This window comes from Melanerpes formicivorus, unplaced genomic scaffold (assembly GCF_026170545.1).
Source record: "Melanerpes formicivorus ecotype bairdi unplaced genomic scaffold, bMelFor1.0.p_v2 SCAF_1, whole genome shotgun sequence".
NCBI classification, from domain to species: Eukaryota; Metazoa; Chordata; class Aves; order Piciformes; family Picidae; genus Melanerpes; species Melanerpes formicivorus.
The window spans coordinates 33,589,785-33,733,963 of NW_027142353.1; the positions used below are offsets into that span (position 1 = coordinate 33,589,785).

The window sequence follows — 144,179 nt, forward strand, 5'->3', positions numbered from 1 at the left end:
AGCACCTCCAGATCCTTTTTGTAATAGGGGCTCCAGAACTGGACACACTACTCCAGGTGGGAACTCACAAGAGTAGAGTAGATGGGGAGAATCACCAGCTTTCTTGTAGCCCCCTTCAGATACTCAAGGCCACAGTAAGGTCTCCTGGGAGTCTTCTCTTCTCCAGACTGAACAACCCCAACTCCCTTAGTCTTTCTCCATAGGAGAGGTGCTCCAGCCCTCTGCTCATTCTCTGCTCATCTGGACACATTCCAGCACCTCCAGATGGTTAATTCTGTATTCTGTGTTCTGTGTTCTGTATCCTTCCAATAATAAGGGATCCAGAACTGGAGGCAGTACTCCAGGTGTGGTCTCACCAGAGTGGAGTAGAGGGGGAGAATCACCTCCCTTGACCTGCTGGCTATGCTTCTCTTGATGCAGCCCAGGCTCTGCTTGGCTTTCTGGGCTGCAAGTGCACACTGGTGGCTTACACTGAGCTTCTCCTCCACCAGCACCCCCAGGTCCTTTTCTTCAGGGCTGCTCTTCAATCAGTCCCTGACCAGCTGGTGCTTGGGATTGCCCCAACCCAGATGCAAGACCTTGCATTTGGTCTTCTTGAACCTCATGAGATTATCATGGGCTCACCTCTCCAGCCTGTCAAGGTCCCTCTGGATGGCCTCCCTTCCCTCCAGCGTGTCTGCTGCACCACACAGCTTGGTGTCATCAGCAAACTTGCTGAGGGTGCACTCAATGCCACTGTCCATGGCACCCACAAAGATGTTGAACAAGACAGGTCCCAGGACTGATCCCTGAGGTGTGGTAATGGTTGTGACAGGCAGTGTGAGCAATCTGACAGTGTAGGCCTAGAGCCTGACATGGTGGTAGGCCGTGCCCAGCATGAGTGCGGAAGTGGCTAGCAGTGTAGCAGAACAGTGCTGTGCCTGCACTGTGTAACCAAAGCAGGGCCCTGGTAGCTATAAACACAGAGAGTTATCTGGGAATAACAGGACACACACGTATATCAACAATCCCGCATGTTAACCAATAATCCACAGTAGTACAGTGTGTGGTCACTCGTGAGGGGCCAATGAAGCCATGCCAGCAATGCCCCCCGAGCTTATATAAGTTGTAAAGTTTTTCTTAATACGCACTTCTTCTGCGCACTTCTTACTAGCCTGTCAGCTCTACTGTCTGCTTTGCACTATGCTTGCTTTATAACGGAACAATGATGGAGCAATAAAGGAACAATACTAGATCACATTGATCAGCCGTATTGATTCCCACCTCCGTCATCCCCAGACTGAGGGACTCTGCTCGTCACTGGCCTCCACTGGGACATGGACCCATTGACAGCCACCCTTTGGGTGGGGCTGTCAAGCCAGTTCCTTATCCACTGAATGGTCCTTCCATGGAACCCATGCAACACCAGCTTGGAGACCAGGATGTCATGAAGCCCTGGTTTATGTCCTGAGCATGCCTCTGCTATTCTGACACAGTACATCACGAGCAACCCCTATATAGATTCAGGTGGAACATACTTCTGGAGGAGAAGAAAGGTACCTGCACCATCTAAGAACCTCTTTAGACTAAACAATGAAGCTGTGGGAAGACTTAGGAGGATCACAGAATGCATCAGATTGGAAGGGACACACAAAGATCACCCTGTCCAACACTCCTGCAGTGAGCAGGTACACATCCAGCTAGATCAAGTTGCTCAGGGGCCCATCAAGATAAACCTTGAATGTCTCCAGGGATGGGGCCTCCATCACATCTCTGGGAAACCTGTTCCAGTATTTCATAGAATCATAGAATGATCTGGGTTGGAAGGGCCCTCTGAAGGTCATCTGGTCCAACATGCTCAACTAGATGAGGATGCCCCTGTCCAGCCTCAACTTGAATATCTCCAGGGATGGGGCCCCAACCACCTCCCTGGGCAATATGTTCCAGTGTTTCACCACCCTCATAGTAAAGAACATGTTCCTAACATCCAATCACCACTCTCATTGTAAAGAACTTCAAAAGTCCAACCTAAATGTTCCTTGCTCCACTTTCAAGCCATTTCCCATATGTCTCTGAGCCTTCCTAAATAGTCCTTCCCCAGACTTCCTGTAGGTCCAATCCAGATATTAAAATGCAGCCTTCAGGTCTGCCTGGAGCCTTCTTTTCCCCAGTCTAAACAGCCCCAACTTTCTCAGCCTGTCTTTGCAGGAGAACTGCTCCAGTCCTCTGATCATTTTTGTGACCCTGCTCTGGACCTGCTCCAACAGGTACATGTCCTTCTTGTGTTGGGGGTCCCCAGCGCTGAACAGATCACTCCAGGTAAGGTTTCATATTAGAATATCAGAGTTATTTCAGTGGAGAAAGACAGCAGACGTAGTGCAAGAACCTGAAGGGAAAAAAAGTCCTTTTTAATTCTTCTCATCAGTCCCTTTGATTTTGTCCAAACACTGAAAATTTAATGTGATGGTGAACATCTGCCTCTAGATTTCACATGTCAGATGCTCTCAGCAAAAAGATCTTTGAACCCATTGCACAGAAATTCCATCCCTGGAAATGTTGAAGGTTGAATGGGCCTCTGAGCAGCCTGATCTAGTTGAAGGTGTCTGTGGTCACTGCAAGGGCATTGGACTGGATAAACTTTAAAGGCCATTTCCAACTCAAAACATTCCAGGATTCTATGAGGTTTAGTGAATTGGAATAGTGAAATATAGAGAACATGGAAGCAGAGATAACTATGTTCAAACATTTGTCTCCAGTTACATACAGAATACGAAATTAATCAAATTGGAAAAGACCTTTGAGATCATCAAGTCCAACCTATCACCCAACACCATCTCATCAACTAAACCATGGCACCAAGTGCCTCATCCAGGCTCTTTTTAAACACTTCCAGTGATGGTGACTCCACCACCTCCCTGGCAGTTCTGGGCCCCTCAGTTTAAGAAAGATGCCGAGTTGCTGGAATGTGTCCAGAGAAGGGCAACAAAGCTGGGGAGGGGTCTGGAGCACAGCCCTGTGAGGAGAGGCTGAGGGAGCTGGGGTTGTTTAGCCTGGAGAAGAGGAGGCTCAGGGGTGACCTCATTGCTCTCTACAACTACCTGAAGGGAGGTTGTAGCCAGGTGGGGGTTGGTCTCTTCTCCCAGGCAACCAGCACCAGAACAAGAGGACACAGTCTCAAGCTGTGCCAGGGGAAGTTTAGGCAGGATGTGAGGAAGAAATTTCCCCAGAAAGAGAGACTGGCCATTGGGATGTGCTGCCCAGGGAGGTGGTGGAGTGACCATCACTGGAAGTGTTTAAAAAGAGCCTGGATGAGGCACTTAGTGCCACGGTTTAGTTGATGAGATGGTGTTGGGTGATAGGATGGACTTGATGATCATGAAAGTCTTTTCCAACCTGGTTAATTCTGTGATTCTGTGATTTATCATCAGGCCCCCATCAAGGACAGGTGGAAGCTACAGCAGCAGCATTGAGGAGCTGACTGAACTCTTGGTTTCCTTTTTCTTATACAAATCTCTAACCCCAGAATGATGTCATAGGTGAAGAAGCTGTGATATCTCTGATCAAACGTAGACATCTGCATGGCTGACATCTATCAAACCACTGATCTTGATATCCTTCACAGCTCATGGAGGGAAATGGAAACCCTCTCCTCCCCACAGCAGATGAGTCACTCAGAAGGAGCTCCTACATTCTCCTGTGAACTCAAGGGAGTGGTGAGTGACTAACACAGACACAGATTCAAAACTAAAGGAAATGAATCCCCCTCACAGGAAGGAAATAGAGATCAGGAGTTTTTGCTGGTTGTGGGTATACCTCCTGCTGGTGTAAACCCCCAGCTTTCCTACCCAGGTTGGGCATATCAATCACTTAAAATACGTTCCAGGTTTCCTTGGAAGAAGCCACTTAGAGATGATATTTCTGGATGTGTGACAAACATTGCAAGTGAAGCTGGTGAGGGACTTGCTAGGGTGTTGGGGAGTGATAGGACTAAGGGGAATGGAAAAAAAATAGAAATGGGGAGATTCAGATTGGATGAAGAAATTCTTCCCCATGAGGGTGGTGAGATGCTGGAACAGGTTGCCCAGGTAGGTGGTGGAAGCTTCATCCCTAGAGGGTTTTAAAGCCAGGCTGGATGTGACTCTGAGGAACCTGACCTAGTGTGAGTCCAAGCTATCACCCAACACCATCTCATCAACTAAACCATGGCACTAAGTACCTCATCCAGTCCCTTCTTAAATGCTTCCAGTGATGGTGACTCCACCACCTTCCTGGGCAGCACATTCCTCTCTGTCCTCAAGCACATAATGACCTATCTTATCTAAAAGGTGTGTCTCTGCCATATGATAAGCATCTCCTAGTGGACAACAAGTTCCACATGAGCCAATGGGATCTTGGGGTGCATCAAAATAAGTGTGGCCAGCAGGGCTAGGGAATTTCTTCTACCTCTCTATTCTGTCCTAGTGAGACCACAGCTGCAACCCTGTGTCCAGTTTTGGGGTCCCCAGTTCAAGAGAGACAGAGACCTGCTGGAGAGAGTCCAAGGGAGAGCCATGAGGATGCTTAGGGGACTTGAGCATCTGCCCTGTGAAGAGAGACAGAGCCCTGGGGCTGTTTAGTGTGGAGAAGACTGAGAGAGGATCTGATCAATGGGTGTCAAGGGTATGGGGCCAAGCTCTTTTTGGTGGTGCACAGCAATAGGACAAGGAGCAAGAGGTTCAAGCTTGAACATATAAGATTTCATCTCAACATGAGGAAAAACTTCTTCACAATGAGGGTGCCAGAGCCCTAGAGCAGGCTGCCCAGAGAGGTTGTGGAGTCTCCTTCTCTGGAGGCTTTCCAAACCCATTTGGATGCATTCCTGTGCAGACTACCCTGGGTGATCCTGCTTTGGCAGGGGGGTTGGACTTGATGATCTGTTCCAACCAGGTCCCTTCCAACCAGGTTGGAGGAGCAAGCTTCCTAGTATTTACTTTCTGGTGTCTTGACCCCTGTAGTTTCATCCTTTCCATAGCATGATTGAAAAGAGAAGAGGTTTTCTTTGCTCAGTGTACTTTTCCAGAAGCTCCATAATCCTGCTGGTACACCTCACATCTTAATGGACAAATAAGCTGTTCCTAAGATTCAGGACTGTGAGAGCAGCCACATCACTTATTGATTCATGTCAAGATTGCTGTATTTAGATCTCAGTTGTTTCCAGTTGTCAGGTAAGACAGTCTTGAGAAATGTTTAACGTACCCCAGAAGAACCCAGTCCTTTTACTGTACAATCTCAAATGTCATAAGGCTCAAGATTCAGGGCAAAAAAGGCTTTGGAGATCATAGAATCAAAGAATGGTTTAGGTTGGAAGGGACCTCAGAGATCATCTAGTTCCAACAAACCCACCATGGATAGGGACACCTTCCACTAGCCCAGGCTGCTCAAGGCCTTTTCCAACCTAGTCTTAAACAATTCCAGGAGGAGGCATCCACAACTTCCCTGGGCAATCTGCTCCAGTGTCTCACCACCCTCACTGTAAAGAATTTCTTCCTAATCTCCAGTCTAAATCTCTCCTCTTCCAGCTTCAACCCATTGCCCCTTGTCATATCACTACAAGCCCTGTTAAAAGTCCCTTGCCAACTTTCTTGTAGCTCCCTTCAGGTACTGGAAAGCTGTTCTAAGGTCTCCCCACAGCCTTCTCTGCTCCAGGCTGTAAAGCCCCAACTCTCTCAGCCTGTCCCTATACAGGAGGTTCTACAGCCTTTGACCACCTTCATGGTCTCCTTTGGACCTGCTCAAACATTTTTGTGTCCTTCTTGTGCTGGGGGCACCAGAACTGGACACAGTATTCACCAGAGCAGAGAGACAGAGTCACCTCCTTTGTGCTGCTGGTCATACTTCTTTTGATGCTGCCCAGGATATGGCTGATGGAAGCAAACATTGGTGATACCTTTCTGGCCAGTGACTAAGTCACTCACTGACCTGGACCAGCTGGAGAGGTGAAGCCCAGGTGAACCTCATGAAGTTCAACAAGAGCAAGTGCAGTGTTCTACACCTGGGCCAAAACAATCCTCATTATCAATACAGGCTGGGGGAGAAGGTGACAGAAAGCAGCCTTGGGGAAAAGGATTTGGGAGTGATGATAGATGAGAAGCTGGACGTGAGCAGACAGTGTGAGCTTGCAGCACAGAAGGCCAAAGGCAGCCTGGGCTGCATCCAAAGCAGTATTGGCAGCAGAGCCAGAGAGGTGATTCTGCCACTTTGCTCTATTGAGACCTCACCTGGAGTACTTCCTCCAGCTCTGGAGCCCTCAGTATAGGAAGGACATCCACCTGATGGAGCAGGTCCAGAGGAGGGCCAAGAAAATCATCAGGGGGTTGGAGCAGCTCTACTATGGGGACAGGCTGAGGGAGCTAGGGGTGTTCAGCCTGGAGAAGAGGAGGCTCTGGGGAGACTATTAGCAACCTTCCAGTACCTGAAGGGAGATACAAGAAGGATGGAGAGAGACTATTTACAAAGGCCTGCAAGTGACAGGATGAGGGACAATGGCTTCAAACTGGAGAAGAGCAGATTTAGATTGGATATCTGGAGGAAGTTCTTTACCATGAGGGCAGTGGAACACTGGAACTGCTTGCCTGGGGAGGTTGTTCTCGCCCAATCCCTGGAGATATTCAAGGTGAGGCTTGACAAGGGCCTGGGCAACCTGTTCTAGTTGAGGATGTCCCTGCTGAGTGCAGAGCGGTCAGACTGGATGACCTTTGTAGGTCCCTTCCAGCCTGGACCATTCCATGATTCTGCGATTCCATGTGCAGGGAACAGAGAGGACATCTTGATTTACGTATTCTCTGCCTGCCCTCTTGTGGTGAGTGGCTGCTGATTAATTGTATGGACAGATTTATACCACAGATATGTATTTATCTAATCAATATATTCATAGATACATAGATATGTATGCATCTATGGATGTTCATTGGCATACAGGGCAGAAAATGCTTTCACAGAATTGTAGAAACATAGAATTGTTTTGGCTGCAACAGTTGCACCTTAAGCCTGCACATTATAGATGTGAGCAGTAGCAAATAATTGTCATTATCTGGCCTTTTAAATGCTGAAGATTTTTCCCACTTTCACCACGATTTTGCTAAGAATGTTCTTTGTCTAAAATAATTCAGCATGAAAATAATAAGAGTGGAGTTAAATGTTTGTTCCAGCTTGCAGAGACCAGTGATCTCCTCACATGTCCCTTCCCTCTCTATAAATAAACTCTGCTGAAACTGGGTGAGCTGCACAAAACCAAGCAAAAAAAAATGTGGGCTTTGGTCTTTTTTTTCCAGAACCAGTTCTTACAGGAAACACAGGACAGCAGAAAAATAACTGCTGCAGCATGGATGTGCTTTTCCTTACCCAGTGCCAGCCTGGGTTAGCAGGAGGGCATGAAGAGAACTGTGGTCCTGGGCTGAAAGCTTGGAGGATCTGCCACTTGGTGAGGTTTATTTTCGATGTTTATCAGTGTCTCAAGGGTGGGGGTCAAGAGAATGGGTCCAGACTCTTTTCAGTGGTGCCTAGCAGCAGGAAAAAGTGCAATGGGCACAAAGTGGAGCACAGGAGGTTCCAACTGAAGATGACAAAAAAAATTCTTTCCTCTGAGGGTGCCAGAGCACTGGACCAGGCTGCCCAGAGATACTGTAGAGTCTCCATTAAACAGATTCAAAAGCTGTCTGGATGTGATCATGTGCAACCTGCTGTAGGTGACTCCGCTTTAGCAGAGTGCTTGGACTAGATGACCCCCAGAGGGGCCTCCCAGCCCTCACTATTCTGTGATTCTCTGATTCTGTTCAGTAAGGATTCAACATTATATTTCCACCCACTTCCCCTTGTATCTGTAAAAAGCTGTGGGATTTGCCTTGCAGCCCTCCACATCTAGAAACACATCCAGCACCTGGACGTGAGGTAGTGAGGATAAATGTGTTTGACATTGTGGCTCTCAGGGCACACAAATATAGGAGGTATGGCTTAAACACTCTATTTCCAGCCTTTTCTCTTTGGATGATCTGTTATGGTTGGAAGGGCAGAAAAATATCTTCTCAGGCTGTACTGATGTTGGTGAGGTTTGTCTGTGTCTAGAGGGAGGTGAATCTGAGAAGTTTCTCACAGAATGTTAGGGTTGGAACAGACCTCAAGGATCATGTAGTTCCAACCCCCCTGCCATGGGCAGGGACACCTCACACTTAATCAGCTTGCTCAGAGCCACATCCAGCCTGGCCTTAAAAATCTCCAGGGATGAGGCTTCTACCACCTCCCTGGGCAACCTGTTCAGTGTCTCACCACCCTCAACTCCAGATGAGAAATGACTCAGCATTTCCAAGTGCACCTACAGCCTTTGCCCTTTGGCAAAACGGTCTTCAGCTCTTGAGATCTGCAAGTCCTTCTACAGATTAACATCCTGATTTCATATTTGCCTTGGATTGTGTTTTGAAGCCACACACTGGGATGAGCACACCATGTCCCTGGCCTCATGGAACCCTAAGTTGCTGTAAGACCAAAAAGAAGATGGTGCATTAGGTTGACAAGTGCTTTCTCAGGAGCATCATGCACAGCATGTTCAGCTCAACCTATGAAAGGTGCTACAAGGACAACGGATTGGTTACCCAAAATTACTTCATCCAGCTCTGCTCTTGCGCAAGTAGATCTCTGAGCATCACATCTTTCTGAAAGAGTCACATTGGGTCATCTACACCTCCCAAAGGGTCACATGAGGTCATCTAAACCTCCCACTTAACTCATTCATGATTTTGTCTTCAAATGGGAGTTAAGTGGCAGTCCTGATTGTCACTTGTCTCTGTCTAGGAGGGCTGCTAAAGGGCCTGGAGAATAAATCTTATGAAGAGCAACTGAAAGAGCTGAGGATGGTTAGTTAGGAAAAAAGGAAGCTGAGAGGAAACCTCATTGCTGTCTACAGCTACCTGAAAGGATGTTATGGAGAGGCTGCTGCTGGTCTCTTCTCACAGGTCATTAGTGATAGAACAAGAGGAAATGGCCTCAAGATGTGATTGAATAGGTTTAGGCTGGAATAATTTTTTCCCAGCAAGAGTGGTCAGGCACTGGAATGTGCTGGGCAGGGAGGTGGTTGAGTCCCAAAACCTGGATGTGTTTCGAGGTGGTTTGGATGTGGTGCTTGTGGTTATGGTTTAGGGGTGAACCTTGTATAGTAGTTATCAGTTAGACTTGGTGATCCTGAGGGTCCTTTCCAACCTCAATGTTTCTGTGACTCTATAGAGCAGGTCACTTATACAGTCTTTCTGGTTTCCTCAGCTATGGAGAGCAACATGAAGGTGATGTCCATACTATCGAAACTCATCAACTATAGCACATTGCCCAGTGACTGTGGAGGTCAATGTCTGCTTTTCTGTCTCATGGCAGCTCTATTTGAACCTGTTCCTGGGTGCTAGATTCAGCTGTTAAATTGATACCACTGGTGGTCCCTAGGCCAACAACCACCACCCCAAATCGTGGAGCATTTCTGTGGGCAAGGATGGCCCCATCATGCAATTTTGTGTTTGTGAGGGGAAGGCAATTTATTACCTGGCTGCAGTGCCAGGGAAGGGTGTCAGACACATCTCATTTAATTTTGCAGGTATCCCCACTGCTTTCTGAGGAACATCCATTTGTGCTTTTCCTTTTCTAAGTATGTGGAATGATCCTGCAAGCTTGGTTGCTCTTAACACTTAGGGCCTTCTGGTTTTCCATATATGGGGAATTATTTGCTGAAGACCTTATAGGATATGAAATGGGATTCCCTGTCTGTGGTGATTCTTCACTCAGTTTCTTTCTATCTGTCCATCTTCTGGTGGCTGTGCACATGTAACAGCACTGCCTGAATGTACAGCCAAGGCAGGTTAAATGAAGAACTTTTTATCTTCTAACCTCACCTGATCAGCAGGTTAGTCCCTCAGGATAGAAGGCTCTGGGGATAACATTGAGAGGCCTTCCAGTACCTGAAGAAAGCTTACAAGAAAGCTATTATTTATAAGAGTTTGTGGTGATGGGACAAGGGACAGTGACTTTGAACTAGAGCAAAGTAGATTTAGATTAGACATTAGGAAGAAGTTCTTTAATATGAGAGTGGTGAAACACTGGAATGGGTTGCTCAAAGAAGCTGTGGCTGCCTCAACCCTGTAAATGTTTAAGAACAGGCTGGATAAGGTTTTGAGCAACCTGATCTAGTGGGAGGTGTCCTTGTCCATGGCAGGGGGGCTGGAACTAGATGACCTTTAAGATCCTTCCAACTCAAGCCATTCTGTGATTCTCACTACACACACTAGTGCTGGAGGTTCTCTACCTTTCGCAATGCTCAGCAACCAGGACAAATCTACAGCAGCAGGGACAGAGAGGAGTTTTCAGGCTGATCCTTCTCCTTCACAGTGTAAGAAAATGTGTTCACTCTGTCATCCTGCAGACTGGGCGTGAGGCTTGGACCCCCATGATTATCAGGTCATCATGGAATTATACAAGTGTTTGGGTTGGAAGGGACCTTAAAGATCATCTAGTTTCAACCCCTCTACCATGAGCAGGGGCACCTTCCACTAGACCAGGTTGCTCAAGGTGCTGTCAAACTTGATCTTGGACATTTCAAGGACAGGGCACTCACAACTTCCCTGGGCAACCTGTTCCAGTGTCTCACTACCCTCACTAAAGAATTTCTTCTTGATATCCAGTCTAAATCTACCCCTTTCCAGCTTAAAACCTTTCTCCTTCATCCTATCACTACAACCTCTTGCAAAAGCTCCTATTTCCCTCCTGTCCTGACTGTGTTGCACTCCTGACAGCTGCAGTCAACCAGAGCAACCTCAAGGACACCTCTGGACAAATAAGCTTTAGCACCTTATCTGGATCACAGCTTGGGTTTATTCCCTCCGGTGCTGTCTGGACGTTTGGGTAGCTGGAGTTACAGATTTGGCTGTGCAGACCATCACATCCTCAGGGAGCCCACACAAGTAGGTTAAACAAAAGCTTTCATTCCACACAGTGTTTCTGGGACAGGGTGCCAAGATTTCACAGACAGCTCAGAACAAGGATTGGCAAGGAATGCTCTGCTCCTGCAATGCTTTCTTATTGCAAACAGCCCTGAGACACAAAATGCATATTCAGAGGCAAGGCTGAGCTTCCTTTAAAAGCAAAACTGTTCAGATGAACAATTTCAGGTTTATTCTTTAAAGCAATAAAGGCACCAGAGCAAAGCTCACATCCAGAGCTTGTGGGCAGCTGAGAGACCCAGGGTTGTTTACTCTGGAGAAAAGGAAGCTGAGTGGGGACGTTCTTATTCTCTACAACCATGTCAAAGGTGGTCCAAGTGAGGTGCAGATCAGTCTCTTCTCCCTGGAGATAGGATGAGAAGAAACAACCTCAAGTTGCACTAGGGAAGGTTTAGATTGGATATTGGGAAATTTTTCTTTCCTGAAAGAGTGGTCAGATATTGGAACAGGCTGCCCAGGGAGGTGGTAGAGTCACCATCCTTGGAGGTGCTCAAAAGGTGTAGATGTGGTACTTAAGGACATGGTTTAGTGGGCATGGTTGCATTGGGTTGACAGTTAGGCTTGATAATCATAGAGATCTTTTCCAACCTCAATGATTGTATGATTCAAAGCAACTTCTACAGCACCAGACTCAATCTGTATCCTGTCATAGGCAAACATGAGGATCTTACCCCTGGCAGAATGAAGCCCTCTGGTAGAAGAAGAAGGAATGGCCGCAAGCTGCCACTGGATAGGTTTAGACTGGACAGTAGGAAATGCTTTTGCAGGGCAAGAGTGGTCAGGCACTGGAATGTGCTGGGCAGGGAGGTGGTGGAGTCACTGAGCCTCAATGTGTTTCAAGGTGGTTTGGATGTGGTGCTTGGGGCTATGGTTTAGGGGTGACCTTTGCAGAGTAGGGTTCTGGGTTGGTCTCGGTGATCCTGAGGGTCTTTTCCAACCTGAATATTTCTGTGATTCTGTGATCCTGTGTATTACAGCAGAAAAAAAAGTATTCAGTAAGCTGTGGTTATTAAAGTGCTTAATTGCAGTATTTCTGCCATCAGATATTATTCTATGCTACACAATGTTCAGACTCCTGGTGAGCAAAGATCTCAAGACTGCAGCTTCAGCCAAGCAGAGTCTCCTTGCTGCTTTCTCTTTCTGCCCACAATCTTCTGAGGAGCACAGAGAAAGGTCAGTTGGTTTCCTGCAGGATTTCAATAATTTGAAACTGTTTCAGTTCCAGCTTTTGAACAACAAAATAATAAATATTAAGGAAATTGGATATGGAGGTTGGATCTGAATCCTCTGTCCCCAGGGCTGCTTTGTTCTCCTGGTAACAAGTGATAGCACGAGAGGAAATGTCCTCAAGTTGCACGAGGGGAAGTTTAGGTTGGGTATTAGAAGAAACTTCTTCACTGAAAGAGTTCTGAAACACTGGAACAGGCACCCCAGGGAGGTGGTTGAATCATCATCCTTGGAGGTGCCTAAAAGATGAAGAGAACACAGAATCACAGAAACATTCAGGTTGAAAAAGACCCTCAGGATCACCAAGACCAACACAGAACCCTACTCTACAAGGGTGTCCTGGTTTGAGGTCAGGAGATCCTCTCTTGCCCCTGAGAGGGGCAAAAGAATGAGACTCACAAAATTGGATTGCAAAAGTTTAAACGGAAAAGCAATTAGTGTTTTACAGAAACTACAAGCACAGTGACAAAGATACCCCAAAGCATACAGAGTCCCTTCCAGCACACCCAAAACCCTCCCAACACTTCCCTTCTCCCCACCTGAGGGTATATTCAAGACCCCCCCCAGGGCTCTTTCTTCCTCTCATTGCTAGGCTGGTCTCAGCTGGCCTGGTCTGAGACCTCCCCTCCCCCTTCTCCTCCTGGCATTAGGTCTAGCCAGGCCTGAGAGGCCTTGAGATACTCTCCCAGCATTACCTGATAGAGAGCATCTCCCAGGGGAGCAGAGAGGGAAGAGAGAGGAAGAGAAAGGCTTTGCAGATGGATTTGTAGGGCACAGGACATTAGGGGTGTGCAACACACAGCTTCCTGTGGCCACCTCCTGGGCTGGACCCTGGGGACACCAGAGCTGTAGCTTGCGTGGCAGCAGCAGGAGGCACCCAGCCTGAGCTGCCACAAAGGTTCACCCCTACAACATAGCCCCAAGCACCACATCCGAACCATCTTTAAACACATCCAGGGCTGTGGACTCAACCACCTCCCTGCCCAGCACATTCCAGTGCCTGACCACTTTTGCTGTGAAAAATTTGTTCCTACTATCCAGTCTAAACCTACCCAGTGGCAGCTTGAGACAATTCCCTCTTGTTGTATCACCAATTACCTGTGAGAAGAGATTGGCAGCAGCCTCTCCACAACATCCTTTCAGGTAGTTGTAGGCTTCCTGATGTGGTGCTGAGGGACATGGCTGGTATCAGACTTGGTTAGAGTTAGAGCATGGTTGTACTGGAAGATCTTAAAGATCTTTTCCAAACAAAACTGTTGTATGACTCTATGCAGCAAGGGGCTAGAATCCCTGGCTGCAATAGCCCAGCAGACAGGCATCTTGAGGTGCCTGGCAAACAAACCAGTACAAACCCAGACCATTTTCCATTTGCAAACTGTAGAACATTTGCAACTTGGCAAATTCTGACAACAATGGCATTAAAAAAAAAAAAAAAAAAAAAAAAAAAAAAAAAAAGAGAAGAAGAAGATTTCAGTGTTAATAAATACCTTCTGTTCAAGCCCAACTGGAATTTCATGCATCATATTGTGGTTTTCATTTGGACATCAGGTCTATGTAGATACAACATATTTCAGCATTGCTCCTTGGCCCCACATCCACTTCCCCTGAGCTCTTCTGCATATGTTCATGAAAAAATGTTTCAGCCAGCTGACTTGGTGAAAATGAATCTATTTATTCTCTGAGTCTGTTGTACAGTTTTTGTAACCCTGCCTGCAGCCTGTACTGTCTGTTTTGGCTCCTCGACAGGCCCAAGTTGAGAAGAGATAGTGGCCAAAAGGAGATTTAATTCCTTTGAATAAAATGGGTTTGCTGTGTCAGTGAGTAGTCTCTGTACTGTAGTAGTCAACACTGCTGTAGTCAACAAAGGAGGGGATTCTGCCCCTCTGCTCCACTCTGCTAAGACCCCACCTGCAGTGCTGGGTCCAGTCCTGGGGGTCCTCAGCCTAAGGACTTCTTGGAGAGCCAGAGGAGGCCACAACAATGATGGGAGGGCTAGAACCCCTCTGCTGTGAGGACAGGCTGGGGTTGTTCAACCTGAAGAAGGCTCCAGAGAGATGTTATAGTGACCTTTCAGTGCTCAAACAAGTTGATAAGAAAGCTGGGGAAAGGCTTTCTAGCAGGGCCTCTGGTGACAGAACAAGGGGTGATAAGTTTTAGACTAAAAGAGGGAGATTCAGACTAGAGAGAAGGAAGCGGTTTTTTTTATGCTGAGGGCAGTGAAACACTGGCCCTGGTTGGAGAGCAGTGGTAGATGCCTTGTCCCTGGAAACATTCCAGGTCAGGTTGGAGAGGACTCTGAGCAACCTTCTGTGGTTAAAGATGTCCCTGATGACTGCAGGGAGTTAGACAAGATGACCTTTAAAAATCCCCTTCAACCCAAACCATTCCATCATTCTGTCTCAAACTCGACAAGTTTGACAAAGAAACAAATCCACTGCTGGTAGCAGGAGGGAAGGTTATAGGGAAGCAAAGGCTCCTGCTTCAGTGACCATGGAGATATCCCTGACCTCACCAATGAAGGACATATCTATAATGCCAAGGGAAGTAACCTGGGCTTCAGTGAAGGCAGATGTGCTGAGATTTTTGCATGAGGATGTCAGGACAGAGACAACATAGTTCCATGAGTTCATAGAGGGGTACTGCTGGGGAAGACCTATGCTCAGCTCTCATTTGGCCTTCAGCCAGCTGTGACCCCAAGCCCCAGAACAGCATAGAACCACAGAATATTAGGGGCTGGAAGGGACCTCCAGAGATTATCAGGTCCAACTCCCCTGCCAAAACATCTTGATGTATCAAAGCATCTTAATGCTTTGATCCCATGAAGAGGGACCGTAACAGGCTGGACAAATGAGCAGAGTCCAACATGATGGCATTTAACAAGTCCAAGTGCCAGGTTCTGCACTTTGGTCACAACAGCACCATGCAGTACTACAGGCTGGGGACAGAGGAGAGAGGCCAGGCAAAGAGGGAGCTGAGGGTACTGGTTGACAGCAGCTGAACATGAACCAGCAATGTGCCCAAGTGTCCAAGAAGGCCAATGGCATCCTGGACTGCATCAGGAGTAGTGTGGCCAGCAGGAGCAGGGAAGTCATTCTGCCCTGTATTCAGCACAGGTTAGGCCACAGCTTGTGTCCTGTGTCCAGTTCTGGGCCACTCAATTCAAGAAAGATGTTGAGTTGCTGGAACATGTCTAGAGAAGGGCAACAAAGCTGGGGAGGGGTCTGGAGCACAGCCCTGTGAGGAGAGGCTGAGGGAGCTGGGGTTGCTTAGCCTGGAGAAGAGGAGGCTCAGGGGAGACCTTATTGCTTTCTACAACTACCTGAAGGGAGGTTGTAGCCTGGTGGGGGTTGGTCTCTTCTTCCAGGCGGTTGTGACAGAACAAGAGGACACAGTCTCAAGCTGTGTAAGGGGAGGTTTAGGCTCGAGGTGAGGGGAAAGTTCTTCCCAGAAAGAGAAACTGGCCATTGGAATGTGCTGCCCAGGGAGGTGGTGAAGTCACCGTCCCTGGAGGTGTTCAAAAAAGGATTGGATGTGGCACTGGGAGCCATGGTTTAGTTGTCAGGAGGTGTTGGGTAATAAGTTGGACCATAGAATCTAGAGCAGGTGGCACAGGAATACATCCAGATGGGGCTTGAAAATCTCCAGAGAAGGAGATTTCACAAGCCCTCTGTGGAGCCTGCTCCAGTGCTCTGTAAAGAAGCAGTGAAGAAGTTCCTCCTCATGTTGAGGTGGAACCTCCTGTGCTGTAGTTTATATCCATTGCCCCTTGTCCTATCCCAGGGTGCAACTGAGCAGAGCCTGTCCTCTCCCTCTTGACCCCCAGCCCTCAGATATTTATAGACATTTATTAGGTCCCCTCTCAGTCTTCTCCAGCCTAAACACTCCCAGGTCTCTCAGCCTCTCCTCATAGGGCACGTGCTCCAGTCCCTTAATCATCCTACAAAACACAAACAAGAACAAGACTTTCAGGTGGAGGGGTAGGACTGCAAGGATTCTTTATTGCATTTGGTTTTAATTAACTGTTCAAAATCATGTATGAAATATGAACTATATTCAGACAGTATATATGGTGCATAAACACATCTTCTATAGCTCTCAGCTTGTTTACATGATTACATTAAAATTCATCCTACAACATTAGTGCTAAAACCTCCAGCAATCAACATGGTCAGGTCTTCCTGATAGTGGTTCCGAGAGAATGGACTTCACTACCTCAGAAGTTCCAAAGTGGCCACAATGACCTGGGAAGTCTGCTGTGAAGCTACAAAACTTACTTCGGGACCTCGGCTGACTGAACCATTGGGCAGAGTCCAACGGGATGTCATTCAACAAGTCCAAGTGCCAGGTGCTGCACTTTGGCCACAACAACCCCATGCAGAGCTACAGGCTGGGGTCAGAGTGGCTGGAGAGCTGCCAAACAGAGAGGGACCTGGGGGTACTGATCAACAGCCGCCTAAACATGAGCCAGCAGTGTGCCCAGGTGGCCAAGAAGGCCAATGGCATCCTGGCCTGCATTAGGAATAATGTGGCCAGCAGGAGCAGGAAGTCATTGTGCCCCTGTACTCTGCACTGGTTAGGCCACACCTTGAGTCCTGTGTCCAGTTCTGGGCCCCTCAGTTTAAGAAGGACATTGAGACACTTGAACGTGTCCAGAGAAGGGCAGTGAGGCTGGGGAGAGGCCTTGAGCACAGCTCTGTGAGGAGAGGCTGAGGGAGCTGGGATTGTTTAGCCTGGAGAAGAGGAGGAGGCTCAGGCGTGACCTCATTGCTCTCTACAACTACCTGAAGGGGGGTTGTAGCCAGGAAGGGGTTGGTCTTTTCTCTTTAGCAACCAGCACTAGAACAAGAGGACATAGTCTCAAGCTGCACCAGGGGAGGTTTAGGCTTGAGGTGAAGAGAAAGTTCTTCACTGAGAGAGTCGTTCACCATTGGAATGTGCTGCCCAGGGAGGTGGTGGAGTCACCATCCCTGGAGGTGTTCAAGAGGGGATTGGATGTGGCACTTGGTACCATGGCCTAGTCATGGGGTCTGTGGTGACAGGTTGGACTCGATGATCCTCAAGGTCTCTTCCAACCTTGGTGATTCTGTGATACTGTGATACTTAAAGATTCACAGCTTCCAGCCCCCATTATCCACTCTGCAACATTCAAACACTAGTTTAAGGAGAAAAATAACAAGAGAAGAGAATAAAAACCCAACAACAGAAGAGCCCGATCACAGTGCTTAGACACTGGCTGCTTACAACCCCCTAAGATGCACCATGTCAAGCTGATAGATTACTCCCAAGATTAAGGATCCAGCCCATTTTCTCAAAAGAGTAAAACTCAGAAGAGAACTTCACAGAATCACAGAATGTTAGAGCTTGGAAGGGACCTCCAGAGATCATTGATTCCAACCCCACTGCCAAAGCAGAATCTCTTAGGGTAGTTCACACAGGAATGCAGCCAGGTGAGTTTTGAAAGTCTCCAGAGAAGGAGTTAATATGGGAAGAAGTCTCATGAGTAAACCTAAACCTGTCTACACAGAACAGTGAGAGGAAAATATAAATATATTTGATGGCTTTCTACCAGTAGAGGTTATCACACTCAGGGATTAGTCCTTGACCTTTTCTTGTGGAAATTAAATGGACAAAAAATCACCACTGGCTTCAAAGAGAAATATGAATTATCCAGGGATTACTAAAGTCTTCACCAATTAGGACTTTGCTTCTCTGCTACCCTTTCCCACAGATTGACAAATTAATTTTATTATTATTATTATTATTATTATTATTATTATTATTATTATTATTATTATTAAAATACAGTCAAAGAATGTTGTTTATTTTAGAAGATTCCAGGCTGAAGAAGGAATCCCAAAATTCTGTGCAAAAGGGCGGGTTGAAATCCTCTTGTTTAAATTGTCACAGCTGGGAAATTCAAGTTTGGGCTACTCAATTGCTTTCTTTAAAAATAGAAAATTAATTGGGGGTGCTGGTCGATAGTAGGCTGAACATGAGCCTGCAGTGTGCCCAGGCAGCCAAGAGGGCCAATGGCATCCTGGCCTGTATCAGGAACAGTGTGGCCAGCAGGAGCAGGGAGGTCATTCTGCCCCTGTACACTGCACTGGTTAGGCCACACTTTGAGTCTTGTGTCCAGTTCTGGGGGCCTCAGTTTGGGAAGGATGTTGACTTGCTGGAGCGTGTCCAGAGAAGGGCAACAAAGTTGGTGAGGGGTTTGGAACACAAGCCCTATGAGGAGAGACTGAGGGAGCTGGGTTTGCTTAGCCTGGAGAAGAGGAGACTCAGGGGAGAATTGAAGGGAGGTTATAGCCAGGTGGGGATTGGTCTCTTCTCCCAGGCAACCTGTGACAGTACAAGAGGACACAGTCTCAAGTTGCACCAGGGGAGGTTTAGGCTGGAGGTTAGGAAGAAATTCTACACAGAGAGAGTGATTGCCCATTGGAATGGGCTGCCCAGGGAGGTGGTGGAGTCACCATCACTGGAGGTGTTCAGGAGGAGACTTGATAGGGTGCTTGGTGCCATGGTTTAGTTGATTAGGTGGTGTTGGATGATGGGTTGGACACGATGATCTTGAAGGTCTCTTCCAACCTGGTCTATTCTATTCTATTCTATTCTATTCTACTCTACTCTACTCTACTCTACTCTACTCTACTCTACTCTACTCCACTCCACTCCACTCCACTCCACTCCACTCTACTCTACTCTACTCTACTCCTTGGCCTAACAAAAACATATGCTCAAAAGATTATTTCTGAGTTGGTTACCCACAAATTGAAATGTCTAATGGGTCAAGAAGGAAGGGAGAGCCTCCACTCACTTGTGTCCTGTACAAGGACAAGGGGCAATGGATGTAAACTACAGCACAGGAGGTTCCACCTCAACATGAGGAGGAGCTTCTTCACTGTGAGGGTCACAGAGCATTGGAACAGGCTCCCCAGAGAGGTTGTGGAGTCTTCTTCTCTGGAGAGTTTCAAGACCCATTTGGATGCATTCCTGTGTGACCTGTGCTAGATTCCATGGTCCTAGTCTGACAGGGGGTTGGACTTGATGATCTCCAAAGGTCCCTTCCAACCCCTAACATCCTGTGATCCTCTCATCAGTGGGTGGAAGCTGAGGCATAGGAAGTTCCATGGAAACAGGAGGAAATTTTTTTCCACTGTGAGGGTGACAGAACACTGGAACAGGATGCCCATGGGGGGTTGTGGAGTCACCCTCTCTGGAGGTATTCAAGACCTACTTGGATGTGTTCCTGTGCGATCTGGTCTAGGTGATCCTGCTCTGGCAAGGGGGTTGGACTCAATGATCTCCAGAGGTCCCTTCCAACTCCTAACATTCGGTGATTCTGGGATTAACATTACTTATCTAAAGGTACTGCAGGATGTCCTTCCCCACATCTCAATTTCCCAATATCTTGGCATTCTGCTTTTATCCTGCTTTGGGCTGCAAAGCTTAAAGTGTTTTATGTATGCTCTGTATGTGTGCATGTGCAAAACAAAATGTTCTTCCAGTTTGGATCTGGAACTGTGAAGATGCCATATTTTGACATTTTGAGCAGAGTCACATTTTGGCATTTGGAAACAAATATTGATTCATACCAAACTGTTCCATTTCAAAACTGCCATTTCAGTTGGGGAAAAAAAGAAAGAAAACCTAGCATTCAAATGGCACTTGCTGCTGAAATGTCATTTCTAAAAGAAAATGTTTCAGCTTAGGTTGACACAGAAGGGACAAAACATTTTGATTTAAAGTTTCTTGTTGATTTTCATGAAAGCAGAGTTTCCTACAACAACAAATCTACTTAATGCAAGACAGTTAAACCATTCTAGCACTACTGTTCCCATCCAGGTCCAAGTGCAGCCCTACATATTTGAATTGCCATGCAGACCTAGCTAAAATACTCTTGGAGCTGATTGTTGTGACAGAAGCTGATGAAGAGCTGGCACTACTAGCAATCATCCTTGTCCTCCTCAGTGGACCCCTGCCATAAATGCACCCATACAGCTCTAAGCTGAAGCCCAGTTTCACAGGACAATGATGGTCAGGATTCAGCTGCCTGCTCAGGTTCACCCTCTGCAAGAGCTAAGTGACTCCATCTATTACACTGCTTTTGGCTGGAAGGGAATTAAAAGGAGGGTTTTAACTCCTCTAGTGAGTTGGCTTCAAGGTGTCTATCTTGATCTTACTACTATTTTGCTGTTCCCTTCAGATTTCATCCTCTTCCACACTTATTTCAGCCTCCTTCATGCTCCCCAGCTCTTTAAAGGTTGCTTTTGTCAGTGTCCTCTTCGTGGTCCTCAGGACAGATTTGAGTTTCCTGGTCAGTACATCTGGCCAGATGTGGCTGTAAAACAGAGAAGAGAGAAGGAGTTACCAACCCTTGAACCTTTTGATTTTCATCATTTTATGTCAGACAAAGCAGAAATATTAGATGTTCTCAAAGCCAGCAAGAAGCATCAGGCAAGGGAGGATGTTGGCAGAGAACTGCAGGGATGTGGTGGTCTTAAAACACCACACAGCTGCTGGAGCTGTTCAGAATCAGATTGAGAATCAACCAGGTTGGAAGAGACCTCCAGGATCATCAAGTCCAACCTATCACCCAACACCATCTAGTCAACTAAACCATGGCATCAAGTGCCTTATCCAGTTCCTTCTTAAACCCCTCCAGGGATGGTGACTCCACCACCTCCCTGGGCAGCCCATTCCAATGGCCAATCTCACTTTCTGTGAAGAATTTCTTCCTAACCTCCAGCCTAAACTTCCCCTTACACAACTTGAAGCTGTGTCACCTTGTTCTGCACTGGTTGCCTGGGAGAAGAGACCAACCCCAACCTGGCTACAACCTCCCTTCAGATAGTTGGAGAGAGCAATAAGGTCACCCCTGAGCCTCCTCTTCTCCAGGCTAAACAATCCCAGCTCCCTCAGCCTCTCCTCACAGGGCTGTGCTCCAAACCCCTCCCCAGCTTTTTTACCCTTCTCTGGACATGTTCCAGCAACTCAACATCTTCCCTAAACTGGAGGCCCAGAACTGGACACAGTACTCAAGATGTGGCCTAACCAGTGATGAGTACAGGGGCACAACAACTTCCCTGCTCCTGCTGGCCACACTATTCCTGATGCAGTCCAGGATGCCATTGGCCTTCTTGGCCACCTGGGCACACTGCTGGCTTGTATTCAACTGCAGTCAACCAGTACCTCAAGGTCCCCCTCTGCCTGGCTGCTCTCTAACCACTCTGTCCCCAGTCTGTAGCACTGCATGGGGTTTCTGTGGCCAATATGTAGAACCTGGCACTTAGATGTGTTAATTCTCATACCCTTGGACTCTGCCCTTTTGTCCAGCCTGTTAAGGTCCCTCTGCAAAGCCCTCCTATCCTCCAATAGATCGACACCTGTTCCCAGCTTGGTGTCATCTGTTGCACGGGTCAATAGGACACACAGAGTAGACATCCAAGGATACCCACTTTTCAAATGAAAATTGCATTTACACAAAAACAACCAAAGGGCTTCAGCTGCTTCTGAAAAACATCCCTAGCTGTGCATCACAAGCCTGGCTGGTAACAAAAAGATTCCATGTTAATCAGTTGGTTTGAAGTCATTCACTGCTATCCATGTGAAATGTGAAAGTCTGGCTGCTCTGATAACCTGATCATCTCACCAAGCCCTAAACAGGATGGACAGAGAAGCAGAAAGCCCTGACACCCATCTCAGATCCACGTGTGGGTTTGCTGCCTTAGCCTGGTGCTTTTCCTGATGGAATGAGCTCTGCTGAGTACCAGGATTTAAGAGCTGGGCTAGCTAAGAGACTACAACTAGATCCAGGCTAGTAAGTGAGTGGAGCTGGAGAATCATTTGCTGTGATGCTCCAAACATCCATGATGCCCAGGTTCTACCATCTGTTAGTGGGCACAGAATTTTTTAGAACATAATGAGGGTTTCAGAGGCAAAACAAACATCAAGGCCTTGTCAAAGGCCAGAAACTGAGTGAATGGCAGAGGTTTAGGTAGACCTTAACTCTACAGCTGTCACATCCTACATCAAGCATCATATGAAATCAAATTCATTGTGGAGAATAGAAGACTATTTCATTCCAGCTGCTGCCAAATGAAAAGAACCAAATGTTAACCCATCCCAACAGCTCCACTGTGAGTATACAGGCAGCACAAAGAAATAGCTGAGAAATTGTGTACATGCACACACACATATGGCTTTAAATTGCAGACACCATTGCTATGTGCAATGAAGCAGCAATTACTTCAGAACAGAACTGACTCCCTGAAGCAGGGATCCTGGATCCTGTTGCACCAGGACAAGGAGTGATAGTTTAATATTAAAAGAGGGAAGATTCAGATCAGATGTCAGTAAGATATTTACATTCAGGGTGGTGAAACACTGGCAACAGAGAGGTGGTAGATGCCCCATCCCTGGAAACACTCCAGGTCAGGCTTGTGGTAGTTTTAGGCTATGCCTTTAAAATTTTTCACAGCTCTTGAAGAGGAAGTAGTAAAATGTAAGTAAATCACTATTGGGTGTAAAAAGGAAAATAAAGATAATTCCAAGCAACCCAATTGGAAGAGATAAGGGACTAAAACTAGTGGTACCAAAACAATCTTTCTTCTCTTCTCACTTGTTCGCTCTGGGAGAGATACTCACTTGCTTCTGCTTGACCTTGGCTGCATTGTTTTGGTTAAGTCTAATATCTCTCTGCTCCTTTCTCTTGTCCCTTTTGTCCAGGGGTATAAGGGGGAGGTGAGGAGGGAGAAGCTAGTAGCTTCCCCTGGTCAAAGACCAGGGGGGTTCTTGTGCTGTTTGTCAATTGCAAATACCTGTAAATATTGTAAGTACTGTATATTCTGTACACATTCATTGCATTCCACTGTAGATTGTAGTTCTGCTTGTAAATACAGCTTTCATTTGCTTGCAGCTGGTCTGGTCTGGCAAATTTAATGCTGGGGCGAGGGAAATTTCAACCCACCACAAGGTTGGATGACGGTCTGAGCAACCTGATCTACTTGAAGATGTCCCTACTCACTGCTGAGGAGCTGGAATAGATGACCTTGAAAGGTCACTTCCAACCCAAATCACTTCATGCTTCTGTGATTCTATCACACAAGTATAAGATACAAGGTCTTGAAAGAAGGGGATCAAATATTATTAAATCCAAAGACTATTCACACTAATGACCAGTTATTAATACAGAATTGTTAAGCAGCCTAATGAAACTACTCTTAATGCCAGGCCAGGATGATCTCCCTTTAAAGTATCTATGGACGAGAAGCTGGGCATGAGCAGACAATGTGAGCTTGCAGCCCAGAAGGCCAATGGCAGCCTGGACTACATAAAAGATGTGTGGCCAGCAGATCCAGAGAGGCGATTCTGCCGCTGCTCTGCTCTGCTCTGCTCTGGTGAGACCTCACCTGGAGTACTGCATCCAGGTCTGGAGCCTTCAATATAGGAAGGACCTGGACTATATGGAGCAGGTCCAGAGGAGGACCACAAGAATGTTCAGGGGTTTGAAGCACCTCTGCTATGGGGATAGGTTGAGGGACTTCAGCCTGCAGAAGAGGAGGCTCTGGGGAGCAGCCTTCCAGTACCTGAAGGGGGCCTGCAAGAAAGCTGGAGACTGCAAAGGCCTGCAGTGATAGGACAAGAGGCAATGGCTTCAAACTAGAGAAGAGCAGGTTTAGACTGGATGTTAGGAACAGGTTCTTTACTATGAGGATAGCGGAACACTGGAACAGGTTGCATGGACAGGTGGTTGGGGCCCCATCCCTGGAGGTACTCAAAGTACAGGGCTCTGTGCCACATGATCTAGTGGAGGATGCCCCTGCTGACTGCAGAGCGGGTTGGACTAGATGACCTTTGGAGGTTCCTTCCAACCTGGACCATTCTATGATTCTATGATTAGATATCTATAAAGTGGATAAAAATACTTCATATTTTTAAGACTATAGCAAAGTCAATTAACAGGGTTGACCTCCTCAGATACTCTGTAGTTTATCACTACATATCTAATGTTTTTTTGTTACTCAAGGAATTCTATTTGATTATCTTATCAAATATTCTGCAGGTGGTGTTTAATGGTCTGCTTCCTTGTGCCTGAAACAGACCATTAATTAATCTGGATGCAACAAGAGAAGAGCCAGGACCTTCAAACTCAGCACACATCATCTTTCTTTCACTCATAGAATTGCCTGGTTACAAAAGACCTTAAAATCACTCAGATCATTCAGTCCAGCCATAACTTAATATTCCCCTATACACAACTGCTAGACCATGTCCCAAAGCACCCCATCCAAATGTCTTTTAAACACCTCCAGGGATGGTGACTCCACCACTTCCCTGGTTGGCCTATTCCTATGTCCAATGTCCCTGTTAATGAAGAAATGTTTCCTAATATCCAATCTAAAGCTCCCATGGTGCAACTTGAGGCCATTTCCTCTCATTCTATCACTTGTCACCTGGGAGAAGAGGCTGACTGCCACCTTGCTACAACTTTCTTTCAGGTAGTTGTAGAGACGAGGTCTCCCCTCAGCCTCCTTTTCTCCAGGCTAAGCAATCCCAGTTCCCTCAGACTCCAAAAGACCTTGTGTTCATTGGCTTGCACTCAGTGAAAGTGCAGCCAAGGTCAGCCAAAGATGAAAATCAGGAAAGGAATCTAAAGGTAAAATGCTGAATCTTAAGAAACCACTCAAATGTATCCACCTACAGAAATGTAGGATTTAGCAGAGGATTCACCTTGAAAATTCAGTCCTTGAACTTTAACAGAAAGAGCTGCTGCCTTTGGACATCACAGTATCACCAAGGTTGGAAGAGACCTCAAAGATCATTGAGTCCAACCTGTCACCACAGACCTCATGACTGGACCATGGCACCAAGTGCCACGTCCAATCCCCTCTTGAGCACCTCCAGGGATGGTGACTCCACCACCTCCCTGGGCAGCACATTCCAATGGCGAACGACTCTCTCAGTGAAGAACTTTCTCCTCACCTCCAGCCTAAACTTCCCCTGGTGCAGCTTGAGACTGTGTCCTCTTGTCCTGGTGATGGTTGCCTGGGAGAAGAGACCAACCCCTTCCTGGCTACAACCCCCCTTCAGGTAGTTGTAGAGAGCAATGAGGTCACCCCTGAGCCTCCTCTTCTCCAGGCTAAACAATCCCAGCTCCCTCAGCCTCTCCTCATAGGAGGGACCACTTGTCACTGAGTTCATGGCATAAAGTTTTGAAAGTAAAAAAAAAACAAAATTGAGAGAAAATTATTTTAGAAATGGACTCTCAGTAATTTTAGGTGGTCCCAAACTGACCCATCATCCATGCAGGACATGCTGCCTGTATGCTGAAAGTCAGCAAAAAACAACAGAGGTGACACTAAGGTTTATACACCATAGATCTCTCCATAAATAGAGCTGCTACCAATCACACTTGGGGTGAAATCTCTGCCCCTTGAACTCACAGAATCACAAAATTTCAGGGGCTGGAAGGGACCTTGAGAGATCATCCAGACCAAATCTCTTGCTAGAGCAGGATCACCTACAGCAGATCACACAGGAGCACATCCAGGCGAGGTTTGAATATCTCCAGTGAGTGAGACTCCACAACCCCCCGGGCAGCCTGTTCCGGTCTTCTGTCACCCTCACACTGGAAACATTTTTCCTCATATTTACATGAAACTTTCTACACCTCAACTCCCACCCACTGCCCCTTGTCCTGTCATTGGCCATCACCAAGCAGAGCCTGGCTCCATCCTCTTGGCACTCACCTTTTACATATTTATACACATTGATGAGGTCACCTCTCAGCCTCCTCTTCTCTAAGCTAAAGAGCCCTCAGCTCCCTCAGCCTCTCCTTGTATGGGAGATGTTCCACTCCCCTAATCATCCTCAGGGCTCTCCACTGGACTCTTTCAAGCAGCTCACTGACTTTCTTGAACTGAGGGTCCCAGAACTGGACACAATATTCCAGATGTGACCTCACCAGGGCAGAGTAGAGGGGGAGGAGAACCTCTCTCGACCTACTGGTCACACCCCTTCTAATCCACCCCAGAATGGCATTGGCCTTCTTGGCCACAAGAGCACATTGCTGGCTCATGGTCAACCTTCCATCCACCAGGACCCCCAAGTGGGGGTGGGAATCAGCTATCTGTGGATACTGCCCAGCAGTATTTGAGATTCTGTGGCTTATCCTATGTGGTCTTCAGCTGCTGTTTCACCTGGCAGCGTTGCAGTGGGTTAGTTGGTACGTGTAAGCTCACAGATACTAGTATAGGACAAAGTGTAAGGACTACCACTGCTATAGATAAGAGGTTTATCTTCAGGCAACTGGAGGTGCACTGTTGTGTTCCTTACACTTTGCTGCATGCTTCTATTGAGATCCCACCAAAATCATCACTTCTCTTCAAAAACAGATTCCCACCAAGGACAATAGAGCCCACTTTCAGCCTTTCATGGTCACAGGCTTTGCTTCCTGAGCATGAGGAGCAGAGTCTCAACCTTCCTCTATACTCCAGGAGAGATAAATACTGCAAAATACAGAAATAGTCCAAGATAGGGATCTCTACCTTATCAGAGTAAGGAGACTGTTAGCAGTTTATATACAGTCTAATGGGACTGTAAATTGGGTGAATGGACTACAGGTCACTACATCTCAGATCCTTGTAGAGCAGTCCTTTATTGCCTTCAAGGATTAGTAATTCTATATTCCCTTTCATCATAAATGTCTTAAGATAGATTAGCTGGAAACTCCACTAAACCACCAAACAGGCACGTGGGAATAAGTGGTTGCTGAAGACATAATTGCCTCTGTTGAAAGCTTCATGCACACAAGAAGAATTGAACTAAGAGTGTTGAAAAGCTCCAGGTATAAATGCCTTATTGATTTTTCTGCTGTGTCCCATGATTGGAGCCAAGTGGGCTAATGAGGACCTTCTGTTCCCTATAATTTGCTGGTAATCAGCCTTGCTTCAGTGCTGAAGTCTCTGACTGTGGGTGACGTAAGTAGAAAATGCAGTTGCTAACCCAAGTGAGCAACCCCTTTTGTCTCTGGCTTTGGAGAGGAGTAGCTTGTGCTCATAGGTGTAGATCAGCAGGGTGGTCTTCTGTGCCTTGGAGCACAGTGATTATTCACACATGGTAATGCTTATGCAGGGGCCTCTGCACAGCATGTCCCATATTTACAGCTTTGGTTTAAAAGAGGAATTTTTCCTAGAACAGGGAGAGCCTCAGAAAAAAAATGTTAAAATCTCTCAGGGAGATTAAACAGCAGAGTAAGCCCCACCTTGAACCCTCAAAAGTTGGAGATGGGAAAGAAGAACCCAGCCAGAGGTTGCCAGGCTGCTCAGAGAGGTTGTGGACTTTCCACCTCTGGAGACTTTCAAAGCCGACTTGGATGTGTTCCTGTGTGACCTGCCCTCAGTGATTCTGCTTTGGCAGTGGGATTGGACTCAATGATCTCTGGAGATCCCTTCCAACCCCTAACATTCTGTGATTCTATGAAGTTCTCTTCTGAGTTTTACTCTTCTGAGAAAAAGGGAAAATCCTTAATCTCACGAGTAATCTATGAGCTTGATGTGTTGTATTTTAGGGGGTTGTAAGCAGCCAGTGTCTAAGCACTGGGGGCTTTCAGCCACCTCTGTCTTTTTGTGTGGATTCAGATTGGATGTTAGGAAGATGTTCTTCAGCATGAGGGTGGTGAGACACTGGCACAGGTTGCCCAGGGAGGTGGTGGAAGCCTCATCCCTGGAGGTTTTTAAGGCCTGGCTGGATGTGGCTCTAAGCAATGTGATCTAGTGTGAGGTGTTCCTACCCATGGCAGGGGGGTTGGAACTGGATGATCCTCGAGATCCCTTCCAACCCTAACAACTGATTCTATGATTCTATGATTCTGAGAAAGTGGAAATAAAGTAAAATTCAGTTTAGAGGCACCAAGCAGAAATATTAATGCTAATTTCAGAGCTACCATTCAAAAACACCCCAACTATACAGTATTTCCATGGAACATCAAACCCTCTATGTGCCTGTGCGGGTGTCCAGGGTTATATGCCAGCTTTGCTCTGGTAGCACCTCTTTGAGCAGGCATGTCAGGTCATGTAGATATACTCCATGTAACTTCTGAATTCCAACCAAATAGTCCTGTTCTCCAGGAAAGCCGGTGAAGGACTTTTTAGGGTGTTAGGTAGTGATAGGACTAGGGGGAATGGATCCAACCTAGAGGAGGGGAGATTTAAATCAGACATGATGAAGAAGTTCTTCACCATGAGGATGGTGAGAGACCAGAACAGGTTGTCCAAAGAGGTGGTAGAAGCCTCATCCTTAGATGTTTTTAAGGCCAGGCTGGATGTAGCTCTGGGCAAGCTGATGTAGGGTGAGGTGTCCTTGCCCATGGCAGGGGTGGTTGGAACTAGATGATCCTTGAGGTCCCTTCCAACCCTGACAGTTCTGTGATTATGTGAAATCCATGTTTCTTTCTTGTACCAGTGGGTACCACAGTGAAGGATAATATAGCTGAGCACTGCTGCTGCAAAAAAGCTGGGACATCTGGGGTTGGTCAAGCCTGGAGAAGAGAAGGCTCCAGGCAGATGTAACTTTCTAGTACATAAGGGGCCTATAAGAGAGATGGAGATGGACTTTTTAGCAGGGCCTTTTGTGAGAGGACAAGGAGTGGTAGTTTTAAACTGAAAGAATAGAGATTATGACTAGATGTGGAAAATATTTTACGCTGGGGATGGTGAGACACTGGCCGAGGTTGCCCAGAAAGGTGGTAGATGCCCTATCCCTGGACACACTCCAGGTCAGGTTGGACGGGACTCTGAGCAACCTGCTCTACTTGAAGATGTCCCTGCCAAATGCAGAAGTCTTGGATAAGATTATCTTGAATGGTCTCTCTTAACCCAAACCACTCTATGATTCTATGAGATACAGAATTACACTTAGGCAGGAGTTATGCATTACAGGAAAGCAACCACAGGCAGTTTGGATTCTTGGTTGCATGGTTTAGTTGATTAGGTGGTGTTGGGTGATGGTTTGTACACGACGATCTTGAAGGTCTCTTCCAACCTGGTCTATTCTATTCTATTCTATTCTATTCTATTCTATTCTATTCTATTCTATTCTATTCTATTCTATTCTATTCTATTCTATTCTATTCTATTCTTCCAGTGTTTACCACGGACTGGGCTCTTCCTGTAATAGTGTCCATCAACATCTAGTAGATTGATAACACACTACAGGTAAGCACACTAATGCTGTAAGTCTGTCAGAAACCAGAATCATAGGATGGTCTGTGTTGGAAGAGACTTCCAAAAGTCATCCAGGGTAACCCTCTCTGCAGTCAGCAGGGGCATCCTCAACTAGATCAGGTTTCCCAGAGCTCTGTTGAGTTTCACCTTGAATATCTCCAAGGATGGGGCCTCAACCACTTCCCTGGGCAACCTCTTCCAGTGTTCCACCACCTCCGTGTTGCAGAGCTTGTTCCTAACATCCAATCTAAATCTGCTCTTCTCTAGTTTTAAGCTATTGCCTCTCATCCTGTCACTGCAGGCCTTTGCAAACAGTCTCTCCATCCCTCTTGTAGGCCTCCTTCAGGTGCTGCAAGGTTGCTGTTAGGTCTCCCCATAGCCTTCTCTTCTCCAGGCTGATCACCCCCAGGTCCCTCAGCCTGTTTTTGTAGCAGAGGTGTTCCAACCCCTCTGATTATTTTTGTGGCCCTCCTTTGGACTCACTCTATTCAGGTCATGAATTTGCTGGGATGTCACCCAACAAGGCTACTACTGTCTTTGGACAGCTCTGCTTTTGATTGAGGTGAATAATAATGCATATTTTTGACCAAAGGAAACCCAAAACCAAACCCAAACCCAAACCAACCCAAACCAAAAGACAACAACAAAAATAAGGAAAAAAAAACTCCAACAACAAAAAGTCAAACCAAACCAAAGCAACAACAAAATACAACCAAAACACCACCACCAACAAAACCAACACAAAAAACAACCAAGAGCCCCCCCCAAAAACCCTAAAGAAGACATGACACTAAGACCAACATAGTGCAGACAACACATAAGCAGCCACTAAGTAGCAGAGCTAGGTTGGAAGTGTCCTACAGCTACTACCTGCGATCTAGGCCTTTTTGCCAAGGAGTTTTGCAGCTTTCCTCCTTTTGAACTCTGCAATTTCTTCCTCAGGTAACCCATGAGCTCTACACCTGCAGTGAACATGTAGGCCATTAGAGAAAGAAACAGTTCAGTTTCATCTGCAATAAAGAACAGACCATAATGGAGACCGAGGAAAAGCTAAATGTCTTCTGTCACAAAAAAAGGAAAAGAAATATTTGGCCTGGTTCTGATTTTCATAGAATCACAGATTTCGGTGAGAAAGGACTTTAAAGGTCATCTAGTTCCAATGGTATCCTCAGTTGCATTTAGAAGAGTGCAACCAGCAAGTTGAGGGAGGTTCTCCTGCCCTTCTACTGTGCCCTGGTGAGACCACACCTGGAGTATTATGTCCAGTTCTGGGGTCTCTGGTTTAAGAGAGACAAGAAACTACTCCAGAGAATTCAACAGAGGGCTACGAGGATGTATAAGGGAATAGAACATCTCCTAAAAGGAAAGGCTGAGAGACCTCTCACTGTGTAGCCTGGGGAAAAGAAGGCTAAGAGGAGATCTGATCACTGTTTACAAATACCTTAAGGTTAGGTATCAAGAAGTCTCTTTTCACTAGTGCCCAGTGACAGGACAAGAAGCAATGGATACAAACTGGAATCCAGGAAGTTCCTCCTCAACAAAAGAAATAATTCTTTACTGTGAGGGTGATGGAGCCCTGAAACAGGTTGCCCAGAGAGGCTGTGCAGTCTCCTTCTCTGGAGGCTTTCAAAACCTGTCTGAACATATTCCTGTGTGGCCTGGCCTACATGATCCTGCTTGGGCAGTGAGGTTGGACTCAATGATCTCTAGAGGTCTCTTCCAACCCCTAACATTCTGTGATTCTGTGATTCCCACCTCCCTGCCATGAGCAAAGACACCTTCCACTAGAACAGGTTGTTCAAAGCCTCATCCAATCTTTCCCAGAGCACTTCCAGGGAGGGGGCATCCACAACTTTTTTTTGGGCAAATTTGTTTATTCCTGGGCAAATTTATTTATTTCTTTCTTCTATTTCTTCAGCTCCACTTCTTGCAAAGTGTGAGGTTAGCTAATTTAATTGTAAGTGTCCCAAAGTTAAGTGCCTGCTCTGAGACAGCTACTTTATAATCTCTATAGCCAGGCACTTCCAGAGGTCTCTTGACACACGTTAGACACTTCTCCCACCACGAGATGAATGACTTTGTGGATTGAAGACCACCATCCATGCATCTATCATGGCTGTAGCCAGCATCTATTAGACAAAATGAGTTCTGGGAGAATTATTTCATTACTCCTCTGACCCTCCCTCTCGTTGATCAAAGGGAAGAGCAGAACTAAATTGCTGTGAAGATCTTTGGTGAATCCAGCTCCTGCCTCGGTGCCTTTTGGTCTTCCAGGGGTGCTGCTATCACAAACTCACAGGTCTCAAAGCTATGGGCACATTTCCAGATGGAAATCCTATTTAGCTGACCCTAGAGACAGCCGCTTTTCCCTGAAAGCCTAGCATAAATGTAACTGCTTTTCCCAAGAGAGACTGGAGTCAAGTTTCAGCCCTTTTGCCAACTCCATCCAACAAACAGAAACATTTAAGCAAGCTGTCCTTCCATGCCTTACCTAAATCCTTAGCTCTGAGAACACCTTTCCTTTTTATATAAACATGAATTCCTGTTTATAAAGCCTCCCCTGAATGTTGTTGCCTCTAAGGATGGGTCTCAAGGACAAGGAAGCCAGGAGGATACAATCCTGATAAGCGGAATGAGGAATGGCTTCTTCTGGCAATCTACAGCTTGGGTGGGATTTGTTTCCCTGAAATCTAACTATCTGCAACAGAGATGTCTCCCTGTGACCCAAATATTTTGGTCTCTCTTCTGAGTTGGTGGAGGGAAGAAGGTACTGGTGAACCTCAGTGGAAGTTTTACCTGAAGTAGATGTCCTCTGTGGAGATGAGCTGCACCTAGAAGAGTCTATTTCTCTCCATTGACTCTAAAAGATGTACAAGATGACCAGATCAGAGGGAGGTGTCTGTGTTAGAGGTAAATAATTTCTCATAAGGTCAATTCCTACCAGCTGGAGGGGCTTTCATCTCCAGTCCATTATGCAAGCAGTAGCAGAATGCAGCTGCACATGGGTAAATGTGAGGGGATTGTTCCTTGAGTCCACCCATCAGGACTTCATCCATGGAGGAATGGAGGAAGTTCCTGCCTGTTGCTGCACAATAATGCACCAATCTGTGACCCACACAAAATGCAGACCAGAGAAGAGTATTTGAGGCTCAAGCACAGTACCAAATTGCCCAAGCATCACCTCCAAGACAAACATCAAATAATCCTTTGATAATGACTTGCTCTTCACCCATGCCGCAATAACCTGAGGAAAGATCCAGGGCAAGCAGCAGAAGCACATCTCCTGAACTCATAGAATCATAGAATGATAGGGTTTGGAAAGGACCTCCAGAGATCATTGAGTCCAACCCTTCTTGCCAAAGCAGGACCACCCAGGGCAGGTCACACAGGAACACATCCAGATGGGTCTTGAAAGTCTCCAGAGAAGGAGATTCCACACCCCACAACGCCTCTGGGCAGCCTGTTCCAGTGCTCTGTCACCCTCACAGTAAAGAATTTTTTCCTCAGGTTGAAGAGGAACTTCCTGTGATCGAGCTTATATCCATTGTCCCTCATCCTATCTGGGTATCACTGAAAAGAGACTGCCCCCTTCCTGACAGCCACCCTTCAGATATTTACAGGCTTCAATAAGATCCACTCTCAGCCTTCTATTCTCCAGACTGAACAGCCCCAGGTTTATCAGTATTTCCTCCTAAGAGAGATGCTTCTGTCCCTTAATCATCTTTGCAGTATTCTGTTGAACTCCCTGTCAGTTCCCTGTCCCAACTCTGACCTGTTGGAGTGGAACCCTTCTACTGAGAACAGGCTGAGAGCATTGGGGTTGTTCAGCCTGGAGAAAAGAAGGCTCTGGGGACAGGCTCTGTGGCCTTTCAGTACTGAAAGGCAGCCTATAAGGAAGATGGGGACAATCATTTTAGCAGAGATGTGATAGGACAAGGGGTATCTGTATGACACAGCTGAAATTGCTGGGTCTGTGCAGGACCATCTAGGCACACCTCAGTCATAGTTAAAAGCCAGAATGTGATCCACAAACCCACTCAGGTCTTGGGCAGAGTTTCAGAGTTACCTTTCCCTAAATCCATAGAAATATCCATGGGAGAAAGTTTGATGGATTGAATCATAGAATCATTGAATTGTTTTGGTTGGAAAAGACCTCTAGGTTCGTCAAGTCCAACAGTCAACCAGACACTACAATGGCCATTAAACCATGTTCCAAAGTGCCATGGCTACATGCTTTATGAACTTCTCTGGGGATGGAGACTCCACCATTTGCCTGGGTAGCCTGTTCCAACTCCTGACCACTCTTCCAGTAAATGAATTGTTCTTAATATCCAACTTAAACCTCCCCTAGTGCAACCTGAGGCTATTTCCTCTTGTTCTACCTCTTGATACTTGGGAGAAGAGACCAACACCTATGTCACTACAACCTCCTCTCAGGGAGCTGTAAAGAGCAATGCTTTTTTTGTGGACACACTCCAGCACCTCAATGCCTTTATTGTAGTGAAGGGCCCAAAACTGAACCCAGTATTTCAGGCACAGTCTTAACAGCACCCAGTACAGGGAGACAATCAATTACTAATCCTGCTGGTCTCACTATTCCTGATCCAGGCCAGGATGCTGGTGGCCTTTTTAGCCACCTGGGTACACTGCTGGCTCATCTTCAGCAACCTGTCAACCAGCACCCCCAGGTCCTTTTCTGCTGGGCAGCTTTCCAGCCACACTGTCTCAAGCCTGGAGCATTACACAGGGGTGTTGTGATCCAAGTGCACCTTCCAGCCAAACAATGGCACCACTTGACTTTGCTTCATTTCTGAGTGCTGCATTTAGAGTTTCTTGCTATCAGCAGCAATTCTCTAATCTAATAGTCCAGCCAATTTCCCCAGAAACCTCACCTCACTTAAAAGGACCTTCTTTAAATATATCACCTGAAGCAACCACATTTGAAGCCAGACAGCCTTGCTCAAAGGAAGATGAGTCACTGGCTTTCATTCCCCTTCTCCTCCTAATCAGATTTCAGATTAAAAGAAAAAAAGAAATGTATTTTTTCTTACCTGCATTATGCCATAGCCATGACCAGAATAACCTTTTTTTTCCCCTTCATTTTGCTGTGGGTGCTAGGGTCTCTGAATCAATTTGTAAAGAGAGCATTGATTGTGAAACAAAAGGCATCTGTCCTGACACTGAGTGAGCAAGCATGAGCCATGAGGATGCTTTCATTTCCCCAAAATAACCTTTGCTACATGTGCTATGAAGTTTATTTAGGAAATGTTGTGATGCTGTTGTATAATTGCAGTGAAGTGAGGACAGCAAGTTTTTCACTGCTCTTTGCTTCACCAGCAATTTTAGCTCTGATTGAAAAAAATCCATTGGGTGAAAAAACTATAAATAAGAGGCTGGATGGAAATCCTTTCTCTTATCTCCCCAGAGAGACACATCTGTAGTTACAGCAACACTCTACTGATTCATCTGACTCTCTACTGATCATCTTCCATCTTGCTAGAGTGCTTCAACATAGATAAAGCAAGGTGAACTTTATACTGGGTAGAAGAATCATAGAACGGTTTGGGTTGGAAGTAACCTCCAAAGGTCATCCAGTCCAACCCCCCTGTAGTTGTCAGGGACATCCTCCACTAGATCAGGTTGCTCAGAGCTTTGTCGAGCCTCACCCTGAATACCTCCAGGGATGGGATCTCAACCACCTCCCTGGACGATTTGTTCCAGTGTTCCACCACCCTGATGGTAAAGAACTTGTTCCTAACCTCCAATCTAAATCTAATCTTCTTTAATTTCAAACCATTCCCCCTCCTCCTGTCACTGCAGGCCTTTGTAAACAGTCTATCTCCATCCTTCTTGTAGTCCCCCTTCAGGTATGGAAGGTGACTATTAGGTGTCCCTGGAGCCTTTTCTTCTCCAGTCTGAATAACCCCAGCTCCCTCACCCTGTCCTCATAGGGCAGGTGTTCCAGCCCCCTGATCATTTTTGTGGCTTTCTTCTGGACCTCTCCACAAGGTCTATGCCTTTCCTGTAAAGAACCCATGTCGTTCTGTTCAGTTGTGTATGGTAGGGGTTGGAAGGGACCTCTGGAGATCATCTAGTCCAACTTCCCTGCTTAAACAGGATCATGTCCATGTTGGTTTCAAAGGTCACTAGAGAAGGAAACTCCACAATCTCTCTGGGCAGCCTGTTCTAGTGCTCTGTCACTCTCACAGGAAAGAAGTTCTTCCTTATGCTGAGACTGAACTTCATGTGTTCTAGTTTGAGCTTGTTGTCCCTTGTACTATCACTGGGCCTCACTGAAGGGAATCTGGGCTCATCCTCTTGACATCCAACTTTAAGATATTGATCACCATTGATGATATCCCCTCAGTCTTCTCCAGGCTAAGCAGCCCCAGGTCTCTCAGGCTTTCCTCCTCACATAGATGCTTCAGTTCCCTCAACATCATCATGGCCTCCAGTAATTCCTTGTCTGTGTTGAACTGGGGAGCTAGAACTGGACACAATACTCCATATGCAGTAGGGTAGAGCAGAGAGGGAGAGGAACCTTCCTCAACCTAATGGCCACATTCTTCTTGATACACCCCAGGAAGCCATTGGACTTTTTGGCTCAAGGACACATTGCTGGTCATGGGCAAATTTGGGCCACCAGGATGCCCAGGTCCTTCTCTGCAGAGCTGCTTTCCAACAGGTCATTCTCTAACCTCTGATGGTTCAGGGGCTTATTCCCAGATAAAGCTGAGATTTGACCAGACCCAGAAAGAAGTGGATAATCCTTCAAAAGGGAAAATTCTCTGGGACAAGAGCACTCTTTGCAATCTGGACTTTAAACTGCACTTTCCCTTCCCTGTGTCCTGGGACTGCTACTGCCCTTCTACCCTAACACGCAAGAGCATGTTGAATGCTTGCTTGCTTGTTTTCAAGTAAGCTTTCTTACATCTGAAAACAGATTTACAGACCCTGAGCAGCTTCACACAAAGTTAATTTTAAGAAGAGCCTTTCAGTTAATCTGATTTTATACATGGCTGGAAGACAGCAGTGGTGGTGAGCAAGAAAGGGTGGTATTAGGTCTTTTAATTGAATTACCTTTCTTCTTAATTAAAAAGCTTTCTATCCTGTGTGAACCATGTCATCCCCAGTACCTGGGCTTTAAGGGTGAAGTACATTTAGCTGAACACCTTAGACAGCTGTAGATGTATGAAAGCCTCCTGCAAACCATGAGAATGCTCCAACTCATGCCTCCAGTAAGTCTGTAGTTGGGATTAAACAGAGGGGGTGATGAATATCCATTAAATTCCAATTATGTAGGGTACAACAATTATTCCTTTGTTACTCATTTGGTGGTGGCTACAAATTTATTGCTGGACAATCAGATATATCTATCTCAATTGTGTTCTTGCTATTTCAGCAGCTCCAGAAGGAGTTGTTGTCACAGTAGTTTATTGGACCATTAGTATTACCTCCACCACATAATGAAATGATTATTAAGTTTGGCTTCTAACCTGTATCTAAACTCACCTTTGTAAGGTCAAGGACCATTCTCCAGGGTGCCAAGGCTACTGCAAGCACAGTAGGCTGAAAGCTTGATTTATCCCTAGACATCTATGAACAGCTCTATGAGCCTACTTGATCAGAGGTCTTCTCATGATTGTATACCAGAGGTGGAAAATTGCTTTCACTTATCAAGAAATCATTCTGCCAAGGACTGGGCTTACAGCTCTGATTGGTTTTACATCATAGGAATTAATAGGAAGTTAGGGTTGGTTTCTTTATCTTCTCTCTTTTCCACAGTGAAGAGAGGCCTGAAATGCTTCAGTACTCAAGAACCATGACTTGTCATGGCAGCAAAGAACATGGAAGCTGAAACTTGCTTCATTGAAGCAAATCCTCTTTCCTTGTTGTTTAGTAGTTGATGAATGTGATTCCCTGTGGTGGTCTAAGTCAACAGCTCAGGTAATAAGCCAAACTATGGGCTGAAAGTCTCCACCACCACATCTCTTGGAAGAGATCAATCTCTAGCTTTGGTAAGCCATGAGGAACTGAGTGATGAATATGTTGTATGAAGTGGTGAGAGGAACTGAGTGAGGAATATGTGGTATGAAGTGGTGAGGGATGTGTCCTTTGCTGTTGATGATCTTAAAGACCTTGCCATTGAGGATTTAAAGGACTTTTTGAATCTAAAGGATTCAATAATTCTACAATTCATTGAATAGGAGGGGAAAACCTGCTGCTGCCCAGTGATCTCACCAGATAGGAGGGACTGGGCCATGCAAGACCTCATGGAAAGGGAAGACCTCAATAAGAGATGAGCTGCTTCAGAACAGAGTGAAAAGATAGCAGAAGTGGAATTTGTTCAGCACCTCCTTCTTGGCACAAAAGCCTACAGATGAGAAAATTCCTACAGAACTGTATCAAAGCACTGTCTTGGCCAACATATAGACAAAACAGAGAAACAACTTTCATCCTCTCATAAACCTACATCAAATAGAACCATCAATATAAGGCTGGAAGCAGAAGACCGCATTTCTCTCTGCAGTGCTGCTGGTGGGTTCTTCTGAGGTTACACATGGATGGTGATCTTGGGTACATGGAGAAGTTTTTGTGCCTCCTCTTACTGTCCCCCTGGCCCTGATGCATTTTCTGAAACTTGCAATCCATGTTTAAAAACAGCTCAGACCTGCATCTCAGGCCTGCATTTTCTGACTTGGGGATACATGACCAGAGGACAGGGTCTTTGAGGATTATGGAAAGAACATCAATAGCCAAGAGGCCTAACACATGACATTTAGGTGGTAAAATCAGGATGAGAAGAACTTACTCTCATGGCAGAAGTTTTGGTATTTCTATGGTCTCATGGTAAGCCAACCCACCTTGCTTATCCAAGAAAGCTACCCCATGGTTTATGTTCATAGAGTCATAAAGTTGTCTGGTTGGAAGAGACCTTTAAGATCATCAAGTCCAACTCTCAAGCCAGCACTGCCAGGTCACCACTGAACCATGGTCCTCAGCACCACAGCTACACAGCTTTGAAACCCCTCCAAGGATGGGGACTCCACCACTGCCCTGGGCAGCCTGGACCAGGCCTTAGCAGCTCTCTCAGTGAAGTAATTGTTCCTCATGTTTAACCTAAACCTCACCTGGTGCAACATGATGCCATTTACTCTTATTGCTTGGGAGAAGAGACCAACCCCCATTTGGCTTGAACCTCCTTTCAGGGAGTTGTAGAAAGCCAGAAGGTGTCCCCTTGCCTCCTTTTCTCCAGACTAAACACCCCAAGTTCCCTCAGCTACTCTTCACCAGCCCTGTTCTCCAGGCCTTTCACCACCTATGTTTCTCTTCCCTGGAAACACTTCAGCCCCTCAATGTACTTCTTGGAGTGAGGAGCCCAAAACTGAACCCAGTACTCAAGCCGTGGCCTCACCAGTGCCCAAATCCAGGGGGACAATCCCTGCCGTGGTCCTGCTGGCCACACTATTGTTGATCCAAGCCAGGATGCTGGTGGCCTCCTTGGCCACCTGGGCCCATCCTGACTATACTTCAACTGTCTGTCCACCAACACCTCCAAGAAAGGTCTCCACTGAACCCCTACCACAAGCAGCATGAGCAAGCCTGAAGCTGTACTTTGCTCTAATACCTGCCTTAGGCCACTCTCCTTCAGGCATAAAGTCTCTCAGAGCAGTGTGTAAGATGTGAAGGTTGAGTCATTCAGAGCAATAAGGTTGAGGTACACGACTTTGCTCTTGAAGAAACAAACACAACAGCAGCACAGTGAGAACCTTTCCCCATGAATAAGACATCATTGGTATCCACACACATTACTCAGCTGCTCAGTCCCATCAAGTATTACCAATAAAGTTCCTCCAAGCCTACAAAATATTCTCTCTTAAAATTATCTTCTCTCTTTCACCCTGACAGACATCCAAAAACCTGAAAAGCTATGACCCAAAATACTGCTAATTCCATTTTATTCCAAGTAAAGCTCTGGGAGGGCTCTGAGCACATGGACTGTCTGGTATATAGCTACTCAAGTGGTTAACCACTATCTGTGAAGGGAGATAAAAGCTGTCTGAGAGGAATTGAGGCAAAATTTAGAACAAGATTGCTCAGAAGAAGTCAGGATCAAAATAAAACCAGACCTTGTTTGTTGATAGACCTCTATCTATGAGCTAGTCACTCTAGGACCTCTTTACAGTCACCAAAACAAGGTTGACTAGCTTTAGCGTAGGTGTCTACCCTCTTCTTGTCAAACAAATCCCATTCCTGCTTTTTATGTCCTGACCACAACATCCTTTCAACAGCTCAAGAGGGAATTTGCAAAGCCAAACATCACTGTGCTCTGTCTTTGCTCATCATCATCTACATGGAGGCAACCTGTGAGTCTTTCATTACCTAATGGTGCCATGTTTTCACAACACAGTCTCCTTACTGTCCTGTTTGAACAAAGAAATATTTACATGGTGAATGAGGCAACTGTTTTCTGCACTTTGATGGGAGGAGAGAAAAATCCATGTACAGGTGACACCGGAGTTGTGAGAGTGTCCCTACTGTGTGTCCCATAAGTACACCAAATAGGAAGGAGACTCAGGAAGGAACTTTCTGGTGCTCCATCTCCAAAGAACTCTAGAGGAGGTACAGCAAGTTTCCCTCACATTTCTTGGGAACTCTGATCAGTTTGTGGAGCTGAAGAAATTTCCTCACTTCTGAGTCCCAGTAATATGCCTGACAATGTAAGTCACCTAAGGAAAATGAAGTGGACTTTGCAAAGAGATACCCTAGAAAGACAGCTCTTCATCCTCTGAACTCCAAGAACCTTTTAATGCCTATATTGAACAGCAGTGAAGTCATACTTACCCTGGCTTCATTTCAGGAGGTTTAGGTAAGGGCTTCAGAAAGCCTTTTTTCCCAGCTAGCCAATATGTGTCTTCTATTCCTTTACCCTAAAAAGAAAATCAAAAGCCCCAGATAAAGAGCAGCCTCCTGACCACCCTCTGCTCAATACATAACTTCCTTGCTGGTTTTCTGAGGGCTTCATATGTATCCAGAAAGAGAGTCTGGCTGGAAACCTTGGGCTGTCCTTCACAATGGCTCAGGGATGATTTGAGTCTCACAATCCTAAACAAAGAGGCCTTATTCAAATTGTCATTTACAGATGACCCTCACTGATCTGGGTCAGTGAAACTACACAGCTCCACAGGAGTGAGAAACTAGAGGATCCCTAATCATCTTCTGGGGCATCACTAATATAATTAATTGAAACAATTTTGCAACTGTTGCTGGGCTGAGTATCAGAACAATAATTCCTCTCCCACCACTAATGATTTAGCTTTGCAGGTGAGATGTATCTGATGAAATACAGGCATCATCTGTACCAGAGACAATCGCCCTTTGCTGGAGAAATGAAGGCAAACAGATGCTTCTAGGGCAACATTCATCTACTGATGAAATGGATGCTGAATAAAGTCAGGTTAATATGTTCCTAAAGGGTCAATTAATCTTCACTAACTATATAAAAGTTTCTTTCTGATGATTAAAGCTGGGAAAATTACTTCAGATCTCCACTTGCAGACATATCACAGAATCACAGAGTCACAGAACATTAGGGACTGGAAGGCACCTTGAAAGATCATCCAGTCCAACCCTCCTGCCAAAGCAGGATCACCCAAAACAGATCACACAGGAACTCATCCAGGTGGGTCTTGAATATCTCCAGAAAAGGAGACTCCACAGCCCCCCTGGGCAGCCAGAGTTCTGTCACCCTCACAGTGAAATAACTCTTCCTCCTGTTTCCATTGAACTTCCTATGCCTCAATTTCCACCCATTGCCCCTTGTCCTGGCATTGGGCATCACTGAGCAGAGCCTGTCTCCATCCTCTTGGCACTCACACTGCACATACATATAAACATGAATGAGGTCACCTCTCAGGCTCCTCCTCTCCAAGCTAAAGAGCCTCAGCTCCCTCAGTCTTTCCTCATAAGGAAAATGTTCTACTCCCTTCATCATCTTTGTGGCTCTGAGAAGAACTCTTTCAAGCAGTTCCCTGAGGTCCTTCTTGAACCAAGGGGCTCAGAACTGGACACAATATTCCAGATGTGGCCTCAGCAGGGCAGTCTAGAGGGGATGGAGAACCTCTCTCGACCAACTAACCACAGCCCTTCTAATCCACCCCAGGATGCCATTGGCCTTCTTGGCCACAAGAGCACATTTCTGGCTTATGGTCATCCTTCCACCCACTAGGACCCCCAGGTCTTTTTCCCCTTCCACAATTACCTCATGTACTGAAAGTACTGGTGGGGGCACTTTGGGAAGGATCCATCAGAAGAGTGGTGGATGAAGGCCAAAGGACATTAATTTGAAAATTCCTTAAACAAGACCCTTGCCCTGTGGAGCATTTCACACAGCCCTGGCCTTCTTACCTTCAGTTCTGTTTTTCCCCTAGGTATGATTTCATAGCCTTCATTCAGACTCTGAAGGGTATCCACTGTGCTTTGGCTGACATGAATCCTGTAAGCTGGGAAAGGAAAACAAAACAGCTGGGTCACTGAACTGCACACATGCTGGGAAGTCCCCACTGTTTTATACTATCAAGGAAAAATGCTCCAAAGCATGGCAGGTGTGTGGCTGATAGTAGCTGTGTGGTGCTCCTCTATAGGTAGGATTATGTAGGGTTGTACTTACATTTGGGTTGTTCTTACAACCCTTGCAGGTAGGATTGTAAGAAGCACAGGTTGAGAGGAATGATAAAATCACTTGGTTGGAAAAGGCCTTAAGATCATCAAGTCAACCACAACCTAACATCTCCGTGCACACAACTGTTAGACCATGTTCCTAAGCACCTCTTCTAAATATCTTTAATACACCTCCAGGGATGGTGACACCACCACCTCCCTGGGCAGCTTGTTCCTGGGCTTGACAACCCTTTGGGGGAAGGTTTTCTTAATATCCAGTCTCAACCTCCCCTGGTTGAACTTGAGGCTGTTTCCTCTCATCCTATCACTTGTTTCCTGGAAGAAGGGTCCAGAACCCACCTTGCTACAACCTCCTTTCAGGAGATCTGAGGACATCCTGGGGAAGGATGCCAAGCAAACTAAGTATGGAAATGCAGTTTTTCATGTGGATTCTAAGGGCTTTTTTTCAGCAATGTTGTCAGCTGCAATTAAAAGTGGTTGGGTTTGTCTATTGCCACAGAATAACTAGGGAGTAAGAAGGAAAATTAAAATAACCAGCTGTGCTCTTCCAGACACCTAATGTAATTTGAAAGTTGGGATGAAGAGCAGAAAGATGGAGTTTGCAAGGGAACACAAAGAAAATGTGGCTGTGCATCTAGATCCATCTGGGTTTTTCAGTAGCTGATTCCATCCAGATGTGTCATAAACAGTCTAGAAGTGGAAAGGGTAAAGGTGGAGATTAGCCTCTTCTCCCAAGGAACAAGTGATAGGATGAGAGGAAACAGCCTCAAGTTGCACCAGGGGAGGTTTAGGTTGGGCATTAGGAAATATTTCTTCCCCCAAGCGGGTGTCCAACCCTGGAACAGGCTGCCCAAGGATGTGGTGGAGTCAGCATCCTGGAAGTATTTTAAAGACATGCAGATATCACAGAACCACAGAAACATTCAGGTTGGAAAAGACCCTCAGGATCACCAAGTCCAACCCCAAACCCTACTCCACAAGATTCACCCCTAAACCATATTCCCAAACATCGCATCCAAACCACCATTAAACACTTCCAGGGTTGGTGACTCAACAACCTCCCTGCCCAGCCTAAACCTACCCAATTGTAGCTTGAGGCCATTCCCTCTTGTTCTATTACTAATTACCTGTGAGAAGAGACCAGCAGTAGCCTCTCTACATTGTCCTTTCATGTAGTTTCAGACAGCAATGAGGTCTCCCCTCAGCCTCCTCTTTTCCAAACTAACCATCCCCAGCTCCTTCAGCCACTCCTTATAAGATTTATTCTCCAGGCCCATCCCCAGCTTCTTTGCCCTCCTCTGCACTCACTCCAGCACCTCCACATCTCTCCTGTATTGAGAGGCCCAAAACGGGACACAATAATATGATGCTGAGGGATGTGGTTTGGGGATGACCAGGGAATGTTAGGTTCATGGCTGGAATCAGTGAACTTCAAGGTCTTATCCTATCTAAATGATTTTATTATTTTATCTTTGTTGAATTCCCAACTCCCCATGTTTATTTTACAACCATTGTTAGAACTCATTGAGATTTGTTGCTCTGCTGGAGTGACACAGCTAGGGAATGTCCTTATGATGATAGGCTGCAAGAGTTGGGGTTGTTCAGCAAGGAAAATAGAAGAGTCTGGGGAGACCTTCTTGTGGCCTGAAGGGAACCTTCAAGAAAGTTGTGGAGGGACTTTTGACAAGGGCCTGTAGCAATAGGATAAGAGGGAACAGATTGAAGCTGAAAGAGGGAAGACTTAGATTGAAGATTAGGAAGAAATTCTTTAGAGTGAGGCAGGTGAGCCACTGGACAGGTTGCCCAGGAAGGCTGTAGATGTCCCCTCCCTGGAGGTGTTCAAGGCCAGGTTGGACAGGGACTTGAGCAACCTGATCTAGTGGAACTTGTTCCTTGCCCATGGTTAGGGTTTTGAAGCTAGATGATCTTTCAAGTCCCTTCCAGCCCAAACCATTCTATGACTCTGTGAATGTTTCTATACCATTTCCCCCCGAAAATAGCTTTCTTTGTTGTTATTTCTGTTGAGCTTTTATTCCAAAAGTGTCAAAAACATTCCCTTTCCCCTTGAAGGATGGGACATGAGCCAATTAATTTTTACTAGCAGGATAATCAGAACAAAGAACATCAGTTCATATATGTAGAGGAAGACCACAGAGCTTTGAGCTACACCTCCTGAGACACTAACCTACCACTAAACCTTCCCGTTGCTGTGTATTTATCTCCACCTCTACTGATATCTAATGATCCTCTGGTATCTGCAGCGCTCCTGCTGTCTCCTTTCTCCATGGGGCTTTCCTTCCAAGGGTCTAAACTTGGAAATCCTTCAAATATCTGTCTTGCCATTAGTAAGCTGCTATCAAAGCATTTCCTGCTCTCCACTGCTTTCCAAATGTAATCCTTGTCTCTTAAAATAAGCCAGCCATAATCATAAGAAAGGCAATTTTCCTTAATTAATGATTAGCCTAATTGCTAGTCTTCATGAGCGTAATCAAAATCAGTGGAGCTACAAATGTGAGGGTGACATGAAAGAGTGAATAAGTTCTGATGTGGCATCATAAATACTGCAACACATTTCTGGCAAGCCCACAAGTGTTTCATGTTAGGTACCATAGGCTTTGTGTAGCTTGCAGACCAGCCAGCACAGGCAACTTCTTAGAGCTGTTGAAAATACATCCAAAGGGAGCACAGAGATCAAAGAACAAAGCATATCAGATCTTACCTTTGGACATCAGCTTGTACTGACCTCCTGAGCATCAAAAGAAAATTCCACATACATCCAGAGCTTTGATGCTGCCGTCCCCCACTGTGCCATCTGCAGTTCAACCCCTACTGTTTTCATATCCCTGTCTTAGCCAGGGACAGCACCAAACGTACACACAGGACTGAAAAGCAGGTAAATGGTTCTCCACCAGCTCTTTTTGCATACCTCAAATTCTCCAGTCACAGGGCAGTAAGAATCATCTGAGGGATGGCACTGCCTTATCTGGTGCAGCTATTGGCTCTGCACATGTGCACTCTAGTTTTATGACTGGAATTATGGAATCATAGGATGGATTGAGTTGGAAGGGACCTTAAAGATCACCTATTCCCACCACCTTGCCATGGTCAGGGACATCTTCTGCTAGATCAGGTTGCTCAAAGTCCCATCACCCCATGACCTGAACACATCCAAATATGGAGCATCCACAATTTCTCTGGGCAATATGTTCCAATCTTTCACCATCTTCATACTGAAAGAGTTTTTTTCCCTACATCTAATCTAAACCTCCCCTCTTTCAGTTTAAATGCCCTTTTCCTATCATTACACCTCCTGAACAAAAAAATCCCTCCTCATCTTTCATGTAGCCCCCTTTATGTACTGGAAGGCCATTAAAAGGTCTCCTTTATTTAGAATAAACCAAACCAGGTTGGAAGAGACCTTCAAGATCATTGTGTGCAACCCATCCACCAATCCAACCCTCCTAAACACCTAACCCATGGCACCAAGCACCTCATCAAGTCTCCTCCTGAACACCTCCAATGACAGCAACTCCACCACCTCCTTGGGCAACCCATTCCAATGGGCAATCGCTCTCTCTGTGTAGAACTTCTTCCTAACATCCAACCTGAACCTCCCCTGGCGCAGCCTGAGACTGTGTCCTCTTGTTCTGGTACTGGCTGCCTGGGAGAAGAGACCATCATCTGCCTGTCTACAACCTCCCTTCAGGTAGTTGTAGAGAGTGATAAGGTCACCCCTGAGTCTCCTCTTCTCCAGGCTGAGTAATCCCAGCTCCCTCAGCCTTTCCTCATAGGGCTTGTGTTCCAAACCCCTCACCAACTTCATTGCCCTTCTCTGACTCGTTCCAGCAAGTCAACATCCTTCCTAAACTGAGAGGCCCAGATCTCTTCTCCAGGATCAACAACCACAAAGCCTGAGGAAAACAAAGGCAAGATCTTAAGGGAAAGACAACACAAACATCAACCCAGCAATAAAGACATCACGAAAACCTGAAGAGGGATAGAATTTTAAGGATTTTGTTAGGACCTGCCTTATGGAGTTGTTCTTGCTGTTAAATAAAGCCATTACAAAACATGGCCTTCATGTTGCACAACATCACTGTATGTGGTCTGTTTTTATCTCTCTCCAGCTTGATGGAAACAATGCCCACATAGAATCATAGAATTGTTAGGGCTGGAAGGGACCTCAAGGATCAGCTAGTTCCAACCCCTCTACCATGGGCAGGGACACCTCACACTAGATCAGGTTGCTCAGAGCCACATCCAGCCTGGCCTTAAAAACCTCCGGGGATGAGGCTTCTATGCCCTCCCTGGGCAACCTGTGCCAGTGTTTCACCACCCTCATGGGGAAGAACTTCTTCCTAACATCCAATCTAAATCTACCCATTTCTAGTTTTGTTCCATTCCCCCTAGTCCTATCACTACCTGACACCCTAAAAAGTCCCTCCCCAGCTTTCTTGTAGCCCTCTTCAGATACTGGAAAGCCACAATAAGGTCTTCTCAGAGCCTTCTCCTGTCCAGACTGAACAGCCCCAACTCTCTCAGCCTGTCCTCATAGGAGAGGTTCTTGATGGTCCCCTCCAGACCAAACCACTCCATGATTCTGTGGTTTTATTTTACTGCGCAAGAACAGCTTTGAATTAAAGGTTCTCAGCACTACCGGAAAGCACAATCCACCCCATGTAGGAGAAATCTAGGGAAAGATTCATGGTAATTTTTGTTGATGGGATCCAAATTAGACATCTGTAGATGGCAGATATGGTCCTAAAACCTGCAATGACAAAGCTGATGACCTCCCCTTCACAGCCTTGGAGGTGTTTAAGAAAAGACTGGATGGGGCACTTAGTGCTGTGGTTTAGTTGATTAGTTAGGGTTGGGTTATTGGTTGGACTTGATGATCTTGGAGGTCTCTTCCAACCTGGTTGATTCAGTGATTCAAGCTGTATGTCATTTGTGCTGCCGCTTTCTTCAGACTGGGTTCAGTTGCAGTTTGTGACTAAAGATGTGCATTGCTCCCTCTCTCTTGAGAAGTTTGTTCAAGCTCCCACCCCAAATACTTACGCAGGCCTGTGGACTCCATCCGTGATGCCGTGTTCACCGTGTCTCCAAAGAGGCAGTACCTTGGCATGGTAAGCCCCACCACACCTGCCACACAAGGCCCTGCAAGACATGTCATCTGCAGAATCCACATGGGAGTGCACAAATCAAGGAGCTCACCAACAAGCAAATCTCATCCTCTCCTCTGATATTCAAGCCCCACTTAGAGACAGAGAAGAATGCTTTTTAAAGATCTCATTGATCTTGGTGCTTGCTACAAGTCATTAACAAATCATAGAATCGTAGAATTGTTAGGGCTGGAAAAGACATCAAGGATCAGCTAGTTCCAACCCTCCTGCCAGGGGCAGGGACCACTCACACTACAGCAGGTTGCTCAGACCCACATCCAGCATGGCTTTAAAAACCTCCAGGGATGAGGATTCTACCACCTCCCTGGGCAACCTGTTCCAGTGTCTCACCACCCTCATGGGGAAGAACTTCTTCTTAACATCCAATCTGAATCTACCCACTTCTAGTTTTGCTCCATTCCCCCCAGTCCTATCATTACCTGACGTCCTAAAAAGCCCCTCCCCAGCTTTCTTGTAGGCCCCCTTCAGATACTGGAAGGCCACAATTAGGTCTTCTTGGAGCCTTCTCTTCTCCAGACTGACCAGCCCCAACTCTCTCAGCCTGTCTCAATAGGAGAGATGCTGCAGCTCATCCTCTCCTCTGATATTCAAAACTCACTTAGAGACAGAGAATAGAGCCTTTTAAAGATCCCATTGGTCTTGATACTTGCTGCAAACATTGCTCTGGATTGCACACTGTTGTTTGGTGACTGGGAAAGGTCTTACATGGTAGGACTCAGCTCACCATCATCTGGGAGAAATTAATTCAGAATTTATGGAAGCTCAAGGACTATCTCAATCTCATTTTTAAAAGATCTCCTTTTCCATCTGAGAAAAGTTCAGATCCTGAGATATGACCTGTTCCCCAGTAAAACAGACTTGAAAATCAGCTGTGGAAGTCCAGAGATGCTGGCAGCATTCTGGACCACCCTGTGTCCCCTCCTTGGAAAGGAAGACATCGTTAGCCTGCCTGTCTAGCCAAAAACTGTTTGTTTTTCCTCTTTCTCATTCTTTAGGCAAGATCCACTCCCTTCCAAAGTAGCTTCCAAAGAGTCAGCGCCAAGTTCTCAGGGAGAAGTACATGTGTAGGATTCACACAAACATGCACACACTGAGAGCTAAAATATGCGACAGCCAAACAGCACAGACAACTGTCAGCTGGGACGTTTGGCTTAGCTCATGTTTGCACTGTGCTCTGAAGGATGAGATGCTAAATTTCATCACCCACAGCTGAAAATACCAGGTTTGTGAAATTAACACACCAGAAAAAGAGAAAGGGAAAGGGAAAAGGAAAGGGAAAGGCAAAGAAAAAGAAAAAGAAAAAAGAAAAAGAAACAGAAAAAGAAAAAGAAAAAGAAAAAGAAAAAGAAAAAGAAAAAGAAAAAGAAAAAGAAAAAGAAAAAGAAAAAGAAAAAGAAAAAGAAAAAGGAAAAGGAAAAGAAAAAGGAAAAGAAAAAGGAAAAGGAAAAGAAAAAGGAAAAGGAAAGGAAAAGGAAAAGGAAAAGGAAAAGGAAAAGGAAAAGGAAAAGGAAAAGGAAAAGGAAAAGGAAAAGGAAAAGGAAAAGGAAAAGGAAAAGGAAAAGGAAAAGGAAAAAAGGAAAAATAAAAAAAAAGGGAAAATAGAAGAAAATAAAAGAAAAAAGAAAATATAAAGGAAAATTTAAAATAAAGAAAAAGAAGAAAAACAAAAGTAGAAAGAACATTAAAAAAGAGAAAGAAAAAAAGGACAATAAATTAAAGACAGAGTGCTCTGAGCAGTGCAAGCGGAAGTGGGACTTCCTGCAAACAAAAGATCTTCTCTGTCTTTTCCTTTGGAAGCATTTCTGTCATATTTCTTTTCAGGCTCTGCTTGGCTTTTCAATGTCATGATCCTTCAGGGCTAAGATTTAGCAAAACTGATGTCTAGGAAAGCTTTTCGTGTGCAAAGGTTGCAAGAGATGTGAATGCAGTACGTTACAGAGTGGTAAGGGTTGGAAGGGACCTCTGGGGATCCTTGAGTTCAAACACCCTGTTAAAGTAGGGTCACTTAGCACAGGTGGCAGAGGATTATATTCAGGTAGCTTGCAAATCTCTCCAGAGAAGACTTCACCACATGTCCGGGCAGACCCTTCCAGTGCTCCATCATCCACAAAGGAAAGAAGCTTTTCTTTATGTTTAGGTGGAATTTCTTTTGTTGTGCTCATTGCTTCTTGTCCTGTCACTGGGCACCACTGAAAAAAGCCTGGCCACATCCTCTTGAGCCCTGCCCTTTAGCTATTGATCAGCATTGAGAAGATCCAACCTCAGTCTGCTTTCCTGAGGCTAGGCAGACTCAAGTTTTTCAACCTCTCCTCATCAGAGAGATGCTCCATCTCCCCCATCACCTCTGTAGTTTGTCTCAGAGCCTCTATGGAATTGGGGAGCCCAGAACTGGACCTAGAACTGCAGATATGACCTTAGAGCAGAGCTGGGGGCAGAACCCCCCTCCACACTCTTCTTCATGCACCCCAAGAGACACAAAGGCACATCACTGGCTCATAGTGAACTTGTCCACCAGCTCTCCCATATCCTTCTCTGTGTAGCTGCTTTCCAGCAGGTCAGCCCTTAACCTGTACTAGTGCAGGGTGGTTTTCCAACCCAGGTGTAGGACTCTACACTTGCCCCTGTTGAACTTCATGAGGTTCTGCTCCACCCAACTCTCCAATCTGTCCAGGTTGTACATCAGCAGTTAAGTTTTTCACAAGAGAAAAATTCCTAGGTGAAAATGTTGTTTAAAATAATCAAATCAAATAATAATATCAACAACAACAGCAATCACCACCACCACCTAATTTAGATGTGGCTATTTACTTGCTTTAGGACAATGGAATTTTACTAAGATTTTTTACATTCCTAGTTAGAACAAGTGATAGAATAGAATAGAATAGAATAGAATAGAATAGAATAGACCAGACCAGACCAGACCAGACCAGACCAGACCAGGTTGGAAGAGACCCTCAAGATCATTGTGTCCAACCTATCATCCAACACCACCCAACCAACTAAACCATGGCACCAAGCACCCTAGAAAGTCTCCTCCTGAACACCTCCAGTGATGGTGACTCCACCACCTGCCTGGGCAGCCCATTCCAATGGGCAATCACTCTCTCACTCTCTCTGTGTAGAACTTCCTCCTAACCTCCAGCCTAAACCTCCCCTGGCACAGCCTGAGACTGTGTCCTCTTGTTCTGGTGCTGGTTGCCTGGGAGAAGAGATCAACCTCTGCCTGTCCACAACCTCCCTTCAGGTAGTTGTAGAGAGCAATAAGGTCACCCCTGAGTCTCCTCTTCTCCAGGCTAAGCACCCCCAGCTCCCTCAGCCTCTCCTCACAGGGCTGTGTTCCAAACCCCTCACCAACTTTGTTGCACTTCTCTGGACACACTCCAGCAAGTCAACATCCTTCCTAAACTGAGGGGCCCAGAACTGGACACAGTACTCAAGGTGTGGCCTAACCAGTGCAGTGTACAGGGGCACAATGACCTCCCTGCTCCTGCTGGCCACACTGTTCCTGACGCAGGCCAGGATGCCATTAGCACTCCTGGCTGCCTGGGCACACTGCTGGCTCATGTTCAGCCCACCATCGACCAGCACCCCTAGGTCCCTCTCTGCCTGGCCGCTCTCCAGCCACTCTGACCCCAGCCTGTAGCACTGTGTGGGGTTGTTGTGGCCAATGTGCATAACCCGGCACTTGGATGTGTTCAATCTCATGCCCTTGGACTCTGCCCATCTGTCCAGCCTGTTGAGGTCCCTCTGCAAAGCCTCTCAACCCTCCAGCAGATCAGCTCCTGCCCCCAGCTTGGTGTCGTCCGCTTTACCTAGTTCTCAGATACATCCTAAAGACAATGAAACTCCTTAGCTTGTACCTGTGGGGAACTTTGCAAGAACCCTTCTTGCTCTGACCTCTGAAGAATCAAAGTAGGAGGATTTCCATCTAATTTGCAGAGGATGCAAAGTGGAGGTGAGAGAGATTTTAACTCCTGGCTGATGAAAGATAGTCATCTTTAATCTTATTTAAAGATTAAGGGAAAAAAAAATAACAAAAAAGGAGGGGGGAAAATGTTTTATACCAAAACTGTTGCAAGGACTCAAAGACCTCTGGGTCACACACAACATGAAGGGACTGCTGGAGATCAGGAGATCAGGAGAGCCTCATTTAATGTTGGGGTGGGTTTTTTACTGGCAGTATGTTGTGCAGCTTTGGGTAATACACTGCTCCTCAGAATGTCTTCTAACTTAATTCCCATCCTTATCAGTAATCATTAATTTGGTTCAAGCTCCTCAGGAAAGGAGATGTATATACCAGAGGAAGTTATTTTGGGGTTTAGTTTATGGGTGCTTTAATAGAACAACTGTAAAGGCGCTGTTCACAGAATCACAGAAACATTCAGGTTGGAAAAGACTCTTAGGATCACCAAGTCCAACCCAGATCCCTACTCTACAAGGGTCACCCCTAAACCATAGCTCCAAGCACCACATCCAAACCACCTTGAAACACACCCAGATTTGCTTACTGACCCACCTCCCTGCCCAGCACATTCCAGTGCCTGACCACTCTTGCTGGGAAATGTTTTTTCCCAATATCCAGTCTAAACCTACCCAGTCATAGCTTGAGGCCATGCCTTCTTGTTCTATCACTAATTACCTGTGAGAAGAGACCAGCAGCAGCCTCTCCACAACCTCCTTTCAGGTAGTTGTAGACAGCAATGAGGTCTCTCCTCAGCCTCCTTGTCTCCAAACTAACCATCCCCAACTCCTTAGTTGCTCTTCATCAGATTTATTCTCCAAGCCCTTCACAGCTTCCTTCCTTGCCCTCCTCTGCACTGGCTCCAGCACCTCCACATCTCTCCTGTATTGAGGTGACCAAAGCTAGACACAATACTCGAGGTACTCATCAGAGCTGAGTACCAGGGTACAATCATCTCCCTGCTCCTGCTGGACACAGCATTGCTGATCCCATCCAGGATGCCATTGGCTTTCTTGGCCACCTGGGCACTGATTGCTCATATTGGGCTGCTTGTTAATTATCATTCCCAGGTTCCTTTCTGCCAGCTGATTTCCAGACACACTGCCCCAAGCCTGTAGTGTTGCTTGGGGTTGTTGTGACCCAAGTGTAGGACCTGGCATATGGCCTTGTCAAAGCTCATCCTGTTAATGCTGGCCATGGATCCAATCTATCCAAGTCCCTCTGTACAGCCTCCCTACCCTGGTGCAGATCAACACTCCCACCCAACTTGGTGTAATCTGCAAACTTACTGCTGACACACGCTGTGTCTTCAGCAGGGTCATCAATAAAGATATTAAACAGTGCCCTGAGGAGCACCACTTATGACCGGCCACCAGCTGTATTTAATTCCATTGACCACCTCTCCTTGGGCCTGTTTGCCCAACCAGTGTTTTATCCAGCAGAGTGTGTGCTCATCCAAGCCACCAGCAGCCCGTTTGTCCACAAGAATCCTGTGGGGAACAGTGTCAAAGGCTTTTTGAAAGTTTAGGTAAACAATGTCAACAATATCCACAGCCTATCCACAGTGCCACTGTTAGTACTCCTGGGTCAAGAACATTACCTCTGTCTACCTGGTCCTTAATGTGTGCTCACAAATGTGACACATACATGCTAAAAGGGATGTGTTGGAGACTTTTAAATTCATGTTTCAAGAGGAACTTTCCCTGAGAAAATACAGCATCACTTCTCTTCATCTTGTGATGATGACATGACAGTGCCACTCAAACCTCAGTAAGGATCAAAGCTCCTTCTGTAATAAGTGTTGCAAAGACACACACAAAAAGTGATTCTGGTCAAAAAATGAGGAGGGGTTGAGTCTTTTTTAAGAAGCACAAATAGAGGAAGATGAACACCTGCTGTAGTTGGTGGAATCTAAGTCACCACAGTCAACTGACCTGTTAAAGCCTTTCCACTCCTGCCCCTGAGCATCTATCCAGAGTCCACTTCTATGTTCACCAGATCCCCACTGACCACAAACTGAGAGCAGACCACAGAATCACACAGAATCGCAGAATGTCAGAGGCTGGATGGGACCTTGAAAGATCATCCAATCCAATCCCCCTGCCAGAGCAGGATCACCTAGAGCAGATCACACAGGAACTCATCCAGGTCAGTCTTGAATATCTCAAGAGAAGGAGACTCCACAACTCCCCTGGGCAGCCTGTTCCAGTGTTCTGTCACCCTCACAGTGAAATAATTCTTCCTTTTGTTTCCATGGAACTTCCTATGGCTCAACTTCCGCCATTGCCTCTTGTGCTGGCATTGGGCATCACCCAGCAGAGTTGGGCTCCTTCCTTTTGGCACTCACCCTTCACATACTTATAAACATTAATGAGGTTTCTCTGCTTCCTCTTCAGGCTCCTCTGCTCCAAACTAAAGAGCCCTCAGCTCCCTCCGTCTCTCCTCATAAGGAAGATTCCCTTCATCATCTTTGTGGCTTTGTGCTGGACTCTTTCAAGCAGTTCCTTGAGGTTCTTCTTGAACTGAGGGGCCCAGAAATGGACACAATATTCCAGATGTGGCCTCAGCAGGGCAGTCTAGAGGGGAAGGAGAACCTCTCTTGACCTACTAACCATAGCTCTTCTAATCCACCCCAGGATGCCATTGGCCTTCTTGGCCACATGAGCACATTGCTGGCTCATGGTCAACCTTCAATCCACCAGGACCCCCCAGTACTTTTACCTGCTCTCCAGCAGGTCAGTCCCCAACCTGTACTGGTACATGGGGTTGCTGTCACCCAACACTCCTGGAAACATTTCCATATTGATGCCTAAATTTAGGTTTCCTACTCAGTCAGTGCAAACTTCCAACAATTTCTGCAAAGCTCAGAACCTAAGATAAGTAAGATTTTTAGGGTGAACTGCTGTCTTTCTAGAGTAGAATCACAGAATCATAGAATGGTCTGCGTTGGAAGGGAACTCCAAAGGTCATCCAGTCCAACCCCTTTTGCAGTAAGCAGAGGCATCCTCAGCTAGATCAGGCTGCTCAGAGTACTGCTTTTACTCCTGTTCTCCTGATGCAGTTGAAGATGTCCCTGCTGACTGCAGCAGTTCAGACAAGATGACCTTTAAAGATCCTTTCCAAGCCAACCCATTCTATGATTTCTCTTGCCAAAAGTTCTGAGTTCAACCAACTCTACAGTGTAAGCATTCCCAAAGGCTGTCTCCATGTTGAAGGCATCCAGAAGTTAATTTGCTTGCTGCCTTCTCTGCCTGTGTGTGTTCCCATGTGTCTAGACAGCTTTAACATGGAGCTAACAAAAACTCCCAGCAATAAATCTCCCACAGTAACAAGTTTCAGAGGGAAGCATATGAGAACACCATGGCCTCGTTGTTTAATTACATAGGCTCATTGGTTTGTTTTGAAATGGCTTTCTGCCATGGCTTGCAGGGTCACTTAATGAGCTGTGCTGCTCAGGACTCTGCAACGAACATCAGTGGTGCCACAGAGGTTAACAAGCTTGATTGAGGTGCAAGGCTCCCTGCAAGAGAGCCTGACCAACACACAGATCTTCTTCAGCCTCCATGGAAAAGGTTATCTTCACACCACCACTCCTGACTGTCCAGCTCCAGCCCAGACATGGTCAGTGTAGAATCAGCTGAATCAGCTGAATTTTCTGGATGTGCAGTCAAGAGGAGGAGAGCCAAGATTCCAGAGTGCATTTTAAGCAGGGGAGGAACTGCAGACCAAACACTGGTCTTCCTGTCCTCTTTGCCTTACCCAGATCACAGGCATGGGCCAGCAGAAGTTCCCAGAGGTTCAGTTCTGCATTGGGGTTGAAAGGATGTAGGCAGCAAATGTTCAAATGATGTTTACTGCTTTTTCAGAGAAGGGATCATGAGTTCTTCTTGTCACCAGTTTCCAGAGAGCAGCTGACCTGAAAAACTGGTGGTCACACCCATCCTTCATCCTCTCCAAGACAGTGAAAATGCCAGCCAGGGTCTCTTTTCCTCCAGGCTCTTCTCAATGCTTTCATAAAGCTGGTGATTCCCGCTTCATGCTGCTCTCCTCAGGAGAAACAGGGTCGAGGGTTAATCAAACTCTGCTGTCAGCTCGGTGGCTCAGCGAGCTGCTTTGCTTTTCTGGCTACTCTCATGACAGTATGACATTGCCAGATCTGTGCAAAACAAGGTCTGGCTTCTGCTGCTTTAGAAAAAAGACACCAATTCCTCCCTCTGTTCCTCTCACACCCTACCCAACAGCTCATAGCAACACTACTTTCCAGATACTCAGAGTTCATAAAAGCAAGAGCAAAATTAACATCCCTTTCCCCCCGCTACACATCACCTAGGGATAGATTTTTGGCTGAGTGCATGGAAGATGCATTGCAGAACTACTATCAACAGTCACCAGCAGTGGTTGCATGCCTAATTCTCCTCTTCCCATGCTGCTGGTTATCCAGAGACTCCTGTCCTGGGGAACAGAGGCTGAGGCTGCAATGTCATCTGATTTCTGACATAGTATAAAATCCCACAGTGCTCCTACATTCATTCCTTAACACTTCAGACTTCTGAGAAGGGTCACCTAAATCCCCTGAACTGCAAAGAAAACCGTAGGGAGATGAGTTTTCAGACACAGCCAGTTGAACATGAACTCACAGTGTGCCCAGGTGACCAAGAAGATCACCAGCATCCTGATCTGGATCAGCAATAGTGTGGCAGCAGGAGTAGGGAGTAACTGTCATCCTGTACTCAGCACTGATGGGGCCATACCTTTGGTAGAGGGTTCAATTTTGGGTCCCTCACAACAAGAAGGACACTGAGATGCTGGAGCATGTCCAGAGAAGGGCAACAGAGCTGGTGAAGGTTCTGGAATACAGGTCTCATGAGAAGCAGCTGAGAGAAATGGTAGTGTTTAGTCTGGAGAAAAGGAGGCTCAGGGGAGACCTTCTACAACTCCCTGAAGGGAGATTGGAGCCAGCAGGGTGGAGCTAGAGGAAATGGGCTGAAGTTGCACCGGGAGAGGTTTAGATTGGATGTTAGAAGGAAATTCTTCACTGAAAGGGTTCTCAATCATTGGAATAGGCTCCCTACAGAGATGGTTGAATCCCTGCTGGTGTTCAAAAGATGCAGAGATGTGGTGATGAGGGACATGGTTTAGCACCAAACTTGGTAGAGTTAGATCATGGTTGGACTCAACGATCTTAAAGGTCATTTCCAACCAAAATGATTCTATGATTCTACAACCCCCAAAGAAGAACTTCTATGGTCTAGGAGAGATGAAATATTGATTTTAGGTCTGCTCAAGTCAGAGCTCTGTTCTTGCCATATTCTGGATGACATTTTTCTTTTTCTCTGCTCTTGTTTCCTGATGTGTACAATAAGGAGGAGGACACTGACTTCTGTAAAACATTGATGTGCCAAAAGTGTGGGCATTGTCAGGCGGGCAGGAGGATGAAACTCCCCTGTACTAGTGGGACAGACTCATGGGCAATTTTATTCACTGGCTCCCCACAATGGGCAGTACCTGGTACTTTAGAGGAAGAGGCAACAAGTCTGGGGATGAATAAACATCTAAAGCTGTTTAAAAGACATTTGGATGAGGAGCTTAGGCATAGGGAGATCTCGGAATCATACAATGTTTGAGTTGGAAGGGACTTTAAAGATCATCTAGTTCTAGCCCCCCTGCCATCGGGTTGCTCAAGGCCTTGTCCAGCTTGACCTTGAACACCTCTAGGGAGGAAGCAGTCGCAAACTGCCTGGGCAACTCATTCTAGTGTCTCACCACCATTACCATTCCTGCACACTAATAAGACAAGGAACAACAGGTTCAAACTTGAACTTAGAAGGTTTTACCTCAACACAAGAAGAAACGTCTTTACAGTGAGGGTGACAGAGCCCTGGAGCAGGCTGCCCAGAGAGGTTGTGGAGTCTCCTCCTCTGAAGACTTTAAAAATTCAACCTGGATGGATTCCTGTGTGAATTACCCTGGGTGACCCTGCTTTGGCAGGGCGGTTGGAAGTCCCTTCCAACCTCTTATATACTGTGATACTATGATACTCTGATACTGTGATACTTTATGGTTGCACCCAGTGATCTCAAGGTCTTTTCCAACCAGGCAGTTCTATTTTTCTATGAAAACATTATGAATGTTATAAAATCATGAAAGTTCATGTGTCTTACAAAAACACTTGATTGCATGGCAGCAGCAGATGTCTTCTCCTCCATTTAAAATCCTGGTCATATTCTTGCTTATGTGACTGCAGTCCTGTGGGGATTTTTTTTTTTTGTTTGGTAGGTTAATTATACTTTGTATTAAAATTAACTTCCCATTTTCTTTTTAAATAAGCCTTTTTTGTTGTTGTCGTTCTTCATTGAACAGATGATGAATTCTACATTAGAGAGAACTGGCTTTCTTTATAACATCCTTTTTTTCTCACATATTCTCCCTGTTATGTCCTACCTGCTAAAAATCTCCCCGAACTTTTCACTCTTCCACTCTATATTCCTGTTTTTCTGTGCTTTTTCATTTCAGAACAGAATTACAAAGGCATCACTGAATGCCTCCATATCACACCAGTGAAGATCCTGTGGCACATCAAAGAGACACCCTTACAACAAAACCCTTGTGACTAACATGTCTGATGTAGCTCCTGACTGTGACAGAATAATTTCTCCCCTAAATGACACTGAACCATTTCCCTCCTCAGGGTTTGTGCTTCCATTTGAATGACCTTGTTATTGTGGTAGATTTTGAAGCATCTTCTGAAGGTGTGTGTTTTGGGGCAGGCATGGAGAAAGCATTCAAATACAAAGGAGTTCTTTGATGTTCAGGTATCAGGGAAGTGATTGTTCCCCTACTCAGCACTGGTGAGGACGTACATCAAATACTGGGTTCAGTTTTTGCTCCCTCACTACAAGGAGGACACTGAGGTGCTGGAGCATGTCCAGAGCAAGCAACAAAGCTGGTGAAGGGTCTGGAAAACAGATCTGGTGAGGAATGGCTGAGGAAACTGGGGTTGTTCAGTCTGGGAGAGGCTAAGGGACCTTACTGCTCTCTACAAGTCCCTGAAAGGAGGTTACAGTGAGGTGAGGGTTGGTCTCTTCTCCATAGTGTCAAGTGATAGGACAAGAGGGCTTAAGTTGCACCAAGAAAGGTTTAGATTTGATAGTAGAAAATATTTCTTTACTGAAAGGGTGGTCAGACATTGGTCAGACTGAAGTGATGGAGTCACTGCAGGTGTTAAAAATCTTCTGAACAAGGCACTTCAGGACATGGCTTAATGGTCATGGTGGTGTTAGGTCGACTGTTGGACTTGATGGCCTTGGAGGTCTTTACTGACCCAAAGAATTCTACTATTCTACAACAGGCACAGGCAAGTGGCACTGCTTACCTGTGTGCAGCCCAATTCGTATCCTGAGGGGGATGTCTGGCATGTGTCTCATCTTGAATGTTCCCACTGAGCTGAGGATGTCCAAGGACATGTTGGCTATCTCAGCTGCATGCTTGTTTCCGTTCCTTTTTGGGAGCCCCGAGGCAACCATGTAGGCATCACCAATTGTCTCCACCTAGCAAATACCTTTATGTTAAAACTAAATAAATATGTTTTTACCAAAAAAATCCCCAACAAACCAACAAATAAAAAACCCCAAAACAAACCCAACCAAAAAAACAGTTGGAAAAGAGATGTAGAATCAAATTACAAGAGTGCTTGACTCATGGCCAGTTTGATCATCATGCCCAGGTGCTCCTCACCTTGTAAACATCATGGTTTCCAAGAACAGCATCAAAGAGTGTGTAAAGGTCATTCAGAAGGTCAACTACTTCAATGGGTTCACTGAGGGCTGAAATGGTGGTGAAGCCCACAATGTCACTGAAATAGATGGTCACTTGGTCAAAATACTCCGGCTCCACAGTGCCACCAGTCTTGAGGGCTTCTGCCACTGATCTGATAATAAGGATGCAAGCAAAGATGTCAGGGCACAAACCCTTTTGCAGTACATAGTCATGAGCTCACACACTCTTCATAGAATCATAGAATTGTAAGGGTTGGAAGGGACCTCAAGGATCAGCTAATTACAACTCCCCTGACATGAGCAGGGACCCCTCACACTAGATCAGGTTGCCCAGAGCCACATCCAGCCTAGCCTTAAAAACCTCCAGAGATGAAGCTTTCACCATCCCCCTGGACAACCTCTTCCAGCGTTTCACCACCCTCATGCAGAAGAACTTCTTCCTAACATCCAATCTGAATCTACCCATTTCTAGTTTTGTTCCATTTCCCCTAATCCTATCACCACCTGACACCCTAAAAAGTTCCTCCACAGCTTTCTTTTAGGACCCTTTAAATATTGGAAGGCCACAATATGATCTCCTTGGAGCCTTCATCTTCTCCAGACTGAGTAGCCCCAACTCTCTCAGTCTGTCCTCATAGGAGAGGAGCTCCATCCCTCTGATCATCCTTGTGGCCCTTCTCTGGACACCTTCCATCACCCACAGGTCTTTCTTGTTACATGGGCTCCAGAACTGGACACAGTACTCCAGGTGGAGTGTCACAAGAGTAGAGGGAGAGAATCACCTTCCTCAACCTGCTGGCTATGCTTTTGATACAGCTTAGGATGTCATTTGGCTTTCTGGGCTGCAAATGCACACTCTTGTCCTACTGTGTTTGGAAGATCTTCCAGTAAATAGAAGGATCTACATGGCCACAACAAGCATTGATGAAAGTTTCTTATTTTGATTGGAAGGTGCTTGTCAAAGCTGGAGGTCAGCTCTACAGTCCTGCTCACTTCTTGTAGTGGTGTGATGTTTTAATCCACCCACACCAACAAAAACTTGGCTAGGCACAGTCAGAGAAGCAAATGAAGGTGTATTTTACAAGCAATAATGAAATGCAATGAATATACACAACAAATAGAGTCTTTACAGTATTATACAAGAATTTACAGAAAAGAAAACAACCACAGAAATCCTCCTCTGTGGAGGATCCCACCTCAGGTTCCCCCCAGCCTCTCTCCCTCCCCTCTACTTAATTAGGAGAAAAAGAGGAAAGGAAGAAATTGCTAAGGGAATTTTCATTTAGGCTCAAAAGCTTCATTAGAGAAAAACTAGTATGCTTATCTCAAAGTCTGCAGATAAGAGGTCTCCCTCTCTGTCTAGAACAGCATCACATGATCAGCAAGAGACAGAGTGCCGCAGCGAGTGAGAGAAAAGAGTGTGAGAGATACTTGCCATGGAACATCTCACATCGGACCAACGACATTCATTTAGAATTAATCTTTGGTTTCCTTTTTTACACCCAAACATTCAGCTAGAGAATTTTGCACCCATGCTTTCTTAAAGGCACAGTCTAAACTGTCACACTTCTGGAGGACAGTTTTGTCCAATCTAGCAAAGAGAGGTCTATTTGCCATCTAAGTAGCAATACTTACGGGGGAAGCATTTGTGACAGGAGCTTTTCTGTCTTCTGTTTTTCAATCTCTAGCTGTTCTGTCCGTTCCCTGATTAAATCTTCCAGGTTGCTGGAATACTGCTCGAGCATCCTGAGCATTGAGTCAATGATATTGCTCTTTTTCTCTTTGTTGATGGTTTTAAACTGGGAAAGCAAACTGGAGAGTTAGTTCTCTATCCTTATCACTCTAGGTTTGGAAAGGAATAAAATGCAAACACTTTAATGTGACAATGCTAAAGATTGGCTCTCTCAGTGGCAACAGCTCGGCAACATAGGAAAACTGAAAACTAGAGGGTGAATTTGCATCAATTACTGCAGAAGCTGCCCTGAAGCATGTTGCTTCTCTTTGAACTTTTAGTGAGGTTTAAGTGAAACACCACTTTCCATGAGATGACAACACATATATGAGTTGTTATAGAGTCCTATCATAGAATCAAAGAATCATTTTGGTTAGAAAACACCACAAAGATCACCAACTCTGGTTGTTAACCCAGAACTGCCAGGCCACCACTAATCTATGCTCCTCAGCACCACACCTACATGGCCTTGAGATCCCTTCAGAGATGATGACTCCACCACTTCCCTAGGCAGCCTGTTGCAGGGTTTGACAAGCCTTTTGGGGAAGACAGTTTCCTAAAATCCAACCTAAACCTTCCCTGGTGCAACCTGAAGCTGTTTCTCTCATCCTACCACTCTTTATTAGGGAGAACAGACAACACCCACATCACTACAGCCTTCCTCCAGGCAGTTGTAGAGTTTGTGACGGTCTCCCCTTGGTGTCCTTTTCTTAAGGCTAGACAACCACGCTTACTCAGCCACTTCTGGTAAGACTTGCTCTCTAGGCTCATCACCACCTTTATTGTCCTTCTCTGGACACACTCCAGCACCTCAATGTCCTTCTTGTAGTGAGGGCCAAAAAAACTGAATGTGATCTTAGAGGTCAGACCTCACCAGTGCTGAGTACAGAGGGATAATCATTCTAACCACTTCCCTAGGCCTGTGAGCCGCATTATTGCTGATCCAGGCCAGGGTGCTGTTGGCCGCCTTAGCCAGCTGAGCATACTGCTAGCTCATGTTCAGACAGTTATTGACTAACATTCTCGGGTCCTTTTCTACTGGGCAGCTTTTCAGGTATCATGATGAAAACATCTCATCAATGTGTTTAAATATCTGAGGGGTGGGTGTCAAGTGGAGGGGGCCAAGATATTTTCGGTAGTGCATAATAATACACCAAGGAACAATGGATACAAACTTGAACATAGAAGTTTTCACCTCAACATGAGGAGAAACTTCTTTACAGTGAGGGTGCCAGAGCCCTGGAGCAGGCTGTCCAGAGAGGTTGTGGAGTCTTTTCTGGAGACTTTCCAAACCCACCTGGATGCATTCCTGTGCAGACTACCCTAAGTGATCCTGCTCTGGCAGAGGGGTTGGACTCGATGATCTCCGGAGGTCCCTTCCAACCTCTAATGTTCTATGATTTGCACTCTCATTTATACCCTGATTAAACATCAGGGTAAGCTGCAGCCCTTTGCCTTCTGAAGTGCAAATTTCAGGACATTAGCAACACTTAACCTCTTTGTGTATTACTGGTTTCAAAGCCACCACCCATCCCCAGCTCTTCTCTCAGGTGTGCTTACTCCATTTGTCTTCAGAAGCTTCCTTAGACTCAACAGCGGAGTCATGTGGATGCCAAATTATTCCTAGTTTCATAGAATTGGAAAGTAAAAGCTCTGGATATTGCTTTACTTAGTCTGACCTTAAAAAAACATAGGAAAAACACTGCTGGATCAGACAAGGGGTTTGTTTTGCTGGTACCTGCTCATGAATTTGCCCAGCAACAGAAGTCTGGGAAGGCTGTTCAAACAGGACTCAGGTACCATCGTATTTCCCTAGGATATGATCCCAGCCTCCACCAATCTGCAGTTCAGAGACCTTCTGTAAGAAATGTTCTATCTTTGTGTTTAACAGCCTTTGGGGGATTTTCCTTTTAAATTAATCACCTTTAAAATACTTTAGAACATCAAAAAATAGGTTGGGCTGAGGGTGCTACCATAATTTACAGCTCTTCAGTCTCCATGAGTTCATTCACGCAGGTACACTGCAGATGTGAAAACATCAAGCCCATGTCCAGCCTGCTTCACACCATGCATGACAGTGCTAGAGCAGCCCAAATTCAGGACAAGGTGTAAGACAAACACTACAAACTACAAAATAACCCAATAGCAAAGGCAAGAGTAGAGCTCTGGAACTTCTTCTTTGCTAATGCAGGGCTCACTTAAGGGTTGTACCTGCTGCTCTGCTCACCGACCTTATTAAATACCTCCTCAAATGTCGGACGTCGTTCAGGGGCTTCCCCCCAGCACTGCTTCATTACTTGGATGCACTCCAGGGGAGCCAACTCAGGGGCTACATTTGGGCGGCACAGAGGAGGAGGCTTCTTCACTTTCTTTATAATTTCTGTGACAAAAACCAGAATGGGGAAGCATGTTGTGAGATGGAGGGTCTTGATGGGGTCCAAGGTCATGGATCTTTTCACCTGTCCCTTGTTCGTTCCTAGAGCCATTAGTGTGATTCTTCATCACCCAATGGCTGTGTCAAATGCATCATAGAATCATAGAATCACAGAATCATAGAATCACAGAATCATTGAATCATGGAACCACAGAATCATAGAATCACAGAATCATAGAATCACAGAATCATAGATTTGTTTTGGTTGGAAAAGACCTTTGAGAGCTGGCCATTCTCTAACTCTAACAAGTCTGGTGCTAGACCATACCCCTTACCACCACATCTCTGTGTCTTTAAAGTGCCTCCAGGCATGATGATTCAACTACCTCCCTGGGGAGCCTGTCCCAGTTTTGGTGAACCCTTTCAGTGAAGAACTTTCTTCTAATATCCACACTAAACTTCTCCTGGAGCAACTTGAGCCCATTTCCTCTTGTCCTATCACTTGTTAGTAGGGAGAAGAGACTGACTCCCATCTCTCTAAGACTTCCTCTCATGTAGTTGTAGAGAGCAATAAGGTGGTTTCTGCTTTTCTCTGCCAGGACTCTCTTGGAGGACTTAAAAGGTAATGGATTCACCTGCCTTCTAATCCCTGAAGAACTGGGTTATGAGCAATAAAGAGGCTGGATAGGGGAAAGTTATGTGACAGATGGATGTGTAAACCTTCAGGCTTGTATTTAATGACATTGCTTCTGATTCTGTCCATGAAGTTCTGAAGTCCTCTGGGAGAGCACAGGGTTATTGCTGAACCCAGACAGGAAGGACGCCAGGCTCTGAGGTTTCATTGCTAACTAAAATCAGTATGTAGGAGGTTGATGGGAATGGAGGCAGTGGGAAGTGTTCTAAGAGGGAGAGTTTGGGTTCCAAACAATATCTGGGAAATGAATCCCTCCTCAGAGATGAAATAAGATTAATAAGAAATTGAACTTGGGCTTTCAGACCCTGAGAAGTCAGTCCTTAAATCTGCAGGTTTTAGATAAACCAGGACTTGAGAACCTCAAGGTTTTGTTGGCAGCTGAAGCATGAATGTTGGAGTGATGTCTCAACACAACCTGGACTGGAAAGGACCTCCAGAGATCACAGATTCCAATCCCCCTGCCAAAGCAGGATCAGCTAGGGCAGGCCACACAGGAACACTTCCATATTGGCTTTGAAAGTCTTCAGAGAAGGAGGCTCCGCAACCTCTCAGGGTAGCCTGTTCCAGTGCTCGATCACCCTCACAGTAAAGAAGTTTCTCCTCCTGTTGAGACAGACTTGTATTCTAGCTTATATCCATTATTCCTTGTCCTATTACTGGGTGCCACTGAAAAGAGCCTGGGCCTTCCTCCTGACACCCACCCCTCAGATATTTATAGACATTAATAAGATTCCCTTCTCAACAAGATCCACTCTTCAGTGTAAGTATCTTTTAGTAAGACTGCCCTGGAAGAGGAAGTATAATTTCTGTAAGGTGGAACAGCACATTCTTGCTTAAAAAAAACAACAACAAAACAACAACCAAACCATCAACAAAGTGGTAATAATTAAAGATTTCATTTTGTGTAGTGCAGAGCAATCAAATGGAGTGAAAGTCACCTTCCTTCTGGCAGGAGCTCTGCATTTCCACAGCTGCTACAGTGAGTACCCAAAGCTTTTTTGGTGTTGACAGCTTACTTTAAAACTCTTTGGCTCATCCCACCAGTTTCCACCAAAAGACCCAAGCCAATCAGCTGGCCCAAATATTTCTAGGAGCAGCCAAGGGGAAATGTCTTCCCCAGGCAGTTTTAAAGTTCACACCATGAGTGAAAACTCCTTGAGGATTAGGAGGCAATGAGTAGAAATTCCTCAGATTGTCAGGAAACCAGTGCACCGTGTGCAACATTTGTTGGAGGTTCCTCATGGGGAATAGTTGAGTGGACTGGGTGCAGAGTGGGTTGAGAGTAGCTCTGAAGAAAGAGACTTGTGGGTGTTGGTTGAGGAGAAGCTCACCACGAGCCAGTAGTACCCTCATGCAGCCCACAAGGCAGCTATGTGCAGGGCTGGAGCAAAAGGAGTGTGGCAGCAGGGCAAGAGAGAGGATTCTGCCCCTTTACTCTGCTTTTGTGAGATCCCATCTCAAATTCTGTGCCCAGTTCTGGTGTCCTGACCATAAGAAGGACACTGAGCTGGTGGAGCAGCTTCAGAGGAGGGCCACAAAGATGAATCAAGGGCAGAAGCACCTCTCCTATGACGATAGGCTGAGGGAGCAGGGGTTGTTCAGCCTAGAGAAGACTCCAGGGGGACCTTATAGCTGCCTTCCATTATCTGAAGAGATCCTACAGGAAGGCTGAAGAGGGCCTTTTCGTAAGGGTGTCTAGCAGTAGGACAAGGGGGAATGGTTTTATGCGGAGGGAGGATAGGTTTCTACTGCATCTTAGGAAAAAGTTTTTTAATATGAGAGTGGTGAGACTCAGGAATAAGTTGCCCAGGGAGGTTGTGGCTGCCTCCTCCCTGGGAGTGTTCAAGGCCAGGTTGAATGAGGCCTTGAGCAGCCAAATTTAGTGGAGAGTTGTCCCTCCTCAAGACAGGGAGCTTCAAGTAGATGATCTCTGAGGTCCCTTCCAACCTAAGCCACTTTATGATTCTGTGATGCTAACATTTTGCCCAAGGGGCTTGGCCAGATATTTTTTGAGCACTCTCTGTAAAGCCTTAAAGTCACAGTGAAATAGTTGCCTACCTTCAGCTGAGAGTTCTGACATGCAGTATGGTGGACCCCGAACAACCACTTCTTGTAGGATGATTGCAAAGCTGTAAATGTCCCCTTTGAAGGTGCCCTTTCTGCACATGTCTGGGTCCCTCAGTAACTCAGGAGCTGTCCAGAGCAAGTCTATAAAAGTTAAGAGCATCACATTTCTTACACTTGAGCTCAGACCACCTCAAATTAAATGCTTAAATGAAGACTTTGTTTCAGCTATTTGGGGAGAGATTGGAGCACACGTCATTGTTTACTGAATCAAGTCTTTTTTTCTTGTGATGTGCTAGAGACTAACCTTCCATCCTGACCCAAAAACCCCTGAATTTTCCAAATTTCACTCTACCTTTCAAGAAAAAAAATTGCTATAACAATTTACATGCTACAAGGCCAGCTTGTCTCTCTCATAAGAAGTCTTCCCAGCACTGCCAAGAATGAAGAGAGACCTCATTGCTCTCCACAGCTCCCTGAAAAGAGGTTGGAGCGAGGTGGAGGTTGGTCTCTTCTTGCTAGGATCAAGTGATAGCATGAGAGGAAATGGCCTGAACTTGTGCCAGGAGAGGTTTAGGTTGGATAGCAGGAAAAAACATCTCTTTACTGCAAGAGTGGTCAGGCATTGGAATAGGCTGCCCAGGGAAGTGGTGGAGTCACTGTCCCTGGAGGTGTTCAAGAAATGTGTGGGCATGGCAGTTTGGGATATGGTTTAATGGCCATGGTGGCCTTAGTTTGATGGTTGGACTCAATCATCTTGGAGGTCTTTTCCCACCAAAATGATTCTATGATTCAATCACTCAGAAAAGCATTGTCTCTTGAAGTGCAGATTTCCTGTTACTGGCATTGCTCTTCGGCTGAGCTGGAGTTAATTCTTCTCAGAGCATCTTTCTAGTGCTGTGCTTTGCAGTGCTGTAGCTGGGTGTTGATAGCACAGCAGTGTTTTGGCTGCTGCTGAACAAAGCACCCAGGCTGGGCTCACAGTGAAGAAGTTCCTCCTCATGTTGAGGTGGAACCTCCTGTGTTTATTCCTGAAATATGGCTTGAAATAATATCACAAAACCAGAATTGCCTAGGTCAGAAAGGACTCTTAAGACCAGTGAGTCCAATGATCGACCTAACACCCTTATGGCCATTAAACCATCTCCTGAAATGCCATGTCTCCATGTTTTTTGAACACCTGCAGGGATGGTGACTCCACCACCTCACTGGACAGCCTGTGCCAATGCCTGACTATTTTTTCAGGAAAGAAATTTTTCCTAATGTCTGACCCAAACCTTCCCTGGAGCAGCTAGAGGCCATTTCCTCTTGTTCTAGAGAGAGGAGCCCAACACCCATGCCTCTGCAACCTCCTAGCAGGCAGTTGTAGAGAGTAAGAAGGGCTCCCCTCAGCCTCCTTTTCTCCAGACAAAATAAGCCCAGGTCCCCCAGCTGCTCCTCATAAAACCTGTCCTCCAGGCCCTAACCCCCATTGTGTTTTGACTCCTGTGTCACAGGATTTGATTCCCACACATTTCTGTTGTCACAGGATCAGAGAATCACAGAATGCCAGATGCTGGAAGGGACCAATTTGATCAATTAGTCCAACTGTCTCAGGTAGAGCAGTTGCCAGAAGACCTTCTCCCTTACAAAAATGATATATATTGCAGTAGCTGATACATTCCTTATTCCTGTTACTGGGAATGTTCTGTTACCAGGGTAACAATATCCTGGTTTGAAGAAGATTCATTTCTTGATGGGTCTAGGTATGTTTCACAACTGTGTCTTTCATTGCTTGATCTATAGGCTGATAAAGAACGATTGTACTTCAAACTGACGCAAACTGCTTTTACAGAAGGTACTTTAATCTATAATGAACTTGTGGTGGTTTGGCCCTAGCTGGGGGGCCAAATGCCTACCGAAGCCACTCTATCATTTCTCTTCTTAGATGGATAGAAAAGAGGGGGGAAATAGAACAAAAGCCATTAATAAGGTATAAGCAATTTAATAATGCTAAGCACACATGAAGAGGAAAGGCCACATGTGGAAGCAAAAGCAAAGAGAGAGTTTATTCTCTACTTCCCATCACCAGACAATCTTCTGTCCCAGAAAGCAGAGTTCTACACATAACAGTTGCTCAGGGGTGCAGACGCCATGGAGGAATCGAGGGAGGGTCTCCTCCTCCTCTACTCTGCCCTGGTGAGACTCCACCTGGAGTACTACTGTGTCCAGTTCTGGAGCCACTATCATAGGAAGGATTTGGATGTGCTGGAATGTGTCCAGAGAAGGGCCACAAGGATGATCAGAGGGCTGGAGCTCCTCTCCTTTGAGGACAGACTGAGGGAGTTCAGTTGGTAGTGCATAAGACCCTTAATGGGAAGGTTGTGAGTTCAAGCCTGCAGTGGGCAGTAGTGTCCTCCCTACTCATGAGGTCTGTGGTGACAGGTTGGACTCGATGATCTTTGAGGTCTCTTCCAATCTTAGTGATACTGAATACTGAATAATGAGTCTGGAGAAGAGAAGGCTCTGAGAAGACCTTATTGTGGCCTTCCAGTATCTGAAGGGAGGTTACAGGAAAGCTGAGAAGGGACTTTTTAGGGTGTCAGGGAGTGATAGGACTAGGGGGAAAGGAATAAAACTAGAAATGGGTAGCTTCAGATTGGGTGTTAGGAAGAAGTTCTTCCCCATGAAGGTGGTGAGACACCGGAACAGTTGCTCAAGGAGGTGGTAGAAGCCTCTTCCCTGGAGGTTTTTAAGGCTAGGCTGGATGTGGCTCTGGGCAACCTGATGTAGTGTGAGGTGCCCCTGCCCATGTCAGAAGGATTGGAACTAGCTGATCCTTGAGGTCCCTTCCAAACCTAACAATTCTATGATTCTATGATTCTGTGTTCAGGGAACCAGAAGTCATAAGACTGAGCCCCCAGATCCTTTATACAGTCATTGATCTGCAGTAGTATTAGGTCAATTACATCAGTGAAGACATGTTCCCCAAAATCTCTTTCCTTCTGGCACTTACCTTCTGGGGGTGGCTGAATGTATGGGCATTTCTGTGCCTCTAAGAGTTCATTATAACCATAGTCAGTGATCTTCAGCACGAACCGGCCATCCACGACGCAGTTACGGGACTTGAGACGTCCGTGGGCAAAATCTCGGTGGTGTAAATACCTAATTCCCTAGGAAACACAGAAAAGATTGAGGCTGCTCCTCAGGAATGATATTATCCATCTGCCATCAGAGACATCAAGCTAAACTGTCACCTGAGATTGCATCGGATACAACATCAACTCTGTGTCAAATGCAGTCATGATCAACCCATGAAACTATGGGGAAGTTCAGAAATGGATTTGGTTAGTTGCAGTCTAAAGTAATACTAGAAATGGCTGACAGCTTTAGGAACAATGAGATGTCTCCCTCTGTAGCCCTGGGACCACTGAACTCAGAACTTGTGCTTTTAGACATGAGGGGAGACCTCCTCACTGGAAGGAAGTTGCAGTGACAAGGGTGTGGGTGTCAGGGAATAAAACATGAAGTTGGATATCAGGAAAAATTTCTTTACTAACAGAGTGGTCGGACATTGGAACAGGCTGCCCAGGGAAGTGGTGGAGGTATTCAACCAATGTGTGGACATGGCACTTCAGGACACAGTTATAATGTCCACGGTGGTCTTAGGCTGACAGTTGGACTCAAAGAGATAAATGATCCTTTCCAACTGGATTCTGTGACTCTAAGAAGGTGGGCATGTGTGGTATCCCATGATTAGGCAATGGGAAACCACTAAGAGCTGAAGTCTCTGACCCAGCTCTCTCAATCATAGAAACATAGAATGGTCTGGGCTGGAAGGGACCTCCAAAGGTCATCCAGTCTGACCTCCCTGCAGTCAGCAGAGACATCCTCAACTACATCAGGTTGCACACAGCCTCATCAAGCCTCACCTTGAATATCTCCAGGGAAGGGACCTCAACCACCTCCCTAGGCAACCTGTGGCAGTGTTCCACTGTCCTCATAGTAAAGCACTTATTTCTAACATCCAATCTGAATCTGCTCTTCTCTAGTTTGAAGCCATTGCCCCTCATCGTGTCACTGCAGGTCTTTGTAAACAGTCTCTCTCCATCCTTCTTGCAGCCCCCTTCAGGTACTGGCAGGCTGCTATTAGGACTCCCTGGAGCCTTCTCTTCTCCAGGATGAACACCCCCAGCTCCCTCAACCTGTCCTCATAGCAGAGGTGCTCCAACCCCCTGATCATTTTCATGGCCCTCCTCTGGACATGTTCCATCAGGTCTATGTCCTTCCTATATTGAAGGCTCCAGACCTGCACACAGTACTCCAGGTGAGGTCTCCCCAGGGCAGAGTAAAATGGCAGAATCCCCTCTCTGGATCTGCTGGCAATGTATCTTTTGATGCAGCCCAGGATGTGATTTGCCTTCTGGGCTGCAAACTCACACTGTCTGCTCATGTCCTCAAGGAGGATCAGAAGGTGGACCATGGGTTTCAAGAAAGATTCTGGAAATCCACCCTTTATAGGCCACCTGTCCCATGTTGGTAGTTCACCTTTAGGGGGTGAAAACACAGGGGACATGATTGAAAGTGTGTGAACATTCTTCTAAAGTGTCCATGCATATAGCTGTCCTGTGACCAAGGGGTAGCTGTGGCTTGGTTCTATGCTGGATGCAATTACCCCCTGTAGGGCTTCTCCCAGCTGGGAACAAAAGAAGAGTAAGAGGTCTCCATTAAAGACCCTATATACTGCTACAGTCACACCCACACTGGTTTTTTTCCCCTCTGCATTACTGTAAAAGTTCCAATATCCTGGATGAAATATCCATGTCAATGTAGCAGTCACATGCAGGTCATGCCTCAGCAGGAGCAATGGATTTACTTTAATTAGATCCATCACGAGAGAGGACTTGAACATCCAATCCAGTTTCATATCTTCGCTTCTCAGCAGGTCCTCCAGGCTGCCTCGGGAGCAGTATTCTGTCACTATGGCAAAGATGCCACAGTCAGAGAAAAAGCCCAGGAACAGGTTCACATTCTCATGACGCAGATCTTTCATCTGAAACGAGACAGCGAATTACAGAGAGGCTGAAACCAGCCAAATATCTGCTCAGCAGCTGCTTTAAATCACAGAGTCACAGAATGGTAGGAGTTAGAAGGCACTTCTGGATGCCACCTTCTCCAGTCCCTCTACAGGTTCACCTAGGGCAGGTGGCACAGGATCACATCCAGACTAGTCCAGACAACCTTTTTGGGAAAGCTGTTCCAGTGCTCTGGCACCCTCAAAGGAAAACAGTTCTTGTGATTATGTGGAAGTTCCTGTGCTCTAGTTTGTGCCTGAAGCCTCTTGTCCTGTCACTGGGCACCACTGAAAAGACTCTGGCCCCATCCTTTTGGTTTGTACTCTATTAATAAGTATTAAGAAGATCTCCTCTCAGTCTGCTCTTCTCCAGGCTAAACAGCCCCAGATCTCTCAGCCTTTCCTTGTAAGAGAGATGCTCCAGTGCCCTCAGTATCTTTGTACACTCCACTGGACTCTCTCCAGTAGTTCTTTGTTTCTCTTGAACTGGATAGTCCAGAATTGGACTCAGCATAGCAGATGTGGCCTCCCTAGGGCAGAGTAAAGAGGGAAGAGAACCTCCCTTAACCTGCTGGTCACACTTATTAATGCATTTAAAGGTTTAGAAACTGAGGACTCACGAAGTTCAGCTATCTAGCCTATCACCAGGCATCACTGAAGATTTTCTGGCCCAATCCTCTTGACCTCTCCACCCCCTTAGCTACTGATCAGCATTGAGAAGATGCCCTCTCAGTTTGCTCTTCTCCAGGCTAAACAGACCCAAGTCTCTCAGACTTTCCTCATCAGAGAGGTGCTCCAGTGCCCTCAGCATCTTCATGGACTCCACTCAACTCTTTCCCTGTCTCTCTTGAACTGGGAAGATCAGAAATTAACACAATACTCCAGGTGTGACCTCGCTAGGGCTGAGTAGAAGGCAGGGAGAACCTCCCTACACTTACTGGTCACACTCTTCTTAATGCACCCCAGAATACCATTGGCCTTCTAGGCCATGCTGGCGCATGGTTAATTTGTTGCCCATAAGTTAACCATTAAATGATGGACAACTGATTGATACCATGTCAGGATAACTATATCATTAGATGTCCTTATCATTCACTAGGACAAATTGGTCTCACTGGCGTATATTTTGTTCAGCATATCTTCTTCCAGCTCTGCTCTGCTCTGCTCTGGAAAGCAATACCATGCCTGGAGGATCCAAAGTAATCCATCAATGGTACCTTTGGAGTCTTGCCCTGCAAGGTTTGTTATATTTATAAGCATAAAAATGCCACTCTGATGTTAGCAGGAGCTGCCAACACCTAATGGCCTTAGATTTGGAAAATCAATGTGTTTGCTTGTCATTTGCTAGTAATAATAGAACTGGAGACTGAAAGTGAGCTTCTAAGAGGTATCTTAGTTGGAGACACAAAGCAAATCCCACAGAAACACACAACCGTGCCTCGAGGATCACCTAGTTCCAAACCCCCTGCCATGGCCAGGGACACCTCAAACTAGATCAAGTTGCTCAGAGCCACATCCATCCTGGCCTTAAAAACCTCCAGGGATGAGGCTTCCACTACCTCCCTGGGCAACCGGTTTCAGTGTCTCACCACGCTCATGGGGAAGAACTTCTTCCTAACATCCAATCTGAATCTACCCATTTCTATTTTTTTCCATTCCCCCCAGTTCTATCACTTCCTGACACCTTAGAAGTCCCTCCCCAGCCTTCCTGTATCCCTCTTAAGATACTGGAAGGCCACAATGAGGTCTCTTTGGAGCCTTCTCTTCTCCAGACTGAACAGCCTCAACTCCCTCAGCCTGTCCTCAAAGGAGAGGAGCTCCAGCCCTCTGATCACCCTCCTGGCCCTTCTCTGGACACCTTCCAGCACCTCCAGATCCTTCCTGTAATAGTGACTCCAGAAATGGATGCAGTCCTTCAGGTAGGGATCTCACCAGAGCAAAGTAGAGGGGGAGAATCACCTCCCTCTACCTGCTGGCTATGCTTCTCTTGATGCAGCCCAGGAGCTGATTGGCTTTCAGGGCTGCAAGTGCACACTGCTGGCTCCTGTTGAGCTTCTCATCCACCAGAACCCCCAAATCCTTTTCTTCAGGCCTGCTTCCATTCCAGTGTTCCACCTCCCTCACAGTGAAGAATTTCTTCCTAATGTCCAATCTAAATCTCCCCTGATGTAATTTAAGACCATTAATACTTGTCATATTGCTACCTGCCCTTATAAACAGACACTCCTCGGCTCTCTTGTAGGGCCCCTTCAGGTACTGGAAGATAAAAGCAGTCTGATTTTGCCAACAAGGTCACTTAGAGGAGTCATTGTACATTCAGCTTTGAAATGGCACATGCAGGCTGGGTTTTTGCAAGCTGCTGGATGACTGACATGGGTCATTGATAAGTTTGTCAGATGCAATCATTCATGGTCCATTCCACCAGATTTCACTAGGCAAGTCTCATTGACAGCCATGAGATGTGATTCATTGGATAAACAGGAGACAAGGAGAATGAAAACATCCTGCAGTCATAAAAGGCCCCCTGAGCACCCTTCCCTCTTCCCTCCACATGCCTCATCACCCCTTGTGCCTCCTACCTTCCTCAAGATGCTGGTGGAGCTTTGCCTTAGCTCATGGACTGCTCCTGCCTCAAATTTCTTCAGCCATACGCAGTCTCCCTGTCCACAACAGAGGTGGGTGAATGATAGAGCAAGGTTCTGAGCAACAGGGGATATTGGGACCCAGGTCTGAACTCCAGATCCTTGACTTTTGGGTAAGGAACTTTTTAGGGTGTCAAGTAGCGATAGGACTAGGGGGAATGGAGCAAAACTAGAAATGGGTAGATTCAGATGGGATATTAGGAAGAAGTTCTTCACCATTGTGGTAGTTTTAGGTTATGCCTTTAAAAATAAGCTGCACACCACAACCATGAGAGTGGTGAGACATGGAGGTGGTGGAAGCCTCATCCCTGGAATTTTTTAAGGCCAGGCTGGATGTGGCTCTGAGCAACCTGATGTAGTGTGAGGTGTCCCTGCCCATGGCAGGGGGGTTGGAACTGGATGATCCTTGAGGCCCCTTCCAACCCTGTCAATTCTATGACATTGAAAATGACTGGGGATTTTCAGTGTTTTGGGCAGTAGATTCTCTCCATATTGCACCCCAATAAGAAAACCAACAGAAAAAAAAAAAAAAAGTAAAAAAAAAAAGTGGGGTTAGGTAGGACCTTCACCTGGATCAGAACAGTACCTGGAAGTTGTATTAGTACAACTTTGATTAAAAAGGCATTAATAACTAAGTTTAGTTTCTTCCTTTTTCAGGCAAAAAAGTGTCTTGGCATTTTACAAAACAAAACAAAAGACAAAAAGTAATTTATCATTGGGATGTGCTGCCCAGAGAGGTGGTGGAGTCACCATCCCTAGAGATGTTAAAAAAAAGGATTGGATGTGGCACTTGGAGCCGTGGTTTAGTTGTCAGGAGGTGTTAGGTGTTAGGTAATAGGTTGGACTTGATGATCTGTGAGGTCTTTTCCAACCTGGTTCATTCTGTATTTTCTATGATTCTGTAAACTGTGTTTTTAGGAAGGAACTGATGGATGGGATGAGTTTTTTTGGTCATTGCTTCCCTTCAAACTCCACAAGGTCCTATTGGCACAATGTGGAATTTGACAGCTTTTTCTCTGTCTTGCAAGAAAGGTCCTTGTTGCAGGAAAGGTCCTACAGATTGTCCTGTAAGAGAGGTTCTTCATGATGCCTTTAGGTGAAGACATCTCTAACAGAGATCAGATCTAGTAATGCTGAATGTGGATGTCTAACACCACCATCTCACATGACTCCAAGTGTCAGGGTGAGGGCTGAAGTAGTAAGTCCATAGCATCATAGAATCAGTCTGATTGCAAGAGACCTTCAAGATCAAGTCCAACCAAGCCAATACTGCTAGGTCACCACTAAACTATGTTTCTCAGCACCACAATGGCTTTTAAATCCCTCCAGGGATGGGGACTCCATCACTTCCCTGGACAGCTTGTTCAGGGCTTGGCAACCCTTTCTCTATGCTTGGGAACTTACTTTCACCCTTAGGGTCCATCAGCAATATTCTCATCCTGGGACCTACAGTACAGCAGTCTAAGTCTTTCCTTGCTTAAGCAGCTCAGTGAACAGAAGGGGTGGGAGAAGGCTGCATGAGGGTCCTGACCTACCTCACACAAAGCCACATTGGAGGTCTCAAGGGTGGCAGCTGCACTTTTTGAGGAAGAAGAGCGGGTTACAGACTTCAGGCTTCTGCCATCAGCTGCCACGCTGTTTGCGTCAGTCAGACTGTCCAAGGTCAGCCTCTGAGGGGGAAAGCAAAGCAGGTGCAAGACAGTTACCACCTATGGATGGCGGTAACTCAAGCTCTGCCTCGGGTCAAACATTTCGCCTGTAGTAGAAACCTCCCAAAACTCCATCTTACCTCTCTGAAAACCTCTAAGGGGCTCATGAAGTCCACCTTGTTCAGTGCCTTGAAACACAACTGCAAGATTTGAGGTGATGGAAATGCCGTGGAGTGGAGACACCAGAGGAGACATGGCTTTCAAAGCAAGGCACAGGGAAGTGTCTCCTCTGGCAGATGCAAGAAGCCTGGACTGTGCTGATAACCTTGGCAAAGGGATTGGCCCACAGCAGTTGATACTGTTGGCATGGCCCTGGGCATTTCTCAGGCCTATGTCAAGTAATACTCCCTCAGCACCTCTCCAGCATGAGCAGGAGCCAGTAGAGGCCAGGTACGGTTCCCAGTAGGTAGTTTGGCTGCAGATACCTTATTTTAGAGGGCAAGAAGGTTTAGCTATATTGACATGAAGTATGCTACACCACCCAGCCTCAAGAACAAAGACTAAGCCCTGTCTATCAGAATAAGAACAACCAAATGAACTATTTTATAGCATCATAACCTCTCTGACACTGAATGGGCACCTGAGCCAAGACTCAAAAACACTTGGCATGGAGGAAATCTTCTGATATGCAGGGGAAGATGAGGCATGGAGAAGCAAATGACCTTCCCAGAATATCATGCAAATGAAAATATCCTACAGCAAACCTCTCTTTGAATGTCCCACCAGATTACTTTCATGAATTGAAGGACTGACCTTTTTACGTAGCTCTGGGTTGATGAAGATGAGGTCCTCCAAGGTTAGTATGATCTTGTTAGGTCCCCTGAAGAGCTGGCTGTTCAAGATGTTATGCCTGGGAGATTTGGAGAGCCACAGTTATCATTTTTAGGTATGCAACCAGTGTACCCCACCTTTAAGTCCCCCCACATATGGCTTCCCTGCACTGGAGAGGAGAAGGCTCTGAGGAGACCTTATTGTGGCCTTCCAGTATCTGAAGGGGGCCTACAAGAAAGCTGGGGAGGGACTTTTTAGGATGTGGAGTAGTGACAGGACTAGGGGGAATGGAACAAAACTAGAAATGGGTAGATTCAGACTGGATATTAAGAAGTTCTTCACCATAAGGGTGATGAGACACTGGGAAAAGTTGCCCAAGGAGGTGGTGGAGGTTTTTGAGGCCAGGCTGGATGGGATTCTGAGCAATTCTGATCTAGTGTGAGATGTCCCTGGCCATGGCAGGGTAGTTGGAACTACACGATCCTTGAGGTCCCTGACAATTGTATGATTCTATCAGGAAAGCGCAACATGTGGTGAGGCAGCAGGGATGGACATGGGTGAAAGAAGTAGACAAAACATGATGTCCTGACTTGGACTGAAATCTCCTGAGTCAAACAGCAAGGATTATCCAAACCAAAGACAACAAAAGCTGCAATTATCAAAATTTCACAGCATGAACAGACATTATAGAACCATGGAATCATAGAAATAGTTGAGCTGGAAGAGACTTCAGTACAAAAAGGACATTGAGCTGCTGAAGCATGTCCAGATAAAAGCAACAAAGCTGAGGTCTTCTCAGGAGCAGCTGAGGGAAATGGGGTTGTTTAACCTGGAGAAAAGTAGGCTGAGGGGAGACCTTCATGGTTTCTACAACTACCTTAAAGGAGGTTGTAATGGGGTGGTCTCTTAGAATCATAGAATCAATAAGGTTGAAAGAGACCTCAAAGATTGTCAAGTCCAACCTGTCACCACAGACCTCATGACTACTAAACCATGGCACCAAGTGCCACATCCAATCCCCTCTTGAATACCTCAAGGGATGGTGACTCCACCACCTCCCTGGGCAGCACATTTCAAGGGCGCATGACTCTCTCAGTGAAGAACTTTCTCCTCACCTTGAGCCTAAACTTCCCCTGGCACAGCTTGAGACTGTGTCCTCTTGTTCTGGTACTGGCTGCCTGGGAGAAGAGACCAACCCCCTCCTGGCTATAACCACCCTTCAGGTAGTTGTAGAGGGCAATGAGGTTACCCCTGAGCCTCCTCTTCTCCAGGCTAAACAATCCCAGCTCCCTCAGCCTCTCCTCACAGGGCTGTGTTCAAGGCCTCTCCCCAGCCTCGTTGTCCTTCTCTGGACACATTCAAGTATCTCGATGTCCTTCTTAAACTGAGGGACCCAGAACTGCACACAGGACTCAAGGTGTGGCCTAACCAGTGCTGAGTACAGGGGCACAATGACTTCCTTGCTCCTGCTGGCCACACTATTCTTGATGCAGGCCAGGATGCCATTGGCCTTCTTGGCCACCTGGGCACACTGCTGGCTCACGTTCAGCCTGCTGTCAATCAGTACCCCCAGGTCCTTTTTTTCCTGGCTGTTCTCCAGCCACTCTGACCCCAGCCTTTCTTAGGGTCTGGAACAGAACCATGGGTAAATTATAAAAGCTCCCCAGAACACAATCACCATCAAAATGTGCTGGCTGGCTCTCTATATTGTAGCTTGATGCAACATGAAGTGCACGGTGAGCTGAGGTCCCATCCCTGGATATATTCAAAGCCAGGCTAAGCAGGGCTCTGGGCATCCTGATCTAGTAGAGGATGTCCGTGTCCCATCCCCAGGGGGTTTGGTCTAGATGACCTTTGGAGGTCACTTCCAACCTAAGTCATTCTGTGATTCTACTCCTCCTTGTAATGACTGCATGCTCCTACAGAGGGAAAAGATACAGGGGGATGAGAAGTTTGGCAGCATGGAGTGTTGCATGCAGTAATGCTGAACCACTGCTATTCCTCTTGCTCAGGAATAATTAGATCAAGTCGATGACTGTGCTGATTCAGATCTACTTCTTCCAGGACCTGAGCCAGATGGGATGTCTATCATGCACTGTGTAATGCAGGACAAATGTGCTTCTGGCATCTCCACAGGATGCTGCTGCCTGTTTTTGCAAGGAATGACTCTCTGCAGTCCTTGCTAGGCTACCTGATTTGCAGAATTGCCACAGGCAAGAGAGAAAAATCAGTTATCTGACCAGCAAAGACACTACCTGTGGCTTGACTGCAACCCCCTATTTGCCCAACTGCAATAGGATAGGATAGGATAGGATAGGATAGGATAGGATAGGATAGGATAGGATAGGATAGGATAGGATAGGATAGGATAGGATAGGATAGGATAGGATGGGATAGGATAGGATAGGATAGGATAGACCAGGTTGGAAGAGACCTTCAAGATCATTGTGTCCAACCTATCATCCAACACCACCTAATCAACTCAACCACGCAATCAAGTACCCTATCAAGTCTCCTCCTGAACACCTCCAGTGATGGTGACTCCAACACCTCCCTGGGCAGCCCATTCCAATGGGCAATCACTCTCTCTGTGTAGAACTTCTTCCTAACACCCAGCCTAAACCTCCCCTGGTGCAGCCTGAGGCTGTGTCCTCTTAATAATAATAATAAACCAGGTTGGAAGAGACCTTCAAGATCATCGCGTCCAACCCATCAACCAATCCAACCCACCTTAACAACTAAACCATAGCACCAAGCACCCCATCAAGTCTCCTCCTGAACACCTCCAGTGATGGTGACTCCACCACCTCCCTGGGCAGCCCATTCCAATGGGCATTCACTATCTCTGTGTAGAACTTCCTCCTGACCTCCAGCCTAAACCTCCCCTGGTGCAGCCTGAAACTGTGTCCTCTTGTTCTGGTACTGGCTGCCTGGGAGAAGAGACCAACCTTCACCTGTCCACAACTTCCCTTCAGGTAGTTGTAGAGAACAATAAGGTCACCCCTGAGTCTCCTCCTCTCCAGGCTAAGCAACCGCAGCTCCCTCAGTCTCTCCTCACAGGGCTTGTGTCCCAAACCCCTCCCCAGCTTTGTTGCCCTTCTCTGGACACATTCCAGCAAGTCAACCTCCTTCCTAAACTGAGGGGCCCAGAACTGGACACAGTACTCGAGGTGTGGCCTAACCAGTGCAGTGTACAGGGGGAGAATGACCTCCCTGATCCTGGTGGCCACACTGTTCCTGATGCAGGCCAGGATGCCATTGGCCCTCTTGGTTGCCTGGGCACACTGAAGGCTCATGCTCAGCCTACCATCGACCAGCACCCCTAGGTCCCTCTCTGCCTGGCTTCTCTCCAGCTACTCTGACCCTAGCCTGTAGCACTGCATGGGGTTGTTGTGGCCAATGTGCAGAACCCAGCACTTGGATGTGTTCAATCTCATGCCCTTGGACTCTGCCCATCTGTCCAGCCTGTCAAGGTCCCTCTGCAGAGCCTCTCTAACCCTCCAGCAGATCAACTCCTGTCCCCAGCTTGGTGTCGTCAGCAAATTTACTGATGATGGACTCAAGGCCCTCATCCAGGTCATCATAAATAAAGATATTAAAGAGCACAGGGCCCAGCACTGATCCTTGGGGCACACCACTAGTGACTGGCTGCTAGCTGGATGTGGCACCATTCACCACCACTCCCTGGGCTCGGCCCTCTAGCCAGTTCCCAACCCATCGCAGTGTGCTCCCTTCCAAGCCATGGGCTGACAGCTTGGCCAGGAGTTTGCTGTGGGGGACGGTGTCAAAGGCCTTGCTGAAGTCCAGGTAGACCACATCCACAGCCTGCCCCACATCCACCAGGCAGTCACCTGATCATAGAAGGAGATCAGGTTGGTCAGGCAGGAACTACCCTTCCTAAATCCATGTTGACTGGGCCTGACCCCTTGGCCATCCTGTAAGTGTTGTGTTATTGCACTCAGGATGACCTGTTCCATGATCTTGCCTGGCACTGAGGTCAGGCTGACAGGCCTGCAATTCCCTGGCTCATCCAACCAGCCCTTCTTGTGGATGGGCACCACGTTGGCCAGCTTCCAGTCCTCTGGGACCTCTCCAGTGAGCCAGGACTGCTGAAAAATTATGGAGAGTGGCTTGGCCATCTCATCTGCCAGCCCTCTCAGCACCCTAGGATGGATCCCGTCTGGTCCCATGGACTTGTGGGGATCCAAGTGGCTGAAGAAAGCTCCAACTATCTGCTCCTGGAACATAGGGAAAACTGTGCAGCTCCCTGGCTCCTTCTGCCAGCTCTGCAGGCCAGCTCTCTGGAGGACATTCTGTCCTGCTAGTAAAAACTGAGGCAAAGAAGGTGTTAAGTAACTCTGCCTTTTCCTCATCCTTTGTTACAACGTTCCCCTCCATGTCCACCAAGGAGTGGAGGTTGTCTCTGCCCTTCCTCTTGCTATTAATGTATTTATAGAAGGACTTTTTGTTGTCCTTCACAGCAGAGGCCAGTCTAAGCTCCAAGTGTGCTTTTGCCTCCCGGATTTTCTTCCTACACTATCTAGCAACATTTTTAAACATTCTGTGGATTGCCTCACCTTTCTTCCAAAGATGATACACCCTCTTTTTTCCCCTTAATTCTTTTACAAGCTCATTGCCCATCCAGGCTGGCCATCTGCCCCGGCGGCTCATCTTCCGGCACATTGGCACGGCCTGTCCCTGAGCCTTCAACAATTCTTCCTTGAAGTAGGTCCAGCTCTCCTGGACCCCTTTGTTTTTAAGGGCTTTATCCCAAGGAACCCTCTGAATTAGTTCCTTGAGTAACCCAAAGTCTGCCCTCCGGAAGTCCAGAGTGGAGGTCTTCTTGCTGCCCCTCTTAGCTTGACCAAATAATGAGAATTCAATTATCTCGTGGTCACTGGACCCCAAACACCCTCCGACCACCACATCTCCCACCAGCCCTTCCCTGTTGGTGAAGAGGAGGTCAAGCATAGCCTTACCCCTGGTAGGCTCACGTAGCACGTGGGAATAAGAAGCTGTCCTCCATGCACTCTAAGAACCTCCTAGACTGTCTCCTCTCTGCTGTGTTGAGATCCCAGCAGATGTCAGGCAGGTTGAATTCGCCCATGAGAACAAGGTCAGGTGATCTTGAGACAACCTTAAGCTGCCTATAGAATGACTCATCAACATCTTCCTCCTGGTTGGGTGGTCTATAGCAGACTCCAACCAGGATGTCTCCCTGCAGGTCTTCCCTCTAATTCTTACCCACAAGCACTCAAGCCGATCATCCCTAGTCTCCATCTCAATGGCATCTAGTGCCTCCCTCCATCCCTTCTTCCTTGCCTGTCTCTCCTGAAGAGCCTGTAGTCATCAATTGCAGTGCTCCAGTCATGTGAGTCATCCCACCACGTCTCTGTGATGGCAACTACATCATAACTTTCCTGCTGCAACAAGGCTTCCAGCTCCTGTTGTTTGCTACCCATACTTCGCGCATTAGTGTACATGCACTGCAGCTGGGCTGCTGGTTTCACCTCTGACTCTATCTTATCACCCCCAGACTCCTGCCTGAGGGGACTAGTTTCAGCCCCTTCCCCCTTCGAAACTTACTTCCCTTCAAAATTCTTGTTCTGGTGCTGGTTGCCTGGGAGAAGAGACCAACCTCTGCCTGTCTACAACCTCCCTTAAGGTAGTTGTAGAGAGCAATAAGGTCATCCCTGAGTCTCCTCTTCTCCAGGCTGAGCAATCCCAGCTCCCTCAACCTCTCCTCATAGGGCTTGTGTTCCAAACCCCTCACCAACTTTGTTGCACTTCACTGGACACCTTTCAGCAAGTCAACCTCCTTCCCAAACTGAGGGGCCCAGAACTGGACACAATACTCAAGGTGTGGCCTAACCAGTACAGTGTACAGAGACAGAATGACCTCTCTGCTCCTGCTGGCCACAGTATTCCTGATACAGGCCGGGATGCTATTGGCCCTCTTGGCCACCTGGGCACACTGAAGGCTCATGTTCAGCCTACCATCAACCAGCACCCCTAAGTCCCTCTCTGCCTGGCCGCTCTCCAGCCACTCTGACCCCAGCCTGTAGCACTGCATGGGGTTGCTGTGGCCAATGTGCAGAACCTGGCACTTGGATGTGTTCAATCTCCTGCCTTTGGACTCTGCCCATCTGTCCAGCCTGTCGAGGTCCCTCTGCAGAGCCTCTCTACCCTCCAGCAGATCAACTCCTGTCCCCAGCTTGGTGTCGTCAGCAAATTTACTGATGATGGACTCAAGGCCCTCATCCAGATCATCAATCAATATGCAAGGCAGAGGAGACCCCAGCAAGAAATTAAATGGTGCAATGTCAAGGACTGCATGTTTACAGAATCATAGAATAGTTTGGGCTGGAAGGGATCTTTAATGGTCATGTAGTCCAGCATCTCTGCAGTGAGCAGGGATAACTGCAACTAGATCAAGTTAATCAGATCAGGTTACTCAGAACCTGACCTTCAATGTCTCCAGGGATGGGACATCTATAACATCTCTGGGCAACCTCAGCCAGTGTTTCACCCCTCTCATTGTAAAATATTTCTTCTTTAGATTTGGTGTGCATCTCCCCTCTTCTAGTTTATAGCCATCACTCCTTGTCCTGTAACAACAGGCCCTTATAAGAATTCTCTCCCCAACTATTTTACAGACCCTCTTTAAATACTGAAAGGCCACAAGAAGGTTCTTCCCAGAGCCTTCTATACTTCAGCCTGTCATCACAGCAGAGGGTTTCCAGCCCTCCCATTATTACTGTGGCTTACTCTGAACCTGATCCAACAGGTCCATGTCTCTCCTGTGTTGAGGATTCCCCACACACCAGGTCCACACTCTGCTTGAATACCCCCAGGGGTGATGACTCCACCACTTCCATGGTCAGACCATTCCAATGTTTGATAACCCTTTCAGGGAAGAAGTATTTCCTAATATCTAGCCTAAACCTTCCCTTGATGTTGTACATCTGCTTTAGGGGACCCTGCTTTAGCAGAGGGGTTGGACTAGATGATCCCCAGAAATTCCTTCCATCCCCTACCATTCAGCACTAAACCATGTCCCTAGGCACCAGGTCCACACTGCTTGAACACCCCCAGGCACGGTGACTCCACCATTGCCCTGGGCAGATCATTCCAATGTCCACTACAATTTCAACTGCATTTTAGAAGAGCATGGCTAATTTTGTGGAGTTCAGAAGGAGGGGTGATCACCTGTGATGGTGTTTTATAATCTAATTGGAGGCTACAAAGGGCTAATGGAGGTTTCTTAAGATGCTGAGGGTCCTGGAGCATCTCTCTGAAGAGGAAATGCTGAGAGAATGGGTTTGTTTAGCTTGGAGAACACAAGACTGAGAGGGCATCTTCTCAATGCTTAGCAATATCTAAAGGGCAGGCGTCAATAGGATGGAGCCAGTGGTGTCCAGTGATAGAACAATGTGCACAAACTGGAACACAGGAGGTTCCACCTGGACATAAAGAAAAACTTTTCACCTGTAAGAATGCCAGAGCCCTTGACCAGGATATGCAGAGAGGTTGTGGGTTGTCCTTCTCTGAAGATATTCCAAACCTGCATGCATATCATCCTTCTCTTGGTGACCCTCCTTTAGGAAGGGGGTTGGACACAATGATCTCCAGAGGTCCCTTCCAACCCCTACAATGCTGTGAGGTGGGGGTTGGTCTCTTCTGTCTAGTATCATGTGATAGGACAAGAGGAAATGGCCTGAAAAATGTGCCAAGGGACATTTAAATTTTGGTTATTAGGAAACATTTCTTTACAGAAAGAGTGGTCAGGCATTGGAAGAGGTTGCCTAGGGAGGTGGTGGCGCCACCGTCTCTGGAGGTGTTCAGGTGTGGATGTGGGAGGTCAGGACACAGTTATGGCGGCGTTAAATTGATGGTTGGGCTTAATGGTTTTGGAGGTCTTTTCCAACTGGAACAATTCTATGATTTTGTAACTGCCTTGTTGCAACCCACCCAACTCAGCTTCATGCAAAAACCTCATCACTGATGTACTTTTCACCATGTTTGGTCAATCATATCCTCTCCCCCAACCATGGAAGGAAGCACCTCTCTGCTGAAAGCAAAATACAGAGAGTAGGGTGAATCATAATTAAGACCACTGAGCAGATCCCTAGCCATGCTAAGACCAGAGCTCCCACAATCTAAATCAGAACATGCTGTGGTTTAAATATAGTTCCAGACAAGCCCTTCCCAACATAAATCATGGTCTGAGTCATGCTAGACTGTGTTTTTTTTCCCCTTTTCTTTCTTTCCCTCCTTGCAGATGGTCAAACATCTTTACTCATGCCTGAGCCTTCCCAAGCACAGTCTGGGACTTGTGGAACAGTTTACAAGTGGAGTAGGCAGAAAGATTGTCTTTTATTTACGTCACTGTTGAGGCTGGAGGGCAAGGGCTTTAAAGTGTGGATGGATCAAGGCAACCTCCTCAGTGGCTGAGGTATCAGAAGCAGCTGTGTGTTATAAGCAGGGAAAACACTGGGGGTGTCTCTTGCTGGGTGGCCTTATATCATCTGGGTTTGGAGGGATGAATCAGGAGTAGAGGGAAAACAAGTTTTGGGATGAGGTGATAGGCAGAGCTGGATGATCCAGGAACTCTGCTCTGCTGAACTCTTTGCTGTGGTGCCTTCTGACTTCAGTCTCAGTTGACTCTGATTTCAGTGATGTACCCTGAAGATAATAATAATGGCAGACAGATTGCTCCAGGGACCAGTTTGGACCAGGTTACCTAGTATTAAGGCCATATTGTCCTTGCCATGGCTCCTAGACCATGCAGTCTATGCTGCCTCAATACCACCTTGGATGTAGGCCTGGAATTCAAGTGTGGCTTATGCAGTTGTTGGAAATTGTTACTTCCCCAGCAGACTGCTTCGTTTGTTCTAAAGATCTCATGGCCAGACTAATCCCATGGTCAGGATAATGGACTCCAGCTCAAAGCAGGGTGTGAATCAGCTTGGTAATGAAGAAATATCCTAACTGATTGCTCCAAACCACCTCCAGAGATCATAGAATCATAGAACGCCTTGAGTTGGAAGGAAATTTAAAGATCATCTAGTTCCAACTCCTCAGTCATGGGCAGGGACACTTCCCACTAGACCAAGTCGCTCAAAACCTCATCCAGCCTGATCTTGAACACTTCCAGAAATGTGCTCTCTCTTTCTCTTTAGCACACAGAGAAAGTCAAGAGGGTCATCCTAGGTGCATCATGGAACATATTAAGAGAGAAACTCAGGAAAGAAAGGTCTGGAATGAAAAGAAAAGAAAAATACATATACCATGGTAGCCTGCTCAGTCTCCTCCAGCATGTTCCTAAAGTAATCTCCTGTGTTTGGTTTGCACAGTTAGTATTTCTAAAGTGATAGCCACCTTCCTAATGCTGCAGAGCCATCATCCAGGTAATCCTTCCAGCAAAAGCCTGCAATGCTCTTCTATATCTGGAGTGGATTAAGGGTAAGATGGCTCCTCCTGAGACTGTAGAACCAGTAGCTGCAGTGCTCAAACCACTGTCACATAATAATATCACTTAATAATGAAGAGATAGGTATCTGGAGGTCAAAGACCATAGCTATGTGTTCACAGAAATATAGAATGGTTTCGGTTGGAAAGGAGTGTGTTGATAGGTTGGACTCGATGATCCTCGAGGTCCTTTCCAACCTAAGTGATACTGTGATACTGTGATACTGTGATAATAAAGATCAACAGGTTCCAACGCCTTTGCCATGGGCAAGGACACCTTCCACTAGGTCAGATTCTCAAAGCCCATCCAACCTGGCCTTGAACACTTCCAGGGATGGGACATCCATGACTTCTCTGGGCAACCTTTTCCAGTGTCTCACTATCCCCATGGTAAAGAATTTATCTAATCTAAGTCTATTCTCCTTCAGTTTCAAACCATGACTCCTTGTCCTGTCACTATGCTCTCTGATAAAGAGTCATACAATTGTTAGGGTTGGAAGGGAGCTCAGGGATCAGCTAGTTCAACACCATCCCCACCCCCCGCCATGGGCAGGGACACCTCACACTAGAGCAGGCTGGCCAGAGCCACATTCAACCTGGCTTTAAAAACCTCCATGGATGAAGTTTCTACCACCTCCCTGGGCAACCTGTGCCAGTGTCTCACCACCTTCATGCTGAAGAACTTCTTCCTAACATCCAATCTGAAGCTAGACATTAGTTTTGTTCCATTTCCCTTAGTCCTATCACTCCCTGACACCCTAAAGAGTCTCTCCCCAGCTTTCTTGTAGGCCCCTGTAGGACACCTCTAGGTACCAGAAGACTACAATAAGGTCTCTCTGGAGCCTTCTCTTCCCCAGGTTGAACAACCCCAACTCTCTCATCCTGACTTATAAAGGAGGTGTCCCAGCTCCCTTTATTCACATGGTTTAAACTGCTGGGTAAAATGCAAGTCTCCCACAGCAGGTAAAAATGTCATCAGATCAAATCCATCCTGCAGTTCTCACCTGATGAGAGCAGCCAGGCCCACAAGAAAAAGCACCAGGGCAAATATCAGCATTACTCCCAACATTATGACTGCAGGCTCAATCCCTGTGCAAAGAGAGGGAAAAAGCATCAATGAATTAGAATCCCTTTGATTCAGGCAATCATATGGAAAGTCTCAAACCATTAGGCTACAGAAGCAAATATTCAGCCAGGAGAATGCTAGAGGACAATTTTGAGGCCATGTTAATTTCTGCATACACAAATGCTTACTGACTTTATTTTCATGAGACTGAAACTAATTATTTAATTCCATGCATGTTTATTTTTTTTCCTATACCAGACTTAAAGCCTTGGATCAGTGGAAAAAATTGTTTTTATTCAAGTAGATAAAGACTGGACTCCCAGGGAAGTATTAAATTTCAGAGGCACCTTCTTCAAAGGTCATAGCTTTGGAGCAGTTGATCTTCTCTCCAGGAGCTGCAATGCTGAGAAATCTTTGTCCTGTGGTACCAAACTGATGACCAAAGTGAGTGGGTTCTTTCATTCCCTGCTAAAAATTCTAGTGTTGAAAAGAGCAGGGGAGAAGGAGGAGGAGGTTGTTGATGGTTTTCTCTATGGGCCATCCTACAGGAGGGGATATCTCCAGATACTTGACTCACCAGTCTTTGCTAGAGAGCTAAGGAAAGCTGGCATGAGTGGATGAGTTAAATTCCAGTATGAACTGTTTGTTGTCGCTGTCTCTTCTAGATTTTTCCTTTTTTTCCTATTCTGTCTGTATTCAGACATAGAATCATAGAATTGTTAGGGTTGGAAGGGAGCTCAGTCTGGTACCAAGTCCCCTGCCATGGACACACCCTTAAATACAACCAAGCTTGGAGAAGTTTGAGTTGATAGGAGGTTCATAACTCTGTCACGCTTGGACCTAAATCACAGGCCTTGCTGCAAGCACTGAAACCTTCCCAGTGAAAGCTGCAGTCATTTTCAATGGTTTTCTTTGTAGGAAAAGACAGAGTGTTTTAGCTCAGATTTTCATGCTGGAGTTGAATTTTCTTTCTGCTTCAACACAAGGACCCAAACCCTGATTATCCTCACACTTACACTAGAATAGGTTACTAGTTGTGGATGCCTCATGCCTGAAAGTGTTCAAGGCCAGGCTGGATGGAGCTCTGAGCCAACTGGTCTAGTGGGGGGGTGGACTACATGGAGTGGTTGGATTAGATGACTTTGAAAGATCCCTTACAACCCAAAATATTCTAAGATTCTAGTGAAAGATGATCTGCAAGGGTTTCTTCCAACCCAAAATGCCACACCTTGAGCATTGTGTCCAGCTTTGGGCACCTCAATACAAGAGAGATGCGGAGGTGCTGGAGCCAGTGCAGAGGAGGGCAAGGAAGCTGGGGATGGGAATGGAGAATAAGTCTGATGAAGAGCAACTGAAGGAATTGGGGATGGATAGTTTGGAGAAGGGTAGGTTGAGGGGAGACCTCATTGCTGTCTACAGCTACCTGAAAGGACGTTGTGGAGAGGCTGCTGCTGGTCTCTTTTCACAGGTAATTAGTGATAGAACAGAAGGGAATGGCCTCAAGCTGCCACTGGGTAGGTTTAGACTGGACAGTAGGAAAAGTTTTTTTCCCAGCCAGAGTGGTCAGGCTCTGGAACATGCTGGGCAGGGAGGTGCTTCAGTCCCCAGCCCTGGATGTGTTTAAAGGTGGTTTGCATGTCGTGCTTGAGAATATGGTTCGGGGTGAACCTTGTGGAGTAGGGTTCTGGGTTAGACTTGGTGATCCTGGGGGTCTTTTTCTTCCAACCTGAATGTTTCTGTGATTCCATGACCTTCAAGGGTCCCTTGCAAACAAAGTTATTCTATGATTTTAGTGAAAGATAACCTAGAAGGGTACCTTCCAACACAAAATGTTCTGTGATATTAATGAAAGATGACCTTCAAGGGTCCCTTCCAACTCAAAACATTCTATGGTTCTATGTTTAGAAGAAGGGACAAAAATGGAGAAAAAGAGAGATGACTGTGAGGATATTGGTCATACATAAACATGTTGTCCATTTTTCCAGCCAACCCCTGTACCTGGTCATCACAATCAGTAGTACCTTCTTCTTAACCCCTATTCCTAATTGTTATACTGCATGAGTGTGTTTTCTGCCTGCATGTGATATTTTTAGACTTCACATCAATTTAACCAACAGATAAGATGAGAAGTCCTTGAGCTTGTAACCCATGAGAGACTACAAGTCTAGAGACTTGCAGCTGTAGAGACCAAAGGATTGGAAAAATGACTATGAGGGAGTCACAGGTTTGGACCATCTACCAGAGCATGTGTTTGTGTCTGCTGGAGCAGGGGTGATGAGATCTGGTACCAGCTTGGAAGCTGATTAAGTGCTGCATAAGAACAGGATCAGGAGTTTTGGGCTCCTCAGTTCAAGAGAGATAAGGAAGATAAGGAAGGACTGAAGGGAGTCCAGCAGAGGCTATGAAGATGTTGAGTGAACTGGAGCATAAGTCTGAAAGACTTAGGGCTGTTTAGCCTGGAGAAGACCAAGAGCATACCTTCTCAATGCTTATCAATAGCTAAAGGGCCATCAAGAGGATGAGGACAGACTCTGTCCGGTGGTGCCAAGTGTGCCCAGTGACAAGACAAGAGTCAACAGTCCTTTGAAAGTGCTGGAGCAATGGATCAGGCTGCTCAGAGAGGTGGTGGAGTCTCCTTCTCTGAAGAGATTCCAAAATTGCCTGGACACAATCCTGTGAAGCCTGCTCTGTTTTGGAAGAGGAGCTGGACTAGGTGATGCTCAGAGGTCCCTTCCAACCCTTACCATTCTGTGATTGTGACATCAAAACATATCTTGGCAATACTGGCTATGGGTAATGGTGCCTGCAGCCACATTGGTCTCCAGAGTGTGTTACCCTGCTTGTGACAGGTTGTGTGTGCAGTGTGTATTTTGGGCCCCTCAGTTTAGGAAGGATGTTGACTTTCTGGAACTTGTCCAGAGAAGGGCAATGAAGTTGGTGAGGGGTTTGGAACACAGCCCTATGAGGAGAAGCTGAGGGAGCTGGGGTTGCTTAGCCTGGAGGAGACTCAGGGGTGACCTTATTGTTCTCTACAACTACCTGAAGGGAGATTGTAGACAGGTGTTGGTCTCTTCTCCCAGGCAGCCAGCACCAGAACAGTCTCAAGCTGCACCAGGGGAGGTTTAGGCTGGAGGTTAGGAAGAAGTTCTACACAGAGAGAGTGATTGCCCATTGGAATGGGCTGCCCAGGGAGGTGGTAGAGTCACCATCATTGGAGGTGTTTAGGAGGAGATTTGACAGGGTGCTTGGTTGCATGGTTTAGTTGATTAGGTGGTGCTGGTTGATACATTGGACACGATGATCTTGAAGGTTTCTTCCAACCTGGTCTGGTCTATTCCATTCTATTCCATTCTATTCCATTCTATTCTATTCTATTCTATTCTATTCTATTCTATTCTATTCTATTCTATTCTATTCTATTCTATTCTATTCTATTCTATTCTATTCTATTCTATTCTATTCTTTCATGTTCTGGGAGCACCTGCTGGTGGACCTGGGGTCAGAAACAACATCAGCCTGGCAACCCCCTCCCTGGAGGTGTTCAAGACTAGTTTGAGCAACCTGATTGAGCAGCCTGAGCAGGGGGGTTGGAACTGGATTATCTTCATGGTCTCTACCAACCCAAACAACTCTGTGAATCTATGAACTTCACATCCCACCTGCCCTCTCAACTCCAGCTCTATACATTGCATGGGTTTAATTCTAGTAATAAACTCCAGGCTCTAAAATATCAGTAGTAACAATAAATTACCACTTTCCTGACAAATGCCTGCAGCTTTGTGCTTTTGCAAAGGTGAGAACATAAAATCTGATCTTTCTAAAAATCAGGGAGATTTTTCCATAGCCTGCACTGGGATGCTAAATTACTGCACTGCTCCAAGTAGCAGTGTGAAATTAGATCTATGGTATCATTATATTTGTCTCTTCTATAGTTTGCTAGCTGCTGTAAGATCAATATATCTCCAATTTTCATGGAGAGACACTGATTTAAACCAGCTATGGCAGAGCCAAGGGGTATGTTTTTCTCAGCTGCTGCATGAAATATTCTGTAGATGTGGTTAATTTTGTCTGTTTAAGTCATAGCCTGGAGCAGTAGGAGTAAATGCTTACCATTGTAAGTAAATATGTCAAGTGGAGGCTAAATACCTTACCCTGAGATTTTTGGTTACCCTGAGGACATTAAATTGCACCACAAATGCCTCAAATTAAAAATAATACATACAACCAGTGCTTGGTCTTGCAAATCCAGGAAGCAACAGAGATATCTCTGCCTCTAAGTCCTTAATTTACCACCTCTGTGGTCTACAGCAGCTCCAATTATTTTGAGCAACGATGATCATCTTTTCCTGATGAGGTGAGCTCTGATGATCCTTAAAGCTGCACAGCTACCTGGGTAAAGAAGCTGGAGTAAACCAGGAGAGGGGATGAGAGTATGTGCTGTAGGGCAGCAATCTTAGGCTGTCTTCAGTGCAAATCCTCTTAATGCTCTCCCCTCTGAGAAAGACACAGCGCTGGCTCAAGCCTCTAGCATATATTGATTGCTATCAGAATAGCCAGATCTTAGGGTCATAGAATTGGTTTGGTTGCAAAAAGACTCCCAAGATCATCAAGTCCTCACCTGGAATATTACATATGGAGGTGTTCAGGAGGAGACTTGATAGGGTGCTTGGCTGTATGGTTTAGTTGATTAGGTGGTGTTAGATGATAGGTTGGACGCGATGATCTTGAAGGTCTCTCCCAACCTGGTCTGGTCTGGTCTATTCTATTCTATTCTATTCTATTCTATTCTATTCTATTCTATTCTATTCTATTCTATTCTATTCCATTCCATTCCATTCCATTCCATTCCATTCCATTCTACATCCAGTTCTGGGCTCCACAGTTCAAGAGGGACAAGAATCTGATAGAAAGAGTCCAACAGAGGCTGCAAGGATGATTAAGGGACTGGAGCACTGCCTTATGAGGAGAGGCTGGGGCTGTTTAGTCTGGAGAAGAGAAGGCTGAGAGGGGATATAATAAATGTCTATAAATATCTGAGTTTTGAGGGTCAAGAGGAAGGAAGGGAGAGCCTCTTCTTACTTGTGCCCTGTGATAGGACTAGGGGCAATGGATGTGAACTGCAGCACAGGAAGTTCCACCTCAACATGAGGAAGAACGTCTTTATCATAAGGGTCACATAACACTGGTACAGGCTCCCCAGAGAGGATGAGTTGTCTCTGGAGACTTTGAAGCCTCATCTGGATGCATTCCTCTGTGACTTGTGCTAGATTCGTTGGTCCTGCTCTGGCAGGGGGTTGGACTCAATGATCTTCAGAGGTTGCTTCCAACCCCTAATACCCTGTGATCCTGAGAGTCCAATTGTCACCCTAAGACAACCATGGTCATTAAACCATGTTTTAAAGTGCCATGTTCACATGTTTTTCTCCTCCAGGAACAGTGAATCCACCAAATCCTTGAACAACCTATTCCAATGATGACTGTTAGACCTGGAAAACTCCTTCCGGCACAAACCAATGGCAACAGTCTTATTGACCTAACAAGCAATAAAAAGGTCTTGAACGTGTCCAGAGAAGGGCAACAAGGCTGGGGAGAGGCCTCGAGCACAAGCCCTGTAAGGAGAGGCTGAGGGAGCTGGGATTGTTTAGCCTGGAGAAGAGGAGGCTCAGGGGTGACCTCATTGCCCTCTACAACTACCTGAAAGGTGGTTGTAGTCAGGAGGGAGTTGGTCTCTTCTCCCAGGCAGCCAGTACCAGAACAAGGGGACAGAGTCTCAAGCTGTGCCAGGGGAAGTTTAGGCTCGAGATGAGGAGAAAGTTCTTCACTGAGAGAGTCATTTGTCATTGGAATGTGCTGCCCAGGGAGGTGGTGGAGTCACCATCCCTGGAGGTGTTCAAGAGGGGATTGGATGTGGTACTTAGTGCCATGGTTTAATCATGAAGTTGGTGGTGACAGGTTGGACTCGATGATCTTTGAAGTCTCTTCCAACCTTAGTGATACTGTGATACTGGAGTACTGCATGTAGGTCTGGAGCCCTCAATATAGGAAGGATGTGGACCTGATGGAGAAGGTCCAGAGGAGAGTGACGAAAATGATCAGGGGTCTGGAGCAGCTCTGCTCTGAGGACAGGCTGAGGGAGATGGGAGTGTTCAGCCTGGAGAAGAGAAGGCTCTGGGGAAACCTGATAGCGGCCTTCCAGTACCTGAAGGGGGCTACAAGAAGGCCTGTGGTGATAGGATGAGGGGCAATAGCTTCAAACTAGGGAAGAGCAGATTTAGATTGGATGTTAAGAACAGGTTCTTTACTATGAGGGTGGTGGAACACTGGAACAGGTTGCCCATGGAGGTGGTTGGAGCCCCATCCCTGGAGATATTCAAGGCTCAACAAGGCTCAACAGGGCTCTGGGCAAACTGACTGCAGAAGGGAGTGGACTGGATGACCTTTGGAGGTCCCTTCCAACCCAGACCATTCTCTGATTCTATCTCTCTCTACAGCTCCCTGAAAGGAGGCTGTAGTGAAGTGGGGGTTGATCTTTTCTCCCAGGTATCAAGTAATAGAATGCAAGGAAATGGCCTCCAGTTGTGCCAGGAGAGGTTTAGGTTGGATATTAGGAAAAAAAAAACACAAACCCAAATATTTACTTAAAGGGTGGTCAGGCATTGGAAAAGGCTGCCTAGGGAAGTGGTGGGCAGTCACCATCCCTGGAGATCACAAAATCATAGAATCAGTGAGGGTTGGAAGGGACCACAAGGATCATCTAGTTCCAACCCCCCTGCCATGGGCAGGGAAACCCCACATTAGATCAGGCTGGCCAGAGCCTCATCCAGCCTGGGCTTAAACACCTCCAGGGATGGGGCCTCAACCACCTCCCTGGACAACCCATTCCAGGGCTTCACCACTCTCATGGGGAAGAACTTCTTCCTCACATCCAGTCTGAATCTCCCCACCTCCAGCTTCATTCCATTCCCCCTAGTCCTATCACTACCTGATATCCTAATGTTCAAAGAACATGTAGCTGTGGCACTTCAGCACATAGTTTAATAACCATGGTGGTGTTGGGTTGGTGATTGGACTTGATGATCTTACAGGTCTTTTCCAACCCTAATAATTCTGTGATTCTATAAACAGTGTGATCTCTTTATAGGATTCCCATTACAAACGATGATGATGACTGGTCATATTTATATGAATTTTTTGATTTTAGGGTTTTCTCTTTGGGATGTTCTCTCCTGGAGTAGGAGAAAAGATGAAATAAATAAGAAGCATGGACAAAATGCCATTTGACCCTGTTTTCTTCTTTTTTTAACTTCCTTACCTCCACTGCAGAGAACATCTGGATCAAACCAACAGCTGGAGTCTGGCTTGGGTGGAGCTCCACTGGGAAAGTGGATGGCCCGGTCTAAGGACTTCACAGAGTCTGAAGACATGTCCAGCAAGTGGGTTGGGAAGAGCTGGTTCCCACGACCATCTGTGTCCAGTATCACATAGTTGCTCAGCCTCTTCCCACAGTTGTCTGTCTGTATCCAGTTATTAAACCCAGGGAAACTGAAGTTTTTTGTGTGCTCAGCTATGTTAAATCCTGAGACTCTGGCTCCATTCCTCCGAGCACTGTCTATGGCCATTGCCATGAAATAAATGGCATCATAGATTGTGCCAAAAAGTGGAGAAACCTAAAAACAGAGGATAAATTGTGGTCAGGATATGCTGCTTCCAAACTCAAGTTGGAGATCAGAATCACAGAAACATTCAGGTTGGAAAAGACCCTCAAAATCATCAAGTCCAACTCAGAATCCTGCTCTACAAGGTTCATGCCTAAACCATAGCCCCAAGCACCACATCCAAACCACCTTCATACACATCCAGGCTTGGTGACTCAACCACCTCCCTGCCCAGCACATTCCAGTGCCTGATCACTCTTTCTATGATTTTTTTTTATCTAATGTCCAGTTGTGCTAGGTTAAGCCCAGCCGAGGAGGTGGGTAGGCTGAGAAGAACCTAGCCTCAGGTGGACAAAGAAACATAACCAAGGTGGGCAGAAAGTCATAACCCCCTATCAGGGGAGGGGTCCCTGGGTCAACATCTATTCCACTCCCACTTCCTGTCCACAATCCTATTTAAAAGGAAGCCATTCCCTGCTTCACTCTCTTCTCTTGCCCTTGCCTCTCTGACATCCTGCTCTTGTTACCACAGGGTGGAGCTTGTTCCATGCTATTCCAGACTCCTTGTGACTGGTTTTGCATGTATTTTTATTTACCTCGACAGGCTGGACAGATGGGCAGAGTCCAAGGGCATGAGATTGAACACATCCAAGTGCCAGGTGCTGCACATTGGCCACAGCAACCCCATGCAGTGCTACAGGCTGGGGTCAGAGTGGCTGGAGAGCAGCCAGGCAGAGAGGGACCTGCGGGTACTGGTTGAGAGTAGGCTGAACATGAGCCTGCAGTGTGCCCAGGTGGCCAGGAGGGCCAATGGCATCCTGGCCTGCATTAAGAACAGTGTGGCCAGCAGGAGCAGGGAGGTCATTCTCCCCCTGTACACTGCACTGGTTAGGCCACACCTCGAGTACTGTGTCCAGGTCTGGGCCCCTCAGTTTAGGAAGAATGTTGACTTGCTGGAATGTGTCCAGAGAAGTGCAACAAAATTGGTGAGGGGCTTGGAACACAGCCCTATGAGGAAAGACTGAGGGAGCTGGGGGTGCTTAGCCTGGAGAATAGGAGACTCAGGGGTGACCTTATTGCTCTCTACAACTACCTGAAGGGAAGTTGTGGACAGGCAGAGGTTGGTCTCTTCTCCCAGGCAGCCAGCACCAGAACAAGAGGACACAGTCTCAGGCTGCACCAGGGGAAGTTCAGGCTGGAGGTCAGGAGGAAGTTTTACACAGAGAGAGTGATTGCCCATTGGAATGGACTGCCCGGGGAGGTGGTGGAGTCGCCGTCACTGGAGGTGTTCAGGAGGAGACTTGACAGGGTGCTTGGTTACATGGGTTAGTTGATTAGGTGGTGTTGGGTGATAGATTGGATGCGATGATCTTGAAGGTCTCTTCCAACCTGGTTTATTCTATTCTATTCTTTCATTTATTCAAATACCTTTTATACTTTGTTAAACTTACCTTTTTACTTCCAAATTGATTCAAGACTGTTTCTTTTGTAATTTTACCTCTCTTTCCTCCTCCTGCCTAATTTGCTTTTTCCCTACTGGGAAAAATGGGGAGAGGGGAGGCAACCTAAATCTGTTAGAGTTTGGGCCTTTGGGCTAGCAGGAAAGCTTAAACCAAAACACCACTGTAAACCTACACAGTGGCAGCTTGAGGCCATGCCCTCTTGTTCTATTACTAATTACCTGTGAGAAGAGACCAGCAGTAGCCTCTCCACAACATCCTTTCAGCTAGTTGTAGACAGCCATGAGGTCTCCTCTCAGCCTTCTCTTTTTCAAGTTAAACAGCCCCAGCTGTGACAAAAATGTCTCACTGGCTAAGCTGTAAACTCAAGAACTGAGACAGTTGAGCACCAAGGTTCAGTGAGTAATGGGTTTGAATAACAGGCTGAAGGCTGTTCTGGATCACTCAATATGTGTGGAACTTGGAATATTTTTCTTTTCTAATGGATGCTACCCAAAATGAAATCTCAAAGTATTTTTAAGACCATGTAAAATTGTATCATCACAGGAAGAGCCAAGTCCCTGAGCCTGATGCTCAGCTGGCATTTTCACAGTATCATAGTATCGCCAAGGTTAGAAGACACCTTGAGGATCATCAAGTCCAATCTGTCACCACAGACCCATGACTAGACCATGGCACCAAGTGCCACATCCAATCCCCTCTTGAACACCTCCGGGGACAGTGACTCCACCACCTCCCTGGGCAGCACATTCCAATGATGAACGACTCGCTCGGTGAAGAACTTCCTCCTCACGTCAAACCTAAACTTCCCCTGGTGCAGCTTGAGACTCTGTCCCCTTGTTCTGGTGCTGGTTGCCTGGGAGAAGAGACCAACCCCTTCCTGGCTACAACCACCTTTCAGGTAGTTGTAGAGGGCAATGAGGTCTCCCCTCAGCCTCCTCTTCTCCAGGCTAAACCACCCCAGCTCCCTCAGCCTCTCCTCATAGGGCTTGTGCTCAAGGCCTCTCCCCAGCCTTGTTGCCCTTCTCTGGACATGTTCAAGTGTCTCAATGTCCTTCTTAGACTGAGGGGCCCAGAACTGGACACAGGACTCAAGGTACGGCCTAACCAAAGCAGAGTACAGGGGCACAATGACTTCCCTGCTCCTGCTGGCCACACTATTCTTGATGCAGGCCAGGATGCCATTGGTCTTCTTGGCCACCTGGGCACACTGCTGGCTCATGTTTAGGTGGCTGTCAATCAGCACCCCCAGGTCCCTCTCTGTTTGGGAGCTCTCCAGCCACTCTGACCCCAGCCTGTAGCTCTGCATGGGATTGCCGTAGCCAAAGTGTAGCACTTGGCACTTGGACTTGTTGAATGCCATCCCATTGGACTCTGCCCATCTGTGCAGTTGGTTGAGGTCCCTCTGCAGAGCCTTTCTACCCTCTAATTGACTAACATCTGCCCCTAACTTTGTGTCATCTGCAAACTTGCTGATGACTGACTCAATCCCCTCATCCAGGTCATCAATGAAGATGTTAAAGAGGATGGGGCCCAGCACTGATCCCTGGGGGACACCACTGGTGACTGGCCCCCAGCTGGATGTGGCACCGTTCACCACCACTCTCTGGGCTCAGCCCTCCAGCCAGTTCCTAACCCAGCACAGTGTAGTGGTCCAAGCCACGAGCTGACAGCTTAGCCAGCAGTTTGCTGTGGAGGATGGTGTCAAAGGCCTTGCTGAAGTCCAGGTAGACCACATCCACAGGCCTCCCCACGTCCACCAGGCAGTCACCTGATCATAGAAGGAGATCAGGTTGGAGATGCAGGACCTGCCCTTCCTAAATCCATGTTGGCTGGACCTGAGCCCTTGGCCATCCTTCAGGTGCGCAGCTACTGCCACCAGGATAATCTGCTCCATCACTTTCCCTTGCACTGAGGTCAGGCTGACCGGCCTGTAGTTTCCAGGTTCCTCCATCTGACCCTTCTTGTGGATGGGGACCACATTGGCCAGTTTCCAGTCACCTGGGACCTCACCGGTGAGCCAGGACTGGAGGAAAATGATGGAGAGCGGCTTGGCCAGCTCATCTGCCAGCTCTCTCAGCACCCTAGGATGGATCCCATCCGGTCCCATGGACTTGTGAGTGTCCAAGTGGCTCAGCAGGTCCTGAACTAATTCTTCATGGATTTCCGGGGCATTACACTGCTCCCCAACACCGTCACCCAGCTCAGGAGGCCACTAGTCCTGAACTCCTCCTGCCTTGCCGTTAAACATTGAGGCAAAGAAGGTGTTCAGGACCTCAGCCTTTTCCTTGTCTTCAGTCACAGTGTTCCCCTCCAGGTCCAATAAGGAGTGCAGGTTCTTCCTGCCATTCTTCTTATTGTTAGTATATTTATAAAAATGCTTTTTATTGTCTTTGACTGAGGTGTTCAGCTTCAGTTCCAGCTGGGCCTTTGCCTCTCTAATTTTATTCCTACATAATCTAGCAGCTTCCTTAAACATACCTCGAGAAGCCTTCATACCTCAAGAAGCATTTTGTCACAACCTGCCTCAGAGCACTCCACTAAAATATCTTTCACAAACCGAAGATCAAAGATCAAAGGCAGAGACTTGTGTCTCTACCCAAGTAGGAAAAGTGTCATGCCCAAAGGATCTACCTTGTCAGTCAGGACATTCTATGTTCCTAGGATGTACAAGGCAGAGCCACAGCAAACTCATTCTCTGCGTATCAGAGCCTTTTCTCCTTGCATTTCTCCCTTCCATGCCAAAGTTGCTTGAGGAACCTATCACAGACTTCACAGAATTTTAGGGGTTGGAAGGAACCTCCAGAAATCAAGTCCAACACCCCTGCCAAAGCAGGATCAGCTAAGGCAGGTCTCAAAGGAACCCATCCAGAGAAGGAGACTTTCCCCTCCCCTAATTACACACATGGTGGCTTTTGCACTCACATGGTCATCCACAGCAGGTAGATAAAGAGAAATTATAGCCATAGACTTGTGACAAAATGAGGAGTGCAGTTGGGAGCCATAGAACTTGACATATGTGGTGGGATTCATTAAGGTTTAGGCTGGATGTTAGGAAGAAATTCTTCCCAGAAAGAGAGATTGGCCATTGGAATGTGCTGCCCAGGGAGGTGGTGGAGTCACCATCACTGGAAGTGTTTAAAAAGAGATTGGATTGAAGCACTTAGTGCCATGGTTTAGTAGATTAATGGCCATGGTGGTCTTAGGTTGACAGCTGGACTTGACAGAGGTCCTTTCCAACCAAAACAATTCTATGATATTCTATGATATCAGAAATAGACACCTACAGTGAAGAATCCTACACTCAATGTAGTTACCCTGGGCTCTCTTTATAATGAAGAGGAAGAAATGAGTGCTTTGAAGGCATGACTTGCGTCCATCTAAAGCAGATGCCCATGTAGATCTGGTGAACCATGCCTTAAAAGCACTTGTATGTTTTTGCAAGATCATAGTTAGATTTGAGGATTGGCTCAGCTGAATCCTGCATCTCTTCACCAATATAATATAATAATTGTCATGGATGCATTTCAGTGTGATCTGCTCTAGGTGACCCTGCTCTGGCAGGGGGGTTGGACTGGTTGATCTTTCCAGGTCCCTTACAGTCCCTAACATTCTGTGATTCTGTGAATATGACAAATTCCCCAATTCTTCTTGTAGGCAATAACTGAATTTTGTTATAGGTTTCTGGTGACATTTGGATAATTGAGCTGATAAATAATAACTTTGACTATAGTGCTAAGAAGAAGGCAGCAATGATCCTGAGCATTTTGCTCTAGAAGCATCCACTATTTCATTTTCCTGATGCATCCCCACAAATTCTCAGGCATGTGGACACCTTATTTTGGTGTCTTACAAACTCTATGGACTTTATTTACCTTAGGAGAAAACTCTTAGCTTGGGTCTACAGCATTTAGAACACAGAAGGTTCCACCTCAACACGAGGAGACACTTCTTTATGGTGAGGGTGACAGAGTACTGGAAAAGGCTGCCCAGAGAGGTTGTGGAGTCTCCTTCTCTGGAGAGAGTCCAAATGTGCCTGGATGTGTTCCTGAGTCACTTGCCCTAGGTGATCCTACTTTGACAAGGGGGTTGGACTTGATGATCTCTGGAGGTCCCTTCCAAGCCCTAACATTCTATGACAGCAAACAAAATCCAGGAGCCCCAGAGACAAGTCATGAGTTTGAAATACAGTCCTTCAGTTCAACCAACTGTGTTAGACTGACAGACATCCAGGAGGAATAGTGTTTCCAGGAGAAACAGTGTTTCCAGAGGAATGTAGACCACATCTAACTTTCACATTGTTTTTCTCAAAACAAAAGCACACAATCTAGGCTGTCTCTCCCCTGTACTTTTTTACTATTGATTGTCCCATATCTCCTGTTTCCAGGTGCCAGGAAAGCCCAAGAGAAAGAATATTTACCTGGGTTGCTTCCAAATCCCTGATTATTTCACCACTTTCTTTAGCTTCCCTGAATGCATGGTAGAAATTCCTTTCTCCAGACTCCAGTGTGATAGTCAGCACAGCATCATAGGCTTCCTGGAGCTTGGTGTCATTATCAAAGATGTTGAATGAGATGTTTTGGTAAGGAAGACTGTACAGCAAAGTGTCATATGGAATGAAGACATATCTTCCATCTGCTAGTCCCATTTCCAGAGCTTTTGTGAGTAAGGCAGCCTGTTCGTCCCCTCCAATGAGCATAGAATGCATGCACATCACTATAACTAAAACACAAGAATCACAGACAGTGTTGTTAATCCATTTGGAGTTTTCAGCACAAAATAGAATCATAGAATCATAGAATAGAATCATAGAATCAGGTTGGAATAGACCTCAGAGATCACCAAGTGTGACCTATTACCCAATACCTGACACCTCCTGACAACTAAACCTTGGCTCCAAGTGCCACATCCAATCCTTTTTTGAACACCCCTAGGGATGGTGATTCCACCACCTCCCCGGGCAGCACATCCCAATGGCCAATTACTCTTTCTGGGAAGAACTTTCTCCTCACCTCCAGCCTAAACTTTCCCTGGCACAGCTTGAGACTGTGTCCTCTTGTTCTGTCATTGGTTGCCTGGGAGAAGAGACCAACCCCCACTTGGCTACAACCTCCTTTCAGGTAGTTGTAGAGAGCAATTAGGACTCCCCTGAACCTCCTCTTCTCCAGGTTAAACAATCCCAGCTCCCTCAGCCTCTCCTCAGAGGGCTGTGCTCAAGACCTCTTCCCAGCCTTGTTGCCCTTCTCTGAACACGTTCAAGTGCCTCGATGTCCTTCTTAAATTAAGGAGGCCTTCTACCCCAATAAAATACCTGTATCAGGTCAGACTCTAATGGTCCCCCATCAATCATATATGCTGAGGAAGTTGGGGGCTGCACCAGTTTTGTTTAGCAACATCTAGCAAAGGAGGCTGTGAGTATTTACTGTTCCTGAAGTCACACAAAAGGAGGAGTGGAGAGAATTCTGACAGAGTGAAGCACAGACCAGTATGATAGGTGGTCATGGTGAGTGTTGTCATTTACTGAGAGACCCGAGCTTTGTGTGCCCTGAGCTAACAGACACCGTAAAGTCATCACTGCCCAAGATCCACCCAGACACCCTGCTGCCATATATACGGATTTTAGGTTGGGCACTGTGTTGTGTTTCAACATCTGGTCCATGTTTGGCCATCCTACGGTCTTTCTCTTTGCCTGCAAGATGCTGTGGGGCTATTGTCCCTGTTTATAGATCTGAAATATAGATGTGTATGTTTCACAGGCTTTCCACTGGCCCTTCATAGAAACATAGAATGGTCCAGACCAGAAGGGACCTCCGAAAGTCAACCTCCTCACAGTCAACAGGAACATCCCCAACTAGATCAGGTTGCCCAGGCCCTCATTGAGTCTCACCTTGAATACCTCCAGGGAAGGCACCTCAACCACTTCCCTGGGCAACTTGTTCCAGTGTTCCACCACCTTCATAATGAAGAACTTCTTCCTGATATCCAATCTAAATCTGCCTGCCCCTAGTTTGAAACCGTTGCTCCTCATTCTGACACTCCAGGCCTCTGTAAATAGTCTCTTTTCATCATTTCTGTAGACTCTCTTCAGGTACTGGAAGGCTTCTACCAGGTCACCCCAGAGCCTCCTACTCTCCAGGCTGAACACTCCCAGCTCCCTCAGCCTGTCCTCCTGGCAGAGGTGCTCCAACCCCCTGATCATTTTCATGGATCTCTGGACCTGCTCCATCAGCTCCATGTCCTTCCTGTATTGAGGGCTCCAGACCTGTACACAGTATTCCAGGTGAATTCTCACCAGAGCAGAGTAAAAAGTTACTGCCCACCACTTCCCCAGGCAGCCTTTTCCAATGCCTGACCACCCTTAAAGTAAAGTTTTTGGTTGTTTGATGGTTTTGTTTGTTTGTTTTGTTTTGTTTTGTTTCCCCCCTAATATCCAACCTAAACCTCTCCTGGCACAACTGGAGGCCATTTCCTTTCATTCTATTACTTGATACCTGGGAGAAAAGATCAACCCCCACTTCACTACAGCCTTCTTTCAGGGAGCTGGAGAGAGAGACAGAATCATAGAATCAGAGAATGGTCTGGGTTGGAAGGGACCTCCAAAGGTCATCCAGTCCAATCCCCTCTGCAGTCAGCAGGGAAATCCTCAACTAGATCAGGTTGCCCAGAGCCCTTTCAAGCCTCCCCTTGAATATCTCCAGGGATGGGGCCCCAACCACCTCCATGGGCAACCTGTTCCAGTGTTCCACCACCCTCATAGTAAAAAGCCTGTTCCTAACATCCAGTCTAAATCTTCATTTCTCTAGTTTTAAGCCATTGCCCCTCATCCTATCACCACAGGCCTTCTTGTAGCCCCCTTCAGGTACTGGAAGGCTGCTATTAGGTCTCCCCAGAGCCTCCTCTTCTTCAGGCTGAACACCCCCAGCTCCCTCAGCCTGTCCTCATAGCAGAGGTGCTCCAACCCCATGATCATTTTCATGGCCCTCCTCTGGACCCTCTCCATGAGGTCCATGTCCTTCTTATATTGAGGGCTCCAGACCTGTACACAGCATTCCAGGTGAGGTCTCACCAGAGCAGAGTACAAAAGAAAGGAAGCTCTCATGATCTTTCATCCAACACACCATTTCAAAGCTCAGTCAGTGAGAGGATCAAAGTAGGGCAACAATGAGAAGGGGAGTTGCACAGGAGACCTGCCTGCTACTAAATCAGGAGGGAGCAGGATCACTAGAGTAGTTGCAGTCTTTCCTAGGAAGAAAAACAAAATCCTTGATAAAGTAGAAGCTGAACAAGAGCATTTTCAGGTTGTTGAATTACAGGAAAGGAATGAGTGTTTCTAGGCAGTAATCTATCTCATACTATAGCAGAGGGCTTAAGATGGTCAGATGAACCATATTTGAGGAGGAACTGGTTATCTCCACTGGTTATGAAAGGAGCCCCTCAACTCTAATTCACATGGAGAGGTGTGCTGGTGATGAAAAGAACCCACTCAAGGACTTGAGCATAGATTTGAGCACTGACAAAACTTCAAATTGGGCAGCATCTTGCTAACCTTGCTAGTCTTTGGCATAGAGGCCAGAGTCTTAGCTCACCCTCTTTTGGATTCACAGTGCTGACTGCAGAGGTGTACATGCAGGACCAGAGCTGCATCCCAGACTTCCTACCAGGGCTCTGAACCAGCAAAAGAAGACTTCTTTTTTGCTCACATTTTTCTGAAGATGAAAAAGATCATTCTTTACTCTGTGCTGTACATCAACAGGAGCCCTTCCACTGCTTTAGTATGTGATGTACATCGCTGGATTTCAATTCTGACACCTTCACTGGACACAGCATCCAAGTATGAGATATCTGATAATCCATAATCCAAACCACCCCAAACATAAAACCTTTCTGTAAACCCCTCCTTACACTTGACAGGCACTCATCTATTAAATACAACTTTTTCAAATGAGCTATACCCAATCCTTCATGTTCTAGAAGACTATTTTGCCCTATCTCCACCGCATATAAAATGCTCAGTATTCTTTTCCTTGAAGTCCTGGCTCCTTTTGGGTCAGACATAAAATTTCTTCTTGACTTAAATGATTTCAAAATGTCACTGGCTGAATTATGCCTATAGAATAGAGTAGAGTAGAGTAGAGTAGAGTAGAGTAGAGTAGAGTAGAGTAGAGTAGAGTAGAATAGAATAGAATAGAATAGAATAGAATAGAATAGAATAGAATAGAATAGAATAGAATAGAATAGAATAGAATAGAATAGAATAGACCAGGTTGGAAGAGACCTTCAAGATCATCGTGTCCAACCTATCAACTAATCCACCACCTAATCAACTAAACCATGGCACCAAGCACCCTAGCAAGTCTCCTCCTGAACACCTCCAGTGATGGTGACTCCACCACCTCCCTCAATGCCCTCATCCAGATTATCAATAAAGATGTTAAAGAGCATGGGGCCCAGCACTGATCCTTGGGGCACACCGCTAGTGACTGGCTGCCAGCTGGATGTGGCACCATTCACCACCACTCTCTGGGCCAGTTCCTGGATACCAATGCAGCCCTACCCTGGAGAAAACATAAAAGGAAAGGAATGAGACTCAAAGCACTTACTTTTAATGCCATCAACTTCTTTAATCTCATTCCAGGTGTCTTCAATGCCTTTTCCTCCTTTGTGTATGGATGTAACAACGCCTACAGGAAGGCCCTGATTCCTGAGTGCGCTTGCTAACTTGTTGGCAGTGTCCCTCCAAATATCATCATTGGAAGCAATGATTCCAACATGAGCCCAGCTAAAATACTTCATTACTGTAAACAAAACTTGGGCTGGAGAAGGCAGGGTCCTTGCAAATGTAGGGTGATGTATGGTGGAATCCAGTCCGTAATTGACACACATCCACGAGAAGACAGCTTTATTCCAGTGTTCTCCTAAAAGTGTGGCCATCTCACAGAATCCAGGGTTCAGAGGGCCTATGAAAGCTGAAGAAAGCTTCCCAAAGTCAAAGAACCTAAGCAGAGCTCTTGGTGTCTTACATTCTTCTCGCAGAACCACATAATCCAGCCTGTGGCCAATATCTAGCGAAGGATCTTTGCTTATTCGTTCCACTGCTAACCTGGCAGCCACGTGGGGAAAGGCTTTGGAAAAGAAGGGATCACAGTCCCAGGGCCCAAGCACTCCAATTTTAAAAACAGAAGAATATACTGGAGAGCAAAGTAGGTTAAATCCCAACAGCAGCCAGCAGAGAGCCTGAAAAAATGTCTTGAATGAATTTCCAGCGTTGAACTGATGCAATCTTATGTGTCTTGGCAGCACCCAGAGCAAGCTGTGAGGACTCCATAGGAGAAACATTTTCTTACAGGTAGGGAGGTCCTCAGAAAGCCAATCAGTACACTACCAGCTGCTGGAGAAAGGAGATTATGTTTACCTTCCTGTATCTGTTCAGTGCAGGTAGATAACAGCTGAGTCAGCCCAAATCACACAACGCTGCTCAAGGTGCAAGGCTCTGAGCTACCAAAACCTTGCTGTCCTACCACTTGTTACTAGGGAGAAGAGACCAACCCCTACCTCACAACAACCTCATTTCAGGTAGCTGTAGAGAGCAATAAGGTCTGCTCTCAGCCTCCTATTCTCCAGGTTAAACACCCCCTGTTCCCCCAGCTACTCCTTAGAAGACCTCATCTCCAGACCCATCACCAGCTTTGTTGCCCTTCTCTGGACATTCTCCAGCACCTCAATATCTTTCCTGTAATGAGGGTCTCAAAACTTCAACCAGCATTTGGGATGTGGTTTATCACTGCTGCATACAGGGGCATGATCACTTCCCTACTCCTGATAGCCACACTATTCCTGGTCCAAGCCATGATGTTGTTGGTCTTCTTGGCTACCCAAGCACACTGCTGGCTCATGTTCAACCAACCCCCTCAGGTGTCAACCAACACCCTCAGGTCTTTCTGTGTGGCAATGCCAGCGACGAGCAGTGTGAGCAATCTGGCAGTGCAGGCCTAGAGCCTGACATGGTGGCAGGCCATGCTCAGCATAAATGCAGAGCCAGCTAGCAGTGGAGCAAAACAGTGCTGTGCCTGCAGCATGTAACTAAAACAAGACACTGGTAGCTATAAACATGGACAGTTATCTTGGGACAACAGGACATGCACCTGCATCAACAACCTTGTGTGTCATTAGTAGTTGGACCAATAATCTGTAATAGTGCAATGTGTGGTCACTCAGAGGGAACCAATGGAGCTATGCCAACAGGGCACTCCGAGTTTATATAAGTTGTAGCAGTTGCCTTGCTATGCACTTCTGCCTTTCCTGTCTCCTTTTCTTCTACACTTTACAGTGCTATACTTGCACTACAGGCCTGCTCCATAGGCCTGCAACACTGGAACAATAAAGGGACAATACTTGATCACATTGGTCAGCTGTATTGATTCCAATCTCCGTCGCTGATAACCATATTTCTGTGCCAGGCAGCTTCCCAGCCACTCTGCCCCAAGCCTGTGGCATTACAGATAATTGCCAAACCACAACGACAGACACAAATGGAAGAAAACAAAAAGGTGAAAAAGGCTCAGCCAGCAGCTTTGACCAATCCAAAATCTCAGAGAGTTTGGAATATAGAATAGAACAGAATAGAATAGAATAGAATAGAATAGAATAGAATAGAATAGAATAGAATAGAATAGAATAGAATAGAATAGAATAGAATAGAATAGACCAGGTTGGAAGAGACCTTCAAGATCATCGCATCCAACCTATCATCCAACACCACCTAATCAACTAAACCATGCAACCAAGCACCCTGTCAAGTTCTCCTCCTGAACACCTCCAGTGATGGTGACTCCACCACCTCCCTGGGCAGCACATTCCAATGGGCAATCACTCTCTCTGTGTAGAATTTCTTCCAAACCTCCAGCCTAAACCTCCTCTGGTGCAGCTTGAGACTGTGTCCTCTTGTTCTGGTGCTGGTTGCCTGGGAGAAGAGACCAACCTCCACCTGTCCACAGCCTCCCTTCAGGTAGTTGTAGACAGCAATAAGGTCTCCCCTGAGCCTCCTCTTCCGAGTGAGTTTGGAATATGAATCAGATCCCATAGAAACACAAATACACTCACCTACAGACACATATATACCTCTGTTTGGATATCCATTTGGATGTCCACATCATCTTAACACTTTCTGAAAAGGTTTTTCAAGGACAATTCACAGCAGAGTGTCTCAAACCTGGCAAAAAGAAAGGAGATCACAAAATGAGCAAAAAGGAGGATTATGATTTGAATTTAGATATAGAACTGGTAAATAACTTCTGAGGGAAAAGCCTGGCTTAAAATACTCTTGGTTAGAGACCAGAAGCCATAGGGATTTGAGGCATAACAACCTTACCCTTCACAGCCAGAAACAGAAACTGCAAACCCACCACAGTGTCCCTGCCATCCACAGTGTCACCCTGTGGCTTAAAAAATGTGCTGATCCAAGCAGGTTTGTGCTCTAACAATAGCAGGTCCCTTACACCAGTTACCTGTTCAGCACTGGAGAGGTATTTTTATCCTGGATCCTCAGCCACAAGACGTGTGACCCAGAGCACTGCAATGCAGTGTTCTAAATGCACCTGAAAGTCCTCTAGCTTTATGGAGAGACACCTCCAGGAAAAGCCACCCACCAGCAAAGCAGCTTCTACTCACCAGTGGCTATCCTTGGATGCATGTCCCACCACAAGGAGAGGTGGTGCATGGCCAGCCTGCCCTGCAAGTTTGCTTCAGTGCCTACCTCCTTTGGCTTCCTGCTTGCGTGGGACACTCCAACTGCATGGGAGCTCTGGGACCATCCACACCGTGTCAAAAGTTCTCTTCCAACCAAAAAGTTTCTACGATTCTAACATCTTCTTGTCCCTTTGTGCGAGGACCATCCTTCCCCTCCAGGGGTTCACAGCTTGGGGTACATCCCTGCAAGCCTTTAGTTCCTCAATGAAGTCCTTGAAGAGCTCCAAGGCTGCCTCACTCTGAACTGCCTCAATACAGAGACGTGCTCATATCTAAGTAATTGTAGAGATGGAATCTTAAAGCTCTATCCTGGGATTAGTGGGATTTAGCTCCTGGGATCTGTCCCTGGAGAAGAGCTCTGTAAGTCTCTCTGCAATGCAGCAGGGATAACTCCTCTTCTGCCCTGTCAGCAGCAGAGACAAAAGCTATTTTAGGTTTGGGGTAAGTAGAATATTTGATTTTGGGCTTTACCATCCTGCTGATGTGCAATATTCTCCTTTGCCCCATTTCTTCCTTCCACCCATCGTGACACACAGACAGCTTTTTATACTAGCATCAAAATCTTATTGGTTATAATGGTTATAATGGAATGGTTATAATGGAATGAAGCTGGAGGTGGGAAGATTCAGGCTGGACATGAGGAGGAAGTTCTTCACCATGAGAGTGGTGAAGCCCTGGAATGGGTTGTCCAGGGAGGTGGTTGAGGCCCTATCCCTGGAGGTGTTTAAGCCCAGGCTGGATGAGGCTCTGGCCAGCCTGATCTAGTGTGGGGTGTCCCTGCCCATGGCAGGGGGGTTGGAACTAGATGATCCTTGTGGTCCCTTCCAACCCTGACTGATACTGTGGTACTATGATTTCCCTGGCTCTTGGTATCTTCCTACAGCTGAGTCCTCCAATAACCCTCTCCATAATAACCATCCAGACACCTTCCTTCCCCAGTGGACTTGGCAATAAAACTGTTGTCCCAAAAGACCTTGAATGTCTCCATGCCTGTCCTAGCCAGGGATCCCTTTGCAATAATTCAGCTGAAACCCCAGGACCAGCTCTTGTGGTCTAGAGGAAACCATTTGTAATTTAACCTTTTAGCAGAACTAACTACAAATGCATCATATAAATTATGGACATCTTGTTGGTGTGTGCTCAGGAGCTGTTCTTCATGACTAATGTTCAAGGGAAGCCACAAAGTCTTTCAGATGCGGTGGGAAGAGCAATTGTTTCATTGATTTCCTACCATTCATCCATTTACTTGCACAGCCCATACAGAATCATAGAATCAAAGAAGCGTTTGGGTTGGAAGGGACCTCCAAAGGTCATCTAGTCCAAGCTCCCTGTAGTGAGCAGGGACATCCTCAACTAGATCAGGTTTCCCAGAGCTCTGTTGAGCCTCACCTTGAATATCTCCGGGAATGGGGCCTCAATCACTTTCCTATGCAACCTCTTCCAGGGTTCCACCACCCTCATGGTACAGAACTTGTTCCAAACATCCAGTCTAAATCTCCTCTTCTCTAATTTCAAACCATTGTCCTTCATTCTATCACTACAGGCCTTTGGAAACAGTCTCTCTCCATCCTCCTTGTAGGCCCCATTAAGGTATTAGAAGGCCACTTTTAGGTCTTCCCAGAGCCTTCTCTTCTCCCATCTGAACAAGCCCAGCTCCCTCAGCCTGTCCTCACAGCAGAGGTGTTCTAGCCCCCTCCTCATTATTGTGGCACTCCTCTGGACTAACTCCATCAAGCCATACCTGAGAAGGTTCCTGAGGACTGGTACAGCTGAAGATAGCTACCAGAAATTACCAAATAGGTTCACATTTTGTAAGCACCTAAGAGGAACACTGACATCAAACTCCAACTCAGGACACTGCTTTGTATGCTACTACTGCCTTAGGTTTTGACAGTAGGTTTTAATCAAAGCATGAAATTAAAGAAAGTTCTTGCAGCTAGGAGTCTGATGGTTTGAATTGAACTGAAATGGTTGATTTGTTCCTATACAAATGTACCACATCTCTTTCTATATATATCATATGCTCCCTACTGTCTCATTTCTTTTGGTACCAACAATGGCACTGCACCAAGGGTCAGTGGTCTCAAACTCTCATGGAGTAGCTGCTAAACTCCAGTGACACTTCTAGGGGACATCTATAGCATTAAAACCTCCTGTGTCAAAAAAACCCAAAACACATGGGTCAGGAACCCAACAAGGAATTATATTATCAGAGAGTTGTTTTGGAAGAGACCTTTAAGATCAAGTTCAACTGCTAGCCAAATACTGCCAGGTCACCACTAAACCTGATCTAGGTACACCTGAGTCAGCATGGGGGTTGCAATCAGTGACGGTCAGAGGTTTCTTTCAACCCCTATGCTTCTGTGATTCCATGTTTCCATGATTCTATGTTTCTGTGATTCTATGAAACCATGTCACTCTAAGTAGCACATCTACATGTCTTTTTAATCCCTCCAGGGATGGGGACTTTACCATTCTGGGCTAGAGGACCTCTCCTATGAGGAAAGACTGAAAGACTTGGGGCTGTTCAGTCTGGAGAAGAGAAGGCTCTGAGGAGACCTTATTGTGGCCTTCCGGTATCTGAAGGGGGCTACAAGAAAGCTGGTGAGGGACATTTTAGGGTGTGAGGTAGTGATAGGACTCTCCTATATTCACTGGAGTGAGTGAGAGATGGCCACACTCACACAGCCACAGCATGCCCCGTGGGAAGGCTGAGCCACAGCTCCATTGCTTCGCTTTAAATTTTCAGAGCAGAAGAGGGTGCTCTAGTCTCTCTCTCAGACCTCTTACAACAGCTTGGCCAGACAGCCTCCCAGGAGCTGCTTCTCTGAGCAGCTCAAACATGCTGGAAATAAAATGTGCTCAGTAATGAATTGGATGAACAAATTCAGAGGGCACCACTGAATGAAACTGGGGAGTCTGGAAAGCTTCTGCTGCCATCAAAGAGAAACAGGGAAAAGGGTTGGCTCCTCTTCCACCTTTGACTTTCCCTGCAGAAAAGTCTCATATCTCCACTGATTATGGAAAAAACTGAGGGAGAGCAGCATGCCAATGTTTGCTTTTCTTCACATCTTCTGAGCCTTAATTAAAAGATCCAGCCTTGGAGGATCTACTAGGTTCCCACGTCTATTATTCCAGCTCTTAATTACCCTCACCATTAAAAATACCCACTTAATGTCTACTGTGTCTGGTTTCAGCTTCCTGCAACTGCTTCTCTCTCCACCTATGCCTGAGAAACAAAAAACCCAGGAAGCACAATAAATATCACCTCCCATTAGTCATCTGCACACCATAATTAGCTTACATTCTAGTAGGCCTCTCAGAAAAGGAAGTAAACAGCTCCCCAAGGCTATAGAAGAGAATTTCAGGATTTTGTCCTTGCAATTCTTCTTTCCCCCCACATTCTTCCTCAATTTTCTTTCTCTTTGCTAATTAAACCCAGTATCACACACTCATAGAATTGTTAAGGTTGGAATGGACCTCAAGGATCATCCAGTTCCAACTCCCCTGACATGACCAGCGACACCTCACACTACATCAGGCTACTCAGACCCACATCCAACCTGGCCTTAAAAGCATCCAGGGATGAGGCTTCCACCACCTCCATGGGCAACCTGTGCCAGTGTCGCACCACCCTCATGGGGAACAACTTCTTCCTAACATCCAATCTGAATCTACCCATTTCTAGTTTTGTTCCATTCCCCCTAGTCCTATCTCTACCTGATACCCTAAAAAGTTCCTCCCCAGCTTTCTTGTAGCCCCCTTCAGATACTGGAAGGCCACAAGAAGGTCTCCTCAGAGCCTTCTCTCTCCAGAATGAATAGCCCCAACTCTCTCAGTCTGTCCTCATAGGAGAGGAGCTCCAGCCCTCTGATCATCCTCGTGGCTCTTCTCTGGACATCTTCCAGCACCTCCAGATCCTTCCTGTAATAGGGGGTCCAGAAGTGGACACAGTACTCCAGGTGGGGTCTCACAAGAGTGGAGTAGAGAAGGAGAATCACCTCCCTTGACCTGCTGGCTATGCTGCCCTTGATGCAGCCCAGGATGTGATTGGCTTTCAGGGCTGCAAGTGCACACTGCACTTGCAAGTGGCTCCTGTTGAGCTTCTCATCCACCAGCACCTCTAAGTCCTATTCTTCAGGGCTGCTCTCAAGCCAGTCCCTGTCCAGCCTATATTGATGCTTGGGATTGCCCTGACCCAGATGCAGGACTTTGCACTTGGTCTTGTTGAACCTCATGAGGTTGTCATGGGCGCAGCTCTCAGAATCACAGAATCAACCATGTTGGAGGATACCTCTGAGATCATCAAGTCCAATTGATCACCCAACCCCACCATGCAACTAAACCATGGTGCTTCATACAGTCCCAAACACCTCCAGGGATGCTGACCCCACCACCTCCATGGGCAGCCCATTCCAATGGCCAATCTCTCTTTCTGGGAAGAAATTTTTTCTAAGATCAAGCCTAAACTTCCCCTGCAGAGCTTGAGACTGCTAGCAAGCCTCAGTCTTTCATGTTGAATATAGGGGAGATATGTAGCCTTGAGGCAGAATGCCTGAAAAGCCACCCTGTGGTAATGTGCTTTGGGGTATTGGTCAACAGCCAGCTGAAGATAAACTAGTTGTGTACCCAGGTGGCCATGAAGGCCAATAACATGCTTGCCTGGATCAGCAACAAGTGGCCAGCAAGAGTAGACAGGTGTTTGTTCCCCTGCACTCAGCATTGGGGAGGCTGCACCTCAAAGCCTAAGTTCCATTTTGGGCCTCTCATTACAAGAAGGATATTTAGGTGCTGGAGAATGTTCAAAGAACTGCAACAAAGCTCCTGAAAGGTCTAGAACACAAGACTTGCAAAGAGCAGCTGGGGGAAATGGAGTTGATTAGCCTGAGGAAAAGGAGGTTCAGGGGAGACTATATCACTGTCTGCAACTCCCTGAGAGGAGGTTGGAGCCAGGTGGGTGTTGGCTTCCTCTCGCAAGGAACAAATGGTCTTAAGTTACAAGAGTGAATGTTTAATTTGGGTATTAGGAAATATTTCTTGCCTGACAGAGTTATCTAGACCTGGAAACTTTTGCCCATGGAAGTGATGGAGTCATCATCCTTGGAGGTATTTAAAAGCTGTGTAGATGTGGTGCTGAGGGGCATGGTTTAGTGGTGACTTGGCAATTCTGATGATCTTAAAGGCCATCTGCTATCTGAAGGGGGCTACAAGAAAGCTGGGGAGGGACTTTTTAGGGTGTCAGGGAGTGATAGGACTGGGGGGGATGGAGCAAAACTAGAAATAGGGAGATTCAGATTGGATGTTAGGAAGAAGTTCTTCCCCCTGAGGGTGGTGAGACACTGGCACAGGTTGCCCAGGGAGGTGGTGGAAGCCTCATGGCTGGAGGTTTTTAAGGCCAGGCTGGATGTGGCTCTGAGCGACCTGCTCTAGTGTGACGTGTCCCTGCCCATGGCAGGGGGGTGGAACTAGATGATCTTTAAGGGCCCTTTGAACCCTGACAACACAGGGTTGGATTCCTCTTCCTAGGAAGTGGCTACTCTTCACCATTTTCTTTACATGAGGCTTAGCAAGGTTGGGCTTTTAATAAGCAAGTTAAAGCCAGGTACTGGAGTAGACGGAAGCACTGGAAAACTTGCCCAACACGTCTGAAATGTTTCTCTTGAAATATGTTAAGTTCTCCAAACTTCAGACATATCTGGAACTGTGGCTTAAGACCTTAGAAATTGCCATGTGTCATCTGGGAATAAAGATATCAAGTGGGTCTGTCTTGTGGGCAGAGAAGCTGAAAACAGATGAATGAGTGATGTATGTTTTTCAAGCCTGACCCTCAACAAGAATTATTTGCCACAGCAACGCCACACAGCACTACAGGCTGGAGAGCAGCCAGGCAGAGAGGGCCCTTGGGGTGCTGCTTGACAGTAGGCTGAACATGAGGCAGCAGTGTGCCCAGGTGGCCAAGAAGGCCAATGGCATCCTGGCCCACATCAGGAATAGTGTGGCCAGCAGGAGCAGGGAAGTCATTCTGCCCTGTACTCAGTACTGGTTAGGCTACACCTTGAGTACTGTGTCCAGTTCTGGACTCCTCAGGTTAGGAAAGATGTTGAGTTGCTGGAACGTGTCCAGAGGAGGGCAACAAAGCTGGGGAGGGGTTTGGAGCACAGTCCTGTGATAAGAGGCTGAGGGAGGTGGGGGTGTTTAGCCTGGAGGAGAGGAGGCTCAGGGGAGACCTTACTGCCATCTACAACTACCTGAAAGGAGGTTGTAGCCTGGTGGGATTTGGTCTCTTCTCCCAGGCAAGCAGCAACAGAACAAGAGGACACAGTCTCAAACTACACCAGGGGAGGTTTAGGCTGGGTGTTACAATGATGTTGTTCCCAGAAAGAGAGATTGGCCATTGGAGTGTGCTGCCCAGGGAGGTGATGGAGTCACCATCACTGGAAGTGTTTAAAAAGAGCCTGGATGAGGCACTTGGTGCCATGGTTTAGTTGATGAGATGGTGTTGAGTGATAGGTTGGACTTGATGATCTCAAAGGTCTTTTCCAGCCTGCTTAATCCTGTATTCTCAAGGAGAAGTCTGAGGATCAGCCCCAGAAGCTCAGTGACAATAAAATAATTTAGTTCATGGCCTTACAGAAAACCTGAAGGAAACACCAAACTCGGCCAGCACTTGCAAAGTTCAGGAAGCTTTGCAGTTGTTTAGATAATGGAAAACCAAATCACTTAATCACAGTGAGAAACACAAAAAGAAACAAAAAAAAACAAAAAAAGAAAAAGAAAAAAAAGATTGCATTAAATCTTCTGGAAGACAAAGAATGATGGATGTTGGCCAGCCCTGCTCGTGGTGAATGGCAACAAGACTTCCAAGTGCGTCAATGTACTCATGAATGGTTGGCTGATGTTTTAACATGATGACTTACCTTGTGCTGTGTTGCAAGCTCTCCCACAAGCTCATAACCTTACTGGAACACTCAGCAGATCCTGCCAGATCTGATAAGAGGCATTTATCCTTAAAGCAAAGCTTGAACACCATGCTGAGCTGCATTGCCTTTGCACCAAGGCTTCACAAAGCCTGCAGAGGAAATAATCCCAGGAGATCTACTCTGCTCTGGTGAGACTCCACCTGGAGTACTGTGTCCAGTTCTGGAGCCCCTATTACAGGAAGGATCTGGAGGTGCTGGAACTTGTCCAGAGAAGGGCCATGAGGATGATTAGAGGGCTGGAGCTCCTTTCCTATGAGGACAGACTGAGAGAGTTGGGGTTGTTCAGTCTGGAGAGGAGAAGGCTCTGAGGAGACCTTATTGTGGCCCTCCCACATCTGAAGAGGGCTACAATAAAGCTGGTGAGGGATTTTTTAGGGTATCAGGGAGTGATAGGACTAGGGGGAATGGAAAAAAATAGAAATGGGTAGCTTCAGATTGGATGTTAGGAAGAACTTCCCCATGAGGCTGGCAAGACACTGGAGCAGGTTGCCCAGGGAGGTGGTAGAAGCCTCATTCCCTGGAGGTTTTGAAGGCCAGGCTGGATGTGGCTCTGAGCAACCTGCTCTAGTGTGAGGTGTCCTTGGCCATGGCAGGGGGGTTGAAACTAGCTGATCCTTGAGGTCCCTTCCAACCCTAACAATTCTATGATTCTACCATCTTCTGTCCCAATAGGTCTTTCCTAGCCTCTGTCATTGTGGCAGCTTGAAGGAAATAGCCACTTTTACAACCTTATCTAAACATTTGAGCCTTCAGATGTTTGCTGCAGGGATTTTAACTTGGATACTGAACTACAGCACAAGCCACAGGGCACTGGTTTTGTATCTTCCTCCAGTTTTCACCTTGCCTACAACAATATGAACCTTTGTCCCCTGTTATCAGGCTACCCAAACATCTAGGCAATATGTGGTGAAAGAGTAACAGTCTGCTCTTCTCCAGGATAAATGCCCTTAGGTCTCTCAGCCTTTCCTTGTAAGAAAGATGCTCCAGTTCTTTCATCATCTTTGTAGCCCTCACTGGACTCTCTCCAGTAGCTCCCTGCCTCCCTTAAACTGGGGAGCCCAGAATTGGACACAGCAGTCCAGGTGTGGTCTCACTAGGGCAGAGCAGCAGAAGAGAACCTCTCTTGACCTGCTCTAACACTTCTATGATTCTATTGCTGGTTATTTGATGACTAGGTGGCAGTCAGGACTGGTTCTTTCTATACCCCCAGGAGGCAAAAATAAAAAGAGACTCTCTGTGTTTTTCTCTGTTATCTCTGGTCTTAGCTTTCCTGAAGCATGTGTTCACCAGATATGTCAGCCTAGCTGGGTCAACTGGCTTTGAGCAGCACTACAAAACAACCATCTGCAACAGTCTATGTGGTTCAAATTGCCTTGGAAAGATTCATCTCAAGGTCTGTGTTTACCAATGACAGTTAAAGGGCACTAAAAAGTAGGTGTTCTCTGAAACTGTGTACATTGCCTCTCATTAAGTTTTCTGCAGGCTCTGGAAACAAAGTGAAACCAAAATACTTCCTTCTGAGATGGTCCTCAGAAAGGCTTTAAATGCAGCTTTCAAAAGTACCAGTAGAAATTCTTACAGATTTGCTTTTCTGCCAGTTTGAAATAGGACCAGTTAATTCCTATTAAATTGAGCAAGCACTTGCCCAAGCCTGTGGGCATCGAGGGGATTAGTGGGAAGGTTTGGGAAGACCATAGGTTCTCTGTGGGAGAGGACTTTGCAGGGAGTCATTAAAGCCAGACAGCAGTGAGGAGCTGGCACTCCTGCCACACTGCAATGCAGAGCAGCTGCCAGACCCCCTGGAGAGCTCAGGGGGTAGATACAAAACTGAATGTAGGTGTATAGATATAAAAAATAACCATATATAAAAATATGCATAAAGATATATATATATATATATATATCATAGAATCACAGAAACATTCAGGTTGGAAATTAATACCCTCAGGATCACCAAGGCCAGCCCAGAACTCCACTCTACAAAGCTCACCCCTAAACCATAGCCCCAAGCACCACGTTCAAACCACCTTGAAATGCTTCTAGGGTTGGTGAGTCATCCACCTCTCTGCCTAGCACATTCCAGTGCCTGAACAATCTTGATGAGCAAAAATGTTTCCTACTGTCCAGTCTAAACCTACCCAGTCACAGCTTGTGGCCACTCCTTCTTGTTCTGTCACTAATTACCTGTGAGAAGAGACCAGCAGCAGCCTCTCCACAATGGCCTTTCAGGTAGTTGTGGACAGCAATGAGGTCTCCCCTCAGCCTCCTCTTTTCCAAACTAACCATCCCCAGCTCCTTCAGTTGCTCTTCATCAGATTTATTCTCCAGGCCCTTCACAGCTTCCTTGCCCTCCTCTGCACTGGCTCCAGCAGCTCCACATCTCTCTTGTATTGAGGTGCCCAAAGCTGGACAAAATACTCGAGATGTGGCCTCACCAGAGCCAAGTACAAGCAGATAATCCCCTCCCTACTCCTGCTAGAGTGTTATACATATATAACAGTGAATTAGAAGGGATGAAGCCAGGAGGTTGCTGGAGTCTGCTGCCTACTAAGACTTTCCACCTACCCAGGGAAATTCATACCTAACACATGTTCCAAGGGGGTTGGTCTCTTCTCCCAGAACAAGAGGACACAAGTCTCAAGCTGTGCCAGGGGAAGTTTAGGCTGAAGGTGAGGAGAAACTTCTTCACAGAGTTATTTGTTAGCCATTGGAATGTGCTGCCCAGGGAGGTGGTGGAGTCACCTTCCCTGGAGGTATTCAAGAGGGGATTGGACGTGGCACTTGGTGCCATGTCATGAGGTCTGTGATGACAGGTTGGACTTGATGATCTTTGAGGTCTTTTCCAACCTTATTGATTCTATGATTCTATGTTTTGGTAACTCCTCATTATGGATGAAGTGGTGCTAGAAAAGGGAGATGTAAGAAACTATTGCTTATGCTGCTGGCAAAATAATCAAGTGTGTTGTGACAGCAAAGCTCTGACATCATAGAAGTTTCATCTTGGGAAGTTCAGATGCTGTCAGATATGTCTTGGAAATGCAGCTCAGAGCCTTAGATGATTCCTTTCTCTGCTCTTGAATGTTCTTCTGTTTAAGATCTGGCTGGTCATGCAGAGATCTCATCTTAAAAATGCTGACCTAAGACCTCCACAGTGGAAATCTACATTTAAAACAGTGGGAACATACCTCATGGACATTGTTTCATCCCACACTGAAAATAACATAAAACTTTGGGTCTGGTACATAGATTTCACATGCTGGTACACAGATTTCACATGCATCCTAGGCTAGATAGCTGAACTTCATGAGTCCTCAGTTTCTAAACCTTTAAATGCATTAATAAGTGTGACCAGCAGGTTATAGGAGGTTCTCTTCTCCCCTTACTCTGCCCTAGGGAGGCCACACCTACAGTCTGGGATCCCCAGTTCAAGAGAGACAAGGAACTACTGGAGAGAGTCCAGTGGAATCCACAAAGGCACTGGAGCATCTCTCTTACAAGGAAAGGCTGAGAGACCTGGGGCTGTTTAGCCTTGAGAAGAGCAGACTGAGGGATATTTTTCAATACTTATCAATATCTATATGGCAGGGGTCAAGAGCACGAGGCCAAACCCCCTTCAGTGATAGTACAAGGGGCTTCAGGTACAAACTAGAGCACACTAAGTTCCACATAAGCATAAGGAAGAACTTCTTTCTTTTGAGGGTGACAGCACTGGAACAGGCTGCCCAGAGAGGTTGTGGAGTCACCTTCCCTGGAGAGATCCCTAACTTCTCTCAACTTAGAAACATAAAATGGCTTGGATTGGAAGGGACCTTAAAGATCATCTAGTTCCAAATTCCCTGCCACAGGCAGGGATACCTTCCACCAGACCAGGTTGCTCAAGGGCTCATCCAGCCTGGTCTTGAACACTTCCAGGGAGGGGACATCTACAGCCTCCCTGGGCAACCTGTGACAGTATCTCACTACCCTCACTGTAAATAGTTTCTTCCTCATAGCAAGTCTAAATCTACCCTCCTCAAGCTTAAAGCCGTCAGAGGATGACAAAAAATCACAGAATATATCTGGGTGGAAGAGACCTCGAAGATGATTCAGTCCAACCCTTCACCCAGCACTGGAGAGTCAATAACAAACCATGTCCACAGCAAGCAAGTCCATAGGCTGCTTGAACGCCCCCAGGGATGGTGACTCCATCCACTGCCCTGTGCAGACCATTCCAATGCTTGATAACCTTTTCAGGGAAGAAGCATTTCCAAATATCTAGCCCAAACCTCTCCTTGATGCTGTGCAACCTGCTTTAAGTGATCCTGCTTTAGCAGAGGCATTGGACTGGATGATCCTCAGAGGTCCTTTCCAACCCCTAGCATTCTGTGATTTTATGTAACTATGGAAAGGGGAAAGGAAATTAAACAACCGATCTATCTTCATGCCAACCATGTGATCATTTTGTTTGCTTTGGTTTGTTGTTCTTTTTTATTTTTTTTTAAGAGGAATTATACTTTAATGAAAACATTGACAGCAGCAAGGCAAAGGATAAATCCCAGTGTAAACATTGCCTTAATCCCAACCCAGATTCTGCAGGTGTCCCAAACAAACCCTCCCAGATATTAATCCCTTCATCTGAAACATGCACATCCAGGCTAACACCTCACTAAGTCTCTATTATCTGCTGCTGCACAGTGTGGCAGGCTACAGCAGGGCAAGTGTGGGATGACAACCTCATGAGGTTCAACAAGACCAAGTGCAAGGTCCTGCATCTGGGTCAGGGCAATCCCAAGCACTGATACAGGCTGGGCAGGGACTGGCTTGAGAGCAGCCCTGAAGAATAGGACTTAGAGGTGCTGGTGGATGAGAAGCTCAACAGGAGCCAGCAGTGAGCACTTGCAGCCCTGAAAGCTAATCACATCCTGGGCTGCATCAAGAGAAGCACAGCCAGCAGGTCGAGCGAGGTGATTCTCCCCCTCTGCTCCCCTCTGGTGAGACCTCACATGGACTACTGCATGCAATTATGCAGCCTCTATCACAGGAAGGATCTGGAGGTGCTGGAAGGTGTCCAGAGAAGGGCCACAAGGATGATCAGAGGGTTGGAGCTCCTCTCCTATGAGGACTGAGGGAGCTGGGGCTGTTCAGTCTGGAGAAGAGAAGGTTCTGAGGAGACCTTCTTGTGGCCTTCCAGTATCTGAAGGGGGCTACAGGAAAGCTGGGGAGGGAGTTTTCAGGGTGTCAGGGAGTGATAGGACTGCGGGGAAAGGAACAAAAATAGAAACATGTAGATTCAGATTGGATGTTAGGAAGAAGTTCTTCCCCATGAGGGTGGTGAGACACTGGCACAGGTTGCCCATGGAGGTGGTGGAAGCCTCATGCCTGGAAGTTTTTAAGGCCAGGCTGGGTGTGGCTGTGAAAAACCTGATGTAGTGTGAGGTGCCCCTGGCCATGGCAGGGGCGTTGGACCTAGCTGATCCCTGAGCTCATTTCCAACCCTAACAATTCTATGATTCTAAAAGAAGAGAAAAAACAGATCAAAACTACTGCTAAAAAAAATAAGCACTGACCCAGAAGTCAGCCAGTTCTTTGAAACAGCAGCAACCTGCTCCTGCTCCAGCTTTTCAGAGTGGTCATCATGAAGGGTCCCTTCCAGAGAGGTGAGATAAATAAACAGCATGCTCCTTGTGGAGAAAGAAACCCTTCAGAGAAACTGAACTTTCATAGCACATCTGTGGCTAAAAAGCCAAGCCATTAGCAGCTGAAGATCAGCATGGCACTGGTGTGGTTCAGAAAGCAATTATTTCAGCCAGGATGAACAGAGGAAGAGTCCCAGAGCTGCAGCTTGGATCTTCTGGTGCCCATTTAAGGGAATTGATAATATCTCTGTCTCTTTGGGTGTGAAAGTGTCTCTGCTGATTAAAATTCCCTGAAGCCCTACATCTCCTAAGCTGATAATGATAAGCCTCTCAGGCTGCCTGTGTGATGCTCTGTTCCTTCTAGTGCTCATGTGGATGAGCAGCAGACATGAGGCACAAGCAGTCACTGCTGAGAGCTCTGCAAGCTGTGCTCAGAGCCATTGGAGAAAGAGGCAGGAGCAGCACATGGGTCTGGGGATACAGCAAATCTGCTGCCCTAGGAACCACTTCCCCTGGCTTGCCTATGGCCAGATCAGGCTGCATGAATGTCTGCAGGGCCTGTAGAGCAGGAGCAGGGGGGTGATTGTCCCCTTGTACTTAGCTCTGGTGAGGCCACACCTAGAGTATTGTGTCCCGTTTTGGACACCTCAATACAAGAGAAAGGTGAAGGTACTGGAGCCAGTGCAGAGGAGGACAACATAGCTGGGGAAGGGCCTGGAGAATAAATCTGTTGAAGAGTGACTGAAGGAGCTGGGAATGGTTAGTTTGGAGAAGAGGCTGAGGGGAGACCTCATTGCTGTCTACAACTACCTGAAAGGCCATTGTGGAGAGGCTGCTGCTGGGCTCTTCTCACAGGTAATTAGTGATAGAACAAGAGGAATGGCCTCAAGCTGCCACTGGGTAGGTTTAGACTGGACATTAGGAAAAGTTTTTTCATGGCAAGAGTGTTCAGGCATTGGAATGTGCTGGGCAGGGTGGTGGTTGAGTCACCAACCCTGGATGCATTTGGAAGTGATGCTTGGGGATATTGAATAGGGGTGAACCTTGTAAAGTAGGGTTATTGGTTGGCCTTGGTGATCCTGAGGGTCTTTTCCAACCTGAATGTTTCTGTGATTCTGTGATTCTGAGGTAGCTGCAGAAGATTTAACAGAATTGGCTCAGGAAAGCCACTTCCTAAACTGCCCTGGGCTCTGACAAACTGCTTCTGACTTCTTATAGCTCCTGGCTGTTGCTCCCCATCAGATATGTGATCTAGAGAAGACTCGCAGGAGACGTTCTCAATGCTTATCTGTATCTGAAGGGCAAGGGTCAAGGGGATGGGACCAGACTCTTTTCAGTGGTGCACAGTGATAAGACAAGGGGCTTCAGGCACCAACTAGAGCACAGAAAGTTCCATAAGGAACTTCATAAGGAAGAACTTTGCTGTGAAGGTGCTGGAGCCCTAGAACAGGCAGCCCAGAGAGGTTGTGGAGTCTCCTTCTCTGGAGAGATTCCAAACCTGTCTGGACATTGTGATTCTGTGCAACCTGCTCTGGGTGACCCTGCTTTAGCAAAGGTGTTGAACTAGATGATCTTCAGAGGTCCCTTCCAGCCCCCCCCCCCCCCCCCCCCCCGCTGTAATTCTGTGATCTGATCTCATTCTGAGGCCAGGTCACTTCTCATTTGACCTTTCAAATCAAAGTCATAGTGTCTCTGTGAGGCTTGCAGCGTTCAAAGGCAGGCAAAATAGAGAGGTGTAGTGAGAAATCACTTCCTCAGGTTCTAGGATTGCCTCCTTCTCAGATGGATTTAGTAGGGGCAAGGCAATGGGGAGGGCAGCTTGCCTTTTTCTACTGGCACTGCAGGTTTCATGCTGTGAAAAAGGGATATAGTTGCTGCCTTCATTCTTCTATCATTTTACCTCCTGCAGGTGATCTGCAGCACAACATATACTTTTGTACAATAAGACACCAGAGCCTTGATTACCTTTTCCTGTGTTTTAAGGAGCACAGGAGGTGTCCAAGCCTGCATCTGGATCAGCATTACTGCGAGCAACTGCGGTACCAAGTAGCTAATCCAGCAGGTGCAACAAAGAGTTGTCACTTCTCCTTCTTCCCTGAGACACAGCAAGGACATAAGTGCAAGCCATGTTTTACCCCATGTTGAGCAGCAGATGCTATTTTTCCCGAGCACTAAGCTGTTCAGACAGGAATCTGCTGGAAGATTTCATGTCTGGCTGACTGGCAGAGAGGATGTCAGGGAGCCGTGTAAATAGGCCATCAGGTGTGCAGCTGATGGAGTGAAGATGCTCAGACACAGCAGTACCAAACTCTGCTTCCAGTCCTACCCCAACCTCTGAGCATTATCCTTGGAGTGGAAAAGCCAAGGAGAAGTTCTTCTGAGCCAAGAGGAAAGTCAATACAGTAAAATATGTAAGGATATGTTTAATTGTAACAATTAACATTTCATATATTAGCTCAGCTCCATGTGTTGGACCGGGACTGGAACAGCTTCCAACTCTCTTCTTGGAGCTTCCTGGTGGCTTTTCTAGTTTCTGAAGCTCCTGTGTGATGAAATGCAGCAGAGAAGGGTATGTATGTGGGTGCAATGCAAGAAGAGTAGTGAGCATGTTCTTCACAGTACACCAAGGCAGGTCCAAACTGGTGGAGCATGCTCCACGCAGGAGAACACATTTCAGGGTTTCCTGCTTTGTCCCTTGCCTTTTGTAAGAGCAGAGGCAAATAATTTCACCCACACAGTAAAGATGTGTGGCTGCAAGACTTTAAAAGGGAATGTGAGTTAGTCTTGAGCAAACCATTGTGTATCAATTAGCAGGGTCATCCTCCCATCCCTCATCCTAATTTCTTCTTCCTCCTTGCATAGAATCATAAAAACATGGAATCACAGAATGGTCCAGGCCAGAAGGGACCTCCAAAGATCAGCCAGTCTCAAAATGTGCCAGGGAAAGTTTAGGCTCAAGGTGAGGAGAAAGTTCTTCACAGAGAGAGTTGTTAGCCATTGGAATGTGCTGCCCAGGGAGGTGGTGGAGTCACCATTGCTGGAGGTGTCCAAGAGGGGACTGGATGTGGCACTTGGTGCCATGGTTTAGTAGTCATGAGGTCTTGAGTGACAGGTTGGACTTGATCTTTGAGGTGTTTTCCAACCTTATTGATTCTATGACATCCTCAACTAGATCAGGTTGCCCAGGGCTCTGTCAAGCCTCACCTTGAAAATCTCCAGGGATGGGGCCTCAATCACCTCCCTGAGCAACCTGTTCCAGTGTTCCACTGCCCTCATAGTAAAGAACTTCTTCCTGATTCCCAATCTAAATCTGCTCTTCACTAGTTTGAAGGTATTTCCCCTTGTCCTGTCACTGCAGGTCTTTGTAAACAGTCTCTCTCCAGCCTCCTTGTAGCACCCTTCAGTTACTTGAAAGCTGCTATTAAGTTGCCCCAGAGCCTCCTCCAGACTGAACACCCTCAGCCTGTCCTCATAGCAGAGTTGCTCCAACCCCCTGATCATTTTTGTGGCCCTCCTCTGGACCCTCTCCATCAGCTCCATGTCCTTCCTATTTTGTTGACAGCTCCAGAGTTGGATGCAGTACTCCAGGTGAAGTCTTCCCAGAGCAGAGTAAAGTAGCAGAATCACCTCTCTGGATCTGCTGGCCATGCATCTTTTGATGAAGCCCAGGCTACCATTGACCTTCTGGGCTGCAAGCTCACACTGCCTGCTCATGTCCAGCTTCTCATCCATCACCACCCCCAAGTCCTTTTCCTCAGGGATGCATTCTATCCCCTCCTCCCCCAGTCTGTACTGATAGTGAGGATTGTTCCAGCCCAGGGGCAGAGCCCTGCATTTGCTCTTCTTGAATTTCATGGGCAAAATAACACCCACACAAAATTGCCTGCTCCTGCTGCCATCCTCAGGTGCTGTTTGCTTTGCCAAGGCCCCAGCATGGGCAAAGTTAGAGCAACACTGCAGGTGGAGTCTCAGCAGAGAAACACAGAGGTGCAGAATCCCTTCTCTTGACCTGTTGGGCATGCTGCTGAGGATGCAGCCCAGGACATGAGTGGCCTTCAGGGCTGTGAGTTCACATTGCCAGCTTTTCATACAAGGTTCTTCAAGGAGAAGACCAAAACAGTCTGACATCTGGTTGCACTTCACTGCCCTGCTTGCTTGTGTCATGTCTTTCTTCCACAAACTTTATTTTCTTTATTAGTCACCTCTGAGCCAACACAAATGACACAGGCTTGAAGCCTCATGTAGCCCACAAGAGAGCCTTCCCTCACCAGTAGACTGCACACTTTGCCAACTGGTTAGGTTGGAAATCAACTCAGCCAGGGTAGGTTGGCCCTTAGGCTGCCCTCTAATCCCTTTCTCACCGAAATCATAGAATCATGGAATCAAAGAATCATGGAATCATTGAGTTGTTTGGATTGGAAGAGACCTCAACGGTTATTATCAAGTCCAACCATCACCCCAACACCACCATGGCCACCAAACCATGTCCCCAGGTGCCATGGCTGCACATTTCTTGAACACCTCCAGGCATGGTGGCTCCACCACCTCCCTGGGCAGCCTGTTCCAATATCTGACATCTCCATATTCCACCATCACAACCCAAACCTAACACAATCTTCAGCTCCCAGTGCACCTCCCCATACCACAGCAGTGCCTTTTCTACCTACCTAAATCCTCCCACCAAAGTCAGCTCCCTGGGAATCAGACACTATGCATCAGCATCTAGCCTGTCAGGAGGGTTTCCTCCAGGGAAGAGGTTTCTGTAGGACACAAGATCTTGCAAATAAAACAGCAGAACATGATAAAAGAAGGGATTTCTTTTCTCCCAAGGAGAACATGCAAGTGTGGTTTGCCAGTTCATCATCTGGACTAAACTGTCACCAGTATGATTTTTTGAGCCTTAGAGCAAGCTGAAATCTGTACTGGTAAAACATATTTTACTGCCCTCAGCCTTTCTTTTCATGTTCAGAGGCCTGCTGTCCAAAAGAGCTTTGCACCTCCAATTAAGCAGTGAGATGCTGTGGAGAGAAGTGTGGTGAACTTGTTTCAGTGCCTTATTTTAACTAAGATTTCTTTGTGGTGAACTTCTGAGGATGGCAGACAGTTCAGATGACTCCCCCAAATGCCAGGCCTAGAACCACTCCTGGTTTTGTGCTGTTCTGAGTGGGTTTTTCCCCCCTTTTTTCCTGCTCAGATGATCACTGGGTCTTATCAAGCCATGTGCCTTGAGAGTCCTCAGCTCTGGTGAGGCCACACCTCGAGTATTTTGTCCCGCTTTGGGCACCTCAATACAAGAGAGATGTGGAGCTGCTGGAGCCAGTGCAGAGGAGGACAAGGAAGCTGGGGAAGGACCTGGAGGATAAATCTAATGAAAAGCAACTGAAGGAGCTGGGGATGGTTAGTTTGGAGAAGAGGACTCTGAGGGGAGACCTCATTGCTGTCTACAGCTACCTGAAAGGCCATTGTGGAGAGGCTGCTGCTGGTCTCTTCTCACAGGTCATTAGTGATAGAATAAGAGGGAATGGCTCAAGCTGCCACTGGGTAGGTTTAGACTGGACAGTAGGAAACATTTTTGTCCCATCAAGAGCAATCAGGCACTGGAATGTGCTGTCTGGGAGGTGTCCCCAACCCTGGATGTGTTTAAAGATCATTTGGATGTGGTGTTTGGTGTTATGGTTTAGGGGTGAACTTTGTAGAGTGGGGTTCTTGGTGATCCTGAGGGTCTTTTCCAGACTTAATGTTTCTGTGATTCTGTAAGGAGCACATCACAGCTGCAGCCCCCCACTTGCCACACCCTGCAGCTGTGATGTGATGCCAGAAAAACATTTAATGAGGCATGATGCCTGAGAAACACCCAGCACATTCCTCCAGGGAATGGTAATGCCCTCAGCCATGATTAAAGTGATGCTCAGACCTAGTGGCTGGTGGGGAGGATGGTGTTCATAGCATCGTCAGAGAACCATAGCGTGGCTTGAGTTGGAAGGGACCTGAAAGTTTTAAACCCCCTGCCATGGACAGGGACATCTCCTACTTGATCAGGTTGCTGTAAGCCTCTCATCCAGCCTGGTGTTAACCACTTCCAGGGATGAGGAATCCACAACTTCTTCTGGGCAACCCATTCCAGAGTCTCACCAACCTCATAGTAAAAAATTTCTTCCTGATGTCCAATCTAAATCTCCTCTGCTGTAGTTTAAAACCTTTGCCCCTTATACTATCACCACAGGCCCTTGTAAAAAGTCCCTTCTCAGCTTTCTTGTAGGTGCCCTTCAGGAACTGGAAGCCTGCTATAAGGTGTCCCCAGAGCTTTCTCTTCTCCAGGCTGAACAGTCACAGCTTGCTCAGACTATTATTGTAGGACTTGCTTCAGCCCTCTGATTATCTTTGTGGTCACCTCTGGGTGCCCTCCAACAGATTCATGTCCTTCTTGTGTTGGGTGCTTCAGATCTGGATGCAGTACCCCAGGTGGTGTCTCACAAGAGCAGAGTAGGAGAGGCAGAATCACCTCCCTTGACCTGATGTCCACCCATGTTTTGATGCAGCCCAGGACATGGTTGGCTTTTTGGGCTGCCAGCACACATTGCCAGCTCATGTCAAGTGTTGGCTGCCTGGTGTGCTCTGTTTCTCACACCTTGCTCTGTGCTGGATGGCACTGTTTGATCCAGCATCCTGAGGCTGTGGGAGAGGGGAAGAAAGACTGTCCTCTCCAGAGTCTCCTCCAGGCTGTCTCCTCCAGAGTTTGTTTAGCTGGAACTGGCTTGTTATAAACATCCAGTTGAAGGTAGGAGTCCTAATCCCTAGTATGTCATTGTCTGGCAGAAAAACATAAATAGAAGAAAAACAAATAATCCCCCTGAGTGGCCATCTGTGCTGATACTAAAGGAGCTCCCAGCAAGAGCTACAGACAGGGTCATGCTTAGCAGTGAGTTAACCTTTACAGAGGATCATATTAAAACATCTGTTCTGCACAGAACTTGTTCAGCCCTTACCCCTGGAGCTGAACCCTCCAGCTGGGTTGATGTCTCTCTTCACAGTATCCATCTCCTCACAAGGAGTCACAGAATCATTTTGGTTGGAAAAGACTTCTAAGATCATTGAGTCCAAACATTGAAGCTTTGTTCCAGGGTAGAAGACATCTTGTTCTGGGAAATGAGCCCCCTGATACCAAGCAAGGATGAGGTGTAATAATGAAGGGCTGCATCCTGGGCTGCATCAGGAGAAGTGTGACCAGTAGGTCAAGGGAGGTGATCCTCCCCCTCTACTCAGCTCTGGTGAGACCCCACCTGGAGTACTGTGTCCAGTTCTGGAGCCTCTATTACAAGAAGGATCTGGAGGTGCTGGAAGGTGTCCAGAGAAGTGCCACCATGGTGAGCAGAGGGCTGGAGCTCCTCTCCTATAAGGACAGACTGAGAGAGTTGGGGCTGTTCAGTCTGGAGAAGGTTCCAAGGAGACCTTATTGTGACCTTCCAGTATCTGAAGGGGGCTACAAGAAAGCTGGGGAGGGACTTTTTAGGGTATCAGGGAGTGATAGGACTAGAGGGAATGGAACAAAACTAATGGCTAGCTTTAGATTGGATGTTAGGAAGAAGTTCCTCAGCATGAGGATGGTGAGACACTGGCACAGGTTGCCCAGGGAGGTGGTGGAATCCTCATTCCTGGAGGTTTTTAAGGCCAGGCTGGATGGAGTAGCTGGAGCAGGTCCAGAGGAGGCCACAAAGATAATCAGAGGGCTGGAGAACCTCTCCTTGTGGGGACAGGCTGAGAAAGTTGAGGCTGCTAAACCTGAAGAAGAGAAGGTTCCAAGGCTGCTTAGAGCAGCCTTCCAGTAGCTGAAGGGGGCCTACAAGAAAGCCAAGAAGGGACTTTTTACATAAGCTTGTAGTGATAGGATGAAAGGGATTGAGACTGGAGATTAGGACAAAATTCTTGGCAGTGAGGGTGGGGAGACATTGGAACAGGCTGCCCAGGGAGGTTGTGGATGCCCCCTCCCTGGAGGAATGGAATAGAATAGAATAGAATAGAATAGAATAGAATAGAATAGAATAGAATAGACCAGACCAGACCAGACCAGACCAGGTTGGAAGAGACCTTGAAGATCATCGTGTCCAACCTATCTTCCAGCACCACCCAATCAACTAAACCATGCAACCAAGCACCCTGTCAAGTCTCCTGAGTTCAAGACCTGTCTGGATCTGGCCTTGGGCAACCTGGTCTAGTGCACAGTGTCCTTGCATGCAGCAGGGAGGTTGGAACTAGGTGATCCTCAAGGTCCCTTCCAGCTAAAACCATTCTATGAATCTATGAATAAACCTCTGCAGCAATTTGTTATGAAACAGAACATTTATGCTGAACTCTTAAGCACCACAGACCTCCACAAATGCCTCTAATATATGCAGAGGATCATTAAATTTTCAGTGTGCAATTCTGGAGGGGAAAAGCCAAAACAAAACAAACCCAACCAAAATTAAAAAGAAGCTAGCAAGCAAATTTCTGAATATAAATGGGGTATGTTTACCTCATGTCTGATATTGCGACTAGAGATGAAGCAGAGGAGTTATGGAGCTCTTTGTACAAAGGAAAATCCAAAGCAGTTTGCCTGAGAGGAAAAAGGTGAAATCTCAGAGGTCTCTGTCACCACCCTTAGTGGATAACTATCCAGGTATTTCTAATAAGCCTCAGAGTACCTTGTCATAGAACCACAGAATGCTTTGGGACAGAAGGGATGTTTAAAGGCCATCAAGCTCAACACCCATGTCAGGGATGGGAACATCTGGAATTATATCACTTTGCTCAGGGCCCTGTCCAACCTGACCTGGAATGTTTTGAGGGATAGAGTGTCTGCCACCTCTCTGGGCAACCTAGGACAGCATTCTGCCACCCTCTGTGGCGAACAATTGTTCCTTCTCTCTAATCTGAATCTCTGTCTTTTAGTTCAAAACCACTACCCTCTGTCCTGTTGCTACAGGTCTTGCTGTCCCCATCTTTCTTCTAGGCCCATTTAAGAGCTGAAAGACTGCAATAAGATTTCCCTTCAGCCTTCTCTCCTCCAGGCTGAACTACCCCAACTCTCTCAGCCTGACCTCACAGATTGGGGTTCCAACCCTTGCATCACTTTTGTGGCCTCCTCTGGACCTGCTCCAACAGGTCCATGTCTTTCTTATGCTGAGGTCTCCAGAGCTGAATACAGTACTGCAGATGGGGTCTCAGCACAGAGGGGCAGAGAACAGAGGTGCAGAATCCCCTCCCTAGAAGCTGCTGGGGATGCAGCCCAGGACCTGGTTGGCTTCTGGGCTATGGGCACACATTGCCAGCTCATGTCCAGCTTTTCACCCACCAGTTCCCCCAAGTATTTCTCTGTAGGGCTGCTCTTCATCCCTTCATCTCCCAGCATGTGTTGATACCAAGAATAGTGCATACAGTTCTGCACTAACACCACTGATGATATCAGAAAGCCTCAGCAGTTTTGCTCTGCTGCATTTTGCTATGGAGGGGAAGCAGCGTAACAGCCATAACAAATAACAGAGATAGGAACTCAAAGCAGGAACTGGAGCTCACATCCATGCAAAGGTTTGGCATGGCAGGATTCAACTTTGTGGCTTGGCCCATTCTAAAGAGAATTATTGTTTGCAAAGCTTCATTGTGGGATTAGATCTCCAAAGTCTTCAAAGTCTGAGGGAGGCTTGGATGGAGAGCAAAGGTTTGGGTTATTTGCTAAATAATAATAATAATAATAATAATAATAATAATAATAATAATAATAATAATAATAATAATAACAACAACAACAACAACAACAGCAGCAGCTTCTGGTTGCTGTGTTTGACCCTAATATTTCCTTGGAAACAAAGCACAGCAGAAGCTTTTGCCAAGTCCCATGGAGCAGATTTGAAACTAAAATAAAAATGTAAATAACAAGAACCATTTGGAGGGCAAGTTACCAAAAAATTCTCAGGTAGGTAGCTGCAGGTGAATTTATCTACCTGAGTTCTGCATATCCATGAGCAGGAAAAGTGGTCAGGCATTGGAATAGGCTGCTCAGAGAGGTGGTGGAGTCAGCATTCTTGGATGTGTTCAAGAAATGTGTGGACATCGCACTTGGAGACATGGTTTAATGGTCATGGTGGTGTTGGCTTGATGGTTGGACTCGATGCTCTTAGAGGTCTTTTCCAATCAAAACAATTCTATGATTCTGTGATTATTCACTCTTTGATGAAGGAACTTCTGAAGAAGTTCCTGATATCAGGTGTCTTGCTTCTAGGTGGCATCTACAAAATATATGTCCATGGTAGCTGTGCAGAAAGTGTAGCCTATCACAGAACCATAGAAACATTCAGGTTGGAAAAGACCCTCAGGATCACCAAGTCCAACCCATAACCCAGTTCTACAAGGCTCATGCCTAAACCTTATCCCTGAGCACCACATCCAAACCACCTTTAAACACAGACAGGTTGGACTCAATGGTCTTTGAGGTCTCTTCCAACCTTGGTGATATTGTGATAACATCTAGGGTTGGGGACTCAACCACCTCCCTGCCCAGCACATTCCAGTGCCTGACCACTCTTGCCATGAAAAAATTTTTCCTACTGTCCAGTCTAAACCTACTCAGTGGCAGCCTGAGGCCATTCCCTCTTGTTCTATCACTAATTACCTGTGAGAAGAGACCAGCACCAGCCTCTCTGCAGTGTCCTCTCAGGTAGATGTAGAGAGCAATAAGGTTTCCTCTCAGCATCCTCTTTTCCAGACTAATCATCCCCAGCTCCTTCAGTCATTCCTCATAAGATTTATTCTCCAGGCCCTTCACAGCTTTGTTGCCCTCCTCTAGCTCCAGCACCTCCACATGTGTATCGAGGCGCCCAAAATTGAGGTGTGGCCTCGCCAGAGCTGAGTACAAGGGGACAATCATCGCCATACTATATTCAAGCTCTAGCTCAGGAAGTCTCCAAATAACTTAATACTAACAGCTGAAAAAGACTATCAGGAAATGTTCACTTTGTCTTTATCCATGACACCTTTTTCTACAGGTTCTTGACTTGACACACCAGAGAGAGGACACCGACCCAGGCAAAAAAAATCAGCACAAGAAGGGCATTGAACTGTTTGGGCAGGATGTTAGGAAGAAGCTCTATACAGAGAGAGTGATTGCACATTGGAATGGGCTGCCCAGGGAGGTGGTGGAGTCACCATCACTGGAGGTGTTCAGGAGGAGACTTGATGGGGTGCTTGGTGCCATGGCTTAGTTGTTTAGGTGGGTTGAATTGGTTGATGGGTTGGACACAATGATCTTGAAGGTCTCTTCCAACCTGGTCTGGTCTATTCTACTCTACTCTACTCTACTCTACTCTACTCTACTCTACTCTACTCTACTCTACTCTACTCTGCTCTACTCTATTCTATTCTGGTCCAGAGGAGGCCATGAAGATGTTCAGATGGCTAAAGCCGAGAGAGTTGGGCCTGTTCAGTCTGGAGAAGAGAAGGCTCCTGGAAGACCTTATACTATAAGCCTTCCAGTACCTGAAGGGTACAGCAAGGCTGCAGAGGGACTTTTTACAAAGGCTTATTGTGATAGGATGAAGGGGAATGAATTAAAAATTAAGGAGGGCAGATTTAGATTGGGTTTTAGAAAAAAAAAATGTCTTTAGAGTGAGGGTGGTGACACTAGAGCAGGTTGCCCAAGGTGGTTCTCCATGCCCCCTTCCTGGAAGTGTTGAAGACAAGGTTGGACTGGGCCTTGAGCAACCTAGGCTAGTGGAAGGTACCCCTGCCCATGGGTGGAACTAGATGATCTTTAAGGTCCCTCCCAGCCCAATACATTCTATGATTCTATGATTTTATTCCAAGTTTTCATATTCCTGTGATTCACACAACTTTTTGGTCCAAATTACTGCTATAAGATGAAGACATTATATGTGTTTTGCTGGGATAAAAACTGGTGACTGTAATGCTCTCAGTGCTGTTGTTCCAGCCAATATGGGTCACAGAATCACAGAATTGTCAGGGTTAGAAGGGACCCCAAGGATCATCTAGTTCCAACCCCCCTACCATGGGCAGGGACACCCCACACTAGATCAGATTGCTCAGGTCCACATCCAGCCTGGCCTTAAAATCCTTCAGTCATTCTGTGTCTCAGCAGTTGTGTCTGAAAACTCTGCCAAAATACTGTGGAAAGATGTAATCCTAGTGGGGAATTACCAAGACCTGGAAGGATGAATCTGTGGTTAGCAAGATGTAGCAATGATTTTGATAATTGTTGCCTTTCTTTATGAGTTTGACTCCCCAGTGTAGTTCATACTTCAAAATGAGAAGGGCTTTACAAACATAACATAACAAACCTAAACATAACAAAAACTTTTTTACTTTGTGGATGACAGAGTGCTGGGCCAGGCTTCCCAGAGAGGTTGTGGAGTCTTCTTCTCTAGAGACATTAAGGTCACATCTTCCCACACTGTTTCATTTTGGCAGAGTTTTCAGACATAACTGCTGAGACACAGAATGACTCAAGATTTTTAATGCCAAGCTGGATGTGGCTCTGAGCAACCTGATCTAGTGTGAGGTGTACCTGTCTGTGACAGGGGGCTTGAAACCTTGGTCTCTTCCAACCCTAACAATTCTGTGATTCTATGATCCTTGAGGTCCCTTCCAACCCTAACAATTCTGTGATTCCTCATGCTTCTAGATTAGAATTAGAATCATAGAATCATTTTGTTTGGAAGAAACTTACCTTCAAGATCATCAAGTCCATCCATTAGCCCAATACTGCCAGGTCGCTACCAAACCAAGTCCCTCAGCACCACAGCTGTGTGGGTGCTGCTTTCATGTCTTTAAGACTTCCCCGCTGCCTTGGTTGTGGGTTTTTTTGTGCAAGATGGATCCATGTTATTTCCCTCAACCCCTTTCTATGTGAACAGGACCTCCTTCAGCTCTCCTTTCAGCCCTAAACAGGTCAGTCTGTGATGACCTGACTTGACTTTCCCATTTCAGCCCATCAATGCTCCAGGAAAGGTGTGAAACCCATCCCTTCACCACTGGTAGAGGCAAGATCTGAGCTGCTACAGCAAATATATTCTATCAGTTGTGCTTTTCAAGAGCTCTCCACTGGTTCTTCCTATTAATGTGGCACTCAAGGGAAATGTCTCTGCATTTCTGTGGATAAGGAATGACTTCTCTCTTGGTTTCAGCTATGGAAGGTGTAAAAGCACCTGGGGGACTAAAAAGTTCATAACACAACTGTTGGTGGCAAGCAAACTTTCATGTCCCAAGACTGAAATACATCCCTCTGTAGCATCTCTTCTTTCCAAAGAAGGACTCCCCATCACGTTATTTTTTGCTACCTTGCTACCCCTTTTAGCAGTTGTCCTCTACAATGCTGCCAGCGCCTTTCAGCCTGCCAGGTTGCACAGTGATTCTTGTGGGGCTGTCTAGGGACAATGTTATGAAATGTGACCATCTAGTTGGTTGCATCATAGAATCACACAATATCACAGAATGGTCTGGGTTGGAGGGGTCCCCCAAAGGTCATCCAGTCCAACCCCCTCTACAGTCAGGAGGGACATCCTCAACTAGATCAGGTTGCCCAGAGCCCTAAAGAGCCTCACCTTGAATATCTCCATGGATGGGGCCCCAGCCACCTCCCTGGGCAACCTGTTCCAGCATTCCACCACCCTCATGGTAAACAAAGTGTTTCTACCATGCAATCTAAACCCCCTCTTCTCCAGTTTGAAGTCATTGCCCCTTGTCCCATCACTGCAGGCCTTTGTAAACACCTGCTAGTCTTATTTTTTTCAGTTCATGGTGCTGTTCCCCCACCCCAGGGAGACTCCTCAATGCAAACAACTTCAGATTAATTCAGGCCATAATATGGTCCTTATTCAATGCTTATTTTGTTCTGCACTGAAATGAGAACAAAGTTTCAAGGTGTGATAGCAGCTGTTAGGGGGGATTTGAAATGAAATTGTGGAAAATGGCTTTGCAGATTTCTCATTATTTTGTGCATTTTGTATAGCACTTTTCAAGTGTTATTGCCTGGGAAGTTTGGATAGAAATAGGTCCCTAGTTACTGGGGATTTCATCTCCTCCTGTTCAACATCAGATGCCACATGTGGCTACTACAGCAGTGGAGTTTTTGATGTTTGCAGTCTAAAGATGGCAATGCACAGCAGGACATAATCAAAAACAATGAAAGCTTTGCTTGCCCTGGATTCCTAGGGAAATGAGTCCTGTGCCTTTGTGATTGCCACACTGAAAGTGGCTCTGCTTGCCTAACCAGCCTGCCTTCTATTTTCCCCAGGTAGTTTGAAATAGGTTGTCCAATTTGGATCACTCTTCACAGAAAGGCAAAGACCTCAGTTATTCTGAAGCAAAAGATTTTCTGTTGTTAGTCAATGGAGACAACCTTTACTGTTTGTACAGAAAGAAAGTCTGCAGGAAAACTTCAACTTTATATGTTGGACTTGATGATCTTGGAGGTCTCTTCCAACCTGGTTGGTTCTGTGATTCAACTAGACCTTAGAGAATCAGGCACAAGGTATGGACCCATAGGAAGGGAGGTTTTGCAATCCCAGAGCTCAGAGCACCACATGTTAGAGGGATCCTTCATTGTGAGTTATAGAATCATAGAATTGTTAGGGTTGAAAGGGATCTCAAGGATCAGCTAGTTCCAACCTCCCTGACACTGGGTAGGGACACCTCACACTACAGTAGGTTGCTCACAGCCACATCCAGCCTGGCCTTAAAAACCTCCAGCCATGAGGCTTCTACCACTTCCCTGGGCAACCTGTGCCAGTGTCTCACCACCCTCATGGGGAAGAACTTCTTCCTAACATCCAATCTGAAACTCCCCATTAGTTTTGTTCCATTCCCCCCAGTCCTATCACTCCCTGACACCATAAAAAGTCCCTCCCATCTTTCTTGCAGCCCCCTTCAGACACTGGAAGGCCACAATAAAGTCTCCTTGGAGCCTTATTATAATGAATATGGGTGAGGAGAAAAAGCACAGAAACAGTGTGAGATCTTGTCACCAGTTCCAAAATGACAGGTAACTAATGTTAACTTCTTAACAGGTTAATTCAAATATAGGAGTTTGCAGAGTTGCTTCCTCATTTTGGGTAAGAGCCATTTTTTTCTAACGTGCAATGTACTCTTGTGCCCAAGAAGGCCAATGCCAATCTGGGGTGGATTAGAAGGCTTGTGAGTAGTAGGTTGAGAGAGGTTCTTTCCCCCCACTACTCTACCTGGCCTGCATTAGGAATAGTGTGGCCAGCAGGAGCAGGGAAGACATTGTGCCCTGTACTCTGCACTGGTTAGGCCACACCTTGAGTCCTGTGTCCAGTTCTGGGCCCCTCAGTTTAGGAAGGACATCGAAACACTTGAACATGTCCAGAGAAGGGCAACAAGGCTGGGGAGAGGCCTTGAGAACAGCCCTGTGAGGAGAGGCTGAGGGAGCTGGGATTGTTTAGCCGGGAGAAGAGGAGGCTCAGGGGTGACCTCATTGCCCTCTACAACTACCTGAAGGGAGGTTGTAACCAGGAAGGGGTTTGTCTCTTCTCTCAGGCAACCAGCACCAGAACAAGAGGACACAGTCTCAAGCTGCACCAGGGGAAGTTTAGACTTGAGATGAGGAGAAAGTTCTTCACTGAGAGAGTCATTCGCCATTGGAATGTGCTGCCCAGGGAGGTGGTGGAGTCACTGTCCCTGGAGGTGTTCAAGAGGAGATTGGATGTGGCACTTGGTGCCATGGTCTAGTCATGAGGTCTGTGTTGATAGGTTGGACTTGATGATCCTTGAGGTCTCTTCCAACCTTGGTGATACTGTGTGATACCTTGGTGAGGCCTCACAGGATCACAGGATGTTAGGGTTAGAAGGGACCTCCGAAGATCATTGAGTCCAACTCTTTGTGCCAGAGCAGGACCATAGAATCTAGCACAGTTCACATAGGAACACATACAGATGGGTCTTGAAAGTCTGCATAGAAGGAGACTCCACAACCCCTCTGGGCAGCCTGTTCCAGTGCTCTGTGACCCTTACGATAAATAAGTTCCTCCTCATGTTGCGGTGGTTCCTCCTGTGCTGCAGTTTATACCCACTGCCTCTTGTCCTATCACAGGGTGCAACTGAGCCAAGCCTGTCATCTCCCTCTTGACCCCCAGCCCTCAGATAGTTATAGACATTGATCAGATTCCCTCTCAGTCTTCTCCTCTCCAGACTAACCACCCCCAGGGCTCTCAGCCTCTCCTCATAAGACAGTGCTCCTGTCCCTTCATCATCCTGGTAGCCCTCTCTTGCGCTCTCTTGAGTAGATTCCAGTCCCTCCTGAACAGGGGAGCCTGCTTTGCAATAACAGCTGGTGATGGACATGGGAATGCTGTCTTCAGGAATTTTGTTGCTCAGATGACAAAAACAACCACCAGGGTTTTTGCCCGTCTCTGGACCTGCTCCATCACCTCAATATCTTCCTTGCATGTTGGTCCCAGTACATGACATAGAGGCTAACCCAGACTTTGGGGATGGTGATGAGTTTTACTCTCAATGAGCCACTTGCAAGGCATGTGTGAACCTCTAAAGGTGGATCTCACTGTTGCATCTCACACTCTTGAGTATCACTGTGCTGTCCTCCTTACTCTATGCATCAGACCACAGACAGAAGAAACAGAGACCCCATGGCAGAAGGGTGTCCATAGGAAGCATTCTTTCTAACAGCAATTCTTCAAGCTCCCTCTGAGCACTCATCCTGCACAGGACACCCCCTTGACATGGCTTTGCCTGCTCTGTGATCCCCACAGCCCAGTTCAGCTCCTTGGATAACCCTTTCTTTGTGTCCACACAGCATCTCTCATTTCTCAGGAATGTCCAAGAGCTTTCTGTCAAACCCCTCCAAGCAGCTGTAGAGCCACAAAGAGTTGGGAGACATCTGAAACAAACCATTCTAGTGCTTGCATCTGCAAAGCCAGCCTGAATTCTCCTTCATTTAGCTTTGCATATCTCTGACCCTGGCTTTGTGGGCCCATACAAGGCATCCATTATTTCTTGTGTTGATAAACACCCCCCCACACACACACCCCCATAACTTCACGAGGCCTTCTGGAGCTCTTTGACATTTTCTTGCTCCAGGATAACTCAGCAATGACAAATCCCCATCCAGGAGACATGATCCAATGCTGGAAAAGGAGGGGTTGTTAAAAAGTTCCTAAATAGGGTGGGACAATGCAACTCACAGCAGAACTGAACAGGAAACATCTCCATTCAGGAAGCCTTCTTCAGTGTGTGGGGAGAACATGACATCAGCCTTTTCAGATTACTTTTCCTGAGTCTTGAAAAGCTTGGATAAAACTTTTCTTGCCTCCCAAGCAATGTCCTAAGAGATCCTCGCTAGGAAAAGGCTTCCTGGTGGTCCCTTGGTCCTCTGCCACACAGCCTGCACTAGCCCTGGGCTATGGTGGTGGAACTGCAGGAGGGAAGCTGAGGGACCAGACATCAAACTTAAAGCTGTGACCTTTTTGTCTACCAGGCTGGCTCACAGTGTACCTAGCCCCAGGCCATCTCCACCATGTCAAAGCAGAGGAGCAGAGGTGTGCTGTACTTCTTCACAAACCCTTCATGCAAAGCACATGTGATTTCTTCACATGTAGCCTGTAGTAGAAAGACAGTGAGGATCCAGGTCTTCTGAACCCAAATTTCTTGCCCACTCCACTGAGACATCACTGTTTTAAGAGGTGCCAGGGGCTCTGATTAGCAGAACTTCTAATTTTCTGACATTGTTTAAACACCCCCAACATGGACCAGAAGAACATCCTGGATTAAAAGACTCTTGCCCATCTCCCTGCAGCCACTGCACTTAAAATCAGAGGATTTTCAGGCTTACAACTCCCTGTACTAGAAGAGCAAAACTTATGGGCTGCATTTCTGTCCACCCTCACACTGCAGCATGTCTTTTCCTGAACAGTCATCTTCAGCCTATGCATTTTGCAGACCTCCTCCTTCCCATGAGAAGAGTTCACTGGAGCCAGCCCTGGGGACTTTCTCAGGCTCTCACCCCTGTGCCTGACAGGTTCCTCTGACAGGCAGGCTCAGTGATTTGTCTCCAGGTAGATGGTTTGAGTAGACACCTTTGAGGCAACAGGTTTACCACCTGTCTGTGTCTACCTGTAGCAGCTTAATGGAGAGTAATGATGCTTCATGAACCCTCTAAATGAAAGCCATTAACTGAACCGAGGGGAGAAATTGAATTACTGTCTCACCCAATACTTCCAATTTACTTTCCAGTTCTTCCTGTCCAAGATGTGCTGAACTTGTACATGGTCTCTGTCACACACCAGGACACAGACAGAGAGGGATCCCTCCCTTTGGCTCTCCAGGAAAGTTAAAATGTGACAGAAAAGTCCTTGGGCAGTTGCTGAGGGATTTTTCTACCTCACTTTCTCTTCCGGAAATCTGAACTAGTCTGAGGTTGGTTTTCTTCTTGTGGTTTGCCGTGACAGCAGATGTGTCATAAAATGAGAGAATGGTTTGGATTTGAAGGGAACTTTAAAGACCATCTATTCCAACCCTCCTGCAGTGAGCAGAGACATCTCCAACTACATCAGGTGTCCGTGAGCTGCCCCTTCCTGAGGCTAGGACTGTGCAGTGAGTGCAATATTCATGGCCACAGACCCACTGAGAGAATCACAAAGAACCACGGGTTTTGGAAGGGAACCTCTACTCTACTCTTCCCTTTCCCTTGTCTCGAGTACTGCATTCAGTTCTGGGCTCCCCAGTTCAAGAGGGACAGGGATCTGCTGGAGAGGGTCCAGCAGAGGGCTGCAAGGATGATTAGGGGACAGGCGCACTGCCTTGTTAGGAGAGGCTGAGGGACCTGGGACATTTTAGTCTGGAAAAGAGAAGACTTAGAGGGGATTTAATAAATATTTATAAATATCTGAGGACTGGGTGTCAGGAGGCAGGGGACAGGCTCTGCTCACTTGCTCCCTGTGATAGGAAAAGGAGCAATGGATGTATGCTGCAGCACAGGAGCTTCCACCTCGACATGAGGAACAACTTCTTTACTGTAAGGGTCACAGAGCACCAGAACAGGCTCCCCAGAGAGGTTGTGGAGTATTCTTCTCTGCAGACTTTCAAGACCCACCTGGATGTGCTCCTGTGTGACCTGCACTAGATTCTATGGTCCTGCTCTGGCAGGGGGTTGGGACTTGATGATCTGTTTGGGTCCCTTCCAACCCCTGACATCCTGTGATCCTCTGGAGATCATTGAGTCCAACCCCCTGCTAACCCAGAGCAGGTTGCATACAATCACATCCAGGCTGCTTTTGAAAGTCTCCAGAGAAGGAGACTCCACAACCTCCCTGGGGAACCTGTTTCAGGGCTCAACCACCCTCAAATAATCCACGTTGTTATTTACAGAGTCAGTCTGAGGCTTTCAGGGAGACCAAATTTTTGTGTCAGTACAAACACCAAACAAAATGCAGAGGACTAAGAGTAACTCAGCAGTGTGTTACAAGTCACAGATTTCTTTTTCCTTGCTTATTGTGCATCCAACTATGTGCAAAGGAGACACTGTGTCCTTGATGATGTTTGATGAAATAGATTTAATCCAACAGGACATTGGGCCTGACAGCATCATGTTAGCCCATCTATTATTCAAGTTTTGTATCTGCTGGTCCCTAGATGGATTGGTGTGTCTCCCAGGTGTTCTTCCCTGTTCTTCTGATGTCTTTTTGTTTCCGTGGTCGATAACCTTGTGCTTGGTGTGCGCAAATCTAATTATGTTTTGGTCCAACAGAAAATGTCAGCTTGCATGTACCTTCAGGAATGATGGATGTTCCATCTCTGGAAATAGCACAGCCCCAAATGGGAACTCTTCACAAGTATGAGGCTAACACAGCCTATTTGTAAAACAAAATAATCATAAAACCATAGAATCATAGAATGGTCCAGGATGGAAGGGACCTCCAAAGGGTCATCTTGATCAACCCCCTCTGCAGTCAGCAGGGACCTAGAATCATAGAATCAATAAGGTTGGAAGAGACCTCAAGGATCATAGTATCACAGTATCAGTCAGGGTTGGAAGGACCACAAGGATCATCTAGTTCCAACCCCCCTGCCATGGGCAGAGACACCCCACACTAGATCAGGCTGGCCAGAGCCTCATCCAGCCTGGCCTTAAACACCTCCAGGGATGGGGCCTCAACCACCTCCCTGGACAACACATTCCAGGGCTTCACCACTCTCATGGTGAAGAACTTCTTCCTCACATCCAGCCTGAATCTCCCCACCTCCAGCTTCATTCCATTCCCTCTAGTCCTATCACTACCTGAGATCCTGAGAAGTCCCTCCCCAGCCTTCCTGTAGCCCTCTTCAGATACTGGAAGGCCACAATTCGGTCACCTGGGAGCCTTCTCTTCTCCAGACTGAACAGCCCCAACTCAGCCTGTCTCCATAGGAGAGGTGCTCCAGCTTATCCTCTCCTCTGATATTCAAACTCACTGGATCATCAAGTCCAATCTGTCACCCAACACCTCATGGCTACTAAACCATGGCACCAAGTGCCACATCCAATCCCCTCTTGAACACCTCCAGGGATGGTGACTTCTCCATCTCCCTGGGCAGCACATTGCAATGGCTAACAACTCTCTCTGTGAAGAACTTTCTCTTCCCCTTGAGCCTAAACTTCCCCTGGTGCAGCTTGAGACTATGTCCTCTTTTTCTGGTGCTGGTTGCCTGGGAGAAGAGACATCCTCAACTAGATCAGATTGCCCAGGGCCCTGTTGAGCTTCACCTTGAATATCTCCAAGGATGGGGCCCCAACCACCTCCCTGGGCAACCTGTTCCAGTGTGGTGGTTTTAGGCTATGCCTCTAAAATTTAGCTGCAGATTTCAAGCAGAAAAGTAGAAAAATATGAATAAATCACTATTGGGTGTAAAAAGGAAAACAAAAGATTATTGTAAACAAATTCATTGGATAAATGTCTGTGTATAAGAGGAGCTGTATCATAACAATTCTTCACACTTCACAGTTCCATTTCCATTCCTTTTCTCTTCTCTTCTGATCTTGGCTGTTCTGCTTTGCTCAGGAGAGATAACGTGCCTTCATGTTGAGGTGGAGCCTCCTGTGTTCCTCTTTATACCTGTTGGCCCTTGTCCTGTCACAGGACACTACTGAAAAGGGACATAAAGAGTTTGTTCCAAAACTGGGGGTTGAGGACATCAGGAGAAAAAATGGAGGCACCTCAACACCATGGCCACAGACTTCCTTCAACAAGCTCCTTCTGCTTTCCCAAAAAACTGCTCAGAGCTTCCTGAAGACAAAACATTAAACAAGTTTTAGTTAGGGAAACTGAATTCATGTGAGTTGTTTGGTGTTCTCTGTTTCTACAGCAGATTTTCTGATACTGTGGTGGCTGGAAAGGCTCTTGGGGGTGACTCATATTGGAAAATGCACAGGCTGAGAGCTGGGTGCAGGCAAACTTCATGAAGTTCAATAAGGACAAGTGCAGGGTCCCGCATGTGGGGAGGAATAACAGCAGGCACCAGGACAGGGTAGGAGCTGCCCTGCTGGAAAGCAGCTCCATAGAGAAAGACCTTGGAGTGCTGGTGGACAGAAAGTTCTGCATGGGACAGGCATGTGCCATTACTCAGGGCAAAAGATAATCTGTTGGATTTCCTAGTTGGAAATCCAGACTCATGACACATGGAGAAAGACCTTGGAGTCCTAATGGGCAGCAATATGCTTGTGGCCAAGAGAGCCAATGGGATCCTGGGGTGCAGCAAGAAAAGTATGGCCAGCAGGGCCAGGAAGGTTCTTCTCCTCCTCTACTCCGCTCTGCCTTAGTGAGACCACAGCTGCAATCCTGTGCCCAGTTTTGGGCTCCCCGGTTGAAGAGAGACAGAGACCTGCTGGAGAGAGTCCAAAGGAGACCACGAGGATGCTTAGGGTACTTGAGCATCTGCCCTGTGAAGAGAGACTGAGAGCCCTGGGGCTGTTTAGTCTGGAGAAGACTGAGAGGGGATCTGATCAATGTCTATCAATATCTGATAGGTGGGTGCCAAGTGGAGGGGGGCAAGCTCTTTTTGGTGGTGCACAGTAATAAACCAAGGACCAATGGAAACAAACTTGAACTCAGAAGGTTTCACTTCAACATGAGGAGAAACTTCTTCACAGTGAGGGTGAAAGTGCAGTGGAATAGGCTGCCCAGAGAGGTTGTGGAGTCTCCTTCTCTGGAGACTTTCAAAACCCACCTGGATGTATTCCTGTGCAGACTACCCTAAGTGATCCTGCTTTGGCAGGAGAGTTGGACTCAATGATCTTTGTAGGTCCCTTCCAACCTCTAATATACTCTGATATTGTGATATAAAATGTGATGCTGTTGGCAGAGCTTACAGATGACTGAAACTCATCAACAGTAGCAAACAGCTGTTGTTAGTCAAGATGCAAATTAGTTTTCCATGGCAGGCAGGGAAGTGCAAATAATCAACCCAAAATGTAGCAATAAAGACCTACTCCAGCCGTTAAGGATCTTACACAACTCCAGGACTTAAAGCCCCTTGGCTATATGGGAACATCATGCTGGAAACAACAGCTCAGCTATGATCCCTTTGGATCCAGGGTTCCTTCCATTGGTTTCTGTAACCTGGCAGTGCTGGATTAATGGTTGGACTTGACACATCCTGGGCTGCATCAAGAGAAGCATAGCCAGCAGGGTAAGGGAGGTAATTCTCTCCCTCTGCTCCATTCTGGTGAAAGCCCACCTGGACTGCTGCATCCAGTTCTGAAGCCCTTATTACAAGAAAGATCTGGACATGCTGGAAGGTGTCCAGAGAAGGGCCATGAGGATGATCAGCGTGCTGGAGCTCCTCTGCTATGGAGACAGACTGAGGGAGTTTGGGTTGTTCAGTCTGGAGAAGAGAAGGCTCTGAGGAGACATTATTGTGGCCTTCCAGTATCTGAAGGGTGCTACAAGAAAGCTGGGGAGGGACTTTTTAGGTTGCAGAAAAGGCCTTGTGGGTACTGATGAAAAGAAGCTGGACATGAGTCAACAGCATACACTTGCAGGCCAGAAAGCCAATGGCATCCTGGGTTGCATCAAAAGAAGAGTGGCCAGCAGACTGAGAGAGGTGATTCTTCCACTCAGCTCTGCTCTGATGAGACCTCACCTGGAGTACTGTGTCCAGCTCTGGAGGCCTCAACACAAGGATAGGGACCTGATTGAGGAGGTCCAAAGGAGGCCACAAAAATGTTCGAGGACTGGAGCACCTTTCCTACCAGCACAGGCTGTGGCAGTTGGGAGATAGTTGAGGTCCCATCCATGGAGATATTCAAGGTGAGGCTCATTAGGGCTCTGGGCAACCTGATCTAGTTGAGGATGCCCCTGCTGACTGCAGAGGGGGTTGGACTGTATGACCTTTGGAGGTCCCATTCAACCCAGACCATTCTGTGATTCTGTGATTCAGAGTCGGGGCTGTTCAGAGGAGCCCTAATGGGCAGCATTGCAATATCTGAAGGGGACCTAGAGGAAGGCTGAAGAGGACTATTTAGAAGGGCTTGTAGTGATAGGATAAGAGGCAATGGTTTCAAAGTAGAGCAGGGTAGAGTTAGTTTGGACCTCAGGAAGAAGCTCTTTACGGAGAAGATAGTGAAATACTGGAAGAGGTTGCCCAGAGAGGTGGCGGAGGCCCCATCCCTGGACACATTTAAGGTCAAATTAGATGGGTCTGTGAGCCAACTGATCTAATTAAAGATGTTACTGCTTACTGCAGGGGGATTGGACAAAATGACATTTGAGGGTCACTTCCAACTTAATGCATGATTCTATGATCTCCTCCAACCAAAATGATTCTATGATTTGACAATTCTGTGGTAATGAGGATGGGGGCAAAGCAGTAAAACTGAGCAGCACAAGCCTACAGGATGTGAATCTTTAATTTGCTGGCCCCAGCTCAGTGTTCAGTGGCCTTTTTGGTTCAGATGTTAGAGGGAAGACCGGCAGGGCAGACACCCTGGTTGGAGTCTGTTATAGACCACCCAACCAGGAGGAAGATGTTGACGAAGCATTCTATAGGCAGCTTAGGGCTGTCTCAAGATCTCCGGACCTTGTTCTCGTGGGTGACTTCAACCTGCCTGACATC

General features: G+C 46.6%; 1 protein-coding gene across 5 annotated transcripts; it reads right to left on the reverse strand.

Moving 5' to 3' along the window:
- Positions 1-16,197: 16,197 nt before the first annotated feature.
- Positions 16,198-107,561, reverse strand: GUCY2F (guanylate cyclase 2F, retinal). 5 transcript variants are annotated; one of them, XM_068139511.1, is made up of 20 exons: positions 107,484-107,543; positions 104,332-105,119; positions 100,152-100,453; positions 93,929-94,283; positions 86,555-86,639; positions 76,062-76,158; positions 75,135-75,269; positions 73,537-73,617; positions 70,760-70,936; positions 68,900-69,056; positions 65,899-66,048; positions 63,004-63,152; positions 60,676-60,839; positions 59,000-59,192; positions 58,638-58,812; positions 47,180-47,278; positions 41,849-41,943; positions 40,286-40,371; positions 30,311-30,402; positions 20,471-20,556 (listed from the first exon to the last, which is right to left on the reverse strand). In XM_068139511.1, exons 2-19 carry the CDS (start codon positions 105,065-105,067, stop codon positions 30,318-30,320), a joined length of 3,321 nt encoding a protein of 1,106 aa, XP_067995612.1. In that variant the 5' UTR covers positions 105,068-105,119; positions 107,484-107,543; the 3' UTR covers positions 20,471-20,556; positions 30,311-30,317. The 5 variants fall into 5 exon arrangements, with proteins under 5 accessions (XP_067995594.1, XP_067995602.1, XP_067995585.1 ...); XM_068139493.1 differs by lacking the exon at positions 30,311-30,402 and having other exon boundaries at positions 16,198-20,556; positions 104,332-105,116; positions 107,484-107,561; XM_068139501.1 differs by lacking the exon at positions 30,311-30,402 and having other exon boundaries at positions 16,198-20,556; positions 63,016-63,152.
- Between the last annotated feature and the right edge of the window lie 36,618 nt (positions 107,562-144,179).

What these genes read in the sequence shown, in the direction of transcription:
- GUCY2F (XM_068139493.1), bottom strand. Translation starts at nt 105,067, where the DNA reads ATGTTTCTCCTATGGAGTCCTCACAGCTTGCTCTGGGTGCTGCCAAGA. An exon ending in CCACCAGCATCTTGAGGAAG is followed by an intron (nt 70,937 to 73,536) that starts GTAGGAGGCACA and finishes GTCTCGTTTCAG; the next exon opens with ATGAAAGATCTGCGTCATGA. An exon ending in GGGGAAAAACAGAACTGAAG is followed by an intron (nt 40,372 to 41,848) that starts GTAAGAAGGCCA and finishes TTTTCTTTTTAG; the next exon opens with GGTAAAGGAATAGAAGACAC.